General features: G+C 46.9%; 3 protein-coding genes and 1 non-coding gene across 4 annotated transcripts; all 4 read right to left on the reverse strand.

The window, feature by feature from the left end:
* Nucleotides 1–2390: 2390 nt before the first annotated feature.
* RAX (retina and anterior neural fold homeobox) lies at nucleotides 2391–6881 on the reverse strand. The gene is made up of 3 exons (XM_043888752.1): nucleotides 6593–6881; nucleotides 6045–6301; nucleotides 2391–3237 (listed from the first exon to the last, which is right to left on the reverse strand). The coding sequence occupies exons 1-3, from the start codon at nucleotides 6879–6881 to the stop codon at nucleotides 2731–2733; spliced, it is 1053 nt and encodes a 350-aa protein (XP_043744687.1). The 3' UTR covers nucleotides 2391–2730.
* An 18217-nt stretch (nucleotides 6882–25098) lies between these two features.
* Nucleotides 25099–51183, reverse strand: CPLX4 (complexin 4). Its single transcript, XM_043889286.1, has 3 exons — nucleotides 50123–51183; nucleotides 41872–41959; nucleotides 25099–25326 (listed from the first exon to the last, which is right to left on the reverse strand). The coding sequence occupies exons 1-3, from the start codon at nucleotides 50287–50289 to the stop codon at nucleotides 25099–25101; spliced, it is 483 nt and encodes a 160-aa protein (XP_043745221.1). The 5' UTR covers nucleotides 50290–51183.
* Nucleotides 51184–53520: 2337 nt separating this feature from the next.
* Nucleotides 53521–75428, reverse strand: LMAN1 (lectin, mannose binding 1). The gene is made up of 13 exons (XM_043889048.1): nucleotides 75167–75428; nucleotides 71663–71817; nucleotides 71472–71579; nucleotides 70661–70722; nucleotides 69613–69712; nucleotides 66053–66176; nucleotides 64441–64499; nucleotides 63893–64025; nucleotides 62113–62306; nucleotides 61886–61956; nucleotides 58798–58951; nucleotides 56992–57113; nucleotides 53521–56737 (listed from the first exon to the last, which is right to left on the reverse strand). The coding sequence occupies exons 1-13, from the start codon at nucleotides 75402–75404 to the stop codon at nucleotides 56701–56703; spliced, it is 1557 nt and encodes a 518-aa protein (XP_043744983.1). The 5' UTR covers nucleotides 75405–75428; the 3' UTR covers nucleotides 53521–56700.
* Nucleotides 68346–68468, reverse strand: LOC122685098. Its single transcript, XR_006338268.1, has one exon. It is a non-coding gene; the product is annotated as a small nucleolar RNA SNORA26 (small nucleolar RNA).
* Nucleotides 75429–129424: the final 53996 nt, after the last annotated feature.

Genomic DNA, 129424 nt, shown 5'->3' on the forward strand with positions numbered 1-129424 from the left:
CCATTCCTCAGCATCTCAGTTCCCAGTGTAGCCTAATGAACTGTTCGTGGGAACTGGAATTAAGGAGTCATTATTTAGCAAATATTTCCTAAACATGCGATATGATCGTGAACTGAGAGGACTTCTAGTTATTCCAGCTTCAAGGCTTACAAGCAGAGTTGATTGGTGCAACCTCTCCAATACCTCAGTCTCCTCATTCATAAAATGGGGCTAGTTGAATCTTCTGGTAGAGTCCTTGTGAGGCGTCACTGAGATGAAAACCAGTTAGAAGAGTGCAGGCACATAGTAAGCTTTCAATCCTGATTAGCTATTAGGATTTTGATCATTCTCCAAGGACTTGTTCCTGAAATCCAGATATAGTTCAGTCTGTTGGTCCCTAAAGAGATGGTTTAGAATATTTATTCTCAGAGTAAAAGAAGAGAGGAAAATGATGGAAAGCTGCATATGAAAAAAAAAGGAAGGAAAATGGCAGAGAGGAGACAGAATGAGTAATGGAAATGACCTAAAGAAATCAAAGTAGATGCTACTGTCGAGATAGGTCAGAGGTGCCCAGGCCTAAGGTGAAAGAGTGCAGAGTAAGTGTGGTACTCACCTGGGGCCACTGAATTTGGAAGTTTTCTGAATAAATTATTCCCCAGTGAGGATGAAAGAGAAAAGGATCCAGCTTGGATCCTTTCTCATTGAAGGATGAAAGAGAAAACAGGCCAAAGTGAAAGAAATTACTTATTTATCCTGAGTTAACCTATTTTTTTCCCTGCGGATAGCTGATATCACTTGGGCCACTCCATTCATTTCTCTTATTAGAGAAAAGCATTAAATGTATTACTCCCTACCTTCTGGGAAAGGGGCTTCCCAGGTGTCTCAGTGGTAAACAATCCGTCAGCCAATGCAGGAGACGCAGGTTTGATGCTCCAGGGTTTGACCCTCCAGAGTCAGGAAGATCCTCTGGAGGAGGAAATGACAACTCACTCCATTATACTCGCCAGGGAAATCCCATGGACAGAGGTGTCTGGGTAGACGGCCCTGGGGTCACAAAAGAGTTGGATATGACCTAGAGACTAAATAGCAACAACAACCGCTTGGGTAAAACAACCCACTCAATAAATTCTTACTGACCAGCTTACTATGTTAGGCTCCAGAGGAGGGCCTAAGGGTACACAGGCCTGTTATGCCGCAGACTCCAAGGACCCACAGGGCAAGGACTGGGTCCTGTGATGACGCTTCCTCTATTTCCAGCCCCAACAGTCCTCCTTTTCCCGGGTAGGTTTCAGGAACCCAAGGGCCGCACAGGGGTACTCTGGATCAGAGAAGTGGGATCACAAAGTATATTGCCTCCTGCCAGGTCGCCGGGAGTTTACACCATGCGGTAAACGACCCATCTTTCCCATTTCCCAGGGAGGCCCGGCTCGTCGCAGGAGGAAAGGGGGCTGGGGTGGTTCACTAACGTGCTAACGACCCTCAGACAGTACTCCGCGAGTGCCCCGCGAGATGCTCACGCCCTAGAGACTTCCGAATTCCTCCCCCAGTCCCGGGGACGGCGCCAAAGAACTGCAATCCTGTCCATGACGCGCCCGCGAGGACGTGCGCTCCGGGTCGCGGCGCAAGCCCGACGCGCGCCACGCCAAACAGCTGGGCTGGGGGGAGCCGAGCCGTCCAGGGAGGAGAGACTGAGACGCGGAGCTTACGAACGTCGGTCTGCTCCAGCCTCCGGAGCACTAATGCCATCAACCCTGGGTAGCAGGGGCTGGCCCCGAGTTGGTGACCTGGACACCTGGTGATCTGAAAGGCGTCTGGGGCCGCTGCGGGCTGGAAAGAGGGAGGCGGGGCCGCCAGGAGCTTCGGGAAGTTCAGCTCTTACCCTGGGAAGATGGTGTGGTTGGATGCTTCCTATTGGAGTCAGTCCTTCCAAGTAGCGGCTGCAGCCCGGCTATTGGAGTATCGAGGGGCTGGGAACGCACAGGCAGCTGAGACTTCGGCTCCAAGCACCCAGAACCCCGCACGCTCGTAGGGGCCCGTCGCGCCAGGAGAGGGGCGCTCCGGTCTAGGGCGCCGCGGGGTCGTGGACGCGGGCGCGTCCTGGCGGCAGCGCAGGGTCCGTGAGGATGCGCGGCGGGGAGGCGGGGGGCATTCCGGCTCCTCCTCCGCTGTCTGCTTTCCTGCAACCCCGGATCCATCACCCGAGCACGACCCCCCCCCCCCCCCGAACACGCATTCATACACATAGCTTCGTCCGCGCCCCCGCAGTCCTGAGAGCGCTGAACCAGAGTCAAACCAAAACAGGTCAATCTTTAATTCTCCCCGCCCCCCTCAATTCTTTGAAGCTACTTATTACAAATAGTCCCTCAAATTTTCTCCGTCTCCCCTTCCTCCCAGTTGTTCTTCATCGGGTTGCCACGCCGCCCTGGAGGGGCCGAGGTCAGAGGCTTTGGGTTCCTTGAACCTGGCGGCTCCGGGGCCCGCCGGGTGGTGGTAACGTGGCCACCTGTCTCCGTCCAGCAGCGAGGCCAGGGGTCCGTGGGGACGTGGGGGGGTGGCCAGAGGCCCTCGACTGGCCTGAGAGTCAGCCCTCCGGGGTGAGCCAGGCGCAGAAGCCCGACCCGGACCCGGATCTTCCGGTGGTGCTGGGCAGGAGGGGCCGAGCCCGGGGGACCAGGGAGAAGGGGTGCGCGCGCCTGCGGCTCGGGGTCGGCTCCCGGGACGGCGTCTGGCCCGACCGGGTCCCTGGGGCCCCTAGAGGGCCTGCCACGGCTTCCCGATGGCCTGGATGTGCTCCTTGGCCTTCAGGCGCAGCGCCGCGATGCTGCTGTTGCGCGGGTCCGCCTCGTCCAGCGGGAACTTGTCCCCGAAGCCGGGCCCGCACGGGTAGGCGGGCGGCGGCGGCGGCGGCCCGAGGGGCTGCAGGCCGGGGCCGAGCGGCGGGGAGTTCAGGAAGGGCGGCGGCGGCGGAGGCGGCGTGTAGCTGGCGGGCAGGCTCTGCGCCGGCGGCCCAAAGCCCGGTAGGCTCTGCAGCGCCGTGGCGCCCCCGGCCGGGAGCGGCGGCCCGAGCCACGACTCGAGCGGCAGGGCGCCCCCCGCCGGCCCGCCGCCGCCGCCCGCCGTGCCCGCCCCGAGGGGCGCCAGGGCCGCGGCGGGCGGAGAGCGGCTGAAGGAGAGCAGGGGCGAGTCCTGGAGCTTCATGGACGACACCTCCAGCTTCTCCTGCCGCCGCCACTTGGCGCGTCGGTTCTGGAACCACACCTGCGGAAGGCAGCAGAGCGCCGTCGGGGTGCGGAGGGCGCAGGACTCCCCGCCCGCGAGGAAAGCCGGGGCTCCACGGCTCCCGCTGCGCCTCTCATCCCCCGACCCCTGCTGCACACCCGCGGTGCCCTTCTGTTCTGTCCCGTCTGCCCAAGGCTACCCTCCTCCCTCGCGCGCTCTGAGACTCTGTCCCACCCGGTCGTCCGGGGTGGTTCCAGCTATCCTTGTTTCACCTCACCCCTAGCTGTGGTAGTTTCCACCTCGTGGCACCAAACAGGCGGGGGGAAAATGAAGTTAACCCCGGAACCGGACCGTGGGGCTTGGGAAACCCGATCTCACCAAGTTTCTGCGACTGCTGGCTGGCGCCCCATGCTGACACTTCGCTTTGGACCCGGCTTCCTCCCCGCGTGGCGCGGCTCACAGTGCCTATCTACCTCTGCCTCCGTTATAAACATAGGTATAAACGAAGGCTCGAAGTACTCCAACTGGCAACACTGGCTGTTAAAATGGACCTGTCTCCCCGTTCCTGGTTACGGTAACTGACAGGACAAACTGGGTTGATTTTCTTATCCCGGGCATACTTAAATATGCATGTTGCTGCTCTCCTAAGATTTTCATTTTTACTTGATATCTGACTCGTATTTCTGATGTTTCTTAAAAGTGGCTTTCGAGGATTACAATAGTTCAAGTTTAATAGTCTACTTTTATTGTATGGAGTTAGTTTTGACATGATCCTAAGATGAATTCAATGAGTTCAAGTTTTTCTTTTTGTTTTAGAGAGTCCATGCCAAGAGTGAAGTCTCTTTTTTTTTAAAGAGTGAAGTCTCTTAATGCTGAAACTTCCCTTCTGATTTGATAAAAAGCACAGGAGGGGGCATAATTAAGGCTTCACTACCGAGTTACCCCCCCACCCCGAAAAAAAACAGAACACAGAGAATTGGTCTAGTTTAGTGCAGAATCTAGGAGGAACTTTGGCCAAACTGGGGGCCTCAGCATTGAATTTATGAAGGAAAATGGGGGGAAAGTTGACACCTCAAAAGGGAGACAGCAGTTCTGAGTTAATAATGAGAGGGACTCCCTAGGAAAACTGAGGGGAAAAAAGCACCCAACACCTGAGCAGAGCAGGGCAACTGTCTGCAAGGCTGGGATTCGGTGGGTGGGAGGGGGAGGGAGAGAAAGAACAGAAAATGCAGATTCCCTGGGCCCCTTTCTGTAAATGATTCATCTGTGTATCTCAGGCCAGAATTTCCCCAGAAACATTAGATATATAAGCACTGGCACATCTCACTGCCCCCCCCACCCCAAATCCCACTCCATCCCCTAAAATATCAGCTATAGGCTTTTTAGGTCCAGTATCCAGAGTTCAAGGGCTAAAGCCTGGGGTAGTCCGCTCTCCTGCTCTCTGCTCCCTCAACACAGTGGGGACCCTGTCTAGTCCCCCCCTCCCATCTGATGACATCATAGCCATGTGTTAAGCACACACCATATGCTGGGCCACTGTGCTGGCCCCCTGATACAGAGAAGTCAGACACTGTTCTCAAGAAGCACATATCTTAAACAAGAAGCAAACATCCCCGAGCAAGTTGAGAGGGAAGGAACAAGTAAAGGAGAAGGAGGGTGGGACAGCGGTGTGAAGACAGCCCTTGAGTGGGCTGGGCCTGTATCCCAGAGAGGCACTGGGGGGCTTTGCCCTTTCCTTTTTCTTCATTTTTCACTTGTTTTCTTCCCTTCTCCCCACCCCACCCTCCCTCCCTGTAAAGCAGGTGCTGACATGTCCACCCCTTCCATGAAACCCCTGCAGCTCCTCTGCCCCGAATTAGGAGAAATGGAACTGTCCCTGCGCATTAGTGCTAAGTCACACTAGGGAACTGTTTTCAAACCATGACATTAACCCATTAGTTTAACCCCTTTAACTAAGCAGAAAAGACAAAAGTAAGAGTCTGTCTGCTTTTACTTTTTAAGACAAGGCTAAAAGCCCCAAACGTCTGAGTTTCCTCCCTTCCTGGAAATCCAAGTCATTAGACACACACAGAAGTCCCATCTCAGCCCCTCGGCCTTACAGATGCGGCGAAATTTGTTCCCAATGTCTCCCTTTCAGGCCTCTCCCAATTTGGAAATCCTCCCAGATTTTTCACAGATGACTAGCAAATATTTAAGGCTTTCAAATATTTTAATGATCAGGGATTAAAGATAATTCAGCCTTAATTAAAGCAAAAACCCCTTTAAATAAAAAAGAAAAGGGCCTCCGCGGCAGCGGGAAGTTTGGCTGGAGGTGCCCCAGAGAAGCAAAAGTCAGTTTCTTAAACAAATCCTCCGAAAGTTTCAACTGCGAGGCGCCAGGCTCCCGTAAGAAGACAGGGTTTTCGCTTTCAAGGAGGTGCGCGCCGTTAGCGAATAGGGAGGCATCTGGGGCCTCAATCCGGTTACACTGGAGCCGCTTCCTACACTCCCTCTCCACTCAGGGTTTCCCTGACCACCCCCCCCCCCCCACCCCGTCCCCAAGCCCCCTCCCCAGTCCAGGATGCTGTCGCCTCTCCATCTCATCAGCCATTCCCAACTCCTCTTTTTGGTTTAGAAGGAGGGGACCCCAAAGGGGAGATGCTACTATGAACTCGAACAGACCGTCCAAGGGCCGGTGCTCGGGGCGCACGGAAAATCTGTGACGCTCCCGGGGGGCTCTGGGAGAGCCAAGTCGAGGAGGGCCCACGGGGAAAGTGCCATAAACGCGAGGTCCCCCGGGGATTTTGGGGAGCGCCGGCCGCAGCCTGAGCCACCCGCCCTCCCCGGGGCCGGTCTGCGCGCTTTACCTGGACTCGGACCTCGGGTAAGTTGACTTTGCCCGCCAGCTCCTCGCGACTGTACACGTCGGGGTAGTGCGACTTCTCGAACGCGCGCTCCAGTTCGTGCAGCTGGTACGTGGTGAAGGTCGTCCGGTTCCGCCGATGCTTCTTTTTGGGCTGCTCCTCCTCCGACAGCTTCGAGTCGCCGGGGGCGGACGGTCCTCCAGGCAGCCCAGGGCTCGGCCGAGCCTCCCCGGTCTCCTTGGGGCAGTAGGGGCGGGGGGCTGGGACGAGGAGACCCCCGACGGTCAGAGACACTTGCTCGGGGTACCCGGGGGCCACCCTGCCTCCCTACAAGGGCTCCGAGCTGGCCCAAGGAGGAGGGGGGTGAGGGCTGCGAGGGGTCCCTAAGCTTTTCCAGAGAGCAGGTGGGAAGCCCTTGCTATGCACACAGCCCCAGCCCCGCTCCCAGATGCTTTAATAACAGCGAAGGCAGGGGCTCTCTCCTCTTCTCGCAGAGCTCCTGAGTCTGGGAGCCCTAAGAGGGTCTCGGGGCAGCCGGGGTGTGCACTCACCTTCGTACTCCGGGGCTGGCGCCGGGGCGGGCGGTGGGGACGGTTCGGCGCCTCCGGCAGGCGCCTTGGGGCCGGCGGGCCGCGCGCCCAGCCTCCTATCTCGTTCCTTGGTGCCCCGGGCGGCCCGCTCCTCCGGGAAGGAGCCGAGGACCCCGTCGTCCTTAGTAAATCCCAGGATGGCTTCGATGCTGTGCAGCCGTGAGGTGCTCCCGCCGGGGCTGCGGAGCAGGTGGCCGGCGAGCGAGAAGCTGCCGTCGGCCATGGCTGGGGCGCAGCCCGGCAGGTGCATGGGGGGCGCCGGGGCCGGGAGGACGCGGCCCGCGCTCTCGGCTTCGCCGCCGGCCCAGAAGACCGCGAGCAGAGGCTCGAAGTCGGCTCCCCCGGGGGCGGCCGTCCAGCCCGAGGGGGACCGAACCGCGGCCAAGAGCTGCGAGCGCCGCCAGCCCCGCCTGTGCGCACTAGAGGCGGGTGAGCGCCGGGTCCGCGGGCGCCTGGGCCCCGGCTGGAGTTGGAGCTCCGCCCGCGGGTGGCCGGGACTCGGGGTGCTAAGGCTGGGAGCGCGCCCGCCCCGGCTCCTCCCCTCGCCCGCACCGTCCTCTGCCCTGGCCCCTCCCTGCAGCGGGGCGGGTCCTTCCCCGGTCCGTCCTCGGGGTCCTCACCCCCCCAGCCCCAGCGGCGCGCGCTCGGAACCTTCCCCCTCCCCTCTCTCCGTCCACCGTCCACAAGCTGGAGGCCCGCGGTGGCCTGTTTGACGGGCCCGGGCGCCCGGCTCCGGCTCCGAGGGCCCGCTTCGCCTAGGCCTGCCCCCGTGGGGCCGACGCCCTCCGTCCCACCTACCCCGGAGGCTCACCTGCCTCCTTCAGCCCCCTCCCCTTCTCCAGACCCGCCTTCCCCCAGGCTCCCGTCCTCCGCTGGACTGAGCGCCTGCGGCGACCCTTGAAAGACCGGGAGAAGGAAGGCTACCCGGCTTTACGGCGTCGGAAGTCTGTCCACGCTCCTTAACTTTGACTTTCCCCCTCTCTCTCCCTCTGTATGTCCCCCCGCCTGCGCTCCTCTTTCTCCGTAGTTCGAAGCCTCGGGTTTCAGGTTGATTGTGTTTGACTTAACCGCTTCTCCCTGTCCCCTCGGATCGCGCGCCCGCAGCTCCCTGACGACGGCGCCCGCTCCATGGGCGGTGGGGCCATCCGCGTCCCCAGGCCCGGCGACCTCCCGGGCCCACCGCCCAGCCCAAGGCTCGGGGGCACCGAGTCCGACGCGCGGCCGGCCTCCGGCCGGTGGGAGACTCGTCTGGGTGTTTGTCCCTCTGTTTGTCCTGAGGGACCCCTCCCCACCGAACACTGTTCCAGGCCGAGATGACCCCACCTCAGGCTGAGGACGGAAGGACCTTCCCCCCGGGGCAAGGTCTCGCCTCTCTGCGGGCTCCGGCCGCCGTCAATCGGCATTTCTTTCCCCTTTGGGGACTCCACAAGGCTGCCACGGCTCAGAGTGGCTTCCACAGGCCAAGTGGAAAGATGATTTGTGCGGATGAACTTCCCCCACCCGCTTCTCCCAGTGCTATGAACAACACTGCTCACACCTGATGCTAGATCCGAGGAAGCACCTTCATTGAAATGCTGGCAGGAAGTGTGAACCAAAACGCTTTCCTAATAAAAGCCTAAGGACCTAGAGATTCTTTTCCTTTTGTTTCCTAGTTGTGCTGACTGCGTAAGTTTAAGGTGTGAAGCATAATGATTTGAGACATATACACATACATACATAAATGATTACTGGTTTAGTTAACATCCACCATCTCATACAGATAGAAACCTGAGATTTTTAAAATTCCTTTGCAGAGGCCCTCTGATCTCCAGGTCGACGCGTCTCCCCTGCCCCCATGTTGACTGACTTCATCTTGCACTAAGATGGGCACTTACTGCGTCCCTACTGAGAGGGGACACTGATGTGCGCCTCCTTGACATCACAAAAGAAAGAAGAGCCTGGGGCCCATGGCCTCAAGGGCTTTAACTTCCAGTAAGAGAGCAAGACAAAGGAAGTTGCTGCTGGTCAGTCGCTAAGTCGCTCAGTCGTGTCCGACTCTTTGCCACCCCAGGGACTGCAGCACGCCAGGCTTCCCTGTCCCTCACTATCTCCCGGAGTTTTCTCAAATTCATGTCCCTTGAGTTGGTGATGCTATCTAAGCATTTCATCCTCTGCTGACAACAAGAGAAAAACTCAAATCTTAGGATCCTCCACCTTTAAATTAATGTTAGAAGGACATTTAAAAGGGCACGTGACAATGTTAAGGATCTTTAAATGGCAATGGTTATTTCTCCAAAATGGGCACATGGGAGGGATTCAGTCCACTAATCTCTGTTTTTAATAAAACTATAAAAAGGTAAATTAAAATAGCAAACATATGAGTTTGCAGTAGGTAGACTTGAGCTACTGATTTATGTGAGAAACTTTTTTTTTAAAGCTACATTAATGAAGATCAATACACACTTTACAGTTTTGCATATCACTTTATGGCTTGCAGCACATTCTTCATACCATCCTAGCCTCATAACCCTGTGAGGTGAGCTGGAAAAATATATTTACTCCCATTTTACAGAAGAGAAGACTGAGGCTCTAAATGATACAGCCCTTAAGTGGCACAGACAGGACCAGAACTCAGACTCGCTGGCTCCTTATTCAGTGCTGTCTGGCTGTCCCTCATTTGTAATCATTACGGCAGAGTGTGATATTTTTGAACAGATTCAAGATGCATCTTAGTATGCAGTCTGTCTTTAATCCTCCCTGGACCCTGAATCCTGTGTACAAGACACTGAGGCAGAGGCAGCTTAGTTCCTCAAAGAGATGCAGTCGAGCCTGTAGACAGTGGCCTTTGGGCGCCGGTGTCCAGGAGGAAGGACAGACCCTCGGGAGGGCCCTGCCCCAGGGCAGGAGAAGCCTTCGGCCAGCCTCCTTCAGCTCTTCTAGGCTGTCCAAAGCACCCTCCCTGAAAACGGGCTGGTGGCACCCACACGGTCCCCCACCCAGTTACAAAGAGCCGGGGGCGGGGTGGGGGGAGGGGGGGGCGGAGCGACGACCCCTTAGTGATCCGAAGGCAGCCGTAGGGATAATCGGTTGCTATCTGTTGTTTCCCCTATGAGTATACTTTTTACGTCAACTTCCCCAATGTTACATTGATCTCTGTAACCACCGCTAAACAAAGATTGGCAGCATTTTCTTAAGCTCCTGCCCACACGCTAAGGGGCTTACCGGCCTTGTTTTCCAAAGTTAATTCCCTCTGGAACTGCCCCGCACTCCGCAATAGGTGCAGGTGAGGTTAGCTTCTATTTACAGTTCATTTCAGAGTTTATTTCAGAGAAAAGCAGAAAGGACTTCAACAGCCACTGGCAAGGGACCAGGGGGAGACAGGGCAAGGCAGGACGAGGGGAGGCTGGGCCTTCTTTTGTGCGTGGCATAAAGAGCTAGTCAGCGCCATTGTGGGCACAGTGCAGGGTCCTCCAAGCAATCAGCCGGGGGCCATTGTTAGGGGCTAATCTACATGTGTGTTTCCCAAGAACTCGATTAGGGAAGATGAATGGACTCGGCCATGTCCCTAATTCTTCTGGCCCCAAGCTGCATTTTTCCAGCAGTTTTGCCTGCTGGTAATCAGCCCAGCTTCAGCAAAAGTAAGGAGCCTGGCTTCTGAACTCCACTTTTGTTTAATTCATTAATTCATTAGGTAGATCAAAGAAAACCCCCCTCCTCCGCACCCTCCCCCACTCCTTGTGGACTGAATCTTATGCTGCTGAACCCCTTCAGTCTTGGTGTGGTTTGGGGAAACCTTTCCGGAAGTAAGGAGAAAGAGGGTCGTTAGGACTTAGGGGGTGTCTGAGAGTCGGAGGCTGGGCCTGATGTGGGGTAGGTAATCTAGAACGATAATCGCAGTTGGGAGATTTTGAGGAGAGAGGGGCTAGGGACTGGCAAGCTTGCAGAAAACAAAGTCCAAACAAAGTCCAAACGCCAGCAATTGTGGTGGCTCTTCACCTTTGATGTGTAAGGGGGTCTCCTTTCTGGGTGGACCACTTTGCCCACAACACTCCTGAGGAAATGGGTGTTTACAGAGAGACTTTTATGTGCGCTGGGTGGCACGGGGCATACTCGCAAAGTGAGCTCATGGCATTGGAATCTAGTAATCTCACCTTGAAGAGGTGTTTCAAGTTCTGGTGGATTAAGTGCCTGTTGGAGGACCTGCGGGTTATGACTCCATAAAGTGTATAAAACCAACTCAATATCTTCATGGAGACTATCCCCTTAGTAGATACCTTTTAATTCTGGAATAAGTCCATCTGTCTCATACCACACCGTCTCCTCCTGCAAGCTGATACATGTTCATTTGGGCAAAGCAACTTAACTTTAGTTTTATACCCAAAGCAAAATTCAATGCATATAATCATTGAAAACACACGCGCATGCACACACAGACACACTGGAGTTCAACGAATTCAGTCATCAAAAATTAAAATTTATTCAATATTGTCAAGTAATTAGCCTCCAACTAATAAAAATAAATGGGGAAAAAAAGCAGTGTTGACAGTGAAAAAAAAAAGTTAAAATTTATGTATACATGGCACATTATTTATTGAACACTAGCTATATGCCAGTGGACACTCTTCTGAGTCCTTTATGTAGATTACCTGTTTAGTTCTCACAATAACCCTGTGAGGTAGACACTATTATTATCTCCACTTTCCAGATGAGGAACCTGAGACACTGGGGACAAGTCACTTGCCAGAGGTTTACAGCTGGTTTCGGGTGGAGCTAGGACTTGAACCCTGGTGCTTTTTCAGGAATATCCATCTAATCACTTCATGTACCACCTCCCACATTTGTGCGTGCTAAGTCGCTTCAGTCATGTTTGACTCTTTGCGACCCTATGGACTGTAGCCCACCAGGCTTCTCTGTCCATGGGATTCTCCAGGCAAGAATACTGGAGCGGGTTTCCATGCCCTCCTCCAGGGGATCTCCCCGACCCAAGGACCAAACCCACATCTCTTACACCTCCTGCATTGGCAGGCAGGTTCTTTACTGCCTAGCAGGCTCCAGTCCATAGGGCCGCAAAGAGTCAGACATGACTGATGCAACTTAGCACGCACACATACATTCTCCTCTATACTGTCTATTACTGTATGTCATCCGTACAATATACAAGCCGCTGACAGTCATTCCCAAAAAATCAACAGCAAAACTCACTTGTTAATACTGACATATTGAGTCCAGAGATAAAATATCCTATCTCTCACTATCAGATCTTCCCAACTGATGAAACATTTCCCTACTTGAAGCGTCACAGAAGGTATATCAGGAAAATGTTCTTGGAGTTCTTATCACAAATTCCATTTTTTATAAGTAGACAATCCCTCACCACTTCCACAAAACTGGCCCAAATGATCAACACACTTCCTAAATTCCAGTTTATTAGCCAATATGACCACCTAAATCCTCTCTACTCTTTTCAGGCTACATTGAAATAAGTGTTTGGAATTCCCTGGTGATCCAGTGGTTAGGACTGTGGGTTTCCACTTCAGAGAACATGGGTTCAACCCCAGTTTGGGGAACTAAGATCCTACAAGGTGAGCAGTGCAGCGAAAAAAAAAAAAGTGTTGATATAAGTGTATTGCAGTGAATAAAAATCCTATAACATAATTGTGGCTAAAATACATAAGCCAATGAAGAGACGGGCCTCACAGGCATGTCTGGCTGAATTGAGTGCCCTGTTGGAAGAGCAGATGAAAACAGACATCTCATCTACTAACAAAAATGAAACATAGCCCAGTTGGGGACAGTTGTGTTTCCCAGCAGCAGGCTCCATTTGAAAGTCTTCCTCTGATGTAGGAACAGGGACCACAGCTCTCTGCGCACCATCCAGTAATTAGTAAGAAGTCTGTCCTCTTTGGCACTCCCCTTGCTTCCCAATTACATTATTTTGGGAACAACAATACTTAAAACTAACCTCTGGTTTAGTTTTCTGTTATCTCAGAGGACCACGAGCTTCCCAGATGGCTCAGTGATAAAGAATGTGCCTGCGATTTGGGAGACCTGGGTTTGATCCCTGGGTGGGGAAGATCCCCTGGAAGACAGCATGGCAACCCACTGCAATATTCTTGCCTGGAGAATCCCGTGGACAGAGGAGCCTGGCGGGCTACCATGAGGTCACAAGGAGCTGGACACGACTTAGTGACTGAGCGCAGGCTTAGGAATTAGAATACGGAGCTTGGTGTCTGCTCATTTGCTTCTAGCTGCCATTTTTCCTTACTGGGTGTGGAAACGTGGATCCAGAGAAGTTGAGTGATTCACCCTAATGAGACAGAGCGTCTGCATGGAGCTGGGCTGGAGGCCAGGCTCCAGGCTCCCCGACTCCAGCAGGCCGCTGTGGCTTTGCCATCGCCCCTCGGCTCGCAGGACCCGTCACTGGGTGCCCCACGCTTGTGCACAGACCTGGTCCACGCTTGAATCCCGGAGGAATATGTTTGTTGTGCACACGCAATGAAGCTGCTCCTCAGGATACTCCCCAGTCACTTGTCAACAGTTACCTCTGCCCTGAGCTTGCTTTTGCAGCCGGTGCAAATCCGGGTGGCCTTTGTGGAGGAGAAAAGCGCCCTTGGCAACAGATTTGCAGGGCCTTTGGGCAAACAACTGATATCCCGACCCACTGTTGCCTTAGAACCAGCTCTCCCTGGCTTGTGCTCGGAAGGTTAGCACCTCTCACCAGCTCTGAGTTCCTATCAGTGGCTTGAATCAGCCATAGTGGGAGTATTTTTACAACCCAAATTAGCAAACACTGCAAAATCAGAGCATTCTTAACTCTCAATGTCCTTTACTGTTTTTTTTTTAATTTTATTTTTATTTTTTTTTCATTTATTTTTATTAGTTGGAGGCTATGTTTTTAAAATATTGACTAGCATATCAATGCTCCTACTTCATTCAAGAGTGAAAAAATCAGAGAGTGTCATTACTTCTAAAAAGTAAAATATGACCTCTTGGGCAAGAGATGTTCACCTTTTTGCCCCAAAAGTGGGACATTTACATCATTATCTCATAATAAGTAAATAAAGGGAAACTTGGATTTCTGCCAAAGAAATGGGCCTTTTTTTTTTTCAAATTGTTAGAAGCAAAGCAAAGCTATATTCAGATAATTCCTCTTTACTTGTTTTCTAATTAAACTAATTGAATTCAGAGTGTCTAGGGGAGGCACAAGAGACATTTATCTCAAGGGGATGATGGTCTTGAAGCCCATCAATCCTCTTAGGTGCTAAGAAGGCAAATCTGAGGATGCCCGCTTTGCAGCAGCCTTGACCTAACTGCCGCCCAGAGTTTGCTCGTCTCCAGGGTTCTTCTCTTCAGAATTTTTGTTTCCTTTATTTCTGGCTGTGCTGTGCCTTTGTTGCTGTGCCCAGGCTTTCTACCGTCTTGGAGAGCAGGGGCTGCTCTCCAGTTCCCAGGCTTCTCTTAGCAGTGGCTTCTCTTGTTGCCGAGCAAGGGCTCTAAGAGCACGCGGGCTCAGTACTTGTGGTACATGGGCTTAGTTGCCCCGAGATACATAGAATCTTCCCAGACCAGGGATCGAACCCATGTCCCCAACATCGGCAGGCCGATTCTTAACCACTGGACCCGCAGGAAAGTCCTCTCCTCCCCTTTTTGAAAGGGCAGTGATCAGGGAGTCAGTCCTCATTTCCTCTCCCAGCGCCCTGTCAGGGCAGCATTGTTATAGGCCTGTCTGTCTCTCCCCCAGTTTCCGGACGGCCTCCTGGAGTACTTCCGGCCACTCTCCCATCTGCTCCCACTTGCTCACTGAGCCGCAGCCTCACTGGCCTTTTCTCTTGAGAACGCCCAAGCCCCTTGCTGCCTCAGGGCCTTTGCACTGACCCCACTCACTGTCTGCAATGCCCTCTCTCACACGTTCCGTGATTCTTCTTCCTCATTTTATTGGTCTCACAGCACCTCCCACTCTCCAAAACTGCCTTCCTCTTTATTGATTTCTTTGCTACCTGTCTCCCCTCATTAGAACCTATGCTGCATGAGAAAGGGGACCTTGTTTTCAGATCGCTAGCTTTTAGAACATGTGTGATGCACAGTGGTGGTTGATTTAATGAATAACTGGGAGGAACTCTGTTTCACTGACGAGGACACAGATTTAGTAAATTGTCTCACTTCACACAGCTGTTAATGAGTATGGGTATACTTTCTCCACCCCCCCCCCACATTCTTTTATTCAGTCCTTTGGAGCTTTTCTAAAATATTAATTATTTCCCAGACTTTTGGAAACGTCAAACTGTTTCGCTTGTCCTTCCCAAGTAGTCCATAGAAAGCATTTGATCGCTTTCAAAAGTCAGTTCAGTGCACTCCGGTCTTGTTAGCATCAGCGCTGGCTGGGGCTGCCTGCTCCGCCTTTGATGTGAACGTTCATCAAACCGGGGGCCTGGGCTCCACGCAACGAACGCCACTGCCCACTGCCGTCTGCGAGAGCCCGCCCTGCGCCGTCCTCTCTTATCGGGGTGCACCATCTCAGGGAACGCCGTTCTTTCCTGCAGAGGAGCTCCTCTGTCTCTGCGGCAGGCTATTAGCTTTTACAGTTGACTGCAACTTTATGGACATTTGTTTGTCAATTTTTATTGTACTTTCTCCTTTGACCCTTTAAGCCCTAAAAATGCTGATCTTATGTCCTAACCAATCTAATTAGCCCCTTTTAACCACAAGGGGTTAAAAGATGCTTTCAAAGGGGTTTTCAAGATGCTCCCCATAAGTCATCTTTAGTCAAATGTCAGGAGCTTGCCACACTTACTGAAGGGTAGATGTGTTATAAGTTAAAGGAATGAGAGTTAAAGAAACACAACTTGGAAATCTTTTAAGATCTCTAAAATGACCTAAGAAAACAAGCAAGCATCACTGTGTTTATTTATATTATCCTTCTATAGCTCAAGGGCTTAGACACCATCTAGGAATGATGTATTCAGTTTATGGACAGAATTTCGACAGTATAGAGTTTTCCAAGGACAGTGGCTCTGGGTAAAGTGCCATCCAAATGCTAAACTTGGGTCCATGTGGATTTGTTATACTTGTATTTCTACTTTTGACTAGATTTGTAATTTTTCCATAGTAAGAGTTTTTTAGGAGGCAAAAAATTTTCACAATTTCTGAATCTGAGTTTAATTTATATGACATCTTAAGAATTAGTAAACTAAAATGGACAGGAATGGGTGAATTTAAATCAGATGACCATTATATCTACTACTGTGGGCAAGAATCCCTTAGAAGAAATGGAGTAACCCTCACAGTTAACAAGAGTCTGAAATGCAGTACTTGGGTGCAATCTCAAAAACAACAGAATGATCTCTGTTCATTTCCAAGGCAAACCATTGAATATCATGGTAATCCAAGTCTATGCCCAAACCACTAATGCTGCAGAAGTTGAAGTTGAATGGTTCTATGAAGACTTACAAGACCTTCTAGAACTAACACCCAAAAAAGATGTTCTTTTCATCATAGGGGACTGGAATACAAAAGTAGGAAGTCAAGAAACACCTGGAGTAACAGGCAAATTTGGCTTTGGAGTACAGAATGAAGCAGGGCAAGGCTAATAGAGTTTTGCCAAGAGAACGCACTGGTCATAGCAAACACCCTCTTCCAACAACACAGGAGAAGACTCTACACATGGACATCACCAGATGGTCAATATTGAAATCAGATTGACTGTATTCCATGTCTTGGCTATTGTAAATAGTGCTGTTATGAGCATTAGAATGCATTAACTTTTCTATTTTAGTTGCATTAAAAGATGTGAAGTTCTTGTAGAAAGTTTCGTCTTTTGTGGGAGTGATATTTATATATTGTTCAATGCTCTGAACTCTTAAATGAAAGTCCTACATATGAACATAACAGTATGAAGCAAGTATCTGTTCTCTGTTTGAACACTTAGGCAGAGAAAGTGAAAGATTAAAGTGTGGACAATACTTTGCTTCACTTGTTTGTTTCAGCCTTTCTTCCTGTCATACATTTTTCACTAGAGTTGCCAAAAGGAGAGAAGTTTGCACATTCTGCCCCAGAATATGATTATAAATATAAAATATATATTTAGAGAAATTTAAAACATATAATAAAGTTGAAGGATTATAAACATCATGTACCCACCACCTAGGTTTTAAAATTAATATTTCGCTATATTGTTCTATTATATCTCTCCATCTACCCATCACTGATCTATCAATCAATCTCTTGGTTTTGTTTGCTTGTTCCTTTTTGTATTTCTTAAAGTAAGCTGCAGGTCTCAGTGCATTTTATCCCCGAATACACAGTTGCGAGTATATCGTTGGCTAGAGTTCAATAGTTTTTTAAGGATTCTCTTTTTCTTTTTCAGTAAAACATACATATGGTGAAATGTATACATCTAATGTACTATTTAATGAATTTCACAAAGATGTATACCTTAATATGCTTTTTGTAGCAAATCCCTATCAAGACAGTGTGCGTTATAATCACCCCAGAAAATTCCTGCCTGCCCCTTCCTGGTCAGTGCTCACCACCATTCCTGTGCAGACAAACACTTTGCTGGTATTTTTCACCATTGACTAGTTTACCTCTTCAAGAACTTAATAGAAATGGAGTTGCATTCGCACGTACTTTGCACAAGACGTCTTTCATTCAGCTTGATGTTTTTGAGATGGAGCTATGTTGTTTTCTGTATCAGAGGCTCTTCATTCTTGCTACTGAGTTGTGGGAATATTCCATGGCTGTTTACCCATTCGCCTCTTAATGGACCCCTGGACTCTTTCTACTTCCCAGCTGTTATGAATAAAGCTGCTGTCAACATTTGTGGACACATCTTTTTTGAGGACATGTACTTTCAAATCCTGCGAGCGGAACGCTAGGTCAGAGGTAGTTTGGCTGACTATGTTATTTTTATATGAAACTTCCAGAACTTTCCCCAAAATTTGTTGTGTTAGTTAATACTCCCTTGCAATAATATATGAGCAGTCCAGTTACAACACATCCAACCAACACTTGTCGTTGTCAGTTTTTAAATTTTTAAACACTTTACTGGTGAAATGTCACTTTGTTTAAAAAAAAAAAAAAAGGAGAAAAAAGGAATTCCCTGGCAGTCCAGTGGTTAGGACTCTGCATGTCCACGGCAGGGGGTAAGGTTTGACCCCTGGTTATGAAACTAAGATCCCACAAGCCATGCAGTGTGGCCAAAGGGAAAGAAAGAAGAAAGAAAAGGTCATTTTGTGGTTGTTTTTAATTTTCATTTTCATGACAGCTGGAGTGGGCACCTTTTCATTTGCTCAACCATTGGTGTATCTTCCTTGCTCAGTTATTTTGCCTTTCTTTTCTTGTTTTTAAAATTCTAATTATTTTGTTGCAAGAGTTTAAATATATATTTCTACAAATTATATAATTTATACCTGACAGAAGACTGGAATCTAAGCTATGTATGTAATCTATATAAAATACATTAAACTATATATTTACATGTAATTAGATCTGAAAAAAAGACACATATTTCTCCCAGATTCCTGTCTTTCATCAGATACACATTTTGAAAATATTTTCTCCCGGTCTGTCACTTAAATAAAGCTTGTTTATAAAGCTAACTTGTTTATGATATATTATCCTTTTTCTGTATTGCTGAATTTGATTTGTTATTAGTTGCTGAGGATATTTTTTTAATCTCTATTCATCAGGGATATTGGCCTTCTTATAATGTTTTGGTCAGAATCTAGAGTCAGGGTATTTGCCTAATTAATTTGCTTGGAAGAAGCCCCTCCTCTCATATTTTCTTTCTTCCCTGATATCTCAGCAGGTAAAGAATCTGCCTGCAAGGCAGGAGACACAGGAGACTTGGGTCTGATCCCTGGGTTGGGAAGATCCCCTGGAGAAGGGAATGGCATCTCACTCCAGTATTCTTGCCTGGAGAATTCCATGGACAGAGGAGCCTGGCTACAGTCCATGGGGCCGCAAGGAGTTGGACACGCCTGAGGATGAGCTTGGTCAGGGACTCACCTGCTAAATTTAGGGCCGAGATTTAGACCAGGCAGCCCAGCTCCCAGTCCATGCCCTCCACTCCTGTTTCCTGAAAGGGTCTCTGTAAGGCTGATGTTGCTTCTTCCTTGAATATTTGATGGCATTTACCAGTAAAGTCACATGGGCCTGAATTTTTCTTTGTGGATAGAATTTTGAGAATTATTTCTATTTCTTTAATAAACATGGAGTTATTCATCATGTGTCAGTATTAGTGAGGTGTGTTGTGTCAACGATTTGTCAAGTTTGCAAAGTTGTCGAATTTATTGGCACAAAATTCTCCATAATAATCTCTTATTAAACTTTTGTTTTGTTTTCTGCTTATTAAACTTCCCTGATAGCTCAGTTGGTAAAGAATCTGCCTGCAATGCAGGAGACCCCGGTTCGATTCCTGGGTCAGGAAGATCCCCTGGAGAGGGGATAGGCTACCCACTCCAGTATTCTTGGGCTTCCCTGGTAGCTCAGCTGGTAAAGAATCTACATGCAATGCGCAAGGCCTAGGTTCAGTCCCTGGAATGGGAAGACCCCCTGGAGAAAGGAAAAGCTACCTGCTCCAGTATTCTGGCCTGGAGAATCCCATGGACTACACAGTCCATGGGATTGCAAAGAATCAGACACAACTGAGTGGCTTTCGCTTTCACTTTCTTGGGTTTCCCAGGTGGCGCTAGTGGTAAAGAACCCGCCTGCCGATGCAAGGGATGTAAGAGATTTGGGTTCAATCCCTGGGTTGGGAAGATCCCCTGGAGGAGGGCATGGCAACCCACTCCAGTGTTCTTGTCTGGAGAATCCCAAGGACAGAGGAGCCTGGTGGGCTACAGTCCATGGGGTCGCAGAGTTGGACACTACTGAAGCGACGTAACATGCACTCTAACTTTTTATTAATATCTGGAGGGTCTGTAGTGTATCCCTTTTGTTTCTCATGTTGGTATCTGTGTTCACTCTTTCCTCCCCCTTAAGCAGTCTTTCTAGCATTTGTCAACTTTGTTGCTCCTTTAAAAAAAAAAAAAAACTTTTGAGTTTATTTTTTTCTATTTTTTTGTTTTTTTTTTTATGGCATTGATTTGTGCCCTTTATTATTTCCTCCTTTCTACTTATTTGGTGAGTAATGTTTTTTAAAGAGTATTTTTGTTTGTTTTTTTTTGTTTGTTTAGCTGTTAGTGAACTTAGCTGGATGCAAACTGCAAACTGTTTCTCTCGGATGGGCAGTGACAGAATTCTTAGTTCAGTTAAGAAACAGTTAACTGGGCTGCTTGCAGTCAGCCTAACACATGCATAGGTCAGGGATTAGCCAGTATCTACATAGATTTCCTGGTGGCTCAGATGGTAAAGAATCTGCCTGCAGTTCAGGAGAACTGGGTTCAATCCCTAGGTCAGGAAGATCCCCTGCACAAGGGAATGACAACCCACTCCAGTATTCTTGCCTGGAGAAGTCCATGGACAGAGGAGCCTGTTGGGCCACAGTCCATGGTGTCGAAAGAGTCGGACATGACTGAGCAACTGACGCTGACTAATTACACAGATTTCAGAATTGCCCCCTTAGGTCTCTCTCCCTTCTGGGAATCGCTCTTCTATCCCAGACTCCGCTGGTTCTTGGAGCCCTTACGGCTGCAGCCAATACGCCTGCACGTTTCCTGAGTTTTAACTAACTTGGCTTGAGTGGGGCGAGCCGGCAGTAGTAACCTATAAAGAAAACAAAAACTCACGCATGCTTTGTTTTCCTTCCGAGTGTAGACCTGATTCCCCTCCAGGGCAGACCTGCTTTGGGCTATTCTTTGGTGCCTGCAGGCTGTTGTTTCTCTGTGCTTTGCCCAGAGCTTGCAGTTCTTTCCAGGGGGAGGTTTAATTCCGTAGGAAAGTGTCCTGTCATCAGAAGCTGTGATCACGTCTAGTCTCACTCCTCTCCCTGTCTCTGACGGTTCTGTTTGTAAGCGGTGATCTAGCAGGTAGACAAAGAGCGGAGATGAAGTGCTCATACGCCTCACAGACTGGATTAGTTGGTCTCCGAATGGCTGAGATCCCTGTGTCAATATTCCTTCAAAAGAAGACCGCCTGTTTCATTACACTGGAAAGGTGCATATCTAATTGAGGACTAAACTAACTCCTGGAAAATTGGAAAGTCCATCTCATTTGTCTTCTACCTCTCCCCAGAGTCACCTCGGTTCCTTCTGCCTGGCTAGAAATACTCCCTGGACCCCTACATTTTCTCTCCATGGGCAATCCTCTGTGTTCTTGATCCCTTTCCTTTGTAGTAGCTACAAAAACTCTGTCCCCTGTCCACCCAGGGGCCTGCTGTCCTTTTGCTCAGCTGGAGTTAGTAAAGAAAGCCAGGTCTGCGACAGTGATCATGGGCCAATCTGCTGTGTTTCACAAGATAAATCTGCATTGGATATTGACCATCCTTGAAAGCATTGCATGAATCAGAGAATGTAAAGTAACCCAGCCTCTCCATCTTTACTCTTGGGAAAATGAACTTGAAGATGAACTTCCAGAGGCAATCAATGACTGGGTCAAGGTCACGCACTGGCAGAATTGGTGCTGGAATCCTAATTCCCGACTATCAGTTGGCTCAAACATCAAGTCCAGAGGCCAGGTGTGGACAGCGATAGCACCAGAGCCTCCTGCAAGGCTGGCTTCACCTGGGGACAGAGACGGTGAGGGCAGGATTGCCCGGTGGGTTAACAGTGTTGACACTGTGTGGTGAGAACTGAGGAAAGAACTGAAGTCATCTTCACGGGAAATGAGGAAACTGAGTGGGGGCATCAGCAGGGGCCTGAGTGGGACCCGAGGCTCAGCTGCGGAGCGTCATACAAGAGCCAGGGCCAAGGGGTCGGAGGTGCTGCCGATATCAGCTTAAGACACGGAAGGATTTCCTAACAATCAAAGGTGTCCACAAACCCACAGACGGAAGGGCTGGTGGCTGAATTCCCTTGCAGCAGCCGAAGGTGAATTCAGCACCACTGGGCTTCCCTGATATCTCAAAAGGTTAAGAATCCGCCTGCAATGCAGGAGACCCCGGTGTGATTCCTGGGTCAGGAAGCCCCGCTGGAGAAGGGATAGGCTACCCACTCCAGTATTCCTGGGCTTCCCTGGGCTCAGCTGGTAAAGAATCCGCCTGCAGTGCAGGAGACCTGGGTTCGATCCCTGGGTTGAAAAGATGCTCTGGAGAAGGGAACGGCTACCCACTCCAGTATTCTGGCCTGGAGAATACCACGGACTGTACAGTCCATGAGGTCTCAAAGAGTCGGACACGAGTGAGTCACTTTCGCCATCTACCTCAGGGAGCTTTCAGATTAGGCTCCACTGGGCTATTGTAGAAGGGATCCCTTTACCATATGGGAGTCTAGAATAGATTCCTTCTGGCCCTTTATAGTTGTTGGATTCTGTGTTTTGTGTCTGTCCCGTGGTATAGACACGTCTACCTTCTAGAAGGAAGAATGCCTTCTGAATGCCCTGATACATGCCCTTCCCTGCCCCGCCACCCCCTGCGCCCCGCCCCCCACGCACGTGACGCCGTCCTGATGGGCTGGTAGTGCCTGGTGTGCTGCGGTGTGGTGGGATCTGCCCTGGCGTGGGGCTCTGTGGTGTGTTGTCAAATGAGAGGAATCAGATAACCGTGGCCAGAGTCCTCTACGGTTATGCAACTCCAAACGGTATTGGAGCAGTGTGGGTTGTCAAGATGAACCGCCAGGTTAGTGACTTTCTGAGCAGTACTGGCTGCATCTTTCACAAGAAAGCAAGTCTTGTACATCATCCTGCAACTGGTCTGTGGAATAATTTGGAAGGCATGGTATTTTATGTCATAACAAAGTAGGTGAAAGAGGGTCTCATGCATCTCCTGTTCATCTCATCCGCTCCAATTAAACGGCAGAGTCAGGTTGGACGAAAAGGAAATTTTTTTTTATTGGCCGTGCTACACAGCATGCGGCATCTTTTTTAAAAATGGTATTTACATTTTATTTTAAAAATATTTATTTATTTGGCTGCGCAGGGTCTTATCTGTGGCACCTGGGATCTCTGCTGCAGGATTTGGGACCAAGTTCCCAGACCAGGGATCAAACTTGTGCCCCCTGAAGTGGAAGCTCGAAGTCTTAACCATTGGACCATCAGGGAAGTCCCTGAAAATAAGTCTTATTCTTTATTTGTGGTTTTTAAAATTATGAATATTTCAAACAAGTCATAACTCACATGCCAGTTCTGATAAAAGATGAGCATGGTTTTAAAATATGTTCATGGTATCTGGTGCTCATGGATACCACAGTCTGAATTTGTGTCCCTCCTGCCAAAATTCATATATTGAGTCCTAAAACTCAAGGAAATGGTGTTAAGATGTAGGACTTCATGCTTACGTCATGAGGCTGGAGCCCTGGTGTATGAGATTTTGTTGTTCAGATGCTCAGTTGTGTCCGACTTTGCGAGTTGGACCCCATATACTGCAGCACGCCAGGCCTCCCTGTCCATCACCAACTCCCAGAGCTTACTCAAACTCATGTCCATCGAGTCGGTGATGCCATCCAACCATCTCATCCTCTGTCATTCCCTTCTCCTGCCCTCAAACTTTCTCAGCATCAGGGTCTTTTCTAATGAGTCGCTCTTTGCATCAGGTGGCCAAAGTATTGGAGCTTTAGCATCAGTCCTTCCAATGAATATTCAGGGCACTGAATATATTAGTGTATTCTCGGTGTATGAGATTAACGTTCTTATAAAAGAGACCCCGCTCTCTCAGCTCCTTTGCCCCTTCCACCACGTGAGGATAAAGTGAGAATGCTATAAATCACCCAGTCTATTGGTGTCTTATTACAACAGCCTGAATGGACTAAGCCGACGTGAAGGCTAATTACCCTCAAACATTGTACCAGTATTCTCCCAGGAACTTCCAAGAGGGGCTACACTTTGCCAAGGACCATGGGTTCTCGACCCCTAGTAATTCATTTTATTAACATGTTTTCATAACATGAAACTTTTTCTTATATATCACATTCATTCAGGAACTCTGCATAGAGAACAGGTTAGCCCCTAACTTTTGGGTCTTAGTTCCCTTTCCTCTGATGGAGCAATTCTTCTTGATAAAATTGGTCTTTGGGAATTATTTTTTTCTGTAACATTCACTGAAAAAACAGTATTTGGGAGTTCCCTGCCAGTCCAGTGGTTAGGATTTCCTGCCGGGGTTCAGTCGGGAAGATCTTGCAAGCCGCATGGCAGGGCCAAAAAAAAAAAAAAAAAAAAAACCCTAGAATTTTGTTTTGTTTGAGTTTGGTTTGGTTAAACAGCTCTAAGTGCTTCAGAGGTAAATGTTCTAAATCTTCTGGGTCATTTCCTTTGAAAGAGAGCAAATGTTAGGCAAAAAAAGAAAAAAAATCCAGGTATACAGTCATTCCTGGATGTCTGCCAAGGATTCTAGGACCTGCCGCGTACAGAGAATTCGAGGATGCTTAAGTCCCTTGTATAAACCAGCATAGGAGAGTCATCCCTCCGTATCCCCGGGTCCGGGGTCTGTGGATATGGAGGGCTGACTGCAGCCTGGAGGACTGTGGCAGAGAAGGACAGCATAGTTTGCTGGAAGCTAGTGTGAGGGAGTGGGGTGAGTGAGGGACAGGAAAGAAAAAGCAGGAGAGGTGGGGAGAGGGACCAGAGGGGAGGAGAGGATGGGAGAGAGACACGCACCCGGGCGGATTTAATATCTCAGTCTGTTTGTCCACCCTCACGGTCCCCATGCTGTTACCAAGGTCAGACAAGAGGAGCTGACACGGAATACTGGACCAGTGCTAGCCGCTCCAGGTGCCCCCCTCGGCCCCCCACGGCCCCCCACGGCCCCCCATGGCCCCCCACCCCACCTCTGAGCCGCCCCTCTCCCCAACCTCCCACCTCCACCCAAATCCATTCTTCCCACCCTTCTGGAAGGGTGATGGTGGTGCAAACACCGGTCAGGTCCCCTCTCTGCCTCCTCTCTCGTCTCCTACCCCATCCCAGCCCCTCTGCTTCATGTAAGCATCCATGAGAAGCATCAAAGACACCCTGGAGACAGAGGTGGTGTGATCTCTGATGGCCCTTGAGCCTGCAGTCTGGGCTCCGGGGGGCACCCTGACCTTCCACATCTTTCTCTGAAGGGACCTGGAGTCCTGCTAACGGTTGGACAGGATCAGGACCTTGTCCTGTCAGCAGAAAGTCGGAGGTGAAATACCGTTTGCTTTTGTTTCTTCCCGGCCGTCCTGCAGACCTTTAAGCAGATGTATGTTCTGCTTCATTCACAGCTGAAAAGTTCAGGCTTCCTCATATTTACAACTAAAAGGACAGTGTGATTCCTGCTGTCAGGGGCGCTACCAGGAACATTTAGAACAACCGAGGTGTCATCTATGTGTTGGTGGCGAGTTTTCATCACGTTCACTACGATCACGCCGACGCTGTTGGAAGCGCTCCTCAGGGGAGCGGTCAGCGCCGCCTTGACCGGCCTCCTCCGCTCCGCCGCCTCACATCACGGCGCACTTCTGCTCCGCCGTCTGCTTGATCTCCGAGAAGGTGGCCTGGGCTTTCTCTTTGATGGCGTCCAAGTCCATGTTCTGAAGGTTCTGTAGCTGCCCGAGGATAGAATCCTTGTCTTCCTCCTCTTCTTGATCTTCATCTACCATCTTCCGGAGGTCTTCGGGCAAATCCACGTCGTCTCCAGCCATCTGGATTTGGTTCTCATCCATCTCACTCTGCGCGGAAAAACAAACATGGAGACAGAGGAAAAGCCTTCTGAAACCAACAAACCGGCCGACCCTGACCACGGCAGGGAGCTCGAGGCCTGCTGAGAAGGGATGCAGGGAAGGACACACTTGGCCTTCTCGCGGCAGAACCTGGGTCTGGGGCCAGCTGCGGAGGCCGGACGTCCCAGCTGAGATGCCCCATCTCTCTGCACTTGGGTCTCAGAAGCTTCTAGCACACTGGTTCTCAAAGGGTGAGGAGCTTCGTTGCTGGTCCAGGGGTTAAGAATTTGCCTGCCGATGCCGGGGGCTCTGGTCTGGGAAGAGCCCACACGCGTGTCACGACTATGGAGCCCTTGCTCTAGAACCAGTGCTCACAGCAAGACAGGGCACCGCGGTGGACGCCTTCACACCACGAGCAAAAGGACCTCCGCTCGCCACAACCAGAGAAGACCCACGCAGAGCAAGGGAGGCCCAGCGTAGCCAAAAGTAACTCAGTAATTAAAAACATGGAGGCGTGGTCGCTGCACCAGGCAGTATTGGCATCATTCGGGAAGGTGTTAGAAGCACAAATTCTCGACTCACCCCAGACCTACTGGATCAGAAACTCCAGGCTGGGGTCCAGCAATCTGCATTTTCAGACTCCCTGTCTGTTCTGCTGATACCCGAGAAGCTTGACCAACTCTGCCTCAGGTCCCCTCTGCACGCTTTGTTTTCTATCAGCCCCGGGCTATGACTCAGTGGCCCAAGCTGAGCCCTCTCTGGGGTCGGGGGGCGCTGGGCTCACAGGGCCGGACCGGGCTGTCTCCGTTCAGCCATCACTCTTTAGGGGCAACTTCCAGTTAACCATCACCCCTTCCCTCCATTCTACCAGATACAGAAGCAGCTCAAACTCAGCTTTACGTCCTTGAGCCCTGGAAACAAGTCTGGCGCACACCACCTGCTTATTGAGTGAATCATTGACTCCAGGACTCCAACTCAGCACTCCCGGGCTAGCCTTGCTTGCTGCTACTGCCTTGCAATTTTCACCTGTGGTCCTGGGTGTCGCTGTTCTGCAGTCTCTTAGTTCCTGCTGCCTGGCCTCTGAATATGCCTTTACCCTCAGGCTGCAGAGTCGTTTGTTTTGTAACAGGGAGGACTCTACAGAACAAATTTCTCTGAGAAAGACAAGAGTCCTTTCATTTCTTAGATGGCTGCTCTCAGATATGATGTTCTGAGATCAGGTTGTAACATGGGGCAAACTGGGCTTTGGGGGACACAGAAGATCAAACAGGGGCTTCCCTGGTGGCTCAGATGATAAAGAATCCACCTGCCAATGCAGGAGACCCAGGTTTGATCCCTGGGTCAGGAAGATGCCCTGGAGAAGGAAATGGCAACCCACTCCAGTGTTCTTGTCTGGAGAATCCCATGGACAGAGGAGCCTGGTGGGCTGCAGTCCATGGGGTCACAGAGAGATGGACACGACTGAGCGACTAACACAGAGACACACACATGGTCATGGAGCTTGGAGGCTCACCTTCCAACATGGAACGTCTAGATTACCCGCCCGCCCTGCCCGGAGTTCCCTCTCCATGTTCACTTCTGTGCTGTCTCTCCTCTCCTCGGAAGGCAGACTTCTGATGCCAAGGGGAGGGAAGCCTCTGGGGGCGCGGCCCTCACCCTGACTCTCCCTGGACGGCCTGGGAAGGAGGGCTCTCAGTGTCACCTTCCCAGGTGACAGAAGCTTCCCATGCGCTTGGCCAGGCCTTGGCCCCTCAAAGCGCTTAACGGATCAATTAGTTCCTCATCAAACTGGTGTGGGGATTAATTAGTTAGTTAATCCCCAGGGGCTCCCGGCCAAGCCTCTGTTTCTATTTATTTTGTATCCACCTGCCCTCGAGGGTGCCTCCCTTATGGACGGTTCTCTGGGCCTTTTTGAAGGAAGCGGGGGAAAAGCAGGGGGCAGCCTGGATTCTCAGCCCACCTAAATGCCGGGCCCCTGCCCACTTGAAATAAAACGTATGTAATCTGTAAAGGCATTCCTGGTAATTCCAGCATCCACACCCTCCAGGTGGTAAGAACATCTCTGTGCTTGTCACCAGGTTCGAACCTGGACAGGCTGGGGGGACAGGCGGCTGGAGGGGCCGGGGGGCCAGCCCGCTGGTGTCCTGAGAGACCCAATGCACTCAGGAGGGTGCTCCTCTGACCCCTGTTCTCCAGGCCACTCAGCATGCAGCTTCTGCAGCAGTGGGCTGACTTGGGTTTATTTTCACCTCCTTCCCCTGGCCCTTGTGGCTCAGCTGGTAAAGAATCCACCTGCAAGTCAGGAGACCTGGGTTCGATCCCTGGGTTGGGAAGATCCCCTGGAGAAGGGAAAGGCTACCCACTCCAGTATGTTCTAACCTGGAGAATTCCATGGACTGTAGAGTCCATGGGGTTGGAAAGGGTCAGACATGACTGAGTGACTTTCACTTCCCCTGACCCAGGGAAGGAAGAGCTGAGGGTCCACTGTGCCTCCCAGTTCACAGAGGGGATCCTGATCGCCCCAACGTCTACCCTAGCGGTTCTCAAAGTGGGCTCCCGAGGCTGGTCGCAGCGGCATCCCCCGGAACCTTGTTAGACACGCGGGTTCTTGGTCCTCGCCCTGACCTGCTGATTCAGAAGCTGTGGGGCTGGGCTGAGCCCTCTGTGGTTTAGCGAGCCCTCCTGGTGATTCTGCTGCTTGTCAAAGTTTAAGAAGCCCCACCCCACCTCTCTTGAAGACAGTGGGCTGTAACTCACTCATCTCTACGTCTCAGAACCCAACGAGTGACTGGCATGTTGTCACAGACAGGGCTCCAGGAGCCTGTTGTCAGGGATGACGCTTGAACGTGCAGGCCCTTTTGATTGCAAACAAGCTCTCATTTCATAGCTACTGACACGTTTACCTTCCCACTCCCACGAGGGCTGCCTAGAGGTCAAGGGCTGGCTTGAAGATTGGACACCTGAGCGTGACAGTTACCTCCACCACGTACAAGCTGTGTGACGTGGGCACCTAACACCCCCTCTCTGAACTATTTCCTTATTTATAAATTGGGTTTATGTTATTTGCCTCCTTGCTAGCTCAGATGGTAAAGAATCTGCCTGCAGCGCAGGAGACCAGGGTTCGATCCCTGGGTCAGGAAAACGCCCTGGAGAAGGGAATGGCAACCCAGCTCCACTATTCTTGCCTGGAGAATCCCATGGACGGGGGAGCCGGGTGGGCTACAATCCATTGGGTCGAAAGGAGCCACTCACGACCGGGTGATGAACCAACATAACTCTCATAATTCTATAGAAGATGAATTAAATGATGACTGAATAATTTGGAATATATTAAACAATTAAAGGTGGTCTTCCTAAATGTAATGACCCTCAGAGGTAAAGCTGGGTTGGGGGGGACTTGCCCTGAAAGGCCTTGGCCCTGCACGTGGTGCTCAATCCCATCAGAAGGAGGCCTTGCTCCCCCACCCCTTACCTCTGGCCTGGGAGTGTCCCTACCTACCTTCACTCCAGGGCCTCGGCTTTCCTAGCAAACTGGGCCTGTTCATTTCCCTTTCAGCACTAGATGCTCAATTCTGGGATAAAATGACTCAGAGCACCCAGCTCCCCTCACCCCTTGTCAGGCCTGACCTAAGCTTGTGGGGCACAGAGGGTGAAGACTGACCGAGGTCCCCGGCTCACGATCTGCACTTCTGTTTGCCCCCCATTCCCTGTTTCCACCCGCCCGTGGGAATCTTGTGTATATGGTTCCCAGCCTGGGGCTTCCCAGATACTGGTAAAGAACCCCCCTACCGATGCAAGAGACATAAGAGACACGGTTTGATCCCTGGGTCAGGAAGATCCCCCTCTGGAGGAGGAAATGGCAACCCACTCCAGTATTCTTGCTAGGAAATGCCATGGACAGAGGAGCCTGGTGGGCTACTGTCCGCGGGGTCGGGGAAGAGTCGGACACGGCTGGGGTTTTACTTCCCCCACCAGGGATCATCACCCCTGGGCCCCCTGCAGTGGGAGCCTAGAGTCCTAACCCCTGGACCCCCAGGGAAGTCCCTGGCTTCTTATCCCTTGTGAAGAAACGTGGCTGGAGGAGGTACACAGGAGAAGCCTCCGAAGTATGGGGCCCAACTCCCCCGGGGGTCCAGGGGTTCGGAATCCGGCTGCCAACGCAGGGGACACGAGTTTGGTCCATGATCCGGGAAGATCCCACTTGCCTCGGAGCGCCACAGCGCCTGAGCCCGTGCTTGAGAGCCGGCGCGCGGCCTCGAGAGAGGTCCCTGCAATGAGAAGGCCTCGCGCCACGCCAGGGCTGCCCCTGCTCACCGCAGCTCGAGAGAGTGAAGCAACGAAGACCCAGTGCGTCCGTCGATACGTAAATAAATAAAGTTTAAAGCCTGGGCCCAGGGCAAGTAGCTCTGGCTGTCCAGTCTACAGGCAGCGCCGGGAGTGGTCCACGGCCGTGGTCAGCGTCCTACGGTCACCGTCCTTCTAGAAGGACAACGCTACTGACTGCCCATCACCACTGCTCCCAGGCATGATTCCAGCCCTGGAATCAGTCTTCCCGGACTGCAGCCTGGGCCCCGGGCGCCTGACAGCCAGGCAGGGCCGGTGAGTGGCTGGAGGACCAACCGAAGCTCCTGGACTCCTGGACTCGTGAGCACTGGACCCCAAGCAAGTGGGCTCGGACCTCGGACAGGCCAGGAGTTAGGGCTCCCTGTGTCAATCGCTGCAGCCAACCCAGACCCCTAGCCCGCAGAGGCGGCCGTGACCGTGGGAAGGCTGGGGTTTGGAGCCGGTAGACCTGGTTCTGTCCTCCGCCCACCACAGGACCTTGGGCAAGTCACCTTACACGTCTGTGCCCGCCAGGAGGAGCCCTCGAATGAGATACATTGTGAAACAGCCTTGTAAGCCTCTCAGCTCGGGACAAATAGTCACTGTGCTTGTGAATATTTTGGAGGAAAAAAGGCAGCAGGACATGAAGATCCTGCTGAAAAGATTCCTGGGAGAAAGAAGGAATGGACAGTGAGACAAGAGGGTGGGAGGGTATCAGCCCTTAAGAGAAAGATCAGGACAGAGCAAGCAGTTAAGGCCTGCCCAGGGGCTTCCCGGGTGGCTCAGTGGGAAAGAATCCACCTGCCAATACGGGAGGAGACACAGGAGTCGTGGGTTCGATCCCTGGGTCAGGAAGATTCCCTGGGGAAAGAAGTGGCAACTGCTCCAGTGTTCTTGCCTGGAGAACCCCGTGGACAGAGGAGCCTGGCGGGTTATTGTCCACGGGGTCAGGAAGAGTTGGACACGACTTAGCAACTAAACCACCGCCACCACCAGCATTCTTGCGTGGAAAATTCCATGGACAGAGGAGCCTGGAGGGCTACAGAGGGGCTACAGTCCATGCAGTCACAAAGAGTCGGACCCGACTGAGTGACTGAGCGTGCACTCACGCACATGCGATTCATACACTGGACCCCTTGCTTGACAAACTGCCCTGCTGAGAGGGACTCCTCTGCAATCCAAGCAATGGGTGTCTTGTCCTGACTTTGCTGCTGCAGGTTGGGAACGCCAGGAATATTTTGACAGAATTCATGTGTCAAGGAAAGGCGTCAATGCCTCACCACACGCCATGATCCCAAGTGCAGGTACAGTTGATATGAACCAGCCCCAGGGAGGGAGCGGAAGTCTGATGCTGAGAAGCCCTGGCAGGTGAATGAATGAATGAATGAGGAGGGCGTGAAGTGAGCTAGCATATACAGAGGAACGCACAGGCTACCTTCATTTCTCAGGGTCCTGTTTCAGAAGTCTTCTCATTTCTAGAAATCTCATCAATATGGGATATTGTTTAATGCAGTTAAGAACTAATTATTTTTAGGCTGGCTGACCAGAATCAGTCTTAATCTCTTGCCTTTTAACCAGATTTATAATCCTAATTGCCAGTGCTGAATGCCCCATTATTTAAATCACCGCCTCCTGCCATTATTACTCCTCTGACTGCTTCTGACCTTTTGCTGAAGGGTAAGCATGATCCTGGATTCAGACTTCCTTCTTCCTCATCTTGGCAAACTGGTCCTCATCTGGTATCAAAATGGAAATACGGTGATCAACTATTTCACATGGTTATATCGCCAAAAAGTTGAGTGTTCCCACGTAGAGTCCAGTCAGTCAAGCTCGATATGCAGACACATACCGGAGCGATATGGACGTGAGTGTGAGCAAGCTCCGGGAGACGGTGAAGGACGGGGAAGCCTGGTGTGCGGCAGTCCACGGGGTTGCAAACAGTCGGACACGACTGAGCGACCCAACAAGAAGAAGAAGAAGATACAATTTTGGACTTCGCAGGTGGCTCAGTGGTAAAGAATCTACCTGCCAAGCAGGAGATGCAGGTTTGCTTCCTGGGTCGGGAAGATCCCCTGGAGGAGGAAATGGCAACATACTCCAGTGTTCTTGCCGGGAAAATCCCATGGACAGAGGAGCCTGGTGGGCTACAGTCCATGGGGTCGCAAAGAGTCGGACACAACTTAGAGACCAAACAACCACCACTACCCCGAGATTTTATTTTGGTTTCAGTTTGTTTCTTTGTTTTTGGACTTTAGGACACCGAATAGCTGGGCTGCTAGCTTTCTTTCACTTGGGCCAGTTGAGCTACTATTTGATGTTATATCTGTTTCTGAGGCTCAACAATGTCAGCAGTCACCTGTCTTCACTGTCCTGTGACAAGTGAGGCCGTCACACTGGCCCCTAGGCAAGGTGAAGTATTTCCTGGCTCCCGTCCTGCTAGAGTTTACAAGTTGCTGAGGGGGTGGGGGTGTAGACCAAACAGTACAGCCAGTCAACAAACACCTCTACAGAGAGGAAAATGGGCTGGGCCTGCTTTGCTGAACGTGAGGCGGAGTTTGGGCTGGACTGGGAAGGAGGAGGGTGTGAGGCCCTTGGCCGCCAGGTTCCAGTGGACACAGTCATCCTTGCTCTGATCAGATTTTGCTGAAGGACTGAGTTTATGTTTTCTCCCCTGGTCTGTGGTTCTCAACCTTCTCCGTGCCTCTGAAATACGAGGAGCAGGTCTCACCCCCAGATTTGGCTCTAGTGATCTGTGGCAGGGGCTTCCCCGGTGCCTCAGCAGTAAAGAATTCGCCTGCGATGCAGGAGATCCAGGTTCGATTCCTGGATGGGGAAGATCCCCTGGAGGGGGAAATGGTGACCCACTCCAGTATTCTTGCCAGGAAAGTCCCACGAACAGAGGAGCATGGTGGGCTACAGTCCATGGGGTCGCAAAAGAGTTGGACATGACCGAGCATGCACTCAGGCACAATCTGTGGCAGGAACCCAGGCAACAAAATTTTTAAAAAGCTTTCCTGAGACTTCCCTGGCAGTCCAGTGGTTAAGAGCTCACCTTCCAGTGCACGGGGTGCCAGTTCGACCCCTGGTTGGGGAATTAAGATTCTCCATGCCTCACCACCAAACAGAACACAGAAACAATATTGTAACACGTTCGATAAAGACTTTAAAAGATGGTCCACCTCAAAAAAAAAGTGTGTGTTTTTAAAAAAATTTTTTTAAATTAGAAGCTTCCCTGGGTGAATTCTAACACGTGAGAGGTGTTGAGACCCTGCCAGGGCTTGCTAGCGTCAGCATCTGCTACACGGCGTGGTCTGTCCCTCTCCAGCTCCTGGAGGAGCCCTCAGCACTCGAGAGCGAGACAGAGGCTGCGACTCTGAAAAGAGCCGCCAGTCTCTGATGAGGACTGAGAGTGCGCACAGGGGGTTCTCGAGGTTGGAGCCTTCCCCCACCTGGGCATCTCACACTGCTCTCCTGTCTGCAGGCCTTCCGGGGGACTCGAGAGCTCCTAGCGGCCACCTGTCCAAGCCTCTCCTCTACAGACGCGGAAACCGAGGTCCTGGGAGGTGAAGAGGCTCGCGCAGGTCCTTCTGCTTGTTAGGGGAGGAGAGCCCAGCCCTGCTGCTGGGTCTGGTAGGAAAACCCGGTTGGTGAGTCAGATCAGCCTGGGGCCAAGTCTTGCCGTTTACTGGCCGTGTGACCTCGGGAATTCCGGCACCCTCTCTGAGCTGCTGTTCTTACCCGAGCAGGGGAAACGAGGTCTCCCGCCCTTCCAGGGTGGCCGTGAGGATTGAGAAGGTGGCACATCCCAACCGGATGCCTGTCTCTCCCCTTCCCAGGTCCCCCAGGACCTTCAGCTCTTCCCAGGGCAGGAGCAGAAGCAGCCAATTGGACCGGGGCAGCAGGGGAGGGGCGGGAAGGGATGGCGCCTATCCGGCCCCGGAGGGCCTCCGAGCTGCCGCCAGAAACAGCTGCTCGAAAGAGGACGGTTTTAGTGCCTGGGACCCTGCGGGGCAGCCCCAAGAGCGCCTGGTCTGAAGAAGGCAGGCAGAGAGGCTCACAGAGTCGTCTCTGCCTGTAACAGGCAGCTTTAAGTCCCAGTTTTAACGATGCCCTCAATGTAGTATGTTGAAAGAAGCCCTACTGCTAGATCTTCTTCTGTCTTCATCTTTGTTCAAAGCGAGCGATGCCCTTAACACAGCAGACAAACACCAGGTGTAACCAAAGCCTATGGCTCAGCGGGGGACGACATTATTTTTCAATGACTAACCTAGATTGACAATTCTGTTAATAGGATTAGCGCTCATTGTGGAGCTGTTTTCTCTTATTAATTTGGCTTGACTTACATATACATTTTGAATTGGCTAGGAAAGGGGGGGGTGCACCTTGGTTTTTAGAAAAGAAAAAAACTCGTGGCTTTATTTATAAGTATGACTTCCTCTGCTTGAAAAAATATGACATCCTAATTATGAGCTAAAGTAACCTTTGTATTTTTATACGGAATCATAATGTCGAATCCAGACTTGTTCTTTTCGTGAAAACTGATTGTAGTTTAACTCTTGTGGCAGACGGATTCCTTCTGCTGATTTTGATATTTTGTTCTTTGGGTGTGCTTTTGTTTTTCTTTTTTCCTGACTAACATTGATCACTCAGCAAGCCTTTTTGCGTGGGGGTGTTTATGTGTGTGTCTATGTGTATGTGTGTGGCAGGTGTATATGTATGTGTATGTGTGTGTAGTATGTGCATATGTCTGCGTGTGCAGTAGGTGCGTATGTATGTGTGTGCATGTGTGTCTCTGTATAGTATGTGCATATGTCTGCGTGTGCAGTAGGTGCGTATGTATGTGTGTGCATGTGTGTCTCTGTGTAGCATGTGCATATGTATGTGTGTGCATGTGTGTCTCTGTGTAGTATGTGCATATGTGTGTGTGTGCATGTGTGTGTATATGTACAGCCCCTCCATGTCAGACACCACGCAAGGCCCCAAGGACAAAGACAAAAACCTCAGCCGCTTTGTGAACAAGCACACGACCCAGCAGGTGAGAGTATTCAGGATGGAAAGACGACACAGGAGACATGCACCCAGGCGTTATGGGAGCACCGGGGAGGGGTAGAGGAGGGAGGTCACGGAAGGTTCTGGAAGAAGCAGCACTAGAGCAACGACTTCCAGGAAGGAAAGGGGTCACGGGGAGCAGGGTGTAGGGGAAGTGAGGTGGGAGGAGGAGATAGTCCAGGAGAGGGGCCCCAAGAGGTGAGGCTGGGAAGTTAGAGGCCACCTCATGGTGTGCAGGCCAGGAGACTAGACTCTACTCTAAAAAGTCATGCTAAGCCTTCTTTTTTTTTTTTAAATGGGGAAGAACAGAATCTGTTTCCATCTTGGAAACCTTACTCTGCAATTTTGAGGGAAGCAAAACACAATAAAAAAACTACTTAAGATGTATTGTAAATTGCAACCCACCCCAGTGCTCTCGCCTAGAGAATCCCATGGACAGAGGAGCCTGGCGGGCTACAGTCCACGGGGTTGCAAAGCGTTGGACACGACTGCAGAGACTTAATGCACACACAAGAGGTATTGTCGTCACGTTGCTGAGAGGTGCTGAGCCCTGCACCTGGGGGTGAGTTGAGAAGGATTTAGGAGGTGGAATGACGGTCGCCTGCTGATTGCTCTGTGCGGGGCTGGAGGAGGAGGGACCAGGCAAGGGTGAGCCTGGGGGCGGTGCGGGCTGGGGGCCCCGGGGGAGATGGAGCCTGCGGGAGCAGGGCTGGGAGGGGGTCAGGGTCTTTCTGGGTCTGAGCTGGAGGCGCCCGAGGAGACGTGGGTGTGATGGTGACCTTTAGGGAGAAGGCGTAGACAGGAGGCAGAGGCTGGAGGGTCAGCAGCACACATCTAGGTAGCAGCTGAAGGCCACGGGAGATGCCGCCATTCGGGGAGAACGTGACGGCGAGGGGGACAAAGAGGAAGCACCAGGGATGTTCAGAAACCTGGGGGCAGACGGGGGAGGTAACCCTGGAAGGAGAGGAGAGAGAGGTTAAGGAGCAGAATGAGGAGGGTGGCATTGAGAGGCTGAGAGAGGGAGGGCTTCAAGGAGGAAGTGCCGAGCGAAGGGGGAAGGCCCTGCCCCGGGGAGGGCTGCTCCAGGAACGGGGCCCAGAGGAGACAGCGGGACCGTCTACTGCAGCGAGACCGACCTCAGAGCATCTTCAGGAGGAAGGCCCTGCCCCGGGGAGGGCTGCTCCAGGAACGGGGCCCAGAGGAGACAGCGGGACCGTCTACTGCAGCGAGACCGACCTCAGAGCATCTTCAGGAGGAAGGCTCTGCCCCGGGGAGGGCTGCTCCAGGAAGAGGGCCCAGAGGAGACAGCGGGGCCGTCTACTGCAGCGAGACCGACCTCAGAGCATCTTCAGGAGGAAGGCTCTGCCCCGGGGAGGGCTGCTCCAGGAACGGGGCCCAGAGGAGACAGCGGGGCCGTCTACTGTAGCGAGACCGACCTCAGAGCATCTTCAGGAGGAAGGCTCTGCCCCGGGGAGGGCTGCTCCAGGAAGAGGGCCCAGAGGAGACAGCGGGACCGTCTACTGTAGCGAGACCGACCTCAGAGCATCTTCAGGAGGAAGGCTCTGCCCCGGGGAGGGCTGCTCCAGGAAGAGGGCCCAGAGGAGACAGCGGGACCGTCTACTGTAGCGAGACCGACCTCAGAGCATCTTCAGGAGGAAGGCTCTGCCCCACGAAGGGCTGCTCCAGGAAGAGGGCCCAGAGGAGACAGCGGGACCGTCTACTGCAGCAAGACTAACCTCAGAGCATCTTCAGGAGGAAGGCTTCGGCAGAGCAGCGGGAACCACTCATTTAGGAAGATGCCCAGAAAGCCACCTTCACTCAAAGTGCTGCTCGCTTAGTTGGGAGAGACCTGACCTCCTTTACAATGGCGAGGCCAGTGGGGAGAAAGTGCTGGAGACGCAGGACAGGATGCTGAGTGGGACGGGACCCAAGTCTAACAGGAGCACCGTGGGTTACTTCAGGCCGTTGGAGTCCCCTGATTACTGGCATTTGAAAGGCAGAGGAAACCGACGTACACGTGGACACAAACGTCCTGTGATGACCTGGGCGGGGGGATGAGATGGGGGTGGTGGGAGGCTCTTGAGGGCGGGGACATGGCGAGTATACTCTTCTCCGTACATGTCCGGTTATTGCGATTTGATGACCGCACTCTTTCGACTCCTGCGATGACTGCAATGAACAGCGGGCGTCAGAAGATGAGGGTACGACCCACGAGGGTGTCCTGACGGAAAACCCGGAGGGGAGGCGTGTGCTGTTTGGCAGAAGTCAGGTCGCCACGGCTCGTTTCAGAGACCGAATTTCCCTTCCCCCATCAGCGGTCGACTAGAACTCCTTTTCGCAGGAAACACTGGCCAAATGACTGCTTTCGAAAATACAGTTCTAATTCCAGAATGTGACGGAGTTATCCTCATCAGACCCGACAGCTCCTGGGAAGACATTTCCCTCAAATCTGCTCTCATTGGGCCTGGGCGAGGGTTCGGGCCCAGGACCGCCTCCTGCTGGTTATATAACCGCTGGGAGTGACCCCGGGGAACCGTGAATGAGGCCCCCAGGGGTCCCGCCTCGTTAGCGGGGAGCACCCGGTGAGCGTGTCCAACCCCCTGTGGGCTGTTCACACTGTTAGTCGGGCTGTTTACCCAACATGGATTTTATGAGATGGCCGGACCGAGGATTCTGCAAACCCCCAGGGGAGGGAATGTTGTTCTCGGGGGCTGGGTAAGGCCCTGGTGAGCTGCGCTCTCTGCCCGGCTCTGTTTAGACGTGTTAGGCCGCTGTGTTCGGGTCTCAAGATCTCATTAGTGCAGTAATCAGGAAGGCAAGTCCCGAGAAGGGGCTGCGGGGAACGACTCGAGAACCTGTTGCTCCGTCCCCGCGCTGGCCCAGGCCGCCCTGAGCCGGTCTGGGCTGCTGCGAGGGCCCAGTCCTGACACGCTGGCCCTCATCCCTTCCGCTCTGGTTCACCGAACGCATCTCCATGGCCTTGGCCTTTACCCACTGCGGTGACGCCCACGGGCCACTGCCTGGCTTTCCTCGCAGGGCTCCTTATGGGAACATCTAGGAGAGGAAAACCCACCACCTATATTCCCGTTGTGGTTTTCGGAAGGTTCTTTCTAAAGGTTCCACTATGCAGACTCTTCTGAATACTCAAAGGAAGCCCTATGAGCTAACCGATGTTTCCATGCCAGCCTGCAGCCCCACCCCCAAAGAGGCTGACTTGATACAAAGACTTTCAAGGCCTGGGAAATGCCTCTCCGCCACAGCCATCATTTCCTCAAAGTCGTCTGCTCCTGCAGCTGAAAATTCCAATTCCTTCAACGCTTCCTCAATGACAGCCAGCCGTTTCAAGATTTCTCGGCCAGCATCCCGGTGGCTGCGGAGACAGCAGCTGGGCCCCCTGCCGTGCCCACCCTCGGCCCGCGGGGACGTGGCCCCCTCCTGCCTCCTGACAGCTGCCCCAGCAGGGCCCAGCGGCCTTTCCACGCGCTGCTTTCCACGGCCTTTCCACAGCGGCCACTGCAGAGCAGTACGCGCTGTGTGATCCTTAATATCAGCAGAGTGGACTTCAAAAAACAAGCCCCTTCCGGAAATCGCTCCTGGCCACCCACACTGACCCTCCTAGAGCATGCAGTCCCTGGGGAAGAACTGAGACCCTCTGAAGGGCGGTTCTGCTGGGGCGGCCTGGGGGCATCACGGCTTCGTCCGGGACCCCGGGGTGCCGGAAGGAGCTGGGTTCCTGCCCCCGCACACGGGCGGCGGCTGTTAACTGCGAGTCCCTCGCCCAGCCAGGATCTGGCTTAGGCAGGAGCTGCCGCCCTGCAGCTGGTCTCGGCCTGGGGAACAGGTCTGCCGCCCCTTGCCCCTGTCTAGCCTAGGGCGCTGTTGAGGGCCTGCTGCCTCCTGCAGCTCGGAAGGGTGGGCAGCAGGGGACAGGGAGCCTGTGAAGGCCTCTTAAGGTGGAGGCGGTGCGGCAGGCTGCCCTCCAAGCCCAAGGCCTGCACAGAGGCAGGGGCGTCGGTCACGGCTGGGGAGAACTGGACTGAACGGAATATGACCCGGCCGATCTTTGATGGCATTCTTCCTATTAATTCCTGTTTTCAAAATGCATTCATTCATTTTATTTTGGGCTGTGTGAGGTCTTCGATGCTTTGCATGAATGTTCTCTAGCTGCGGCAACAGGAGCTACTCTTTGAGGCCACGGGCGGGCTTCTCCCTGTGGTGGCTTCTCTTGTTGAGTCCACAGCATGTGGGATCTTCCCCAACCAGGGCTCGAACCTGGGTCCCGTGCGCTGGCGGGAAGATTCTTATCCACTGCCCCACCAGGGAAGTCCTAGTTACCATTTTTACAAACAGTGCACATGGGGTTAGATAGAATTTCCAGGTGCTGACGAAAAAAGCAGGCCGTTGTATTATTGGGACTTTTCACGCCATGGGCAAATTCTTGAAGCATCACGTAGAGAATTCACTTTGACACCATCCAGGCACTCTTAGGGAGGCCCCCACCTGAAAGTAAACTCCACGGCGCAGGATGACGTGGGGAACGCTTTCAGGCGACGCTACCGCTGTTTACTCGGGTTGTACCGGAGTTTTGTCTGTGCTCACGGTCTCCCGTCAAGCCATCAGCTGACAGACCAGCGGGGAAAGCGATGGGCCTGGGTCTCTGGAGGACAGATTCTGAGATGCTTCGCTGAAATAGGAGCAGGGCACGTTGTCCTGGAAGGGCCAGGGCAGTTTTAAACCACGTGGAATTCCGAACGGCTCTAAAACTTCCAGGATGCCTCACTTCCAGCATGTGAAGAGTGGAAAGAGCAGAGACCTTGGGGCCAGGGGGCGCTGTGTTCAAATCCCTTTGTGGGTAGTATGCTCTTTTTCAGGGCTGAGAGGCCTGAGTTCCAATCCTGGTTCCATCACTGCGCAGCTGCGGGGTTTTGCAAAGTCCCTGAGCACCCCCACCCCACCCAAACTTGGCTGCGGTTTTCTCATGTCTGAAGTGAGGCCATGGCTTAGACTCTCAGACAAACTCAAAGGTCTCTTTCAGGGTCTATGAAAAAATCGGGTGGGGGTCTCATATGTGTGGTGCATTGGAGCCAGCTATAGAAAAATGGGTTCATGGGCATTAGTAACCCATGCAACTAAGTTACTGGGCTCCACTGTTCACGGTGTATCAGCTTCTCATGGTCCTGCCTCCTCTCGGTGGCTTTGAAGAGCAGTAGCTAGATGTGGTGGAGAAGGAAATGGTACCCCACTCCAGCGTTCTTGCCTGGAGAATCCCAGGGACGGGGGAGCCTGGTGGGCTGCCGTCTATGGGGTCGCACAGAGTCGGACACAACTGAAGCGACTTAGCAGCAGCAGCTAGACATGGGGCTAGTGGTAACGAACCTGTTTGCCAATGGAGAAGGCATAAGCTTCATGGGCTCAATCCCTGGGTCAGGAAGATCCCCTGGAGGAGGGCTTGGCAATCCACTCCAGTATTCTTGCCTGGAGAATGCCATGCACAGAGGAGCCTGGTGGGCTACAGTCCATAGGGCTGCAAAGAGCTGGACACGACTGAAGAGACTTGGCAGGCGGGCAGCCTGTGCTGAGTAGGGTCACTGTCCCTCCAGGGAGGATGTGAATCTATACATCACGTGGCTCTAATTCTCCCCTCTTTCCTTAGTTTCTGTTGGAAAGGCTCTTGTGTGAAAGAAACAAGCCAAGCTTAGAGATTTGGGAATTATTTTTTTTTCTCTGAAGAGTATCAACCCATTTTGCAAATGAGGTTGTCCACCCCTGAGGATCTGGGTGAGCAAGACCACGGGCTCACCATTAAAAAAACAACCAAAGGGCAGATATTTTCAGTTTAAAGGAAAGAAAGTGAAGTTTCTCAGTCGTGACTCTTAGCGACCCCATGGACTGTAGCCTGCCAGGCTCCTCCATCCATGGGATTCTCCAGGCAAGAGTACTGGAGTGGGTTGCCATGTCCTTCTCCAGGGGATCCTCCCGACCCAGGGATCCAACCTGGGTCTCCCGCACTGCAGGCAGGCTCTTTACTGACCGAGCCCCCAGGAAGCCCTACTGCTTTCGGCTGAGAGGCCGGCGGTTCCTGCGCTGTTTGCTCACCTCGGCGTGCCCCTTGCTGTCATTGTCGAGAAATGAGACTTCTGTCACAGAGGTAACAACAGCAGTAAGAGCGATCGCCCACGGAGCTCTTTCCACTAGTCGGGCACTCGATTTGTCTTATTATTTCAGACGAAGACTCAGGAAGCACGTGTCGCTGCCCCCAAGGTATAGATGAGGAAAAGGAGGCCGAGATGTATTAAGAAGCCATCTGAGATTGCCGATGTCAGAGCCAGGATTCAAATCCAGCTCTCCTTACATCCTCACCAAACCACGGAACAGTTGTCAAAAATATATCCTCAATAACAACATCCTGAGAATGCCCCATCTTTCTGGAAGACACACAGCCAGCTGATGGGGTGTCTGTGTGCATCTGTGTGCGTGTCCCTTACTCTCTTTCTGCCTCTGTTTCCTCTAAGAACACACCTTATAAGACTGTGGTGAGGATGAATTAATTTATCCATGCGAAGAACTTAAGAGCAGGGCCTGGCACTTAGAGCTCAGTAAACGTCAGCTGGGATGATGGCTATTCTCATCGTGCAGGTACGGATACTCTATAGTCTTTAAATAAATTTACATAAACAGGTATCACTCCATTTCCTTGAGAGGAAATGGAAGTTCATAGAGGTTAAGTGCCTGGAATCTAGTTTTTATGAACTAATTCAATGCTCTTCTCACTATATCAAATACCTCAATTACAATTAAGCGAAAGTCACTCAGTTGTGTCCGACTCTTTGTGACCTCATGGACTATAGAGTCCATGGAATTCTCCAGGCCAGAATACTGGAGTCGGTTGCCTTTCCCTTCTCCAGGGGATCTTCTCCCCAACCCAGGGATTGAACCCCGGTCTCCTGCACTGCAGGCGGATTCTTTACCAGCTGTGTCACCAGGGAAGCCCCAGTTATGATTAAGACATATAAATATATATTTATATACATATTTATGCATAGTTACATTTGTTATACATACACACACACACACACACACACACACACGCAGACTTCGGAGTGTGACCCTTGCTGATAATCCAACACTCTGCATTTCTTATTATGTAAAAAATGACTGTCTGTTTATTGTGTTGAGTCTCACCTTTGGGAGTCTGTACTTTTCTCTGAGGTGAACTCTGAGGCACGCCCTCTCGGCCTTTTTCTGTGTAAATGCAGCGTCTCTTTCCATCCTGAAAGTGAAAGAATCAGAATAAAGGATCAGAGGACCTGAGACCACTGGCTGCTCCAGCCCCCTGCTCAGAGGAGCCAGACGCTGGGACACACCCTCTGAGTGTTTTCCTACATCCCCAAGCGTCTGCCTCTCCGTCTGGAATTGCACGCTCACGACTGAGTACAGACCTGACTTCCCAAAGACACGTCGGTTCTGCGAACCTCTCTGTGATGCAGCGTGGGGGAGGCAGGGGGACCGCCCTGGTGGGGAGCTGACCTCACTGTGTCCCTCTCCCCCCTCCTGGGAGCACAGGTGTCCGGGTCACCTGGGGCGCCTGCCTACCATGCAGCTTCCCAGCCCGTCTGCATCATGGAGAGAGGCTGTGTTTTCAAAATCATTTCGTTTCTTATTTTATTATACTTTTTAGGGGCTGACACATTTAGTGCTTCTGAAATGATCGGTGTATAAGCTGATAACAGAGGATGCAGAGTATTACTTTGGGGACGTAAGTTTTATTTATTTCTAGAATTTAAAACATTGAAATATAGTTGCTGTACAATATTATGTGTCACAGGTATACAATAGAGCAATTTATGACTTTTATTTAAGAAAGTTTTTTGAGCTGTGTCGCTCAGCGTAGGAAATCTTAGTTCCCCAACCAGGGATTGAACCTGGGCCCCTTGCAGGGGAAGTTTAGAGTCCTAAGTGTTGGACTGCCAGGGAATTCTTCCTCCCTCTTTTTTCCCCACAATTTTTATAGGTTATCTTCCATTTATAATGATCATAATTCATATTGGCTGTGTTCCCTATTTTGTACAATATATCCTTATAGCTTATTTTATACATAATAATTTGTACTTGGGACAGAAGTTTTAAATTCTACAGAACACTTATTTTTATGGAACAAAAATGTTTGGAGCAAACCCTCAGCATCTCCTTCCGTTTCCTTTCCTGACGTCCTTTTAGAAACCCTTACGTGGACTTTCCACATGTCTATTTAAGGCCAGGTTCGGTCTCCACCGATGCTGCCTTGATTCTGCAAGATTCTCAAGGTGAAAGTCGTAATTCTGTGTTTTAAAGGATGTTCTTCTCCAGATCTTTGCAGAGCTGTGTTTCTGCAAAACAGTTACACTCAGTGACTGAGAGTTTGAGATTCAGTCGTTATTCAATTCATTTAATTCCATCAATAAACGGGGATCAGAATTCTGAGCTACAATAATGTGGAATTTTTAAAAAAAGAAAAAAGCACTTGCAATCCTTGACAGCTGAACAGGGACATGTAAAATATAAATGACAGGGAATCCAACTGCGAAAAGTTCTCTCTGTGACCCTGCCAAAGAGACATGCTCTGGAAACGGCGCCTTAGTCCAGGGAGAAACACCTGCTCCTCCCTTCCCGTTGTCAGCATCTATAAGCCAGGTCGTGCAGACTTCTTCCAGTGTCTCTCATCACCACGCCTTCCATTCTGACCACCGCAGCCTCATGAATGTCCGTCACTCCATACCGTATCTCATGCAGATTCTTATCTTCATACCATGACTTATGCAGTGATTTTAAAAATAGGTTTCTAGTCCCGAATTATCAAAAAGAGCTGGAAGGAGTGGTGTACTGGCTGACGTATCACGACCAGCTTTCTGGGGAAGAGGCTCTGTAGCACCTGCCATGTTCCATGGTGCCAGTACTTCCACTGAAGTGGACTGCAAACTATTAATATCAACTTGATGTCACCGATATTGGGGAGAAACTGGCGAGAGACACATGCGATTAACTTTGATGGGTCACTGCAGGATGCCGTGGGTCAGCTCAGCACACCACTGGCTGGAAGATCCATTTTTCTCAACCACTGTTTAAATCAGGCTACTCTCAGATGCGGCAGTCTCCTTTACTGCGTACCATGGAGACAGCCCACATGCTTTGCCCACATTTCTCTACAACTTGGGCCACTTGATTAGAGACCGCACTGGCCATTTAAATGATCTCCCTGCTTCCATCATGGCCCTACCATCGAGAAGTGACGTTTTTAACAAACAGCCTAAGTGATTCTTACACAAGCCAAACAGAGATGCAGCATCCAGGATGGGGGCCGTTTGGTGGCAGACAGGATTTGGGGATTTAATATAAAGCTATTTCCCTTCATTGTCAACCCTCTAAGTCCCAATTTAGGTACAGCCATCCCTTCCCTGGGTGAAGGGATCACTCACACAAGATACGGTGTGGATTTTCAGAATGCTCTGTGGACGGCCTAATTGGACTTGTGATTTGCTGTTGGAAGTGGGCTCCCTTGTCCTTGATGATCCAGAGAGAAGTAGACACCTTTGAGGATGTTGGTGAGGCTCACTTGAACCACCTCCTCTCCTAGCTGCCCAGGGAAGCACATTGTTAGAGGCTGCTTTTATATACAGGCTTCCCTGCTGGCTCAGTGGTGAAGAATCCACCTGCCGTTGCAGGAGACGTGGGTTCGATCCCTGGGTTGAGAAGAACATCTGGAGGAGGGCATGGCTACCCACCCCTGTACTCTTGCCTGGAGAATCCCATGGACAGAGGAACCTGGGGGCTGCCGTCCATCGGGTCGCCATGAGTCAGACGGGACTGAGCGACTCAACGACGATATCAGGAAGCTTTGTATACGTGGCCCTGCCCGCTAGCTGCACAGGACTAGACCAAGTTGGGTAAGTGGAATTTCTTCTCTGAGAATTTGTGTTTGGGATGGAGTAAGTCAGAGACTCGCAGTGTGGCTGGATCTGTTCACAGGTGAGCTCGGAAGACGTCGGCTGACCACCCTCACGGGTGGTTCGGGTAACAGAGGAGCAGAGGGCTGACTGCCCTGAAAGGACAAAGCGGCCGCACGGAGGCGGATGGGGTGGCCAGGGATCGAATGAGGGCCCGTGACTGCCAGTGATGCTCTGGTCCTGGTTCAGCCCACAAGGCCTGGGGGCATGTCTGCAACGGGTCTGGTGAAGCGTCTTTGCAAGAAGCATGTTAGTTGCTCAGTCGTTTCCGACTTTTTGTTACCCTGTGATCTGTCCATGGGATTTTCCAGGCAAGAACACTGGAGTGGGTTGCCATCCCCTTCTCCAGGGAATCTTCCCAACCCAGGGATCCAACCTGAGTCTCCTGCATTGCGGGTGGATTCTCTGCCGCTGAACTACCTCCATGCTATGCTAATTTGCTCAGTCGTGTCCGACTCTTTGCAATCCTATGGACTGTAGCCCACCGGGTTCCTCTGTTCATGGGATTCTCCAGGCAAGAATGCTGGAGTGGGCTGCCATGCCCTCCTCCCTGAACTACATGATTTGCCTTAAAATAAATACCCTATTTTCAGGTGGCTCCATTGGTTTCTATTTCTTAACTCCAGGTTCTGGAATCATCTTAACCATTACACAGAAGCCTGGCTGAAGGAAGAGTTGGCTCTGAAGGCGTCACATTAAACGGCTCATCATGGGGCGCTGGCTTTGGACACTCTCTGAACTCATTTCCCTCGGCAAAAAGTCGGGCCTGGAGGAGGCATGAGAGAACCCTGGGCTGAGTCTCTTCTTTTAGGGAAAGAGAACTTGCTGAAGAGCTCAGAGACCCAGGGGCATGGGCAGAAGCCAATCTCCCCCCAACACCGATACTTTACTATAAAAAGATTCAAGTGTACAGAAAAGTTGAAACAACTTTACAGTTGACATGCATATACTCACCATTTATATTCTACTATTGGCATCTTCCTATACATTTTAGAAAATGCCACTTACCTAGCCCTCTCTCTCTCTCTCTCCATTCATTTATCCATCATATTTTCTGATGCATTTCAAAGCTGTTGACATCAGTACTCTCTTCCCCTAAACACTTCAATGTGCATACCACAACACCAATTACGTATCTGTTTATTTGTTGTTGTTGTCCAGTAGCTAAGTTGTGTCCAACTCTTTGCAACCCCGTGGACTGTGGCATGCCAGGCTGTCCTTCACCATCTCCCAGAGCTTGCTCAAACTCATGTCCCTTGAGTCGGTGATGCCATCCAACCATCTCATCCTCTGTCATCCACTTCTTCTGCCCTCAATCTCTGCCAGCATCAGGATCTTTTTCAGTGAGTCAGCTCTTCTCATCAGGTGGCCAAAGTATTGGGGCTCCTTTTCTTTTGAATCAAAATGTTGCATGCTATTAAATGCACAGACCTTAAATGGACTGTGATGGTTAACTTCGTGTGTCAGCTCAACTGGGACACAGGGTGTCCTGATTAAACATCATTTCTGAGTGTGTCTGGGAGGCTGTTTCTAGGTGAGATGAGCATTGGAATCAGTGGGCGGTGGACGGAGCGAAACAGAAGGGCCTCCTCGGTGTGTGTGTGTGTGTGGAGGGGGGCAGCGCTCATGGAATCCACGGAGGGTTTGAATCAACAAAAGGGCCTCCTGCCTGCCTGACTGCCTGCTGAGCTGAGACAGCAATCTCCTCTTGCTCTGAGAACCCTCCAGTTCTCAGAACCGCACCACCGACTTGCCTGGGTTGCAGAGGGCAGATGGTGGGACTTCCCGGCTTCCACAGCCACGTGAACACTGGCTCCTTGTGATAAATCTCGTCTGTATCTGTGTGCACACACATGTATTTTTTTCTCTTCTCTCGGTTCTGCTCTTGCTGTGTAAACCCAACCTCTATTAAGGTGTAAAAGTCATTACTATCACCTGAGAAAATACCCCCATCCCGCGCTCAATCAACGCCTGCTCCCAGCCCCAGAGGCCACCACTGCCTTCTTCCCAGCATAGGTTGGGTGTGCCTGTTCTAGATCTTCATACAAATGTAACCACACACTATGCATTCTTATGTGTAATTCTTCTTTCACTATGCGTAAAAAAACCGTGGGGATTTATCCAGCTTGTTTTACTTACCAGGGGTTTGTTCCTTTTCATTACTGAGTGTGTTCTACTGTGTGACGACATTTCGTTTTTTCATTCATTCTATTGATGAACACTTGGATTATTTCCTGGTTTGGGCTCCTGTGAATGAAGCTGCTGGGAACATTTTTGTACAAGTCTTTTTGTGGACGTATGTATTTCTATAGTTGCAGTGCACGTTTTTAACTTTGATAATGTCTAATTCCTCATTTCAAAATTTTATGGTCACTGGTTTCAGGGTCATGTTTAAGAAATTTCTGCCTACTTCCAAGATGCAAAGATATTCTCTGTTTCTTTTTTTTTCCTGGATGCTTTATAATTTTCGTTTTTATGCTTAAGTCTGTGATGCACATCAAAGTTCAAGCTACAAGTGATGCCATGGCAGTTGCTGTATCATAACTGAGGGGACATTTTCATATAATGGAGAGAAATGGAGGAACAAACAGGTTGTTTTATTTAGAACTTTCCAAATATTCTATTTAGGTATAGACCTCTTTCAGTACTAACATTACCAATATGGCGGGGGGTGGGGGTGGTGGAATCTGAACATGGAAATAAGGCAAAAATGAATGTGCCATGGAGTGTACTGTTGAGTAGTATTTGATTTATTATTAGTAAAGTCAATCCCACAACTTTTCTAAAATGATGAGGACAAGTTAAGGAGGCTTTTATTTGCTAATATTCATTCTAATTATTATATATATTATGATGTGTGTAGCTGTCTCTAGATATAGCTTGTGTGAACCATTTTTGATGCCTACTAATTTTTTCATTTTAATAGTTGCTCCAATTTATACATTTCAAATTTTTTTTCTATTGAAGTATAATTGATTTACAATGTGTTAGTTTTGGGTGTACATCAAAGTGATTCTGCTTTATATATACATGTGTGTGTGTGTTCTCAGTCATGTCTGACCCTTTTGTGACCCCATGAACTATAGCCCACCAGGCTCCTCTGTCCATGGAATTTTCCAGGCAAGAATACTGGAGTGGGTTACCATTTCCTCTTCTAGGGGATCTTTCCAAGCCAGGGATTGAACCCAAGTCTCTTGAGTTTCCTCCACTTGCAGATGGATTCTTTACCACTGTGCCATCTGGGGAGCCCTTTATATATATTCTTTTTCAGATTCTTTCCCCTTATAGGTTATTACAAAATACTGAGCATAGTCCCCCGATGTCTGCCTCTTTATATTGTATTCTAGGTGATGAAACTCTTGGAAACTCAAGCAGTGGACTGAAGTCCTGCCTCTTGCTGTGTAAGCAGGTGAGCCTCACTGTCCTGCTACTATCGCTTTAGTTGGGTGATCAAACCAATGTATCACACACACAGACACATACACACACAGACACACAGACACAGACACACAGACACAGACACACACAGACACACACAGACACAGACACACAGACACAGACACACAGACACAGACACACACACAGATACACACACACACACACACACACAGACACACACACAGACACACATATACACAGACACACACACAGACACACACACAGACACACACATACACACAGACAGACACATACACACAGACACATACACACACACACATACACACACAGACACACAGAGACACACACACATACACAAACACACACAGACACACACAGACACAGACACACACACACAGACAGACACACACATACATAAACACATACATCCACACACACATACACAGAGCTGAGTAGTTGGTGTACAACTGACTGATGATACCATTTGACTATTTTGGTTTCTGATCTGTCCAGATATAAAATTAGGTAAAACTATGACATTAGTTAATCAAACAGATGCTGTATTTGTGACCAGATTTATTACTGGGACACATTAAGTGATATTTTAATATCAGATGTGTAGTCTATATTTGTGACCATTTTCTTTTTATTGGTCCCCTTTGAGCTGAGAACATTGGATGCTATTTTTCTGCTTCTGCTTCTTTTTAACATGCCATAGGTAAAACTGGCCAGTATTCAAGGAATGCTGCCTTTTTTTGTGTATTATTTTAGCACCCACATTATTTTTGCAGTTGCATCAAAAAAAAAAACAAAAAAACAGACCTTAAATTTATTGCAGAGCCAAGCACCATTCTAGGTAGTTTTATAGCCACAGTTGCTTTCAGGAAAAAATACAACAGACAAGGTTCCCACTAAATGGAAGCTTTAAGCTTCCTTAGTTTCCTCCGGGTCATCAACCCTTTCACCTTTAACCATTTCAGCAATAAGACATAGGCAGTTGTCATGTAATTATTAGCAAAACAGCCACAGTGGCACAAAAAAAAAAAAAACCAAAAAACTTTTGTAACGTATCGTGAACTTTTAACTTCAAGACTGATGCTTCAATACTTAGTTGATTTGATTATTAAAACTCTTAAATTCTACCTTAAACTTAAAAAAACTAAATATAGACTACACTCAGTCATCAGTAGTGAAAAATTGGTAATATTCACATTCCATAATACCCAACTTAAATGTTACTAATGTTTTATTACATTTTATATAGCCAGAAGAATGTCCTTATGTTTTGGAGGTATATAGGTAAAGTATCCAGGGGTAAAGTATCAGGATGTCTGTAATTTACTTTAAAAATGCTTCTCTGTACTTATTTATCTATCAATCAATCATCTATCCTCCAACCAACGAATTATCTGTAAGCAAACATGACAGAACAACTGTCAATTTTATGCCGTAGGTATACACGGCCATTCATTATACTGTTCTACTCTCCTGTATCTTTACATTTTTCATAATAGGCAGTCCACATAACTATTCAGACTCTTTGAGAAGCCAAGTCTTAGGACGTGATTGTCATGTTGTATTTTCCAGGCTTTCTTCCCTCTGCACATGTAAGTTCAAGAAGATTGTACTCTGTGCTCTTTAAGGCCCCTTCCAGGTGCAAAGTCTGAATTCCCACCATTTGAAAGCTTTCTACATTCACCTAACAGGGTGAATTTCCTGATGGCTGTAAAAATATTCAGGCGCCCAGTTTTTCATTTGAACACCTGAGGTCAATTACAATGTGCCCGGATCAGAAAGTTTCAGCTGCTTTTAAGGATGACATGTAGATTTGTTTCTAGCATCTTTCATTTCCATTCATACAAATGAGGTAAGAGTAGCTGTTGATGCTAGGAACTGGTTCACTGTTGAGCAGAACAGACTTCCCTGAGCTTGGAGGCAGATGGCATAGGAAAGGCATCTGAAGGGCGGAGAGGGGGAGAGCCGGGCGCCGTGGACAGCGTGGCCACAAGGAGCCTCTTTCTGCTCTAGCAGGGACCCGAGCTGCGAGTACTCACTTTTCCTCGATTATCTGCTTCTGGTACTCCTCATACTCCTCTCGACTCATGCCTTGAGCAGCTGCGGGGTCAGATGCTCCTCCTTCTTCTTTTTTTTCTTCAGACCCGCCACCGAGTCCTAAATTCTTCACCTGGTTACTTATCATAGTTTTCATAAGGAAAGCCATTGTGTCTGCCCTCAGAGAAAGAAAACCAAGCACTCCGAGAAAACTCAAAAGAAAACAACAAACAAATCACAAAATCTCCAAGTATTTTCAGTGATAGCAACACGTTGAAAAGCAAAGGACTCTGCGCAGCCTCATCTATTCAAGGGCATAATGATAGCGAGGAGTGGTTTGTGGGCTCTAAGCTGGATTAAAGAGGTGAACTCCTTAACAGAGAGGCAGATGGCTCCGATTACCAAGGCATGCAATCAGATGCAGCCAACTACTTTCTGAATTAGTACACTAAGCTAATTTTAGAGGGGGAAAAAAGAATCCTTCACATTATCCATCCCTCTCCCATTTCTAAGGTTTAAATTATAAGTGCAGCAGGGCTTCATCAAGGGTTGTTTCAACTAAATGAATCGGAGGTGACTGATTATATGACTGTGGTGGAAGTTCCAAATTCCAGGCCATGAGAGCAACATCCTGTTGAGAACTGAGTCCAGTGAGATGCAAAACCTAAAATGCTTTATTTAGCAAAAATAATCCTTTGATCCATCATTTTATCTCATTGGCCTCTCAGGACTATGTAAGGATTTGTGTTTTGGTTTGCTTGAATCCTATGCTGTTTCAGTGGTTCCTGGGTCCTGGACATAAATACCCAACCAGGCAAGTGTGAAGGGCAAGCCAGAGGGTCCTTCACGTACACCTGGAAGATTAGCCTAGCTTGCTCCTGCTCTGAAAGGTTATACTTCTGCATGGAGACAACGCGCCGGACTCTTGCAAAGCTCTGACCCAGAAGGTGAGAACATGGGTGAGTCGGCCTAAGTGGGTATTGGTATTTTCCTCTCCCCTGGTGGCTCATATGGTAAAGTGTCTGCCTGCAATGCAGGACACCCGGGTCCCTTCTCTGGGTCAAGAAGGTCCCCTGGAGAAGGGAGTGGCTACCCACTCCAGGATTCCTGCCTGAATTCCATGGACAGAGGAAGCTGGCGGGCTGCAGTCCATGGGGTTGCAGAGTCGGATACCACTGAGTGACAACACTTTCACACGTTTTTCCTCTTACAAGCAGTCACTTCCCGGGTGCTCTGTCTAAACTCACTGGTGTACTTGGAGAAAACTTTCGACAGAGTTTAGTAATAGCAGATTCTCAACGGCTGTGGTTTCCTCCAGGTCAAGGGAGGAATTTGAGCATGGCTCAGACTTTAATCTACCTTAGTATCTTTCTAATTAAAGCACTCCAAGAGCGGGTGGGGAGGAGGGGAGAGAGACAGCCTGTTTGTAAGCTAGGCTTATTATTTTATCCACAGGCATGAGCCCTTGCAGGAAATAGATGACTCTCCCTCAGATTGCACACAACCACATACACTGGATCTTTGCCTAAAATGCTTGCTTTATGTATTTTAAGATCTGCTTTTCACTTTACTAACCTAATATGTTGCTAAAATGGTCTCAGTTTAAAAAGTTAACATTTAGGGTGAAATAAGAAACTTTTCTTGGTCTTCTTTGATCGAGAATGTACTTTCACACTTAATTCCACTTCCACTTTTAAAGATGTGTTGCTTGGGACTTAATACATTCAAGCCATGACCCCTAAATTATTATTTATAATAAACTGCATTTCATCTCCATTGAGAAGCCTTACTAGTAAAGCATCATAGAACTTTACATAAAGGAGAAGCCACAGTTTGTTTCTGTCTGCTATCTTCCTGGTTTAACACAACTCTCCTTACAGGTGTTTTAAAACATTAAAAGACACTTTTTATTTCTCAAAGAAAAGGACCATCTCTAAAAGCAAAACAATAAAGATAAAAATCTATGTTATTCAGTTAAATTATTATATTATAAAATGATTACAATCCCATTTGACTAGGAATTAGGAAATCGCAACAGTGAGGGTCTCGGTTCTGAACCCCAAAGCCAGACTGCGAGGCGATCTCTCCCTAAGCAGTCCTTTGTGTGTGTGTGATGGGGGGAGGGGGTGCTGGGCATCACAGAAACTCCTGGGTGATGACCACACCAGGGTGACAAACGAATGCTCCCTGGGATTGTTTACAAAATCAGATCTTTCATTGCTTTCCCGTAAGATAATTCCCTTGAAAAGACCACCGTGTCTTTAAAAACTTTTTATTTAGTTTATTCCAGTGGCCTTTCCACTTGGCCATCCAGTGGAATCTTCCAGAAAGGGAAAATAAACACCCCAGGTGAAATGGGAAAACGAGGTGTTAACCTTCCAAAGCCTTCTCATCTACCTGAATAAAATCCTAAATCCTTGCGATGGCCAGGTCCCCAGGGCCCCAGTGGTGTCTAGCTCCCGCCACCCCTCCCCCAGCAGGCTCACTGACCGAGGGGTTTGGTTTCTTCTCATTTCTTTCAAAGCTATGTAATTTCTTTTTTTAAAATTAATTTTTTTTAATTGAAGGATAACTGCTTTACAAACTGTGTTGGTTTCTGCCAAACATCAACATGAATCAGTCATACTCAAACCTATCTAGTTTCTTTTACATTGAAAGTTGCTCAGTCTTGTCCGACTCTTTGTGGCCCCATGGACTGTCCATGGGATTCTCCAGGCCAGAATACTGGAGTGGGTAGCCTTTTCCTTCTCCAGGGGATCTTCCCAACCCAGGGATCGAACCCAGGTCTCCCGCATCACAGGCAGATTCTCTACCGGCTGAGCCACAAGGAAAGCCCTCTTCTGCGTGCTCAGGGCAGAAGGGCCCATTACCTTAGTTTCCGTTTCCTGAAACCACTTATAAAGACCACCTTTTACAAGCTGCCAACCCTGAGAGGGTATTATGAGGAAAATGAAGGCCATCTTTAGGAAGTGGCAAAGCCAAGATTTCAAACCCAGATTTGTCTGACACTGAAGCTGTACTCTCCTTTTTCAGAGCACACAGACCCTCAGAACTGGAATTACTTGGTTAAGTGTTACTTACCAAAAAGAAGAAAAGATTAAAAAAAAAAAAACTGCCATTAGTAACGACTAAAAGTTCTAGTTTAGCCATACTTTTACCAATATTTGGTTACTGAAGATGAAAATATCCAATGTATTAATTTTGTATTTTTCATTACCAGCAAGGGTAAGCATATATCCATAGCAGTTTTAAATTCTCTTTTTATGCTTCCGTGTATTGACTCTGCAGGTGGTAGGCGCCCTAGGGCAGAACGCAAAGCATGTAACACATGAAATACTATCACAGATCAGGGCCTTCTTGGGAAATAACTTATTATCTGAGACCAATGAAGGAAAAAGTAAGTTTACTAAAATATTTCTTTATTTGAGTAAGGTCAATGTCATCTTTTGAATTCCAGCTAGCATCAAATTAACAATCAGGAAAAAAACTCGACAAAATGTCACCTAATTGAAATTAACAATGGATAGAAAACCTTTTTAAACTTTAAAAGAATATATTACACAGGCAACATACAGATCTAAAAAGTTGCAAGTGGTGATTTTACATTAGATCTTATAAATAAAAAAATCCCCAATATAATCATTTGTTCACTATCTCCCTGCAATAAACACATGGACAGGAAAAAGATAATCACATCTTAATATTCACAACTGTCATTTCTGTTCTTTACAAAGACTGTGTCTCTGCAATGCAGCGGGTCAGGCAATCCCTTATTCAAGTAATTTTTGTTTTCCCCAAGTTATCAAAAGTACAATTGTCTGAGATAAAATGTCACAAAAACCACAATCAGGAAAAGCAAAACGCTTTAGCAGGCAGACTCAAAGATGGGGGTTTTCATGGCTTGACCATGATCTGAAGATGATTTTGTAAGAGCTGCCAACCAAAGTACCGAGGGCCACAGGCAGCAATCTGGGTTTAGTTTGTAGCTGCTGATAAACCAAGAGTTTTGGTGAAAAGAACGTTAAGTAATACATTCTAAGTATAAAGAATCACTGCATATTTGTTAATGTCGCTGGCAATGAAAATACTATGTTAGCTCTCAGCTCAGCTGTAAAGCTACACAAACCTCTGTTTCTTTCCCCACCCCTCACCTCAGTGGTTCTTCACAGCAGCACACTCAGAATCGCCTGAGGCGCCTGCCGAAAAAATGATTCTCTGCAGGTCCCACTGCTGAGTTCCGATGCAGGTGGTTGGGAATGGCGCTCTGGAATCTGTGTTCTTAGCAAGCGCTTCAGGACTCAGATGGTTCACAGACCACACTCTGAGAAACACTACTGTCTCTTTAAAACATGACAGAACATTGTGCCCTCATAGTAAAGGTTCAAGCTGAATAAAACATTCAAACAATCAGAACACAAAAAGTACATTAAATAAGAGTATTAACCATTATACAATTGCATGTCTTTTTTAAAGTGGCAGAAGCACAAAGATTTACAGTAAAATTGTAAAATCAACTTTGTTTTAATCCAAGGCACGTGTAAAATACTTGCTGGTGTGAGAGAAGTTAATTCAATTCTATAAAACAGTACAGAAATGAGAGAATCCTGGCAGTGATTGATTTTCCCACATAGCAAACACATTTTTTAAAAAACAGAAATAAACTACTTGAAGTCAGTGATTTTGAGGAAAACAAACCAAATTTCCAACAATAATAACTTGTATGAACCGTCTTACTGAGTGATTTTTTTTAAGCAAAAGGAAAGGAAGAAAGATTTACGCGTGTGTTCTTTTGTCCTAGCTGCCTTCACTTGTATTAGAAATGATCGGAACAATTCCTCTTGAATTTTAGCCTGGAAAATGTACACTGCAGAGATCTACTATTCCTTTAAGTTCAGGCACACGTGGCTCTGGGTTTTTGTAATACTGGATATTCTGCAGCTTTTCATCTCAAGAGGATAGATATCCAAGTCTCACAGTCTACAACTGAAACATTCTTCTGAAGGTATTAATTTTTTTTTCATGGAATAAGAGTAAATTCTGTCATGATGATGTCTCTGAAATACGAATTTCAACATGTTAACACTACAAGAAAAAAAATACCTGTGGAGCAGTTCTGTGTTGAAGTGGTTGTCAGTGTGTGAGTGGTCAATAGAGTATTCTTGCTCAGTGTTCCGGGATAAACGCTTCCGTAAAAGCATGCTAGGACTGCCTGCATGTGTGGCTCTAGTTAGCGACTGCTCTAACGCAGACTCCTTCAGTCTCTGTGTGGGTTTCAGGCAGTCAGTCCAATCAGCAAATAACAACTCACAGCAAATTTCTGAAAGCTGTGAAGAATTAAACAGTACTATTTATAAAACAGTACTATTCTCAGTTCTATGACAAATGAAAGGCATCATTTCAGCTAGCTAGACAAGGGAAAGTAAAAGAGTATTTTGAAGTCTACATCAGCTATGAAAACTAAATTAAATGTCATTTACAGACAGTTTCTATAACACCTAGAACTATGTACAGACTACAGCAACTCCTTCCAGCCTGGCATTTCAAGGTTACGCTTACCAACACGTGCTTCACAATGCCCTTAGTTCTGGCATTAAAACAAATCAGAATTAACACCATTTTTCAGATTTTGCTTTCAGAAACTTTAACACTGCTTCTGCTCCTGCCTTCTGGATTTCGACTAATATGCAGCGTCAGAAACACCGAGCCGCATGGAGGGATGTAAATCTGAAAGTGGTAGGTGCTGTGACCTTAAAATGTCCCCAGAACATGCCATCTGAGGTGAATTTAGATACAAAAGCAGAATGATTTTTGTAATGTTGAACTGACTCTGTTGGAACACAGACAATCAAGAATATGAGCAATCATGAAACGAACATCTCACCAGGCAAAAGACCCGTAAAAACCATTATCAGAGGAAAGTTCTCACCTCAATGGTTTTTCAGGCAAAGAGCAGCTCTTAATTCTCCCCCCAAATTTCCTTTAAAAGTGAAATACATCATTGATGATCAGAAGGGGAAAAAAAATGCTTCAATAAACATATTGAATCCTATTACCCAGATCCTAACACTCAGACAAAATATTTTTTGATTTCAAAGGGAGCTGTATTAGGTTCAAGGACTGTAGCACTGAGTCTTGGAGCAAGAAATTCTGGCCTCTTAAAAAAAAAAAAAGACTTTGGTTACAAAATAAACATGATGGGTAGGTAGCTCTCAGACCTCATACTCTGGGGGCAGGAGGGCAAGGGCGTTTATGCTAAAGACAGAAGCCTCCAACACCGGAGACTTACAGGTCACTTTCATATATGGGATAGGTTCCGCCTTTCTGGTCTTTAACCCTCTGATTTATCAGTATTCTGTGCAGTGGCTGTATTCTACTGGCCAGAAATTCACTGAAATTTAAATAGATTTATGTACTATGCACAAATTTACACGTGGTTGTCTTTAAGGTTTATTCTTAAGTCAATGTTTAAACAGTTATTTTATACAAAATAATTTAGACTAAAAAGCAATTTAAATACTTAAATTCCATCAAAAAGATATTTTGTACATACATACATGATGTACACATATGAAAATGGTGGTCAAAAGAATTTTTTGGCAGCTGCTTCTTGCTGAGTCCTAAGGAAAAAGAGAGACAAAAAAAAGACCCTGTGAAAAATTAAAAATGCCTTTTGAAGTGTGAAATACATGAAGATACACATGTCCCACACATGCACTCCCATGCGAACTGAAATATTCTCGACATAACATTTGCTTTGTATGAACCTAATTTTATAGGTATTCAAAGTTCCATTATAGATACAGATAACTTTATTGAACATTTCAAATTAAACAGATACAGAAAAATGCTGGATCAACTTTCAGAGACTTACCTGTACATGATATAACCGATAAATAACACCGTCTGTACCACAACGAATATCACGAAGTGCAGTGTAGATAAACACGATGGAAATGGCGGGAGTTCTGGACATTTCGGTCTTTCATTTGATGGCTGTGAGGGAAAAAAATTCTATTGTAATTAGTCAAACCAGTATTTCAGAAAAGGAAATAAATGTGAAATCTTTATAAAACTCATGGTGTAGACTCAAATACGTTCATTTTTTCACCCCATAAACATCCTCTTCATTTTCACAACCAAACTTCCTGAAAGAGCAGGTGACGGTGGAGGACCCCTCTTGTGCCCTCGGTCACCGACCTCCCGCCATCATCCAGCTCCTCCCCCGTGACAGTGACCATGCCGTCAGCACCCCTGAGGGTCACGGAGCCCACCCCGGGACACCCCCGGTCACCCCGGCTGCAGTAACTCCCAACGGCAGCCCCGTCCCCGTCGGCGGGCTTCCGGTTCAGACAACTAAGCTCGGCTGCCCTCCACTCACCTGCCCAACAGGAACGGCCCCTTCTCAGCGCTCATCCACCCCAACCTCCTACGTTCAACATCACTGATTAGTTTTTTGGGAAAACATTTCTTTTCCCATTTACACGAGCATTCCTTCTATTATAAAGTGGAAGTGAAAGGCTCAGTCGTGTCCAACTCTTTGCGACCCCATGGACTGCAGCCTACCAGGCTCCTCTGTCCATGGGGATCTCCCCACGTAGGAGGTTGGGGTGGATGAGCGCTGAGAAAGGACCATTCATAAGCAAGTATCAAAAACTAAAATCTGGGGACAAAGATTTCATCAAGGTAACCAGACAAAACAGCTTCAAAGATTAGTTGTTCTCAATACGTTCCCATCTGCAGGACAAGGCTCTTCACAGTGTATTTACTACCCACAGCATTAACCTGGCCATTGTAACAAAAGCTGAATTTGGGGGGAAATAACCTCAAACAGAATTTAGGGAGTAGATGACAATGCTTTGGGAGGGAGGTAAAATGGTCAACGAGAAAACTACTGAACCATGTTTAAAAAACCGGAAGGGGAAGAGGCAAACGCTATAACCATTTGTAGATTTCACACGGGTTTTCAAAGCCAATAAATAAGAAAAAACGAACAAGCTCCAGAGGCCTGTTTTCTAATATTGCTTCTTACTTGTGTTAAACTTCAAAAATATGCTACCTATCTTTAACATTTACTGCCTCTCTCCAAAGATGTAGGTGGGACCTACACTAACAAAAAAAACAAAAACAAAAACAAAAAACCCAAACTAATAAAGCAAATAAAACAAAACTTAAAAAAAAGAACCAAGTACAACAGGAAAGTAGCTAGAAAAAAGAAAAATCTTGCCTAAAAAAAGCTGCTCTAAGTCAGCCAGTTTTAGATCTGCACTTCCTAAACAGCCTAGAGAAACATGAATTACCCAGGGCCTGTCTGTCTCACCAATGGGTGCGTCAAGAAACAGCTGCCTTTTTCAAAGCTGTTTAAGGGTATCATTTCTGATAACAAGAGATGTTTCTTAAAAAGAGAACTTCTAGGAAAAAAAAAAACGTCTGAGGTTGGGATGGCCCCAGTAACTGGAATAGCAATTTATCTTTTTAAACAATTCTATTCAGTGGGCAATGGAAGCGTGATGTGGAACACGTAGACATCTGGGTCATAATGGAGTCATTCTACCCCGAATATTAAAAGTGAGCATTGGCATCAGTTTAGAAGTTAAAATATTTTCAGTAGAATGTACGTTTGTCCTTCCCAAAGCAGACTGTGATAATTAGTCACAGATGAGCAGAAAGGAGAGCTGACCATGCTTCGCTGCGCTAAGCTGTCGATGTCCCGCCTGACGATGTGCAGGTGCTCCTTGATGTCGTTGAAGTGCTGGGTGGTCTCGTACACGCCCGCCGCCGGCCCTGGGTGCGCGATGCCACTGACCAGTCTGACCGTCTCACTCATGGAGTTCCTGAGACAGAAAGGCCCGTTAGACAGCAGAATCACTAGAAGGATGATTTTTACAGTCACAGATTTCAAAGGGATAGACACATTTCTACGCTCAATGCAACAGAACATTAAAAAAAAACAAGTATTTTAAAAAATTGTCTTCAAAATTGGAAAATAACTTATAAAAACTACATTATTATGCCTTCATCTTTTACTAAGGGCTGTCTAAGCACAGAGAATACTAAATAATTTGTGTTAAAACCAATACTATAAATCGAAGTGAAGAGGAACTAAAGTGAACAGGAACAAAAAGAGCCTCTTGATGAGGGTGAAAGAGGAGAGTGAAAAAGCTCAACATTTAAAAAACTAAGATGATAGTATCTGGTGCCATCACTTCATGCAAAATAGAAGGGGAAAAAGTGGAAACAATGACAGATTTTATTTTCTTGGGCTCCAAAATCACTGTGGATGGTGACTGCAAGCATGAAATTAAAAGACGCTTGCTCCTTGGAAGGAAAGCTATGACTAACCCAGACAGTGTATTAAAAAGGAGACACATTACTTTGCTAACAAAGGTGAGTATAGTCGAAATTATGATTTTTCCAGTAGTCATGTACAAATTTGAGAGCTGGATCATAAAGAAGGCTGAGCACTGGAGAATTGATGCTTTTGAACTGTGGTGTTGTAGAAAACTCTTGAGAGTCCCTTGGACAGAAAGGAGATGAAACCAATCAATCCTAAAGGAAATCAACCCTGAATATTCACTGGAAGGACTGATGCTGAAGCTGAAGCTCCAATACTTTGGCCACCTGATGCAAAGAGCTGACTCAGTGGAAAAGACCTTGATGCTGGGAAAGACTGAAGGCAGGAGGAGAAGGGGATGACAGAGGATGAGATGGTTGGATGGCATCACCGACTCGATGGACATGAGTTTGAGCAAACTGTACATGAGTTTGAAATACTGTAAGGCTAGAGGCAAAAGGAGCTTCACATAAACCCATCAGTAAATACGTTTCCTATAGGGATATGGTTTAATACTTTGAAGTCACTCTATATAAACTTTATGCACACTAAAACTGAACCAATAAGTGAACACATTGTAGAGACTAAGAACCAGGTTCCTCCTTGCTGGAGAGAGGATGCTCAAGCTGGGACAGGAGGAAGGCTAACATCAGCCCTGCAGTGTCTGGTCCAGTCTAACCAAAATCCAGTGTCTGGATGATCTCCTGGTTTCTTAATACAAGAGGAGTGTAAGGGATACAAATATACTCAAAGTATCTTTCCCCAAATATATGTTTATTAACCACCAAGGGAAACTGGGAAGAAACTACAATATACAAATGATCACACCCAACGTCACCAGCAGTAAGACATATCAACATCATGAACATGATGCACCGCTGTATTCTCGTTAAAAAGTGCAGAACTTCCATCTGATCCTGAGGAAGTATCAGACAAACCCAAACCGATGAACCAAACTGGCCCAATGAACTGATCAATGCTCTTAAAAACTGCCATGGTCATAAAAGACAAGCAGAGATAAACTATTTCAGACTGCAGAGGTCAACAGAGAAAACTAAATGCAATGTGCAATCCTGGATGGGATCTTCGAATGAAAAAGGCATTGGTAGAAAACTGGTGAAATTTGAGTAGGTTTATTAGTTCAGTTAATAGTACCAAACCAACATCAAATTCTTTGTTCTGACAATTGTACCGTGGCTACATAACATGGTAACATCAGGAAGTGAAGTGAGGGATACACTGGATATATATGATGGATATATGTCCTTTATTTTCTGCAATGTCTAAAATTAGATCAAAACATTTTAAAAAAATGTTATACTGATCTGGTTTCTACTTCTAATCTAACTATTCATTTAGCATTGTACATGTTTTAATCATGAGTTCAAAAAACTTTTTGAAAAAGATTTTTCAAATATACCAAACAGTACAACTGAAAGAAATACAAATTTGCAGCTAGCTTTAACTTGTAGGTGTTAAATGCTATCACCCTCTGCTTAACCTCGTTCAGTTTAATTTTCCAGTTCCGAAGAACTCACCTTAACATTCTAGCTTGTCAAGGGTTGTACTGGCTGGGACAGTTCTCTAATGTGTTAGCCTATGACATGTGGCATGCTGGCTGTTTCTCTGCTTCAGGCATTGAATGCTGTGAATCATCTGGGAAGGGAACCCTTTTAAAAACCCTACCATTCAGCGTTACAAGGACACAGTGTCTCCACAGCAACTCTCTGCCCAGTCTCTCTTACAGCACAATACAGAATGAAAAGAGGCACTCACACGAAGCACCCTTCCTTCACGCTGGCTTCGTTCCATCGCAGAGAAGCCCCTGCATCAGGTATGCCTGTCTCACAGCCCTGTAATACTGGGCATGCTTATTCCTCTAGTTAGTTCCCAGGACTGTTATGTATTGTATTACCCATATTCTTTTTATTTTGTTGTTGTTTAGTTGCTAAGTCGTGTCCGCCTCTTTTGTGACCCCAGGACTATAGCCCGCCAGGCTCCTCTGTCCATGGGATTCTCCGGGTAAGAACACTGGAGTGGGCTGCCGTGTCCTTCTCCAGGGGATCTTCCCGACCCAGGGACTGAGCCCGAGTCTCCTGCACTGGCAGGCGCATTCTTTACCACTGAGCTGCCTGGGAAGTTCTTCTGGATTTTACAAATGCACAAATGCTATCAAACAACTGTGACTAACATTTTTTCTCTCCCCTTGAAAATGATAAAGCTTTCTTTTCTAGCTGGGAACAATTAAAAGATTTAGACATGTTCGCTATATATGAAAAGCCCCTACTCTACACTCCCCTATTTAGAAATAATCCAGAACGTGATTCTTACTCATGGAGGAGCTTACAGCAGGGACATGCCTGCACATCTAGAGAAGTCCTGGATTCAGGATAAAGGTATCACACAGCACTCAGACAGGACTTTGTGTACTTACTTCATTTCGTTTACTTGTCTCAGAATCTCATGCTGAGTGTTCACAACAGTATCCAGTTCTTGCTGAAAGGTCTGGAGGAAAAACACAAGATGACCAGCCAGCCCGAGAGCCCCGACTCCAGCGAGCACACCGTGTAACACCCAGACAGCTTCTGCCTCCTTCCTGCCGCTCCTCCACCCCAGGCTCCTCCCCTCACCAAGGCACCTCCGCAGACCTGGCAAGCTCACCTGTCCCGGCTGCCCCGGGGCTCCGGCTCCTCTCTTAGCGATCTCCTCTGTCAGGGAAGAGACGTATCTTCTCTGTTCATCAAGAATCATATCCAACTGTCGGTTTAACTGCTTGATTTCAAGATGAATACGATTCTGTCCTTCAAAGATCTGTCTCAGCTCACGGTCTCCTACGCTTTCAAATATTTCATCCGCTGAAAAAGTAATCACAAATCAAAAATCATCATAAGAGTCACCCACACATAACGTGGTTTTCGAATTACTGTAAGTGACCAAGTTCCAACCTCCACTAAACGAAGAACACAGTTGTTACGGTCCTTCCTGTGTCACAAACATGCATGTAACTGATTCAACCCTGATTCAATTACTAATTGTTTTCGCCACCTCTGATGGCTGATTATTTATAACTTAGGTCTGAATTTTTTCATCTAAAAATTATTTTCCCTTTTAAATAGACTGTGTGATTCTATTTACAGGGGTTGGGAGAACTAATCTAATTTCTTAATAGGAATCAGAATAGTGGCTGTCTCTGTGGAAAGGTGGCTGACTTGATCTGGGGCAACAAAAATATTCTATACACTCATCTGAGTGGTGGTTAAAATTTGTCAAAATTCATCAAACTATTCTCTTAAAATCTGTGCATTTTACTCACATAAAAGACTAAGAAACGGAGCTGAAAAGTTTTAATTTCCCTTTTATTTCTGACCATGCTGAAACCATATAACTGCAAACACTTACTACAACAAGCTTCAGGATATACTTAAAAATCATATGTGATATGTAAAAAAAAAAATCCAAGGAAAAAACAGAATTTATTTTTCATTTTTATCTTCATTAAATCTGAATAACACTGTTACTCATTTAGATTAACACACTACTTAGTTCAAAAGCTAGCCCCAGGCTTTATTAAGTATGTCTGCTTAGTCAGTAAGCCACGTTCGACCCTGTGTGACCCCATGAACTGCAGCCTACCAGGCTCCTCTGTCCACAGTGTTTCCCAGGCAAGAATCCTGGAGTGGGCTGCCCTTTCCTTCTCCAGGGGATCTTCCCGACCCAGGGATCGAACCCGCATCTCCTGCACCGGCAGGCAGACTCTTTACCGCTGAGCCACCAGGAAGCCCTTGTTAATTAATTACAGCCTTGATCATCTGTGCTGATGGGAAACTGAGATCATAAAAGCTCGCAGATCATGGAGTCATTCTACTTGGCATTATCTTGTTTGTGACATGGAGCCCATGTAAGTTCTCAGTTACACTAGTTTAGACTAATATTTCAAAATTTTCAACCTTTAATGTCCAGAATTCTGTCTGAGTAATAAGGGGAGATATTCACTTCACATTACTCTCCCAAGTCTCAACAGTTTTCAAGTACTAGCTTTGTATCAACTAAGGTAAGTGTGTGCCACTAAAAAGGAAAGAAACCCACCCCGGACAGTTGCATTCAGCAAGCGTGTACTGAGTCCCAACTACCGCGCCAGCACGACCGCTGTCTGCGGGCGCGGGGGGGACGCAGCGGGGCACGCGGGGAGCCTGCAGTCCCAGGGCTCCCTGTTCGTCCTTCACCCGGCCCTCCCGGCTGCCCGCTTCTCTAGGCGACACTCTTCCGGGTGAAAGCATCGATCTCCAAGCCCTTTAGAGACTGCAGACTGGCTTAAAAGTCATTTCCAGGAAGTACTTAGAGTGTGACAGATAAGTGAGCACAGGTAAGATGAATGAAGCGCTGGGGACTCAAAAGGGCCGCGACCATCGCTGCAGCGGAGGCCGGCTCGGCTCCAACTTACTAGGATGCCCTTGAAGGTCGGGGTGGTCCTTCTGGAATTCCTCTTTTTTTTTATCCAGCTCTTGTTGAAAGTGCTCAAATTCCTCCTGGTACTTTTCTTTCTCTTTTTCAGAAATTTCTTTATCGACTGTAGGCTTGTTTGGAGTTTAAGAATAGATCATTAAAAAAAAAAAATTAAAAAGTAAGAAAGTGATAAGCCTCGATATATGTTCTTTTTTCTCATTTTAACTACTCCACCACTAGGTGAAAGGTTAATTTCCTCTTGTTATTAATACTATGACAAAAAATAATAATAGCCACTACCATTTACTGAGTGCCTGCCAGAAGTGCACTGCCTTTAATGCTTACAACGTCAAGGTGGCCAGCACAAGCATCTGTTTTACTAGCGAAGGAATGGCATGTACGGAGCTTAAGCAACTCACACAGGTCGTAACAGCAATCATTAGTAGAAACTAGATCTGAGCCCGAGTTCATCTGCTCAAGTTTGCAGCTATGAGGCAACACCACTAAATTACAAGTGAGCTTTCTGAGAAAAATAAGTGTACTCACTGGCTCTTTCCCAGGCTCGGTCAGTTGGAAAGTCAGAAAAGAAAGAACATCATGGTCATCTACAAATTAAAGGAAAAAAAAAACCAAAAAACTGAAAAACCTCCACAGTTGATCATTTTTATGGTTGTGAATTTACAGACATATCTTTCTTTAAAATAATGAAAATTAGCTCTAATTTCGTAAAGGCAATGGTGCTCTGTGAGCTTAGAGACAAAAGTTCATCTGAAAGACTTACACTAGAACTAAGCAAGAATTTACTTTCTTAAACCCTAAACCAGAACATCTAACGTGTTTACCAGGTTAACGTGTTCAACGTGTTATGGATGTTTAATACCCGATAAAGGGAATGAACAAACAAAGTGTCAATGCAAGCGCAAACTCCTACTCCCGGCATTAAGATCCTCCTTTATTTTCCCACAAATCTCCTCATGGACCGTGTCCCAGTCGTGTGAGACAGAAGCCTGTCCTTCAGGTATTTCCTGTTCCCATCTGTTTCTGAACCTTTCTTACACACTCACCACCCTGAGCCTTACTTTCCTGTTTTAAACAGGACACTGCTCTGTCCTGGCCTACTGGGAGACCCGATTTATCCATGTTGTCCTGGTGTTACTAAGAGCATCTCCTTTCACTACCAAAGCATCTCAATTAGATAATATGATTACTCTTCTGTACCTCTTTTGTATTTGTTTCCCTCATACAGCAGATACTAGCAATTTTATTTCACCTGAAATTGTTCATTTCAAGCTGGCTGAGCTAAAAACAGCTCACAGATCAAATGTGGAGCTACCATACTCATCCTGGCTAGTGTCACACCCACAAACGAGACATGAAAATCAACTGCGGCAATCTCTTTGCTTTTTGCTACTTTTATGGAGATTAGATACATAGCCAGATTAAAGAGGAAACTGAAACACCACAGGGTGGGTTGGGTAATGTTAGAAGTCACGCAGTGTTAATAGAGCCCTGGACCCAAGGGGCAGAAATCCAACCTAGTCCTGCCTGGGTCTGATTTATTGGCCACATGATCTTTAGAAAGCCCTTAAATCCAAGATTTGGCAAAGCCACCTAAAAATAGAGTAAATATGATCTATCCTCACTCTCTCTCCCCGCTTCCCGGTGCTATTGAAATGAAAAATTCACATAATTGGAAATAATAAGACTACTATACAAAACGAACACAAGATGGTATTAACATCTAACGGTAAGTTCATTTATCACCACATATGAAAAAGATACAGTAAGTACATCTTTAAAGTTCAGTCCTCAGTAATATTTCCTCAGGCAACCAAATTCATTTAAATGTGCTGTGACAACTCTCAGGGTCCTAAAACACTAGGCGATCAACCTTTTAAATATGTCTCCTTCACTATAAAATACTGCACCCAGACTGGTGCTCTGATGTACATAATTGTATGTGGCCCCCAGCCAACTGTAAGCCTACAGAAGAGTGAGCAGCCCCAAGAGACCAAAGGCCTGGCCCTACTGATCATGGGAAGGTTGTAACTTGTCTCAAAAGGTTAAAAGTAAACAAAGCTACCCATTTCCAAACTACACGATTCCTAGTAAGATTCAGTTCACAACCTCTTAATGTTAGAAGACGGCGAGGTCTTACCTGCAAGACCTCCAGTGGCAGCAGATATTCCAAAATGCCCCTGGGCGGGGATGATCATATTTTCCACTTTGGCGCAAAATTCATAATCGTTTTTATCTGGTGTGAAGCCATTATTGATCATTACCTAGAAAGACACATTGCAGGTTAGAGCTTTTACAAAGACCTTGTAAAATGAATCTCACGCAGTCGGCTTACGACGATTTCATCTTTGTACCTGGTCTAATCACTGTCAAAGGGCCATCAGCTTCAAATCGTAATGCTGTACACCTCAAACTTAGAGAGTGCTGTGTGTCAATTACATTTCAATAAAACTGGAAGAAAAAATAAGCACTAGAGGAGAAAAAAAACACTTAAAGAGAGTTTCAGAGAGACAGATCATTACAGAAAGAAGTCTTGAACTAGTATGTTCAAGAAGCAGCACGCCTCTGCCAGGCCGAGGACAGGGGGGCGCATCACAGGAAGTGACCGCAGCCAAGGGCCAGGACCACCGAGCCACAGCCGGCTGTCCTGCCAAGGCGCTCCAAGACGGATTCTTCAGGACGCTGGCTCTACAGACATTCACAGACGCTAGGGGAAAGAGCACCCCACGGTCCAGTAAGCCTGAAGAATGAGCGGCGTAACAGAGGCTTCTTTATTCCAGGACTTCCCACAATCTTGACTCTGCTCGATGCACAGTCCCACCGACCTTATCTGACTGGGGAACTCTTTTGTGGGCACCTGCTGCAGGATGACTGCTATCGTTTCGGGAACTGCTGGCAGGGCTGGCGGGGCTGTACACGCAGCCTCCCTGGGACCTGTGAATTCAAGTGCTGGGTCTGCACTTGCCACGGCTGGTGTCAGGGCTCCGCCACGTGAAGGTACGCGTGACCCAGTGATGTCCCCGATGAAACTGCACAGTGCGCACTATGTGTAACAACTCCAGTGGAACGCAAATCTAAGTCAGTCATAACAGACTGGACACTTGCCTCGAGTCTGAGGTCTCCAAATCAGTTTAGAATTTAAGACTGAGCCAGTACAAAGTTTCCCAAATGACTGTCTTTTTCTGAGTTTACACAAAGGAGTGCAAGGCTAGCTCATGATTCAGGGAAAAGAAAAACGTAAGCAAGGTATCCTTTACTTATAAGTATCATATGACCAGATACTGACAGCACCTTTAAAAAAGCAGAGTTCACGTGGTACCAGCGACCTTAGTTATCCTAACCGCCTGCCAGGTCCTGTCCACCTAAACATTACCTCAAACCCAATTCATCTACATGGCTCAGACAGCAAAGAATCTGCCTGCAATGCAGGAGACCTGGGGCTTGATCCCTGGTTCAGGAAGATCTTCTTGATAAGGGAATGGCTACCCACTCGAGTATTCTTGCCTGGAGAATTCCAAGGACAGAGGAGCCTGGCAGGCTACAGTTCATGGGGTTGCAAACAGTTGGACACAAGTGAACAAATGCGTGACTAACACTTTCACTTTCTTCTTTCATGCTCATTGCAGCATTCTTTGCAACAGACTAGATACAGAAGCAACTGAAATAATCAACAGATGAATGGATAAAGATGTGGTAGGTATGAACCATACAAGAAAATACTGCTCAGCCATAAAAAAGAATGAAATCTTGCCATCTGCAACAACACAGGACGGCCTAGAGGGTGTTATGCTAGGGAGAGCAGACCAAGACCAGTGCTTCAGGATTTCACAGAACAAAACAGAAACACAGTTACAGATGCAGAGAACTGGGCTGCCAGAGGGGAGGGGGCTGGGGGGAAGGAGAGAAGTAGGGCAGGGAGATTAACAGGGAGAACCTCTAGTTGCTAAACAGTCACAGGTATGAGATACAGTCCGGGAAACAGCCAGGAATCATGAGATACCTTTGTACAGTGCCAGATAACCAGATTCCCACCGCCATCATTTTGCAATGTACAGAAATGGCAAATCATTACGCTGTATACCAGGAGCTGACATAGTGTTTGTTATAGGTCAATTTCACTCCAAAAACAAACAAAATCATAGCGTTGGATTTACAGATACCAGCAGTAGGGGGGTGGGGGTGGAGAAGTGGAAGAAGACAGTCAAAAAGAATAAACTCCCAGTTATAAGATAAACAAGCACTAAGGATGCAATGTACAATGTGGAAAGTACAATGAACACGGCTGGATGTTACACCTCAAAGTGCTTAGAAGAGTAAATACTAAGGATTCTTAGTGTAAAAAACTTTTTTTTTTTTGTCAAGTTTAAATTTAATGACTTTGGTATTAACTATACACATACTAGTAAGTGCTAAGACTTAAAATCTTCTGGTTCAGTTGTGACTCCAGACAGGATCCAGAGAGGAGTTCTAAAAATCTCTTCTCTGGGTTTTATGAAGACTTTCTTTACCCTCCTGTGTTAGCCTCTTAAGGCACTGCGTCAGCCTTAAAAAGGCACTGGAAAGGGCAATAAAAAACTCTTTTTTGACACTACTATTTATTTTTTTTTAAACATGTGTAGCCTTATCTTAGTTTGGAAATCATGCACAAAATATGATCTAATAGAAAATTTTAACCTAATAAAAAAAATGAACACTCTCAGGCTGAATTTTTTCAAGGAAAAAAATATTTTCTATTGTCTTTCACTTTCTACCTACATGAGATGATAGATATTCACTGAACTCATAAGTGCACTCATCACCTCGTGGTATATGTAAGTCAAATCATGCTACACACTTCCAACTTCTACAATGCTGTGTCAATTCTATCTCAATGGAACTGGAAGGAACAAAAGGGAGAAACCACATGTAAAGGACCAAGCCACACTAAGAGTCCCACTAAGAGTCAGTCTAAATCTCCCTGCTTCTTGTTTCTCCCACAAACACCGTTAGAAGACCACCGCTGCCTCGGTCACCGTCCTGAACCGGGACCTGCTCACTCCACACTCCTGCTAAAACCCTGCGTGCGGTTCCTTACAGGACGCACTGCACCAGGCGGCTGAGGCTCGCTGCTGCCAGCCTTCCCAGCTCACCTTCCACAGCTCCCCTCGCCTGCAGCCAGACCAACTACTGGCCTTTCTCAAATGTTTCAACAGTTCTGACGCCTGTTTGCTCTGCCTGGAATATGCACCCCACCTTGGAGCCTCCTCCTCCTCCCTCCAGGTGCAGCCCCACTGAGAAGCCGCTCCTGACCGTCACCGCCCTCCCGGCAGAGTCACAGGGCTCTGCCCTCTGGGTCCCCAGTGGTCTCCCTGTTGCAGCGCTGATCACACAGCGTAGTTAACACGACATGAGCGTGGTGTTCATAAGGTCGCCTCCATCAGACAAGCTCTTTGGAGAAAATGACCTTGATCTCATTCATATTTGCGCGGCACACAGCAGTACGCCTAGACATTCACTGACTAAATGCAAACCTGCTGTCAAGTTTGACAGCACACGACACGTGACAACGTGTGACACGTAAACCGAGCTTTGAAGCCACTTCTCACAGAGCAGCGCTGATGAGCGTGTGAACAACACCCAATTTAAAACGCGCTAGTTTCCATCGGCAGAAGCACACGAGAGGACTGGCCATCGGACTGTCTCTACGAGCATGTTACTTACTGTCAGGGTTTTCTGGTAGTACGTGATCTTTGCCCGGACAGGATAGGGTTTGTTACGAAAGTCCCTCTGGCAACTTGATAAAGCTTGGTTAGCACCATCACTATAGCGTGAGGGAAAGGAAGACAAGAAATTTAGGGAAGTTTCTTGGTATTTTAAAAACTCACTATTTAAAACAATTAATGTCCAGCAACATCAAAACCTGTATCAAGTTATGACAAAGTTTGGGGTATCTGAAGTTATCTATGCAGAAGACACCAAGCTGACACGTGAGTTTTCCCTGAGACTCGGGTCAGGAGTCTGGATGAGGAGCCAATGTTAGTGTGGCTGCAGATTTTTCCTCTGCAGAGTCAGAGTCACATACGGAGCTTTAAAAAAATGCAGACTCCTCAACTCTGCCCTCAAAGCTGAAGCAGAATCACAAGGGAGAGGCCTTGGACTGCTAGTTTAAATCGCTCAATAGGTGGTCATGATGAAGTATCAGAGTTAAACATCACTAAGGCAGGAAAGTAATTTTTCTTGCATTTTACAGACTGGCTGAAAGGTAATGCCCCCACAACCATGTGAAAATTAAAAATGTACAAGCCTAATTCACACACATTATAAATACACTAAACTCTCAAAAGCTCTGTAACCCACTGAAAATCTTCTCAATACAGCAATACCAGGACTGAACAAGGAGGCATAAATTGCTTACTCATTAGGGTGGTTAAGGTTCCAAACTTTATTTTTTAAAGATCCCTTTGAATAAAGATGAAAAAACATGACTATTGCATCACTGAGAGCCAGGAATGTTTCATATATCTTTGAAGGTATATACAATTTTAGGTTAACAACAACACATCATTATGTTTGAAGTGGAGGTAGTCCACAGAAGGAACTTTACAACAATACCAGAGTAAAATAAGACCTTCCCATTAAGTTACAAAAACACCTCAAGGAAAAGAATAATCTTTTTCATCTAGAAAATGTTCAGATTTGAAACAATATATTTTATAAGGTTTCCAAAAAGAAACTAAAAATTGGAATACTTGTAAAAAAATACACTTACTTTTGATGATCATAATGGATTTGTCCATTGTTGCCTATAATCAGTATTGCAGGATTATTTTTCTAAAAATAAGGAGAATGTATTTGTTTTAAAATCCTTACATCAAAGAAGTACAGATTATTCTGGGTGTGCTATAAATTCTCTAACACCTCTAAAACACCTAGGATACTGTGAGCATGGAACTAGTGTGGGATTTACGGGAACTTAGTAGCAGGAGAATTAACACGGCCCTAACACCGAAGGAGTCCATTGTTAAGACTCTCCTGTTAAACTGCTACTTACGACCTCTGATAACCCACAGACTAGCAGCAGAAACAATGACCACAGTCTTAGGGCTGCTAAAGCACAAGTTAATGTTTCCAGCTCATAAGTACATTTTGTCCTTAACTGTTCTGGAGAAATCAGGCTGATCAAAGAGAGTGATTACCAGGTATAAAAAGGTATCAGTAAGTGAGCTAATAGTAGCAATGCACAGGTTTTCATGAAAAAAGCAGTAACAATCTGAACCACTACTGGTCTCACTGTCTGCATCTAAAGGACTCAAGCTGATCCTCAAAATTATTAAGCATAAACAAGGTCCGGGGGAGGTGGGTCCTGAAAAGTTCTCAGACTTAAGGTTCCATTGTCACCTCAAGTTGGAATAAGAAAAACCATGAACTTCTAGCTTTCCATTTATAAATTCCCAGCTATATAAAGATTCAAGTCCTCTACTATAAAGCTGACAAAAGTGTCAAATAAACTATATTGTTCACAGACTAACTTTGTTAGCAAATACATTTAAAGTGGGTAACAGTCCTGAAAAACACCATACCTTTCCATCATTGTCAAAAGAATCAAAAAATATTCCTACACCATTCCACATATCAGCTGATCCAAACACAGGCCCCTCCAAGCCTTGATTCTCCGTATACCAAACTGCCTGTAAATATATAACAGGGAACATTTAGAGACTAGTGGTATATGCATCTATGTAAATTTTCCAAGTTAAAGAAATTACCATACCAGGCCATCAGCTCCAATGCGACCTCTTCCAGTCACTCGAAACGTCACCTCAAGTTCCCAATTCTCAAAGGCTGCTTTTGTCTTTGTCCACACTGATCCTCTTTGGCTTTTTAAAGATGGTGCTATTCGGATTTGATCTGAACTTGGAATAGCATCTAGAATAGCAATCAGGGAAGAAAAGCTTTATGTTATAATTAGATAAAACTCAATGAATCATCAACAAACTGTTATATATACCTAAAGAGATCTAACTTTAATTCAGTCGCCTGTACAGTAATTTGTTAGGGAAAAATTCCATGCTGACAATTTCAACTTTTAAATTTTAGGGGTGTTTAATACCCCTCTATCTTTGAAAAACGTGATATCTCTGCAAAAAACAAACAACAAACCTTAAAGCTGCAACTAACCGCTAAAAATTCAAGGGGTAGGAGGGAAGAAATTACAGCTTGAAAGGCAAATCAACTATTTGATTCTTATGATAATCTTTCTCAAATACCTCAGAAATTCATATATTTCCTTTTTTAAAACTTCGGTGTATTTTTTTTACCAGTGTACAAATGTTAGAAAGCTCAAATAGTGTGAAAAGCACATACCACTAGGAATCAAGAGACCTATTCCTAGTCTCACTTCAGCTGTGTGCCTTTGAGCAAATAATTCTCTTACTCTCTTGGGTTCACCATATATTCACCTGTAAAATGAAGGGGCTGGGCTCAATCATTTATATACACCCCAAAAGTTACATGCAGAATTCTGAGCATGTATACTTTCTTCTGGAAAGACGGTCAACTGAATTTCCAGTCAACATACAGTTCTTCAGCATCAGGAGATTCTCAGAGAGAACAGGGACACGATGGTCTGTGTCTCCATCCACTTACTAGCTGTTTGCTCGTAGGCAAGTCACTCCATTTCTCCAGCAACTTCACAGGCATGTAAGTGCTTATATAAGCGCATGTAAATATTTCAATAAATGTTAGCTATTCCTATTACTGGACTGTGCTCATTCATTCAGTTGTGTCTGACTCTTTGCTGCTCCATGGACTGCAGCCCTCCAGGCTCCTCTGTCCACGGGATTTTCCAGGCAAGAATGCTGGAGTGGGTTGCCATTTCCTCCTCCGGGGGATCTTTTCCACCCAGGGATCAAACATGTCTCTTGCATCTCCTGCACTGGCAGGCGGATTCTTCACCACTGTGTCACCTTATTGGACGAGTAATTATCAAAGCGCCTATGAGTCTAACTGAACAACCGGAGCACACCTTCCTGGAAGTGAACCAGTTCTGACATCCTGACGTCCACGCTGGGACATAAGCCTATTGTCTCTTTACAGGTAGGAAAACTGACAGGAAAGACAAGCTGAGATCCTTTAGAGAGTTTAGCTGCCATCTGCCACCATCACCTGCAGAATGTAAACGTCCGGCGCAGTCCTCTCAGAAAAAGCACCTGACAGAGAGCCAGAAGAGCCGGATCTGAGTCCTATCCTACCGACACTAGCTACGCAACCTTTGCCAAGAATTTTTACCTTTCTGAATGTTAGGTGTTTCACCTATAAAACAGCCAGCACCTGCCTGACCTACTAGGGATCTAATCAGAGCATGAAGAAGGTGAAAGAGCTCTGACTGCTCCAAAGGCTGACAACTTGCTGTTATCATTTTTGCCCTTATGGACCTGAGGATGTGTACTGACAGTACAAAAGGACATTAGAGTTAAGAAAAAGAAACACCATAGATTTGGTCTTAATTTGAGGATGATGTAAGGGGATATGTTTAAACTAAATCTTAATAATGGATCTCAGGGCAAAATGAAAAGGGAAAAATGATGAATGGAGTTAAGGAAAACTGTGAGACGGTAAAAATCACAGTGATAAAGCAAGAGATACCCAGAGCGATGATTCCCAGAGTCAACAGAAAAGTCACTGCTAAAATTCTGAACTCCTTATTTCAAATTCAATCTAGCCATACAATTTTCATTCACCCAGGTATGTGGTATTATGTGGTATTTCTCCAGCAGAAAAGTTTAGTTGGTTATAGGTTCTGAAAAGAAGGTCAATGTAACTAATTTTAGCAGTTGACTTAACATTCCTAATTGGCTGATGTATGTGGTGTGAGTGAGAGAAAAAGTGTAAGAACAAGACAATGGAGAAATGCAGAAGTGAAAAACGTAACACGTTTATCACCACTATTGAAAAACTCAGCATCATTTCAAGAAGAACAAAATTCCCCCACACTTGTGTTTGGGACACCTGCGCCAGCTCTGTTACTAACAAGGCTAGGTTGGTAACAAATGCCCGGGGACAGGCTTTTGAGGAGCGGGTATACAGTAACCCTGCGCAGTGAAAGAATAATTGCACTCTCCTCCACATACTTAATGACTTGGTCATTAAGTCTAACTGAAATTTCTACCTTTTAATTATACATTAATTCAAGGACATAGCTCTTCCTAAAAGTGTACTTTGTAAAGCAGGAATTACTTTCTAGAAATGAAACATTTTGTTTCAAGTGCTGGACAATCTAAAAGAATGCATGCAAGCCTTACATGAAGGACCGCTCATGACACTCAAAGATGGAATTCACACTGCCAGTGCTTCCCACCCCATAGAAAGGCATTTGCCACTTGTTTCAAAGGTTGCATCTGATGGTCACTGAGCAGTTTACAGAAGCCAACTGCCACGTTTTAGGCGGCCGTGACACATCAGCTCTGGTACAGATAGGTTTTCTCTCACTTGTGTGAGCAGGGAGCAAGGTTCTCTTACCACGGCCGGGGCTTCACAGCGCCACATACACAAGATGAATAAAACACTGGGCACAGGGTATTTCAATCTCCCATGCCAAAAAAAAAAAAACACCACTAAACATGAAACAGCTGTACATAGTGCTAGTTTTTAGACTCAAGTTCTCAATCGATACCTCGCATCCCTTCTTCTATTAAATGAAGCTAACTATAAACGACATAATGTGCTAATGCAAGAGAAAAAATCAAAGAGCACACGACGTCCCTGAGAAAGGCAAATTTAAGGTACAAGTTCCAGCGGGGTGAGAAGCATGTCCTCCGACATGAAGACTTCGAGATCGCTCTAAAGCCAACACGGGCCATCCCTGCAGCCGTCAGGGGACACCGGGCACTCAAGTGGAGCATCAACCTCGGCCGACCCCGGGGGGGAGCAGGGGCGCAGGTCCAGGCTGGGGCCGATCGGAGCGGGGGGACGGGGGCGCGGGATGTCTCCCCGGAGCCGCGGCGCTGGGGTGAAACGCGACGCCTCGAAGCGAGCTCAAGTGAGCGCAGCAAGAAAGGAAGAGCCCCGAGACCGAACACAAGGAGCGCGGGGCATCGGAAGGGAGCACGGCAGGAGGGGGGGTGGGGAGGGGGGACGGGGTGCGGATCGGGGGCCCGCGGATCTGGGCTGGCCCGCGCGCCCGGGGCGCGGAGGAGCGCGGAGAAGCGCGGAGAGCACGGAGGGGCCCGGGCCGCCCGCCCGCCCCACTCACTGCCCGCCCGCCCGCCCCGCTTACTGCCCGCGTGGGCCCAGAAGGGCACGCTCCCGTCGCTCTGCACCAGGTGCGGCCCCTTGAAGCTGTACTTGTACTCGAAGCGGCGGTGCGGCGGCGCGGCCGGGTTGTCCGTGGCGCCCGCCGCCCCGGGGCCGCCTCCCGCGCCGTCGCCGCCAGCGGAACGGCAGACGCACAGCAGCAGAACGTAGAGCAGCGGACGCGCCGCGGCCCGGGGACCCCGCCGCCTGGACCCCGCCATCTTGGACTCTGGAAGAAGGCGGCCGGCGCGAGCGGGCGGGGCGGGCGCCGCGGACGGCCAACAGGGCGTTCGCTGATTGGCGGAGCCCCGGGGGCAAGGGTGAACCCCGCCCCGCCTCCACGATCCGGGCGGCCGCGGGACAACGAGCATCGTTGGGCGGGGCCGCGGGGGCGGGGCGGGGCCACGGGAGAGTGCAGGACCACAGGGAGGGGGCGGGACCACAGGGGGAGGGCGGGACCACGGGGGGGGGGCCCGAGACCACGGGGAGGGGCGGGGCCGCGGGAGGGGAGGGGCTACTGGAGGGGCGGGACCACGGAGGGGGCGGGGCCGAGGGAGGGTGCAGGACCACAGGGAGAGGGCGGGACCACGGGGAGGGGCGGTACCATGGGGAGGGGGCGGAACCACGGGGAGGGGCGGGACCACAGGAGGGGCGGGGCCAGGCCGCGAGGTCCGCGCACACGCCTCTGGTCTTCTAGGGTGAGCGAGGGACTCTAGCATTTTCTTACCGCGTGCCGTGAAGGGTTGGAGGTGCACGAAGGCTACCTGTGAGACGCTGCCTTCTGCCTTTTAACATATCTTAGAACTCTGGAGCCCTGACACCTGTGGAACCCAGCGCATCAATCCTCCCCTGGCCATACTAAATCCTTACAGCGTTAGTTAGGAGAAAGGCCTTCCTTTTGATGTGATACCAATTGTTCAGTTTCTGGTGTTCAGCACGTGAACTTCGTAGAAACAGGTCTTTCTGGCATTAAGGCATAATCGCGAGTATTACTGGACCTAACCCACTGAGCTCCACCAGGCCGTGTTAGGGCATTTTAAACCGGCAACCAGCAATCCACGGGCCTGGAGAGACCTAGCATCTTTTGGTTGGTGTTGATTCAGGCCTGAATTTATCACTCAGCCATTACCTTTCTCAAAATCTAATTCCAATAGCTTTCCAAATTTTGAAACCGTAGCAATAATGCATTCAAATAAAACTGAGTGTATGATAGGAAGGATTAGGAGCTGCGAAGGGAGGGAGCCACAGAAACTGGACATTTGAGATAGTATTGGTGTTTGAGTCAACAAATAAGTTCTGCATTTTAAAGGGGAATCTTGGGGCTTCCCTGGTGGCTCAGTGGTAAGGAATCCGCGTGAGGAGACACAGGTTCGATCCCTGGTCTGTGAAGACTGCACGTGCTGCAGAAAAACTAAGCCCCTACATGGTAACTACTGAGCCTGATCCTGTGCCCTGGGGCCCAGGAGGAAGAGAAGCTGCAATCCAGAAGCCAGTGCACCACAACTAGAGAATCACCCCTGCTCACCGCAACTAGAGAGAAGCCCCTGCAGCAAGGAAGACCCAGCACAGTCAAACATAAATACATAAAAAATAAAGGGGAACCTTCTTTTCCTTATCTAGAAAAAATATTGTCAAAATACTGATGATCATCCAGAGTTTTGTTTTTCATAAATGTGTCTTAATGAATTTTTTAAAAATCTGTGAACAAGCAGTATGATTTTTTTTTCCTCCGTCTAAACAACAGACATTTATTTCTCAGCTGTGGAGGCTGGGAATTCCAAGGTCAAGGTGCTACTGATTCAGGTATGGGGGGGCACCTGCTTCCTGGTTCATGGAAGGTGAGAATAAGCAGTATGATTTAAATAGTTTATTTCATGAGCTCTAAATGTGGGCTGTGAGTACCACCGGGCCCTTGGAACAGCATGCCCACAATATTTTATTTTTCATTGACCTTCCAACTTATCTCCAGATTCATGGCCCATTCTTACTAAATCTCTTTTGCTCAATCAAATCAAATCTTTAAGTTGAACATGAATGTACAGTTCTCCACTCTTCAGTTTCCAGATGGAACTAATGTAAGTACATTCTCATTACCACCTCAGCAACAGCAAGAACAAAACACTTACTGTCTGTGTAGTATGTGTGGGTCATTGCCCCGGGCTCTCCAGGGTTTTCAGTTCATAGATTAATAATTTTTTCTTCAATTCTTTCATCTCTGTGGGAACAAACTCTATTTCTTTCATAAAGAATCAATAAATATTTGTTAAAGAAATGCTGATGTTAATCTTTATGGCAAACCCTTAAGGAATACTTGCTATATGCCAGGAATCGCACTGAGGGCTGTGCACATATTATTTATTTTATTTAAAAATCTTTTATTGAAATACAGTTACGTACAATATTATATAAGTTGCAGGTGTACAATATAGTGATTCACAATTTTTAAAGATTATACTTCATTTATAGTTGTTATAAGTATATATAAGTATATAACATTGAATATATAAGTAAGTATTGATTATATTCCCTGTGTTAAACAGTACATCATTCTAGCTTATTTTATATAGCATGTTAGCTTATTGAAATACTTGTTTCTCCAGCCTGCTGGGTATCTAGTGAGAGGTAGGTGGAAATATTTAAGGAAGGAGTCACTTACCAAATAGAAAGCTACAGCCTCATGAGATAAAGGCTTTGCTTTTCCGTTTTTGTCCTCCTTTCTGCCTGAAACGTGTGTGCAGTGTGGGAGCAGCAGATCTTGTGGCCACTAAGAATGATGGCCCAGGAAGTCAGAGGTGTCCCATTTTTAACGATTTTCATGAGCCCCTCTGGCAGGAGATGTCTGCCTATTTCCCGTCTTCTACCTTCAGAGAAAAGCCTCAGTGGTTTAAGCCGCTGTTTCCTGTTTGGTTACCTGCAATCCCTAACATAGTGCACATGTATTGAGAGCTACTGTGTATCAGGCATGGGTCTGGGTGGTAAACACAGCTGTAGCTGTGAGCTGTGCTCAGACCTGTCTGACTTTTTGTGACCCCATGGACTGAAGCCCACCAGGCTCCTCTGTCCCTAGGATTTTCCAGGCAAGAGCACTGGAGTGGGTTGCCGTTTCCTCCTCCAGGGGATCTTCGCGACCCAGGGTTCACACCCAGGTCTCCTGTGTCTCCTGCACTGGCAGGCAGAGTCTTTACAGACGGAGCCACCTGGGGATTAACCCAGTGTTTTCATTTATTCTGCTCTACCTGTTTCATGTCTAAGAAACAGCTCTCTTTTTCAACTTCAATGACTCGGTTCCCCGAAATAACATATTGGACATCTTAAAAGCTCTTCTCCAAATTTTCATCAATTATAAATCAGTGATGACAAAGGCTTTGGAGTCAACCAGCTGGGGGTGGCTGCTGGCCTTCCCACTGCATGGTCTTGGGCAAGATGGTTAGCCTGTCTGAAGCTTGGTTTCCTCATCTAGATAGGGAGATTAATAATAGTACCTCTGCCATTTTATATTTTACATTTTAGAAAGAATTTAATACCTGGAACCAATAAGCTCTCAGTAAACATGAGCTATTCTGGTTAACATCTTTCCCCTCCTCCACTAACAGCAAAGAGAAGCCTAACTCAGCCCCACCAAATCAGTCACATCATGGTTGCATTCATCAGAACACACAGTGCCTCTCTTCTTCCCCGCTCTTCTTTTCTTCTTAAGGTAAGAAAATGCACCCCAAGGGCAGTCAGATTTGAACAGTGAGCGCTGAGGAACTGGTGACTCCACAGTGTCGACAGCATAGGCTGCCCGACGTATTTTAGGTATGTAGCACACAGTGTATGAATAGCCTCCGGGTCATGCCGCAGATTTGAAAAGAGCAGAACCAATGTGATTGATTTGGTCTATTTTAATTGTATTACAAATGCTATAGTAGTTAGTGCTAAAGAATTCGCCAATTATTGATATAATCAAGTTTGCAATTTAATTTCTGCATGGTTACCTTCAGGCTGATGAATAAAATATAGGTAAGGACTGTTCTGGATGCAGTTTCGGTGGGGACAGTTAAGGGAGAATGATGCTGTGTTTGGCACAGGACATGTTGGCATCAGTTTTCTGTGTACTACTGTGTGAAATTTGGTTCAGGTGTCCATAACCTATCAAATAGTATTTGTCTTAAGCAGTCAGTGTATGTGAGGATACTTTCCTTGGTCCTGTGATGTTTAAATAGACTAATTTACCCCTTTCCAACTTCTAAAATATATTTTTAAATCTGGAATTTTACCCAAATGTGAGATTTTGGTAAAATGTACATAACATCTTGGTAAGTGTAAAATTAAGCCTGGCACCTGAAAGAAGATATGTTGTTCACTATAAACCCGAACTGTTAAACTCTTCTTCTTTTTTTAAAAATTAACTTTTCTTTTTATATGACTCTTTATACTTCTGCTGGGACAAAACATTACCTTTCATTCCTTGACAAATTCCAGGTACCGTTAAGGGCGGTGGGGGGAAGGGGAAGAAAAAGTAGGCAGGAGAACAGAAAGCAAAAGAAGAAAGAACTGGAGAGGGGAGGAAAATGTTTTTATCTGAACTATGACCTCCTGCACCACTTTTTCAAAATTCATTTATTGTAGTTAAATTATACTTCAGTAAAGTTAATTTTTTTTTTTTTTTTTGCTATACAATAGGTTTTTGTTGGTTATGCATTTTAAATACAGCAGTGTGTACATGACCTTCCCAAAGTCGTTAACTATCCCTCCCCCCACCCCTCCCGGCAATCATGAGTTCATTTTCCAAGTCTGTGAGTCTCTTTATTCTGCACCATATTTGACCACAAAATAAATATTTGTAGATATTGATTTCCCAGTGCAAAATGACAAAGGCCAGTCAAAGAGAGGTTAAGCAAAACATTTAAACTGGGAGTCAAAGTTCGATGTAAGGAAAGGGGACGCGCACACAGGGAATAATCGCACCCTCCACTATGTATCAAAGAAGAATTGAACCAGAGCTTTTAGGATTTTTTTTCTCCATGCCCTAGAGGTAAAGTCTTCTGCGTCCATTTGGAATGCTGGAGTGTATTCAATATGGAAACTGAAGGAAATCTCAGTGACATGTGAGGCATTAATAAAAATTCGTCAGCTACTGGCTAGCTCAGTAAATAATGGATTCTTTGTGTAATTCTTTAAACATGTGGCACCTATGGCAAGATGACGCTGGAAAGAGAATGCTTTCTCAACAATAAATCTCCAGCAACGCAAATCTCCCACCAGACCAAAAACTGCTTTAAGCAGTTGAGGTCAGAGTGGGGAGCTCTTCCTCTCCCCTCTCCAAAATAGCAAGCATATAGTAAAACCATATTATTTCAAACTCTGCACTTTATACAACATTAAATTGCAGGTGAATTAAAAATCTACATGTGAGGGCTTCCCCGGTGGTCAAGGGGTTAAGAATCCGCTGCTAATCCAGGGGACACAGGTTCGATCCCTGGTCCAGGAAGATCCCACATGTCTTGGGGCCGTGAACTCACGCTCCACAAGTACTGAGCCAGAGCTCTCGAGCCCGTGAGCCGCCACGACTGAGCCCCGTGCCCGGAGGCCGCGCTCTGCAGCGGGAGGAGCCTCCACGGTGAGAAGCCCTCGGACCACAGCGAGAGAGCCACAGCCAGAGAAAGTGCGCAGCAGTGAGCACCAGCACAGTCAAAAATAAAGAGATCTTAAACAAAATCTGTATGTGAAAAAGTAAAATCTTTTATAAGAAAATAGAAGTGAATATACTTAGGACTTCAGTGTAGGGAAATACTTCTTTCAAACAAACACAAAAGCTTGACTCATAAAGAAGAAAGATTGATAAGCTCACCTACTGAAAATTCACACAAGAAAACTCTTGTTCAACAAAAGACGCACTGAACAAAGTGGGAGAAAACATCACACACAGGAAGAATACAATTTCTACGCATAAATCTGGCAAAGGATCAATATCCAGAAAGGAAAGAGAGCTCCTTGAAATCCATAAGAAAGCATACAACCCAATTTAGAAAAAAAGATTACAATAGACCATTTCCTCAAAAGGAAATCTGAAATGCCAGGAAATAAATGTTAAGATGTTATTCCCAACTAATGTGAATTAAGTCAGAAAAATTGAAATTAAAGCAATGGGATATCATTTCCTAGTCATCAGACTAGTGAAAATTTACAAGTATGATAATATCAAATATTGGCTAGTATATAGAAAAATGGGAACTCTCAAATATTCCTCTCACAAAAGGCACATATTCTTTTTTTTTTCAATTTTTTGGCTGAGCCACGTGGCATGTGGGATCTTAGTTCCCTGACCAATGACTCAAACCCGTGCCCCCTGCATCGGAAGGGCAGTGTCTTAACCACTGGACAGTCAGGGAAATCCCCAAAGGCACAGTTCTTGTTAGTAAAGAGTCAGGGGTACAAACTATGGTCTATGAGACATTTCAGTCACTTTAGAATTCCTTATGATAATCCTCATTCTTGCTTAAGCTAGCTGGAAAGGATTTCACTTGATTCCAGCAAAAATGGTGCTAAGACTACGGTTACTTAGTTCTTTGCTTGCATTAATGGATTGACTATTTGTGGAACCTCATAATGACTTTGAATAAATTGTATTTGATAAGAGTAATGAAGATGCTATTGTCTTCTTGCTTCCTTTATGTGGTCATTCATTCATGCATGCTTGCGTTGATTCGTATTCATTCATCAAACATAATTGAGTGCTCTACTATACTAGAGGCAAAGTAGGAGGAATACAGCTTCCTGGGATATTTCAGGTTAATCTTTAAAACATTATTATAACATTTTAATAAATGGGATGCTTCCAGCTGCAGGAACAAAAAAAAAACACCTCAATGTGAAGTGGCTGAAACAGTAGGGAAGCCTGTCGTCAGACAGAGCTGTAGTTAGAGGTGGGGAGTAGGGCTGGGTGCAGGAAGGTCCAGGCAGACTCTGCTCTGCATTGGAAATGTCCATGGTTCTACCTGGTGTTGACTTTCCTGTCCTCAGGCTTCTCTCGAAGTTCTAAGATGGCTGTACCTTCCTCATGTTCCATGAAAGATAGAAAATCTCTCTTCCAACCTCGGAATAAAATTTCTGCCCTTCACTTGATGGGGTCAGGTTACATGTCCATCTTTGGAACGTTAATGGTAGCCAGGGAAAAGCCATGCACTGACTCAGTTATGGTACAGAGCATGGGATCACCAGGTTTGGTTAAGCACGTGCCTGTGTGCTAAGTCACTTCAGTCGTGTCCAACTCTTTGGGACCCCATGGACTGTAGCCCACCAGGCTCCTCTGTCCGTGGAATTCTCCAGGCAAGAATACTGGAGTGGGTTACCATTTCCTTCTCCAGGGGATCTTCTTGACCCAGGGATCGAACCCGCATCTCTTATGTCTCCTGCATTGGTTGGCGGCTTCTTTACCACTAGTACCACCTGGGAAGCCCCCCTGGTTAAGAACAGTGGTTCTCAAACTTCAGGGGGATTCAGAATCACCTGGGGAGCCTCACCCCAACATTTCTAGTTAACATCGTAGGTTGAGGATAGGATAAAGAATTTGCATTGCTAACAAGTTCTAGGTGATGCTAACGCTGTTTGTCTACACATTGAGAATCACTGGCTTAGGCAAATCATGATCTATCCTAGGAGATAAAGATGGGGCCGGCCCCCCACTCACATGAGCTGTGTGTGTGTGAATATCTAGCCAAAGTGGGGGGGGGGCGGGATCAGTTCAGAAGGTTGACATGAAAGATCAGAAGGCAACCAACAGTGTCTCCTACACATGTTTAAGCAAGAACATGATACTGTCTTATAGATTTTATTGATTATTAAAGAGGCAAAGTGTAAGAGTGATCTAAGTTAGGAGGACATGAAACCATAATTATAAGAACAAAGAGTTTTCAGTTCAAGATTAGACTGTAATTGAAATAATCAGGTTTTGATTAACAGTGATACAAGATGTTAGGTTTCTAAGGCAGGTCGTCATGGAGCTGGATCAAGTCTTTGTGTAGGACAGGTGCTCTCCTTTCTGGGTCCCTTCTCCTCTTGGCTTATGGGATCATTCTTTTCTGCGAACACCCAGTGGGTAACTGTTAGAGCAGGGCTACAAAGTGATTTGTTTAAATTCTTCTCAGGATACTTTTAATGGGGGTACCTTTTTATAGGTGAGGATGTGATAATGGAATGCTTAATTCCCTGTTTGTTTTTTTAAATCAGTTGTATCTGCACCTATTACCCAAAGTGTGTAAAAAAAATAAAGAGGTGTTTTCCCAAAGTGTGCTTAAATATCACTAGTGTCAGGAGACGCTGTTAGGTACAAAGAGAATAAGAATTCTGTTCAATATACGCAAGTAAGTTTAGGAGACTTGAATTTTTTAAAGTGCAAAAAAGCTCATAAAAGCTCTCTACTGGTGAAGCCCAGTTAATTTTGATTTAAATAAACATTTCCAAAGGTGATTTGATTACAGAATCCTTTTTGCACAGCACTTAGTAATACACTGCAGGCTTTGTATCATCTGGAACAGCCCTCACGGAATGTTGAACAAGACTTACTTTTAAAAAAGGATTATTTTGAAGTATAATTGATTTACAATAGTGTGTTAATTTCTGCTGTTCAGCAAAGTGATTCAGTTATGTGCTCATGTGTGTGCGTGCTCGGTCGCGTCCGACTCTTTGAGACCCCATGGAGTGAAGTCCACCAGGCTCCTCTGTCCATGGGATTTCCCAGGCAAGAATACTGGAGTGGGTTGCCATTTCCTCCTCCAGGGGATCTTCCTGACCCAGGGATCAAACTCTGGTCTCCTGCGTTGGCAGGTGGATTCTTTACCACTAAGCCACCAATTCAATTAAATGTATATATACACATATACATATATATGTATGTTCTTTTTAAAATTCTTTTCCATTATGGTCTATCACAGGATATTTTCTCTTAATTTAGTTTTAATTTTTTAATTGACGGATAATTGCTTTACAGAATTTTGTGGTTTTCTGTCATACATCAACAAGAACCCTATCACAGGGTATTGAATATAGTTCTCTGTGCTCTACAGAAAGACTTTGTTTATTCATTCTCTATATATTAGTTTGTGTTGGCTAATCCCAAACTCCCGATCCATCCTTATTCCACCCTCTTCCCCCTTGGCAACCACAAGTCTTGAGCAAAACTACTTAAAAACACTGTCAGGAAAAAAAAAACAAAAACTCAGTTTCCATGAGTAACCGCTCCAAGCTTCACCAGACCTCTCTAAAAGCAAATCATTTTGACAGCTAACTGAAGGGTACCATAGTCAAAGTCAATTTCCTGGTTTTTCAGACTTACCATGATAAAGCTATAGGCAGATGTAATGAAATGATTCTCATATGACCTTTATAATAATTCTTATTTTGACTACTACAGTTGAACAAAGTGAGGGTGATGTCTTATACACAATAGATGCTTCAATATGTTTAAAGATGGTACACAGCTGAGGAGTATAACCATGGACACACAAAGCTTTATATGTAATCAGTCAAGCATTCTGATTGACTAGGATTTTAGCAGTTTGCGGACAACTCCTTCAGGAATCTGAATGAGTTACTTGAGGTACCAAACCATCAATGAGGTTTATTTCTAATTCAATTCAGTTGAATTTCCTAAACACTTTTTGGATGGATGCCTGTGGGGTTCCAGACTATAGTATTTTGAGTTTGATACTTTAATGTTGAGGATTACTAATACTATTTAAGATTATAAGACAGGTTTTTAATCTTCTGGAATGACACTCAATAATATTAACCAACTGCCCTTTTTCATTTTATTAACTCAGTTTACTGGAAGTATATTTATATCTCATAATGTATCTAATTTGTATAACACATAGGCCCAGTGTCTTGATGGAAGGACTGCCAAAAGTGTGGATATCCTTAACTTGCCAGGGATAATGAGAAATAAAGACTAAAGAATATTTTAATCATATAATGGCATGAGAATATTTGTTTAATGAAAAAACAAAAAATAAATGTTTCAGACCTTAAAAAAATTTAATTACAGCCTGAATGAATAAAAACCTAGCAATGTTAAATGTATGCTTTCATGACAAATCTCATTTAATACCTGTATTTGCGCATATTTTACTTGGGGAAGAGCCATGTGAAAGGCAATGTTATTAGGTGCATCCGAAGAGTTCCTCCTTCCCCCTAATCTCCCTTTGATGCCTGTCTAATGTTAGGGAAGATACTCTAGGGTCTCAACTTTCTCCCCGCTAAAATGTTTACTTTCTTTTTTCTTTAAATAGTTTCTTCCATTTCCTTGTTTGTCCGTAATTGGTCTGTGAAGCCTTGACCTTGTGTAAACGCATAGAGCAAAAATCTGCAATTATGATAAAAAAAAAATATGAACTTAAATTGAAAGCAGTTGGTTATGAAAGACAAATGGGTTCAGGCTCCAGGACCAGAATGAATCTGCTCAATATTGACATAGTGAATTGTCCCAAGGAGATTAAACCCCAGCTCGAAAAGCAGGCAGGGGAGCCGTGAGTGACAGGGCTTTATGGGGGGGCAGTGCCCCCCAGGGGGAGAGTTCATCTTCTTCCTCAAAGAGACGCCTTCAGGGATCATGTCACTTGAATTCCCTGTGAATTCAGTGTCATCTTAGCTTGACCAGCTCTGGAAGAACGTATTAACCTCCGCTTGTGATTTTCAGAAAACCATTCTAATTTAGCAAGTAATTAAGGGTCACATGCAGGATAAAGAGCTAGATAATCTTGGATTACCCACAGGAAGCTTTGTCTCCAAGGCAACCCCCAATGGAGGGGCTGTTAATTCGAAGGCCAGTCGGTTAATGAACTGGGAATGGTGACTGGCTCTTAGACCCGTCACTCGAACCAGGGAAATGAAAATAACAATTATATTGCTATTGAATGATTCAGTGATGGAAAATAAATGCTTCAAAGGCTGGCCCAGGCAAAGCATTTCGAGAAAGGATATGATTGTCACCGTCCTGCTAGAGCGAGCCTACGGATCTAAAATTAGTCTTGAATTCGAGCTATGCCCATCTTTCTTTATGAATTTTAGCCTTGCCTCCAGCGGAATCCTCTGGTTTCAGTACTCTCTATGACCTAATTACCCCACAGCCTTGTTTTTCCAGAGGGGCAGCCTTAGTAACCAGACCAGGCTGGGAGAGTGGCCCCAGAGACCTTTGGGAGAAGAGACAAAAATGGCATTGTCCATCAGTCTTTGATATCTCACACTGGGCTAAAAAAATAAGATGAGGCTGCACAGATAAGCACCCTAAGAGGATTTTCAGGCCAGGTTGGGAAAGGTGGAAGCGGAACGTGCAGCTGATCTAATGAGAGAAGCTGGGGTACGATGAGAAAGACAGACACAGGCTGCCCCACTCAGAGAGGTCGGACGGACACGGTGGAAAATGCAAGCGCCTTCGCTGCTTCCTTAAGGGCTTCTCTCTCTCTCTCTTTTTTCCCCCAATGGCCAAGTTTAGGTCTTACATTCTCTATGAAACTTTCTACAACTCTTGAGCCCTTATTTACTCCCCTGTTCTGAAAGCTCACTGAGCCGTACTTCACACTCAACTGTATGCTCTCTTTCAGGGCTTAGGAACTGTCTCACCTGCCCTGGGTCTCTTGGTTTGTAAGTCATGGCATTGGGTTGGCCAAAACATTCGTTCGAAACCCGAACGAACGTTTTGGCCACCCGGTGAATATATTCAATATTCTAAAAACCTTTATTGAGATTCTAGTGTGAAGTGGGCACTGTGCTAGATGCTGGTGACACAGAGATGAGTAAAATGTGGTTTCTGGCAGCAGGCGCTCACAGGAGTGAAGGAGGCAGGTAAGTGAGCAGAAACGGGTCCCAAACTCCGAGAGAGATGTCAGCGCAGCTGGACACACATCTGGTGCCGCAGAGTCTTGGATGTTCAGTCACAAGGAGAGCTAGAAACAAGGAAGGTGATGTATCACCAAGGCCAATGGTGTGGCCGATGACAACACCCGCACGAAAGGATCTGGGGACACACTGGCAGGGCAAGCTTTGCGTTCATACTCACCAAGTTAGAAAGAGATGAAAAGCAGAAAGCAGTGAACTTCTGGGCTAAGGCAGAAAAGGGTAAGGAGCAGGAAAGAGATTTCGGCGAAGATTTACTCCAACCTCCTTACTAGGAAAATAAGACCTGTATGACGTGTTTTGGGATCTGATGACATCTACATCATTTAGAGCTAGTTCTTCCATCAGGGCAGATTTGAGTGCGTGAGAGAAGAAAGTGAACCCACACTGATCAGGTGTAGGTGACAGGAAACGGAGAGCGAGAATTCACTTTAAATGTGACACTAAATTGAAAAAGGACGGATTTCCTAATCATCGGGAGCTAGTGTTAGGATTCCATGTGCTCAGTCGCTTCAGTCACGTCCGACTCTTTTGCACCCCCATGGACTGTGGCCCGCCAGGCTCCTCTGTCCATGGGATTCTCCAAGCAAGAATACTGAAGTGGGTTGACATTTACTTCTCCAGAGGATCTTCCTGACCCAGGGATCAAACCCTTGTCTCTTATGTCTTCTGCATTGGCAGGTGGGTTCTTTGCCACTAGCGCCACCTGGGAAGCCCTAGGATTCCCTGAAACAGATGTAAAAGCTGATGGGATTTATGATGATTGGATGTTTACTTAGGAAGTTGTTTTAATGATGAAAGAATGAAGGGCCAGTTTTGACAAAAACTGAGAAAAACAAAAAGAAACCTATGAATATCTCCATATGTGTGGCTGAGTCCATTTGGTGTCTGCCTGGAGTTGTCACAATACTGTTAATCGGCTGTACTCCAATATAAAATAAAAACATAAAAAAGGCAATCTATGGGAATTTCCTGGCAGTCCAAAGGTTAGGACTTGGTGTTTTCACTGCCGGGGCCCAGGTTCAATCCCTGGTAGGGGGACTAAGATCCTGCAAGCCACGTGACGTGTCCCCCACACCTCAAAAATGGAAAACTATCTGAGAATAAAACTCAGAATGCTCTGGGGGAGGTGAGACTCAAGTCAGATCGCTAAGAGACAAGCAGGACCCCAAAGAAGTGACAAAGAAATCTGGAGTCTTCAGGCCCAAAGGCATGAAGGGAAAACAAGATGTCAGCTCCACCCCGGGAAATGGAGAGTACTTCGTTATGCTGTGAAGCACTCGGGTGGGAAAAGGTGCCTCTTTATTCGAGCGGGCACGGGAAGCTCAGACTGGAAAGAGATGACTCAGCAGAGACGCTCACACATCCGTGTGTGGTTACAAAGGGAAATGGAACGGGCGGAGGTAAGGGGGCGTCTTGCTTTCCTTTCTCCGTGTATTTATATAAACAGATACAAAAGTAGTGGGATAGGGAGGGAAGCAGACTCGAGAGCAGAGACCGTGAACGAGCCAGTTGGGGGGTACAGTGGGCACTCTGCACTCGTGGGCTCCACATCCTCCGACTCAGCCAACTGCAGATCAAAACAGTTTGGGGAAAAATTCCAGAACATTCCAAGAAAGCAAACTATGATTCGCTGCTTGCTGGCAACTATTTACGTAGCATTTGCATTGAATTGGGTATTACAAGTAATCTAGAGATAATTTAAAGTGTATAGGAGGGTGTGCATGCCGTTTGATACAAATGACTTGGGCATCCTTGGATTTTAATGTCTTTGGGCATCCTGGTATCAATCCCCCTTGGATTCCTAGGGGCTGCTCTGGAGAAAAGTTGAAGCTATTTGTCTGTTTAAATAATATGCAAATATGTAGGAAGGTGCTCTATGCCTGTAATTACTGTAATAATTTATATTACCTGCTCTCGGTTAAATTTCCAGTGTGCATAAGAAAAGAAAGAAAGAGAAGTCACTCAGTTGTGTCCGACTCTGCAGCCCCATGAACTGTAGCCTATCAGCTCCTCCGTCAATGCGGTTTTCCAGGCAAGAATACTGGAGTGGGCTGCCATTTCCTTCTCCAGGAGATCTTCCCAACCCGGGGATTAAACCCAGGTCTCCCGCATTGCAGGCAGATGCTTTACCGTCTGAGCCACAGGGAAGCCAATGTGCTTAAAAACAGAGAGCTGTGCAAGAAAGGCCTAAAACTGTAGCCAACCTGTTCATTCATGCAATAAACATTGACCCGTATGTGTGAGCGCAGCTCCAAGCACTGGGGAGAGAGCAGAGAACCAGGCAGAGGAGACCGTGATCTTTCAGGGTTTTGCACACTAGTCCTTGGAGAGAGACAGTAAACCGATGAATGGTTTTTTAAAAAAGATTTCAAATCGTGATGCTGATAAATACTGCAAAACAGACGAACACAAAACAAACAGAAATGAGTTTGCGAGTATGACTGGGTGGGCCAGGCGACCCGATGCTTTAGGTAGCGGGCACTGTGAGGGCTTCCCTATGGGAGGGACGTCTGATCCGAGCCCTGAGGGACAGAGAGGCAGCGAGTGAGGTCAGGGAGGGGCGGGGTGTCCCAGGGAACAGAAATCAGAAAGTCCCTGGGGCGAGAAAGGAAGCCCAGAATGACTGGGGAACGGTCAGAAGTTAGAGGGCGGTGGAGAGAGAGCTAGAAGGACTGTGGGGGTTTTCCGAACATGGGGAGTCCTTTGAATTTCACCCTGTTAATAATTGCAGGGAGGCCTGGCTGCAGTCCATGGGGTCGCAAAGAGTTGGACACAACTAAGCCGCTGCACTGAACTGGGTAATCGCAAATGGGTGGCTGGAGTTTCCAGCAGATGTCTGCTGTATCTTTCTCTGTTATCTTTCCCAATAAATGAATCTCATGGACCCAGAGTTATCTGGGAGTCTGTTAGAAATACAGGATCTCAGATCCCACCCCAGACCGGCTGAATCAGAGTCTTATTTTATCAAGATCCAAGTGATGCATATGTATGTGAAACTGTGAGAAGCACTGCTACAATCGTATTTGTGTTTTTTAAAGACTGATAGAAAGCCTACTGAGATGGTTATAATTTTCTTAAAAAAAGGAAAGTGTTGGTGAGAATGTGGAGAAATTGGAACCCTTAGACATTGCTGGTGGGAATGCAAAATGGTGCAGCCACGTGGAAAACATTGTGACTGTTTCTCGATAACTTAAACATAAGCTACTGTGTGACTCAGGAATTCCACTCCTGGGTAAATGCCCCAAAGAGCTGAGAATGGGAATTTGAAGGAAACTTGTACATGAATCTTCATAGTGGCACTAGTCACAGGAGCCAAAAAAGGGAAACCACCCAAGTGTCCTTTAACTGATGATGGATAAACAAAATGTGGTCTATCCATACAGCGGGATATCAGCCAGCCGTAAAAGGGACAACGCGTGGATGGGTGCTACCGCATGGATGCCCCTTGCAAACCTGCTGAGTGAAAGAAGGCAGACACTCTGGGTCACGTACTGTGTGACTCCATTTAGATGAAATACCCAAAGTCGGCAAATCCATACAGATAGAAGCAGATGGGTGGTTGCCAGAGGGAGGGGAGAGGGTGAATAGAGAGTGGCTGGTTCCTGGGGACAGAGTTTCTTTTAGGGGTGATGAATGTCCAGGAACAGAGTGGTGATGGCTGTGCTGGGATGCAAGCAAAATTGCTCCAGCCGTGCCCGACTCTTTGTGACCTCATGGTCTGTAGCGCGCCAGGCTCCTCTGTCCATGGGATTCTCCAGGCAAGAACACCGGAGCGGGTAGCTCCAGGGGATCTTCCTGGCCCAGGGATGGAACCCGCATCTCTTATGTCTCCTGCACTGGCTGGCAGGTTCTTCACCATGAGCACCGTCTGGAAAGCCCTGGAGATGACTTACAACATTGTAAACGCACTGAACGCCACTGATGGTGACTTTTAGGTTACGTGTATTGTACCACAGTCTAAAAAAGACTTTCAAGTCAAGAGTGGATAACATAACACACCAAACGGTATTTCCTCAAGGGACACTTCTGTCTTTAGTGGGTGGTCGCCAGTTGTATTTTAATTTTGTAATATTTTGTTAATGACCTGGATACTAACACTTTAAAATGCACGAACATCTCTTTGAGAAAACACCAAGCTAATAGACCTGTTGAAAGCTAAACGTAACACGAACTTGGCTACATTAGGCTGGAGTCAAGTAGAATTCGATGCAGTGAGAGCAAGCAGGGTAACTAGACTGTCACTAAAGGCAGGAAGGTGAGAAATGGTACAAGAGGTGACTATTGAGAGGTCCGAGAGCACAGTCAGAGGGAGCTCTCTGGACAACATGTCAAGTTCAATAACTGGGCTCCGGTGTCTGGGAACTGAAGATCACAAAGTAACCACTGGGTTCCCTTGCCATTCAGTTCAGCATCTCTGGGACACGTTCTCAGATTGTGCTTCCAACTCTGGGGTTCGCGCCTGGTCAGTTGGGGAAAAGAGAGAACCATGAATTGGTCAGATTCAGATTATGAACAGCTATGAAGAGACGTTATCGCCTGTTGTTCATCTGCGCCTCTTCCTCCTTCCAGCTTCCGTCCAGTCTCCTGGCCACCTGTGCACGGGCGCTCAGTCGTGTCTGACTCTTTGCCACCCCGTGGACTGTAGGCTGCCAGGATCCTCTGTCCATGGGGTTTTCTAGGCAAGGATACTGGAGTGGGTTGCCATTTCCTTCTCCAGAGGAGCTTCCCAACCCAGGGACAGAACTCATGTCTCCTGGCCACCTGTGCACGGGCGCTCAGTCGTGTCTGACTCTTTGCGACCCCGTGGACTGTAGGCTGCCAGGATCCTCTGTCCATGGGGTTTTCTAGGCAAGGATACTGGAGTGGGTTGCCATTTCCTTCTCCAGAGGAGCTTCCCAACCCAGGGATAGAACTCATGTCTCTGGCATCTCCTGCGTTGGCAGGCGAGTTCTTTACCAGCTGAGCCATCGGGGAAGCACCTACCACTACCCTATGTCCTGGAAGGCAGTAAACCCTGAGAGCTCTGGGTCTGGGATGGTCTTGAATCACGCCACCATGTTATCGTGTGTGATACCCAGCAAGTCACTTAACCCTTTGTGCCTCTGTCTTCTCATGAGTGAAATGGGGATAATGATCCAGAGATCTGAAGATTAACTGAGTGAATACAGGGAGGAGATACGGAACAGTGCTTGGAACCTAGGAGTCCCCCAGTCCCTTTAGCTGCTATTCTGATTACTGTGCTGGGCACGGGGGCTATGGAGAGAGTAAGGTGTCCTCCCCATATGGCAGAGCCTCTGTCTGCTGGGGAGTTGGCTATAACATGACTGAGTGCCTGGCGAACACGAAGGAAGAGGTGGGCACACAGCGCTTTTGGTCCCATAAGGACTTTAATTCTGCCCCAGAGGGAGTGTGAGCATCTGAGTAGAAAAGGAGAAGAATGACTGTCATCATAGTCAAAGGGACCCAAATGTGCAGACAGGAGATCTCCAAAACCCAGCTCCCTCGAGGCGCCAAGCCTGGTTGGGTGCAGCTGACACGGGGCGTGAGGGAGGGATACTCAGCAGACGTGCTGGAACGGCAGCTCTCCCAGCTTCTGGTTGCCGGCAGTCCTCGGCATTTCCTGGCTTGTGGATGCATCGCCCCAGTTTCTGTCTCTGTGTTCACGTGGCCGCCTGCCCTCTATGTCTCGTGTCTGAATTGTCTTCTCTTTCTAAGGACGCCGGCTTCCCTGGTGGCTCAGACAGGAAAGAATCTGCCTTCAGTGCGGGAGACCTGGGTCGGGAAGATCCCCTGGAGAAGGGAATGGCAACCCACTCCAGTGTTCTTGCCTGGAAAATCCCATGGACAGAGGAGCCTGGTGGGCTGCAGTCCATGGAGTTTAAAAAGAGTCGAACACGACTTAGTGAACAAAACAGCAGCAACAGTTCTTACAAGAGCAGGAGAAATGCTTGATTCTTTCTTTTTTTTCTTTAAACTAGTTTCAAACTTAATAGTTCCCAGGGGTCCTCGAAAAATGACCTGTATCTTTGTGTTGTTACTAGCTGTCACTATTTTTCTGTTTGTTCTCATTTTGAGCTCATGGCGTTGAACGTAGTTGAGGCATTTCATTTTATTGTTAACGTATTTGATGTGTTTTCATCCACTTCAGTTGCTATCCTTAATCATGCTGTAATCACTCCAGGGGGAGCCTCTTCAAGTTGCCTCCTGAGTCCTGTTGATCCAACCCCAGTAATCTTTGTTTTTTTCTTTTTTAATTAAAAAAAAAAAACAATTTGGGGGCTGCACCGTGCAGCATGCAGGATTCTAGTTCCCTGACCAGGGATCGAACCGTGCCCGCTGTAATGGAAGCTCAGAGCCTTAACCACTGAACTGCCGGGGGAGTCCCAGTTTTCTTGCTTTCTAATAAGACTTTTTCAGAGAAGGCAATGGCACCCCACTCCAGTACTCTTGCCTGGAAAATCCCATGGACAGAGGAGCCTGGTAGGCTGCAGTCCATGAGGTCGCTAAGAGTCGGACACGACTGAGCGACTTCACTTTCACGCATTGGAGAAGGAAATGGCAACCCACTGCAGTGTTCTTGCCTGGAGAATCCCAGGGACGGGGGAGCCTCGTGGGCTCCCATCTATGGGGTCGCACAGGGTCGGACATGACTAAAGTGACTTAGCAATAAGATTTTTTTAACTTTTCCAATCAGAGTCTTAATTAGCATTTCTTTTATTAGTAGTAATGGACAGAAACTTTTCATGTATTTCACTGGGTATATGTTAAGTTTGCAGCGGACCAGTAGATGGGCCAGCCAAGTGGTGAGGGTGTTCTTAAGAGCGCATTGAATTATAAACCAGAAGTCCTCTTCTCTCATCTGGCCACTGGCATGACCTGTAAGAAACTCACTTATCTTCCAGGGTCATTTCTTCCTTATCAAATCGGGGTGGTTGGTGGTGCCTCCACAGTCTTTAAATTTTCTTCTCAATCTAAAATGCTGAGATCCTAATTCCTGGCTCTCACGTGCCCCAGAATTCACATAATGATGTTTATCCAATAAAATCAAGTCAGTAATTATATAACGAAGTTCAGTTTGATTTTCTGTGTCTGGGCAAGTTATTTTACCAAATTCATTTGTCAAACAAACAAAAACACAAGGGTTAGATTACATGTTCTGATTTCTTAAAGGATCGTGAACAAGGATGGTCCCAGAGTTGGTAGAGGCTGCACTGACCGGCCCTCTGCTTGCTCTTTCAGAAGCTGCAGCCAACTGGCAAATAGCTGGTCCGCCTCCTGCTGCAGCATCTGGCGAGGCTCCAGGATTGCCGCGCCCCCCCCCCCCACCGCCGCCCCCGGGTGCAGGCTGCTCATTAACTCATCAGAAGCTGCTTTGACGGCCGCTGTGGGGGATGCTCTGCTGTCTGCAGCTCAGGGGTTCTTGCCCAAGCACCTGCCTTAGCATCACCTGGAGACCCTGGTGAACAGCTTGTCCTCAGCACCCACTTACTCTGGCGTCACACACAGTGCTTTTTCCTCCATAGTGTTGATCACAGCATCAGGAATCAAAGCTTTCCTTTCGAAAACCTTTGTGTGACGCCGGCCTCCCGCGCTGGACAGCAAGCTCCGTGGGGGCAGGCTGGGTCAGACTTTGCTTCCCTCTGTATCCTCAGCTCTCAGCTCCGGGTAGGGCGCTTTGCAATCATCCCAGCATTTGCTGGATGCTGAATGCGTGGTGACCAAATAAATCTATTTCTTTTTGTTTTTAAATCCTGGAATGCCCTTCCATGTTATTGTGGAAACAAAATCTAGGCACCTGAAAAGAATAAACATTCAAGATAATATCTGATTAATGAGAACAAACACTAAATACTATCGGAATTTTAATAGTGGCAGAATTCACTTCAACTGGAGCAGTGTTGTCCAGATTTGTATTGTCCTGATTAAATAGTAACACCAGTTGGTCATTACCTTCAAATGTACTTGTTCAGAAAGAATTATACTGTAACTGTTTTTAACCTAGTGATCTATGATGTAAACTCAAAAAAGACTTCTGTCTGAAAGGCAGCAAATGTTCCAAAGATTCTAAAGAAATACACACTCACAAACCCAGACATTGATGTATATGGAACACAGTTTCACGGAGAGCCACCCAGACCCACAGATGTACAAACTGTCCATGTAAAATGAGAAAAGAATTTTCCCCCAAACTGGGGCTGATATGTGGGTCTTTGTTGTTGTTTAGTTACTAAGTTGTGTCTGAATCTTTTGCGACCCCACAGATTGTACCCCGCCAGGCTCCTCTGTCCATGGGATTCTCCAGGCAAGGATGCTGTAGTGAGTTGCCATTTCCTTCTCTAGGGGATCTTCCCGACCCAGGGATCGAACACGGGTCTCCTGCATTGGCAGGCAGATTCTTGACCACTGAGCCAGCAGGGCAGCAATATATAGGCCCAGGTGTCGGCATGGGTGTGTAAATGCAAAGGAGGAGCTTCAGAGAGGGAGGCCGGCCGGCTCCTCGTCCCGTGGGCTGCATGCTATCCCGGAGAAAAAGAAGCGCTGAGCTCAGAAGCACTGAGGTCTTAAGTCCGGAATTTAATGCCACTCGTGGTAACCTGGGAGACTGTGAGCTCATCTTCACTGCAGAACGGTGGTACAGACGGGTCTTTCGGGGCCGTGACCCTCAGATTCTCCTGAGGGACGCTGTCTCACCCACCCAGGGCCGAGATGCTGGCAGGCTGCCCTCTCGGCCCAGGGATGACACAGTTGATGTTTGTTTGAAGTATCCCCTCACCCTGAAACCAGACACTTCCTTAGCTTTCAAACCAAACATCCCGTCTCCTCCCTTGCCCGTCCTCTCTGCCGTCTGAGACGGTGCTTGCCAGGTTGTCCTCTTTCTCAGTCCTCTTGTGTCGGCTCTAAATGTCTGACTCCTGGCTGCAATGCCAGTGACTGTCTCAAGCCCTTGACATGCATCAGCTCATTTCCCGAAGACGCAGTGCAGCCCCGCGAGGTCTGCACGTGTGTTCACAGGCCGACTCGAGGCGCGCCACTTTCATGTGAATTTGGTTGATGGGCTCTTAGTGTGGCTGGATTTTACATGAAGGCAGCGTGTTTGGAAAAGGCAACTTAGACACAAGAATACCTGGGAGTGGAAGACACACGGTGGGGTCAACGGCCCTAAGGTCAGTTACACTGTGTCAGGAAATCACCCTTCGAGAAGTGTCTGACAGCAGCGTGAGACCATGTATAAAGCGCTAAATCCCTTGGCCTACTTTATAAGTCCTCCGAGGGATGGGGGAAGCCTGTGAAAGCCACACGCTCGATGTTTACCTCTGAGTCTCCACTGCACCCTTCCTTTCCACGGGGTCCTGTGAGAACAGGGGCTGGCAAGCCAGGTGCGGCGCCCTCAGGAAGGGGTTTCTGGAAGGACGCCTGCTTCCTCAGCATCGTCACGTTTCACTGTGCCTGCGACGCGATTTAGAACTGAGATGAAGGGTCCTCTCTGCACTCAGGAGAAAGGACGAGTCTCGAACAAAGGGCTCAGGAAAAGCTTTCGTTTGGAGAGGAGGGACCCAGGTCAGTGTGACGCAGGCCCGCCTCCCTGCAAGTCTCTCTCTACAGTTTTGAAAGCCAGTCAGAGTGGGAACGTAAAGGGTTGAGCCTGAATTCAGGCTCATGATGAGAATTAAAGACCAGGAAGAGCCATCCTCTGTTAGCTAACCCATGAAGATGCTTTGGAAAGAATTTTTATAGAAAACATCTTGGTTGCTCCCCTTTCCTTCCCATCAAACCTTTGCCTTTCACCCTCCCAGAGCCACATAGATGACAGTTTTATTTTTTGTCAAGCTACACTTTATAAGTTTTCTTTCATTTTTTTTTTTTTTTGGTCTCATTAACTCCACTCCCCCAGTCTCCCCAGATTTTCCAATGATTAAAGTAGTGGGCTTTTAAAAAAGGCCTCCAATTAGCACCTCATCAGCTCCAATTAGAGGAGACAAAAGCCGTGTAAAGATAACTCAATGAGAGGGGCCTGCAGAGCCGCATGTAATCACTTAAGACAAGCATCAAGAATTCTCTTTGCTAACTCTGCCGGGCCTATTCACCTTTCTTTCTTCCCTTTGGATGCATTTAAGACTGTTTTGCTGGGAAGACAGGCCTCCCAGGAGTCTCATAATTCCTCATTCAGAGGCTACCTGTTTACAACTCGCAGAGCCCAAGGACCTAAACAATCCCATATTGTCTGCCTACTGCTTCCTCAAACCTCGGCAGCCCTAATGGCCGGTTCTCTGTGACCGCGCCATCGGTTAAAGGCTGGCTTTATACTCACTGAGGGCGAGCCTTGTACTGTCTCCTAATTATACGGGAGGGCAACAATGTATTTTTTTTTTCAATGAGAGTTCTTTGGAGCAGTTAATTTGGTGCCTGTACTAAATGCCCCCAAACATTAATTAGGGTGGAAGGAACCCTAATTTCCTCTGCAGCTTTCAGCTTTCCCCTCTACTTACTTCCCTTGTATTCACATAGGCCTGGATGAGTCTCCATAATGAAATTACCTCATTAATGCCTTTATTCTTCACAGTAACTCATTCAAAACCGACCATTTAGCTTTAATTTAATGCTGTCAAAAGGAAAAAGGTGCATTCATGGCTTTGATTAGCAAAAAATTTCCCCCCCTAAGGGGCGGACAGATTTAAATTATGAAGATGGTAAGTAGTAAGTTATAATTGGGCACAAGCAGTACTTCAGGGAAGCTTAAATGCTTTCAAAGCCGGGCCCGGTCGGTCTGCAGACTATTAACTGTGTCCACTGCCTTGTTCTCGCTATTTGAATTGATGGCAACTTAACTATAAAAAAGAAAATGGGGTTTAATTTTTGTTTAATACACAGTGGGGCTGTATTTACCCACACAGCAATCGCTTTTCCATGAGCTCAGCCTTTGTTCGCCTAATAATTTATTATCTGCGCTTTCTAACATGAGTTTTGAAGGCGCCGGGCATGTCCCTGTTTCTAGGCGAAAAATAAACCCTTAGGTGCACAGACTGAGCAAGCGGGTTGTTGACCTAACACCTTGGCTAGGTGTTCATCCGAGAGCTTCGATGATAAGTTTCATAGTCATTTAAAAAGTTACAGCGCTTTGGGTATTTGACCTTTAAAAAAACTGGTTTCTTGATGTTTCCTTAATTGATGCAATGATCCTGTGAAGTAAGATTTAAATATGAAGTGCCTGGTGAAAAAGCAGAGGTGTGGGCAGAAGCCACTATACTGCAAGTTTGGGGTAACACGAGATACTTTGATTTTGAGGGCAGAGCTGCTTTTCTGTAATGTCCAGAGCATCACAGATGTTTACACTGGCTCCATCTCAATTTGCATATAAAGAAGACTGTTTAGCTAATCAGGCAATACTATCCTAGCTGGAAACTAATATATTTATGTTCTATCTATCACATAAACACACGGCTTGTTGTATGTCAGTGAATCATGAATGGATGGAGAGGATCTTTCTGGCTGCAGAGTGGTGTTCAGTCGTTAAACAAAGCCCAGAGAGAGACTGGGGGCCTCAAGCAATCAGTCAGTCAGTTCAGTTCATTCAGTCGCTCAGTCGTGTCCAATTCTTTGCGGCCCCATGGCCTGCAGCACGCCAGGCCTCCCTGTCCATCACCAACTCCCAGAGCTTGCGCAAACTCATGTCCATCGAGTCGGTGATGCCATCCAACCTCCTCACCCTCTGTCGTCCCCTTCTCCTCCTGCCCTCAATCTCTGCCAGCATCAGGGTCTTTTTCAATGAGTCAGCTCTTCGCATCAGGTGGCCAAAGTACTGGAGTTTCAGCTTCAGCATCAGTCCTTCCAATGAACACCCAGGACTGATCTCCTTCAGGATGGACTGGTTGGATCTCCTTGCAGTCCAAGGGACTCTCGAGTCTTCTCCAACACCACAGTTCAAAAGCATCAATTATTCCTGCTTTGCGGCACTGGCAAGAATACTGGAGTGGGTTGCCATTTCCTTCTCCAAGGGATCTTCCTGATCCAGGAATTGAACCCAGGTCTTCTGCATTGCAGGCGGATTCTTTACTGAACGAGCTAGGAGGGAAACCCATGGGGCTTATATCCATTTTAATAAGGGGTGGGAGGGGAAACTTTGGGGAAAACAAATGACTGCTTAGAAATAGGGCAGAGGGAGAGGGAGAAAGGGAAGTGAAGAAAAGCAAATGACTTTTTAGAAAGATAAATGGGCCCTTGGGAGAATAGATAGGAAAAATGATAGTTTTGTTTGGATGGTATCACAGACTCAAAGTACAAGAGCTTGAGCAAACTCTGGGAGATGGTGAAGGACAGGGAAGCCTGGTGTGCTGCAGTCCATGGGGTTGCAGAGTCGGACACAAGTAGAAAACAGAACAACATGATAGTTTTGTGGTGGTGTTTGTTTGGGTGTGGTGCCTTCTCTTGCCCAAGAAGAGATTAGATTTGCTTTAGGGGAGAGAATTTATGACAATCGAGTGCTTTTAGGTAGATAAGGAGCTTCAGAAAGTTGAATGCTTTCAGTTCAAAATAATTTTTATGCCTTGGGGTTTATTCTGGACTCTTTAATAAGGAAAAGATGGTGGATTGATAATAACTGTTTACTGAACCAATCTAAATGCCTTCCATACCTTGGAATAGCCCCAAGATGCATCAATTCATTTATTTTTGCATTAATTCATATATTTAATATTTATGTTTTATAAGATATTTTAAGTGACAACTATTTTAAAACTTCTTGGTGGCTTCCCTGGTGGCCCAGACAGTAAAGAGGCAAATGCAGGAGCCCAGGGTTTGATCCCGGGGTTGGGATGATCCCCTGGAGTAGGAAATGGCAACCCATTCCAGTATTCTTGCCTGAAGAAGTCCATGGGCAGAGTAGCCTGGCCGACTGCAGTCCATGGGGTTGCAGAGAGTTGGACACGACTGAGTGACTGACGCTTCTCACTTCACTTTCATTTTAAAACCATCAAATATTAAGCATGCCATTATAACACTTTACACTTTTCTGAACTTTTCAGATTATACAGTTTGGGGACAACAAACATTAAATACAAGTAGTTCTGATCTTGTAGAAAATACCAAGGATGGGGAAAAATTTTATTTTCTATATCAAGTCTATGAAACTCTCTCAGAATAATTTACACATAGTTAACCCTTTCTTTGCTGTCATAGCCAAGCATATTATTTGTAAAAAGAAAAATAAAAATTCCTTTCATCAGCAAAGTGAAATAAATATTTCCTGGAATTAATATAATATTTGTTGTCTTAATGGAACAATCCATCATAGCAGTGTGAGAACCAATATTTCTCTGGCCTTCAGTTATAATTCACTGGGCTTGGTCATTGTTGAAACAGCCTCTGTGTGTTCTTAATTAATACCCCATTTTCCTTATTTTGGCCATGCTATATGGCTTGAAGGATCTTAGTTCCCTGACCTGGGATTAAACCCAGGCCCTTAGCAGTGAGAGCATGGAGTCCTAACCACTGGACAACCAGGGAATTCCTAAGACCCTGTTGTCTTGATTCACAAATATGAAACACTCAGGTTTTGGAATAGATAGGCAAACACCAGATCTTTTAGGCTAACTTCTCAGGGCGAGTTTCGTCAGTGTTAACTGCTGAGATTTTTTTTACTTAAGTTAGCAGAGTTGTTTATATAAAACAGACAACCAGTAGCCTGCCGTGTAGCACAGGGAAGTCTACTCAACACCCTGTGACGGTCTGTGTGGGAGAACAGTCTAAGAAGAGAGTGGGCATATGTATAGGTAAACTGGTTCACCTTGCCGTACACCTGCAACTAACATGACGTTGTAAACCAACTGTATTCAATAAAAATTAAGAAAAAAGTATCAGCAGAGCGGCCGCTCCTTCCTCTCCTCTTTTATACAAGGGGGCATCGTGATCAGTAAAATAGGAACAGAAGTCAGGCAGCACATCTGCTTGGAATCAAAGAGCTGTGTTGTTCTTGTTTAGTTGCTAAGTCGTGTCTGACTCTTGCGACTCCACAGACTGTAGCCCACCAGGCTCCTCTGTCCATGGAATTTCCCAGGCAAGAATACTGGAGTGGGTTGCCATTCCCTCCTCCAGGGGATCTTCCCGACCCGGGGATCGAAGGTGGGTCTCCTGCATTGGCAGGCAGATCCTTTACCACCAAGCCACCCAAACAGCTACGTAGGAGGTGCTTACGCGTTTTTGTAAATTCTTTAGACAGATTTAAAGTACCGGTGGTGTGAGCTTGCGAGTACATCAGAGCCGTGAACTTCAAGCAAGACATTTGAAAACATAGGTTAGACAGACCCAGCACCCTAGGATGTGGCCTCCTCCAGCTCTGAATACCGTGTCACCATATCGTTCCTTTAAACACAATCTGCCTTGCTTGCTGTTCGTTTACGTCTGTGAACGATCTCCTCTAACAGACTAAGCTCCCAGAGGGGAAGAGTCATTTTATTCACATTTTGTTTTGTTACCACATCCTGCTCTGCAGTTAGTCAGTTCAGTCGCTCAGTCGTGTCCGACTCTTTGCGACCCCATGGACTGCAGCACGCCAGGCCTCCCTGTCCACCACCAACTCCCAGAGCTTACTCAAATTCATGTCCATCGAGTCAGTGATGCCATCGAACCACCTCATCCTGTGTTGTCCCCTTCTCCTCCCGCCTTCAGTCTTTCCCAGCATCAGGGTCTTTTTCAATGAGTCAGTTCTTTGCATCAGGTGGCCAAAGTATCGGAGTTTCAGCTCTAACATCAGTCCTTCCAATGAATATTCAGGACTGATCTCCTTTAGGATGGACTGGTTGGATCTCCTTGCAGTCCAAGGGACTCTCAAGAGTCTTCTCCAACACCACAGTTCAAAAGCATCAGTTCTTCCTGCTCTGCGGTGCTGGCCAAATTTATGTCCATTTCACAGCCACCACTCTTGTTTTTATTATTATTATTGGAGTTGAATTTCCTTACAACATCGTGTTGGTTTCTGCTGTCCCGCAGCCTGAGTCGGCTGTGAGTCCTCGCACATCCCCTCTCTTCTGAGCCCCTCCCCGCCCCGCCCCTCGAAGTCATCACGGAGCAGCAGGCTGAGCTGCCTGTGTTACACCGCAGCTTCCCACTAGCTGTCTGTTTGGTACATGGTAGTGTGTATAAGTCAGTGCTACTCAAAACCACTCTTGTTTTTGGCCAAATCCCCCTGGACCTGTGCTGACTTCCTCCCTTGGGTCAGGGCCAGGGATGCTAACTCCATGATTTTATTGCACATGAACTGTTTCCACAACATAACAGCACTGGGCATGTTTTAGACCAGTACATGAGTGCATGAATTATGGTTTAGCATATTAGACTTGTAAGTTGTGTAGTCCTGTGACATTTGATTTTCATAAAAGCTCAGTTTGTATAATGGAGAACAAGCCATGGTTATAAGGCTGAGTAGAGACTGAGAGGAATTGAGGGCAAGTGGTATATATGGCTTTATTGCATTTCTTCTGTCCTCATCTAAATGCTGGAAATAAAAATGCTAGCCGCCATGGAAAATACCGTATTTATTTTACAGAGGGTAATTTTCCAGGGAGTAAACAAAACTGTGAGCCTTCAGGGGTAGGTGTCCATCTCCTCTGATTGAAACTGGCTCATTTGATTCATACTAGACCAAGAGTCTGATTTGAAGAACACAGAGACAGCTTGTAATTATGCCCTGGAAAGCACACCATCTCATCTTCTGCACCGAGGCTGTCCTGGAAGAAACACTGAACACAGACCCCTGCTCCTCTCCCCTCCCTGCCTGCCTTGTTGCATCTGGTCAATTCTAACAAACATTCCTAATGACTGGGCTATATCGGCATTACCTAGTCAAGTAGCCCATTCAGTTTGCTCAAAAGGGCACAGACATAATCAAGCATTTGGCTGAATGCACAATTCACACTGAATAGGGCAAATATTTGGATTCAAGTATAGGTCAGCAGCAACCAATTGAAATATTGATAAAGGAAGCCTGTGGGAACTAAATGTACATAAAAGAAAGAAGAAAAGGAAAGAGAAAAAGGAGGTCCTTAAGGGGTGAGCCAGGGCAACAGGACCACAGGGGCGATTTCTCTCAGCAATTTGGTGGGTGGCTTGGCTCAGGGGGTTAGCAAAGCCAGCACTGACAGCCTGTTATTCTAGTTTCAGAAAGCGGTATGTTCAAACCATTTTGTTTGGTTCTAAAGTGGAATTCATAATTTTCTACAAAAGTACTATGAAGCTTCCCAATAGGAACCCCACTCCCGCTGCCTGTGTCCACGGAACTTTATTAAGAGAGTTAGACCGGAGGTGCTTTGTGGGTTTTTTATATTGTCCAATTCAGCCATCAGATTGCACTTGGGTAGGTTTTCTTGACTTGAAAACCCTCCAGAGCACCGAGGCGCCCTGGTCACCTCCTCGGCTCCAACCCCCATCGTCCACTCACCCGTGACGCTCGGCAGCCCAGACCTCTGTGGCCCAAAGTAAATGTTTGCCGCACTCACGGCCCACGTATAATGCCTTGCTTTATGGGTGGTTTAATTCTCAAACATCCCCTCTGCATGTGGGCGTTAATATGCCCCAGTGCCACACTCAGCCATATCCTCTTGCTCCTAAAAGGGTCAGAGACCCCAGTCTCCGACTTTCCAGAGTACTCAGCTTTCTTTGCATCTCCCTCCAGACTCCTCTGAAGTCCAGCCCAACACTCCCCAACCCTGTCCTTGAAAACCTCCAGGGAGCGGTGATTAGGCAAAGAGCCCTCTGCCATCCCCACTGGTTGGTTCCCCTGCCCGTGAAACTGCAGGGGCAGCAGGAAGAAGGGGCAACAGCGTGTGCCCCCGGCACTCAGAGCTTGACTAAACTCGGGCGGTGGAGAGACTCCGACATCCAGGGTCCACCTGCCTCCAGCCTGCAGCCCTGCAGATGGCACCGAGAAGGGGGTGCCCTCCTGCAGGGACGAGAGGCTGCCCAGATCACACCCTCCTGTGTGTGGCAGGAGAGATGAAGCTTGGATCTGTGTGGCTGCGGAGCCTGGCGCTTCCCACACCACCTGGGGGCGTGTTCAGGGCAGGTTACAGTATGCTGGCAATTCTACGTGAAGGAGTGAGCCACGTGGAAGGGCGTTGGGGGAGGCCTGGACAGATCCGAGTGTAAAGCCAATGCTTCCTTTATTCAGCAGAGAGCTGGAATTGATATAGCTGGTAGCTGAATATTCCCTAGCCATGTCTTGGCCAGAGAATGAGATAGTAGAAACTCTTTGATTGATCTCTGTCTCTGGGGTCTTAAAGTTTATGCCTATATATACATATGTGCTATGCTTAGTCACTCAGTTTTGTCCGATTTTTCGCGACCCCATGGACTGTAGTCTGCTAGGGTCCTCTGTCCATGGGGATTCTCCAGGCAAGAATACTGGAGTGGGTTGCCATGCCCTCCTCCAGGGGATCTTCCCAACCCAGGGATCGAACCCAGGTCTCCTGCATTGCAGGCAGCTTCTTTACCATCTGAGCCACCAGGGAAGCCTTATATATACATATATATAACTTTGGAAAATATAGATGTGAGATCAAAGTAGGCCATCTATGATTTTGGCATAAACCAAAATCTATTTTTGGAATAAAAAGACCTAACCATGACCCTAAATGGACCTTCACATACTTTCTCCATCCCAGGAACATCTTTTTTTCATTATTACCCCACACATAAAAATGCGTGGCAAGTGCAGTTGTACTGTATGGAACAAATGTAGATGCCTTTCCTGGTCAGGAGTACTTGGTTGGTTCACTGAGAAAGTCCATCAAATCACAGACTCTTAAAAAAGCAAACCTTTTCATTTAGCTTAAAGCAGAGGCGCATATATTCACATCAATCTTATGATGTAAGCCTGCTGTCTTTTCTTTGCAAAGACTCCATTGATGAGAGCTCTTCATCACTTGTGTTGTATAAGTCACATCCTTAATGCATGGATGATGATGGCCAGTTTTGGTTTCTTTAAAATGCAGAGACATTGTGAACATAATAAAAGCATAAAATTATACTAAATATTAATAAATTTCCCCTAAACTTTCCTGGCAATCTTACCCATATCTGATTCGATCAAAAATGTTTTAGCAACCATTTTTTTTTACCAAGTCTTTTCAAGTTTTCACGTTTATTGTCTTTTTCGTGTATTCATTTGTTTGTACATCACCACTCCCTGGTGATGGAGTCCCATCAGGGTTTGGCACGTTCCTTTGTTTGTAGATTTAGTCAATATTTGATCAGCTGCATGGTTATGCCAGCAGGTACTTGGGATCACCCTTGCCACCCCACCTGACTGCTCTCAGCTGGCCCCGGCTCCTGCCCCACTTCCCCTCACAGCCTTTCCTCTAATAGAAGCCGGGCCATCGAATTCCATCTCTGCACCTGCTTCTCAGCAGACCCCCAGCTGATGCAGTGCACACTGCATTTATTGTGGGAAAGAGAAATGACTGTGGTAGAAAAACGCATAATAACTGAAAGAAAAAAAATTCAGTGACGCTTTCAGGACATCTCTTTAAATCAGAATCTACATTCAACACAATCTACATAAGCACTTCCAGTAGTGAGAACTATTCAGAAGAGACACCTGAAACCTGCAGTATTCTTAATTGTGAAAAAGTTCACTTCTCTAGTGTGTACCGTTTATTAAGCCAGGAAACTAGACTTGTGTGTTTACTAAATGTGTTTCTATTCATATAGACATATAACCTCATTATGGGAAATTAGAAAAGAGAGGAATGAAAAAAGAATCTTGCCTGCTAACTAAACCATCGTTACTTTGGTGAAGAGTGAGTTCATGAATTTTAGAAAAGTTTTACAAGGATCGGAGCACATAGGATTGTTAAATTAACAGTCTAGTAACCAGACTATTCAATTAACTAGAACCCAAGCCAGGAGCTTCTTGAGTCCCAGATGGTCAGGTAACCGCAGAGGCTAGTGCAGGGCATGGCCAGCCCTGCTCTCTGGGGGTCACCGTGGGCCAGGTGGCGCTGATGGTAAAGAATCAGATGCCAGTGTAGGAGACGTAAGAGACTTGGGTGTGATCCCTGGGTCGGGAAGTTTCCGATGGGAGGGCGTGGTGACCCACTCCAGTGTTCTCGCCTGGAGAATCCCACGGACAGAGGAGCCTGGCGGACTGCAGTCCATGGGGTCGCAAAGACTAGGGCACGACTGGAGCCCTTTAGCACACGCTGTGGGCCTGGCTCCAGGCCCGTCCTCGGTAGCCTGGAAAGGGGGGTGGGGCGGAAGGTGGCCCCGGGAAAGGAAGCAGGTGTCCTCTTTCGCCTGCGTTTCTCAGGCTGATTGCACGGGGCGGCAGGGCTGTTCCACCCAGCTCTGAGATAATAGCTGCGTCATCTCACAGGAATCTAGCCCAGAGCCACCTGTGACCGGTCTCTACTCTGTGCTACAGTTGAAGCCAGAACTGGTATGCAAAAGTCATGAGTTTTGCCATTGGGACAGGTGTTAAGTAATTACTCGGAGAACCTCCTGCTTTCTAGGAGTTCTGGAAGGCAGCTAAAGGCACTCCCCTTAGTGCTTTGGGGCACTCCTGGGGCTTCCCCAGTGGCTCAGTTGGTAAAGAAGCCACCTGCAATGCAGGAGATTCTGGTCCGATCCCTGGGTTGGGAAGATCCCCTGGAGAAGGGAACGGCTACCCACTCCAGTATTCTGGCCTGGAGCGTTCCGAGGACTGTATAGTCTATAGGGTCACAAACAGTTGGGCATCACTGAGTGACTTTCACTTTTTGGGCTTCATAGTGGCAGTGCTGCCTCCTAGAGGTTGTCTAGGAACTTATGAGTGGGGTATGTGTGTGTGTGTGTGTGTGTGTGTGTGTGTGTGTGTGGAGAGAGAGAGAGAGAGAGAGAGAGAGAGAGAGATTGTTGTCACAACTAATGAAGAGACCGGGACCTAACCCTGTTTTACATATAAACACAATTGGTCTCTTATGACTTTAATCTACAACAATTCTGTGTAAATTCAGGCAAGATTATACTTACATTTGGCTGGAATTTTACTGAGAGTTACTAACCAGTACAGCGTAGTTCATGGTATTTGAGTCACGGGCATTTACTCTGTGGCTGTCATATTCGGGTAAGTATATACACAGACACAAACATCGAACTATTTCCCTCTGTCTTCTAGCTGTGACTGTATCATTTACACATTTGATACATGTTAATTTATTATGATGACTTTGCTTCTATTTATTCTTCATGGGAAGAGCCGACTCATTGGAAAAGACTCTGATGCTGGGAAAGATTGAGGGCAGGAGGAGAAGGGGACAACAGAGGATGAGATGGTTGGATGGCATCACCGACTCAATGGACATGAGTTTGAGCAAACTCCGGGAGATGGTGGACAGGGAAGCCTGGCGGGCTGCAGTCCATGGGGTCGCAAAGCGTCAGACACCACTTAGCGACTGAGCAACAATTCTTCATGTTACTGTTAGGACATTAGCGTGATTAAGATATTATCTGTGTAGGTAAGTTGTATCTGAACATTTGATTTTGTTATGGGGGGATTTATACACTATTAGTTAGGAAAGGGAGACTTTCGGTCTGGTCGAGTTGAGAAATGCCGTTCAAACTGAACTTGCAGCCCCTGGCAATTCAGTTGTGGGGAGTCACTCGGAACCGGCTTGTTCTCGGGGCTGTCCCTGCTGCGGGCTCTGCCCTGGCGCCCTCTGGAGACCGCTCTGGCGCTGGCCCTCCGCGGGGGTAACACAGAGCCCACACCTCAACCCACCATTCTCTGTGTTGGGCCGGGGCTTACCCAGCATCTTGAAGCAGGACAAACCAGGTGATGCTTGTTGGATGTTGGAAAGTTAGTTTATGGATTCAAGCTCATACAGTTCTGAGGTCCGGCATTAGGGAAGGTGGGTCTGTTTACGAAGCTGCCTCTTGAAGATCCCATTCCAGTCTTGAATCCCACCTAGGATAGCAACGTCTCTTCTCCCAAGCAGATGGAAAAATCGAGAGCGAACATGTTCTCCTTGATTCCAAAAGCAAATAAAAAATTTTTTTCATTAAGTTGAGGTAATTGGCAGTTTTCCTTACAGACAGAATGTTACTTGATAAGAAGTTGTCCCCTGAATAAGCACCTTTGAAGCATGCTCAAGACCTTGGAAATGCAATAGATACTTGCTTTAGGGACTTCCCTGGAGGTCCAGTGGTTAAGACTGCCTTCCAATGCGGGGGGCGGGTTTGATTCCTGGTGCGGGGCTAGGATCCTGCATGCCTAGCGGCCAAAACAGAAGCAGTGTTGTAACAAATTCAATAAAGACATTAAAAATGGCTCACATCAAAAAATCTTAAGAAAAAGAAAAAGATATTTGGTTTAATTGCAAAAGACATGAGCAACGACTCTGTGGGGCCTCCAGGGGGCTTGGTGCTTAAGTGAAACGGACTGTGTCTCCACCCTGCTTGTCGCTGCCTCCTCCCGGGACCGCTGCCCCGATCTGGCAAATGTTCAAGCAGGAATGTAGGTTTGTCCCCGGGAAAGCAGCACAGAGGCAGCAGCTTGGTGGGAAGTGACTCAGGCCAGCTGCCCAGAGGCTCCCGTGCGATTCAATTGCTCCATCTGCCGAGTCAACTAGGAAATGCAAAAAGCACTCAAGGGAAGGGGGGGAAAGGGAGGAAGGGAAACTCAGTTGGACGTGCTAACCGTGATGGTCATATACCGAGTTGTTCATCACATGTGTGAGACGGAGAACCCATACACGGAAGACACTGTTACACCCGTTTTGCAGGTGAGGAAACTGAGACTCGGAGAGTTTGAATTACTTTGCTTAAAATCACACAGCTGTTAAGTGGCGCGCTTGACTTTTTGAGGTCTCCCACCGAGTAAAGTAGGGGGAGTGAATGTTGTTGGACCGTATGTGTGGTATTTTCTCCAGAGGCTTCTTTGCCTTAGATATCTTTGCTGCAAGCACTTTTGCCTCAGACAGTTTTGTTGTGCAAGGAATTGACCGTAAGGCAATTTTGCCCTGAAAGATGGAATAACTGGTTGATGGTTTGTTTTCAATGGATTGAAATGCGTTAGCTTTTCTTCCAGTTATCGACGTTAAAAAAAAATCTACAGTATTGGTGCCTGACAGATGGTGATGGTTTGCCCCAAGAGTTGCTTTCTTATTTTGAAACACTCTACATTGGAGGTGTAAGATGCAGGAGGCCTTGAAGGTGCAGAGCTGAACCCACGTGTCCTATAGAACTTTGGAACATCTCTCCAGGGACATGAGACAACGTGCCAAAAACAATCAACGATGTACAGACTTTCCCAATGTAGTGTAAAGCTCAGCTACCAACACCCATCCTAGTGTTTTAAAAGTACTTTATGGAACGGATATATTCACAGTTTACACAATTTTTTCCCTACTGATGGCTATTTGGTTTGCTTTCAGTTTTGGGTTTTTTTCCTACTATAAACAATGCTGCTCTGAAAATCCTTGTACATACCTCTTAGCGCACGTGTGTAAGGTTCTCGAGGGTGGATATTAGGACATCAGATTGCCAGGTGGTAGGGTGTGTATATTAGAAGTATTAACAGAGCCAAACTGCCCTTCCAAAATGTATATACTTATCAGCAACATCTGCCTTTCCCATTATCTTTGCCAACTCTTGTTATAATCATTTTTAAACTTTGGCATTCTTTTGGGTGAGATTATCTCAATTTTTAAAAACATTTGCATTTCTTGGATTTTTAGTGAATCTGAGCTTCTCATGTTTATCCATCATCCTGCCCTGAATTGCCCATTATAACTTTTTTTTTATAAAAGCGTTTGTCTTCTTTTTTGTTATTGTATATGAATCTTTTCATTTAAATAAAAGTATTACATTTTGATGTTGTCAAATTTAAATTTTTTCCTTTATGCTTTTAAATTTTTTAGGGGTTGATTAAAAAGTTTTCATATATAGTAAGGGCATTCGTATAGGTTCTTATGTACATTTTTAAAAAAATCCTATGAGTTTTTGTATTTATATTTAATCTAATTGGATTTAACTTGTGCTTGTGGTATGAAGGCCCAGGTTTAGTTTTTCCAAATGGAAAGCCTACATTCTAACATGTATTGATTGATGATCTATCCAATGATTCAAAGTGCCAATTTTATTATGTATTAAATCTTGATATATATACATAAGTCCATTCTTAGTTTATCCTTGACTGATTTTTCTATTTATTCACTTATTGGTATAAAAATACTTGCCCTTTTAATTATGCTGGCTTTATAATATGTTTTAGTATTTGATTGGGCAAATCTTTCTCTTTTGTTTTGTTTTCAAAATTGGCATGGCTCATTTTGTGCTTTTACTTTTCTTTTAAAATTTTGGGATAAGCTTGTCAAAGAAAATCCTGTTGGGATGTTGTTTGGGATTGTTCTGAATGTCTATATTAATTTGGGGGAAATAGAAAACCTTACAATCCTGGGTTCTTCTATCCAAGAGCATGGCATTTACCACCATTTGTCCAGTTTGTTTTTAAACGTTAGGAAAGTTCTATAGTTTCTATGAAAAGGTCACATACCTTTCTTGTTAGGTTTATTTGTGGATCCTTTATAGTGTTTGTTGCCATGGTAAGCTGAACCTTTTAAAAATGATGTTCTAATTGTTTCTGGCTGGCACACAGCAAAGCCACTGATATCTGTATTTTGATCTTGTATTTGCTCACTTCACTGAAACCCCTGGTTAGTCTTGTTTGTTATGCTCTCTTAAAAAACAGATTATATATTCTGCGAATAATAAGAGTTTTCTCTAGTCGTTCCTATATTTGTGTCTTTGGACCTCCTGGTTTTCTTCAGTTTTACTATGGTATATATGTGGGTGGGTTTTCCATTTAACTGCATTTTTTCTTTCTTTTTTTTTGGCTTCCTGAATGTGAGAAATGCTGTCTTCAACAGTTCAGGAAAACTTCTCAGCCATTTTCTCTTTGATTATTGCCTTGTTATTTTCTTTCTAATACTTCCCTCTAGAATTCTGATCTGCTGCATTTTAGTCATGTTGCCCCATATGTCTCTTCCTTCACATGTTTCATTTTTTTCCCTCTTTGTCTGCATTCTGCGTAATTTCTTCAGATCTCTCCTTCTAGTTCATCAGTTCTATCTCTCACGCTTGGCTTAGATCGTCCATTTGATTTTTTAAAATGATGGTTATACTTTTCAGTTATAGAACTTTTGGGGCTCTTCCCCAGACCTCCCTGATCAAATTTGAAAATCTCACATTCCTGTTGCCTTTTTCCTAAAATCACATTTGCATCTGAAGTCGCCACATCCGTGCTCTCCGCAGCTCTCTCTCAGCCCTTCAATGTTCCATCAGCCCTCACTCTCGTTCCCTCCTGTGTGTTTAATGACTTTTGACCAGGGTCTCCCATTTCTTGGAAAGTTACCCGTGGGCTTTTCCCTCGAGAGCGGAGTTGAGAGCATGTTCGGTCTGGAGGGCTCTGTGTTTGCCTGGGGACACTGTCCATCTGGGCTCCGTTCCGGCCACCGCCAGGGGGCGCAGGATCCGGGCTCCCCACCCAGGGATGGAGCCCGGACCCCGGCGCTGAGTAACGCTGAGTCTTGACCACTGCGAGGCCGCACCTGGGGCCACGTTAAACAAAATTTCCATCTCAGAGTCTTTCTCGGCACAGCGGTGGTTGGAGTCAGGCTTGTGGCGCCCGCATCTGGCTTCGTGGCTGGCCCTCTGCGGGTGTTCTCTCTCCCTTCATTCGCCCACTGAGCCCCTGGTCCAGTCACCCTCCGCCGCCCCACTCCCTGGGATTGGTCTGCCCAGCTGCCAGAACTGACACCACGGGCCTGCAGTGGGGAGCCTTCCCCTTCTCCAGGGATCTTCCCAGCCGGGGGATCGAACCTGGGTCTCCCCCATCGCAGGCGGATTCTTTACCCGCTGAGCCACGAGGGAAGCCCAATACCAGGGACGGGGTGGCTTAGACGGCAGCAGTTCAGTCTCCTAATTCTGGAGGCCAGAGGACTGAAATGAAGCCCCCCACCCCCACCCCGGGCTGACTCTTTCCAAGGGCTGCGATGGAGAAACTACCCCAGCCCTCTTCCCGAGCTTCTGGGGACTCGCTGGCAGTCCTTGGCCTCCTTGGCTTGGAGGAGCGTCACCCTGACCTCTGCCTTCACTCATCTTCACACGGTGTTCTCCTTGCGGGCCTGTCTGTGTCCAGGCTCCCTTCTCCTTTTTTATGACACCAGTCATATCGGAGTGGGGCTCACCCGAGCGACCCCGTTTTAAAACTTAACTACACAACATGGTAGATTAACTATACTACAATAGAAAGTAAATTAAAAGATAAATATTCATTAAAAAAGAACAGAAATCTCCTCAGTATTAGCATTAAACACTTAATGAAGTTAAAGAAAAAAAACCCAAAAAACCCTAATTACATCTGCAGTGACCCTATGTCTGAAAAGGTTACATTCTGGTATACCAGGGGTTAGGACTGCAGTGTATGAATTTCATAGGGGGACACAAAACCATAACTCCTCTCTTCTGCTCCAGACTTTACTTCCAGTGCACATGTGCGTGGCCCATGAAAATGGACTTTCCAGGTGACTGGGGACTAGCAGATACCCCGGGGTAAATGCCAACCCACATTCCTACTTGCCTCTCTGGATTTGTCATTTTTGACTTCCAAATAATTCTCATAGTTTCCCACCAGGTCAAGGCATTTAAAAACATGTTTTTGTTTTTTTTTTTTTTAAACATTTTTATCCATCATCTTAAGGTTCACAAAAGGAGTATTTTGTCACAATATCTACTCCAAAATATTCCTGGAAGTAGGAATTCCTTTTGGTGTAAAATGAATTCAGAAGTTCTACATGACTTCCTCTTGGAAAGAAGTAAAATTTTCAAATGATTGGCTTAATGTAATCAACATTTTTGAATACATCTCCCAATAACTCCTCATCCTAAAATAGCACAAGATAGGAAAGACATGAAAACTAAACAAAATATAATTCTGGCAGGAATTCTATGTTTAGAAAAAAGAAAATATTTAGAGTGGGGTCTCTTCTCCCTGAACTGGTAGAATGCTGATATAAACTTGGAACTATTCAAGTTAATTTTCCTTGCTCTGACACATTTTTTGAAAGTTTGAAGTCATCCTTCACTAACTTTTTATCCCATTAGCAAATCGCACAGCTCCAGAATAAAGACCATGTACCCACACTTCAGATCTGACTATAACCAGAAACTTTTAAGTAGTTTGGTGCTTACAAAGTCTTGTTGCATGTGCTAATTTTCCAAGTGGTATATATTCTAGAGAAGATTTGTGCTTGTTCCTGCCAGCACATAGTTTCATGGTAACTGGGTTCTTTTTTTTTTTTTTAATTGATTTCATTTACACCCACCTCTTTCACAATAGCATAGCTAAACCTTAGCTTCTTTCTACAAACCTAACCTCCCAAGGTTAAGGCATCACCTTCACCAGGATTGCCTTGGTCCCTGGGGACATGTCTCTGCAAAGATTTCTTGAAAGGACCCCTTTCATCCTACTCTCATAGCTTGTAAAAATGGGATGCATTATGAAGGATTTTTTTCGCTTGTCATTCAGCCCTCTCTTTTTCAGAGGGTACTTTGACACATGTTCATTATTTTTGTCTGGTTGCACTTCCTCTGGTTAAAGAGAAGACCAATATGGAAAGAAGACACCTATGCATTATTTCTATTTCTAGTAAACAGGAGGGATTCTGAAAACGTGGCTCATGGAACATGTTAGAAATGCAAATTTTTTGGCCCTACCCCAGACCTACTGAATCACAAGCTCTGGGTGTGGGGTCAGTCTGCTCATCTGGTTTAGTAAGCCCTCCAGGTGAATCTGATCCCCACTCAAGTCTAAGAGCCACAGGGCTAACATCTCCCTTTCGGACCTTTTTTCTCCTCCTGGGTGGGTGTGCAGTCCCTCTCTCTGGGTGCTGACAAGTGGAGTCTCTTACATAAACGGGGAGGGGAAGGCAGATTCACCAAGAGCAAGTGGGCAAACATGTAAGTTGTAGCATCTAACCACTTCCCTTCTAAGATTAGAGCCCATTTTTCCTAAAGACTTTTTCCTTTCTTTTTCTTTTTTCTATTTGACTGCACCACACGGCATGTGGTATTTTCATTCCCTGACCAGGGATCAAACCCACGACCCCTGCATTGGAAGCTCCGAGTCGTAACCACTGCACCGCCAGGGAAGTCCCTAAGATTAGAGCCTTGGAATGGGAAGAAAAGCAAGAATGAGAGCAAGCAGCCTCTCAAAGCTGCTTGGTGCCGTGGCCAGAGAAAGTCAGATAACTCCGGTCCTTTCAGAATCCATCTCACCTATCCTGGGGGGAGAGGTGCGGTGCTGGAGGACTCTTGTCCATCCCTGACCTGAGCACAGTTTTAGAGGGTCTTCTATTGGGTGTTTCCGCTAATGTTCACTGGCATTTGTCTGTTGAGGGTTTTTAATTGTATCAGACTGTTTGACAGCATTATTACAAAAAAACTAATAAATGTCAGTAAGTCCAGTGGTTACAGGAGATGACAGCTCATTTTTCCTTGCACACAAGTCCAGAGTTGGGGTGCCAAGGATTAGCCTAATGGCTCCATGATGATCAGGGACCCTGGCTCCATTTTCTTTCTACTTTACCCTCCGTTATAGTAAAATTCATGCACGAAAGTGAGAGTTCACCATAAAGAAGGGTGAGCACTGAAGAACTGATGCTTTCGAAATGTGGTGTTAGAGAAGACTCTTGAGAGTCCCCTGGACTGCAAGGAGATCCAACCAGTCCATCCTAAAGGAAATAAACCCTGACTGTTCACCGGAAGGACTGATGCTGAAGCTCCAGTACTTTGGCCACTTGATGTAAAGAGCTGACTCACTGGGAAAGACTATGATGCAGGGAGGGACTGAAGGCAGGAGGAGAAGGGGACGACATGGCAACCCACTCCAGTATTCTTGCCTGGAGAATCCCCATGGACAGAGGAGCCTGGAGGGCTACAGTCCATGAGGTGGCCAAGAGTCAAACACGACTGAGCCAGTAAGCACAGCACAGCACTAGATCATTACGTCTCATACATATTACATATCACAAATCTCTCAAAATTTTCTGATGGCAGTTAGCTCATATTAGAGACACAGCTTAACTGTTGTTGTTCAGTTGCTAAGTCCTGTCTGACTCTTTGTGACCTCATGGACTGCAGCCTGCCAGGCATCCCTGTCCTTCACCATCTCCTGGAGTTTGCCCAAATTCATGTCCATTGAGTCAGTGATGCCATCCAACCATCTCATCCTCTGCTACCCCCTCTCCTTTTGGCCTCAAACTTTCCCAGCATCAGGATCTTTTCCAATGAGTCAGCTCTTCATATCAGGTGGCCAAAGTATTGGAGCTTCAGCTTGAGCATCAGTCCTTATAATGAGTATTCAGGATTGATCTCCTTTAAGATGGACTGGTTGGATCTCCTTGCTGTCCAAGGGACTCAAGAGTCTTCTCCAGCACCACAATTTGAAAGCATCAATTCTTTGGTGCTCAGCCTTCTTTATGGTTCAGCTCCCCTTGGTGGCTCAGAACAGTAAAGAATCTGTACATGACGACTGGAAAAGCAGGGATTATACATGGGTCCACCTCTGTGGTAACAGTGGGGTCTACCATACTCCAGGTATATCAAGTGGGTTCTCCAAAGGAAAGACAGACATTACTACCAGAAAGAGGAAGAATTGCTGGGTTGCCATCAATAACAGAGATGTTTCCACCATGGCAGGTGCTGTATTTATTTATTTTACAGAAAACCAAAGTTTCTATTTCATTTAGAATTAGAATTTGCTAAGTCGGCCAATGGGACTCGGGGAAAAAAGAAAAATCTTTAGCCTCTTTCACCATGAGACTACCCATATGAGTCCCACTCTACCCATATCTTGTTTGAGACCAAAGGGAGTACAGAGAAGCTGAGGCAAACCTGTGGGGCCTGGAGGTGTGGAAAGAGGCCTGAAGCAAATTCCCTGTAAAGATTCTTAGCTTCCTGGGGCTTGAAATTCTTTTCACTGGGGATTGAACCTAGTCCTGGCCTTTTTGCCTCTGGCCATGGGAATGAAATGGGTCAGGAAATGCTTGTGACAAATTCCCAAATAAACCGATGAGTCCACTGGAAGTTTTTAGAGGAAAAACCTTGCCCAGAAATGCCTGCCTCTTCCACAGACACTGAACCCATCATGTAAGGAAGAAAAAAGAAAAGCAGAATAAAAGCCAGAGAGCTGGGATTTCATTTCACCCAGAGCGTACACCTCTGACGTCTGCAGGACAGACCCGACCCTGTAAAGTGAGGACCCTTCTAGAAACGAGGCTCAGAGCGTCCCCTCAAGCGATAGCACTTGCAGCCCAGGTGGTCACTGGACTGTGACCTCCACCCCAAGCCAGACGATGCTTCCATTTGTTGATGCTACTCAGCCGCTCAGTCACGTCTGACCCTGTGACCCCGTGGACTGCAGCACGCCAGGCTCCTCTGTCCTCCTCTCTACTTCCGTTGGATAACCAGCAAATGATATCTTAAGCCACTAAATCTTTATGCAGATTTGAAAGACTTTTCATTATAGACAGCTCTATTTTCCAACATACAAAAGTAGAGGGACTATTAAAATGAACAGCTATGTAACCACCACTCAGCTTTCACTATTATCAACTCATGGACACTCTTTTTAAAAAAAATATGTATTTATTTGTGCACTGGGTCTTAATAGCTACATGTGGGATCTGTAGTTAAAGCATGTGGGATCTAGCTCCCTGACCAGGGATTGAACCTGGGTCCCTTGCTTTGGGAGCAGAGTCTTAGTCATTGGACCACCAGAGAAATCCCTGGACAATCTTCTCTAATCTATATTTTTTTCTACCCCATGGGATTATTTACAGACATATAATAGACATCATAATATTTTTAAGTATTTTTTTAAAAAAAGATTAAAAAATATCATGAAACACACATTAAATATTTTAACAGTATTACAGACTGACCTCCACAAATTCACAAGTTAGGATTAGATAAACCTGGCCAGAAAATAATTGTTTTCCTTCCCATCCCACCATCGCCCTTCCCCCAGAGCCAGTCAATTTCAATCAAGAATAATTACAGAGAAATGTATGTGGACATCCTCAATGTCAACAGCATAATCTCAGCTATGGGCCTGAGATCCAAGAATCATGAATCTTTGCCAGCCGGTCCACACTAGCATGCGTTTCTCCCGCCCATTTTGAAATCAAATGACCTCAACGTTGGGTTTGCCATGCATGTCTTCTATTTTTCGCTCCCCTTGGCGTTCAAAAGAGATCTCTGCTATGTCTGGATCTCCTCACATGCGTCCCCCAGCAACATGAGCTGTGAAATACCGGGATGGTTACAGCAAAGACTTCTCTCTTCTGCAAACAGAGCCCAGAGTTCTGATGGATGGTGCTGACGGCAGTGGGATGCTGTATCTCACAAAGATGAAGGAACATGTCTATTTTTTTTCAGATCCACAGTTTTTTAGGCACTTGCTTTGGATGGTAATTGGACCCATGCAGACTTAAAAAACAGATGATTCCTGTGCATAACTACGATATCTGAATAGATCCCCCAAGGAAGTAACTGTAAAGTGGACTTGAAAGTACTAATTAAAAAATGCATCACATCTGTAACTGGTTTATTGAAAAGTCTAAGTTTATTAGGGATACAAAGTGTGTTTAAAGCTTTTGTTTAATCCCCCCTGCCCCTTTTTTGGTTTTGGCTCTTTTCACAAAATCATGACCAAGTTCTAACTCTCTAGTCACCTTTGGGATGTAAGACCAAAGTCTGTTCATTTAAAACACTTAAACTTGGGGTAAAGGACAGGGGGAAGGGGTAGGTAGAGAGTTTGGACAGGCATTTAAACACTGCTGTATTTACAATGGATAACGAACAAGGGCCCGCTGTAGGGCGCAGGGAACTCTGCTCCCTGTCACGTGGCAGCCTGGATGGGAGGGGAGCTTGGGGAGAATGGACACATGGATTTGTACAGCTGAGTCCCTTTGGCGTCCACCTGAAATTATCTCAACATTGCTAGTCGGCTATTCTCCAATATACAACAACAACAAAAAAAAAAATTCAAGTCAACAACATTTATCCCCGTAAGGTGATCTGATGACCTAATTACAGGATTATAACCAGTTAAAAAGAAACCCTTTAAACCTGAACTTGACCTAAAGCTTGGCTCTTCGCTGCTCCCCGCCGCCAGCAGAGGCCAGGGCTGCGGCCTGTCCATTTGGAAGGGAGCAGGGGTCTGGTCTGAGATGCCACCACCCCTCCTTTGCTAATTCAAGCTCCTGGAGGGCGGGCGCTGGTCACTGTTGGGGTCAGAGCGAGGAGGGGCCCTGGGCTGAGATTCCTCCGGGCTTTTCACCTCCTCGCTCTTTCACATGCAAGCCGGGACCCCTTGCACACAGCTTGGGGGGCGCGTCGCTGTCTTCTTCCCAGGGACGGAAAGCAGGTGCCTTCCAGCTCTGAGGGAGAGGCTGCTTCTGCCAGGCCTCTGACTTCACCGAGGCAGGTGAGTCCTCCCTGTGTGTGAGTGTTAATCCACCCCCTCTCTTCAGGGCACCCATGCCCAAGCACCCCTCTCTTCTTCCCCTTGGTGGTTGGAGGCAAGAAGAGAGAAGCCTTAGCTGTGATCATCTTGGTATTTCACAGCTAATGCTGTCGGGGGAGACGTGCTTCAGTCGCTTCGGTTGTGTCCGACTCTTTGCAATCCCATGGACTCTAGCCCGCCAGGCTCCTCTGTCCATAGGATTCTCCAGCGAAGAACACTGGAGTGGGCTGCCACGTCCTCTTCCAGGGCATCTTCCCCACCCAGGGATTGAACCCACGTCTCCTGTAGCTCCTGCCTTGCAGGCAGATTCTTTACTGTTGAGACACCTGGGAATCCCCGGTGTCTGGGGGATGCCTGTGAGGAAATCCAGAGATTTCTTCTGAAGGCCAGGGGGAAGTAAAAATTGGAAGACATGTGTGGCAAACCCAGCGCTGAGGTCATTTGGTTTCGGAGCGGGAGGGAGAAACACAAGTGCGGATTTGCCTGCGACGATTCACCGATCTCGGGCCCATAATCGAGATAACGAGGAAGGAAAGCAAGCCTGGCTCCTTGCCTCCAAGAGCATCTTCTCAGGGAAGCCTGCGCGGGGCTTTGCCTGAGTGGCAGGAGCCGCAGAGGCTGGGGAAGCTCAGCGGCTCAGCGCACGTCCAGCCGCAGAGCAAGCTGCCCTCGAACCCGCTCAGAGGCACCGCCGAGGGATGGGAAACGCCCCGCCTCGACCCGGGGGGGTAGGGGGTAACTCGGCCCCAAGAACACCGTCCTCTTTCCCAACCTGTCTGCATCTCCCTCTCCCAGCCCTCCCGTCCTGAGTGAGGGCTGGGCGGGGAGCACCATCCTGCATAGGAGCTGCAAGTCCCGTGGGGAAGGTGGGTGCTGCCTGTTTGAAGGTGCTCACTTTAGACTGCGCGTTCCTAGTGCACTTTGACCTCAGCTCTGGCTTCAAGCACAATTTCGCTTCAGTAGGAAAAGTCTACGTCCTGAGCAGGCTTTTGCAGCTTGCTAAACCCATCTGTAAATACACAGTGCAGAAGAGGCAACAGAAAGAGACGCAGGCTTTGACAGGCTCTGTCCTGTCGGCCAGTGTTGTCTGGAGGTGTTGCCTAGAATGAGGCATCCAGTTTTTTTTTTTTTTTTTTTAGAAAGAAAGAAGTAAAACTTTTAATTCAGATAACATAATTGTGTATAAAAATGTAAGGAATCTAAAAAAGTCACTAGAGCTAATAAGCAAGTTAAGTAAGGTCACAAGATACAAGGTTGATACACAAAATTAATTGTATTTCTTTTTTTTTCTTTTTTTAGTTCCAATGGACTCTTTTTTTTTTTTTAATTTTTTTATTAGTTGGAGGCTAATTACTTCACAACATTTCAGTGGGTTTTGTCATACATTGATATGAATCAGCCATAGATTTACACTTATTCCCCATCCCGATCCCCCCTCCCACCTCCCTCTCCACCCGATTCCTCTGGGTCTTCCCAGTGTACCAGGCCCGAGCACTTGTCTCATGTATCCCACCTGGGCTGGTGATCTGTTTCACCATAGATAGTATACATGCTGTTCTTTTGAAACATCCCACCCTCACCTTCTCCCACAGAGTTCAAAAGTCTGTTCTGTATTTCTGTGTCTCTTTTTCTGTTTTGCATATAGGGTTATCGTTACCATCTTTCTAAATTCCATATATATGTGTTAGTATGCTGTAATGTTCTTTATCTTTCTGGCTTACTTCACTCTGTATAAGGGGCTCCAGTTTCATCCATCTCATTAGGACTGGTTCAAATGAATTCTTTTTGACGGCTGAGTAATATTCCATGGTGTATATGTACCACAGCTTCCTTATCCATTCATCTGCTGATGGGCATCTAGGTTGCTTCCATGTCCTGGCTATTATAAACAGTGCTGCGATGAACATTGGGGTGCAAGTGTCTCTTTCAGATCTGGTTTCCTCAGTGTGTATGCCCAGAAGTGGTATTGCTGGGTCATATGGCAGTTCTATTTCCAGTTTTTTAAGGAATCTCCACACTGTTTTCCATAGTGGCTGTACTAGTTTGCATTCCCACCAACAGTGTAAGAGGGTTCCCTTTTCTCCACACCCTCTCCAGCATTTATTGCTTGTAGACTTTTGGATAGCAGCCATCCTGACTGGTGTGTAATGGTACCTCATTGTGGTTTTGATTTGCATTTCTCTAATAATGAGTGATGTTGAGCACCTTTTCATGTGTTTGTTAGCCATCTGTATGTCTTCTTTGGAGAAATGTCTGTTTAGTTCTCTGGCCCATTTTTTGATTGGGTCATTTATTTTTCTGGAATTGAGCTGCAGGAGTTGCTTGTATATTTTTGAGATTAATCCTTTGTCTGTTTCTTCATTTGCTATTATTTTCTCCCAATCTGACAGCTGTCTTTTCACCTTACTTATAGTTTCCTTTGTAGTGCAAAAGCTTTTAAGTTTCATTAGGTCCCATTTGTTTAGTTTTGCTTTTATTTCCAATATTCTGGGAGGTGGGTCATAGAGGATCTTGCTGTGATTTATGTCGGAGAGTGTTTTGCCTATGTTCTCCTCTAGGAGTTTTATAGTTTCTGGTCTTACATTTAGATCTTTAATCCATTTTGAGTTTATTTTTGTGTATGGTGTTAGAAAGTGTTCTAGTTTCATTCTTTTGCAAGTGGTTGACCAGTTTTCCCAGCACCACTTGTTAAAGAGGTTGTCTTTTTTCCATTGTATATCCTTGCCTCCTTTGTCAAAGATAAGGTGTCCATAGGTTCGTGGATTTATCTCTGGGCTTTCTATTCTGTTCCATTGGTCTATATTTCTGTCTTTGTGCCAGTACCACTCTGTCTTGATGACTGTGGCTTTGTAGTATAGTCTGAAGTCAGGCAGGTTGATTCCTCCAGTTCCATTCTTCTTTCTCAAGATTACTTTGGCTATTCGAGGTTTTTTGTATTTCCATACAAATTGTGAAATTCTTTGGTCTAGTTCTGTGAAAAATACCGTTGGTAGCTTGATAGGGATTGCATTGAATCTATAGATTGCTTTGGGTAGAATAGCCATTTTGACAATATTGATTCTTCCAATCCATGAACACGGTATGTTTCTCCATCTGTTTGTGTCCTCTTTGATTTCTTTCATCAGTGTTTTATAGTTTTCTATGTATAGGTCTTTTGTTTCTTTAGGTAGATATATTCCTAAGTATTTTATTCTTTTTGTTGCAATGGTGAATGGTATTGTTTCCTTAATTTCTCTTTCTGTTTTTTCATTGTTAGTATATAGGAATGAGGCATCCAGTTTTGAATTGTAAAAATGAAAGATCCCTGGGAAAATTTTTGCACAAAAAGTTAAAAGGTGATGGAGCTTCAGTACGTGTCCTCGTAGGCCTGTGATTCCATTCACAAGCCCATGAAGATGGGGGCCAGAGCCGGCCTTGATATTTATCATACATCCAGTGCTCACATGGCGCCTGTCACAGAGCAGTCCTCCTTTGCTGAATAGTTGAGTGAATGGAAGTAACTGGGGGCCACTCGTGATTGTATCCTTAGCAACTGGCTGCTCCCCGCAAACATTTTCTGAACTGTTAATGTGTGTGCATCAAACACCTCTAGGTTCCCCAGAAGCGATGAAGATGTTAATGCCTTTCCTCAAGCAGTTTATGATGCAGGGTAGGAGGCAGATTGGCCCACCTACCACCAGCGCCCTCCAGCTTCCCTCTGGGAGAAAGACAGGACACAGTCTCTGATGGCAGCAAGAGTGGGAGGTGCAGAAGCCCCTGGCACAACTCTGACCCAGACACAGCCCCGATCCGAACTGTTGAGTTCAGTGAGGCTGAACTCATTCCTTCACGTTCCCCTAGTATGACATGGGAGGGCGGGGGGCGGGGGCACCCAGCTAGCAATGGGGGCAACTCAGAGGCCTCCCGGTTCACAATGATGGTGGTGAGAGAATATTCATTGAACTAGAGGAGATGTGTGTTTGAGATGACAGAGCCCATGCGTCTTGGATTCTCTTATAATCTACCTTCCTTTCCTGAAACTAGCCCTGCCAGAGTTTAGCTTTGAAATTAGTTCTGTTTTTCCCTCCTGATTATAGATCACAAACTCCCTCCAAATTGCTTTCTCTTTGGGCCTCAATTACTTTGTCCACAAAGGTTCATCTAGTCAAGGCTATGGTTTTTCCAGTAGTCATGTATGGATGTGAGAGTTGGACTATAAAGAAACCTGAGTGCCGAAGAATTGATGCTTTTGAACTGTGGTGTTGGAGAAGACTTGAGAATCCCTTGGACAGCAAGGAGATCCAACCAGTCCATCCTAAAGGAAATCAACCCTGAATATTCATTGGAAGGACTGATGTTGAAGCTGAAACTCCAATACTTTGGCCACCTGATGTGAAGAGCTGACTCATTTGAAAAGACCCTGATGCTGGGAAAGATTGAGGGCAGGAGGAAAAGGGGACAACAGAGGATGAGATGGTTGGATGGCATCACTGACTCAATGGACATGAGTTTGGGTGTTGGGACAACTCTGGGAGTTGGTGATGGACAGGGAGGCCTGGTGTGCTGTGGTTCATGGGGTCACAAAGAGTCAGACATGAGCAACTGAACTGAACTGAATTTGGGTCTCAATATAGAGTCAGGTGACTAAGTTTTCCATGTACCTGCTGGCCAATGGATAAACCAGCTTTTGAGAGCAGTAACCGGAGTGGATGGCCCCTAAGAGGGGAAGTTAGTGGTGAGGATTTCAGACCTGGGCGGACTCAAGGCGTGGGGTGGGGGTGGGGAGGCCTGGTATTTTGGGGTGTCGGTTGCAGATTCCCCATCCTTCAGAGGGTGGTCCTTCACTCCTCTGAGGCCCCTCCATGCACCCAGGATCCCTACCAGCACCCCCTAGGCCCGAGGGACCCCAAGGCAACTCTCCCGTGAGAACAGAACGAGATTCCCTGGTCTCACTGGGGACCTCGGGAATCGAGTGAAAGGCGGGAGAGAGGCTGACCTGCCGCAGGAAAGGATGCCCAGGTGGGTGTTGCGGGGAAAGGCGGCTGCAGCCTTCCAGTCCCATCTGATCACGGACAGGCCACCGAGTGGAACTTCAAGTCGGTAATCAGGCCCCCAGAGGCAGTCTCGGGTGCCATGGAGTGAGGGTTGACAGACCAGCTCTGAGACGGTGCTCCCCTGCACCACCACGGATTTGATCCTCGGCAGAAGGATGCTCCATGAGCTGGAAGAGCTAGTCCTCTGGGGCTGCTTTCACTTATTTGGAACACCCACATCACATCCTGTCAGTCTCAAGGCTGTCATCCCACGCCGTGTGAATATTTATACGCTCAGTGTGTGTCAAGCTGGCTGGTGGCAAGGACCGCAGCAGCCAACAGCACGGAGAATGAGCCCGGAAAGAAACGCGTACTTGGCGGCTGTCCTTGGAAGTCGCCTCCAAGGGATCTGGGAAATGTTTCCCAGCTGTTACTTCCTTTCTGAATGATCTGAGTCTAATTCAATTTGTGGCACCTTTCTCCGCTCCAGATTTTTTTTTTTTCCAAAGGCAAATCACCCGTACATGGCTCTCTACAATCTGTATAGAAGGTCTTGGCTGAGACTTTTAACTGAATTGTAAATGAATGATCCCGTTGGTACAGGAGAGAAGTATTCTGCATGACATGGGCTTTCAATTACATGGCCTGATGGCAGACTAGCATGACGCCGTGTGTTGTCTCTAGGATTCTGGGGGAGGAAGGTCAATGGCCGTCTCTGAGCCAACTCAGGGCTGATCCAGAATATCACAGTGTTTGTGGGGGGTAGTGGGGAGGCAAAGCAGAAAGCGCCCCAAACGCCCATGGGTTACAGCTAAAGAAAAAAAAACACCCAGCAAAACTTGATTTTGGAGACAGTTCCACACTCACATATCATCAAAACTATTTATACAACAAAACAGGACTCCATAGATACAACTTTCCTTCTGGCTTAATCCTTTCCCCACCCAGCTTCCACTCCCAGTGTGACTGGCAGGTCAGAGGCAGAAGGGGATAAGAAGCCACAGAAGAGAGACTGGAGAAGCTAGAATTCAAAACACAAGGTGTCATCCCGCCAGAGACGGCCAAGAACCCCGAGCCCCTTGGGGCTTGCTCGGGGTGGGGGCGCTGGTGAAGACGGTGCACCGCGGGCAACAGGAGGCGAAGCCCGCTGAGCCGAAGGGCTGCCGGGATCTCCTCTCTGTCCTCCTGCCTCTGGGAGCCAGGCCTCCCCAGTATTAGCAACCTGCGCAAAGCTGGCGTTCGCCATCCTCCCGCATGCCCAGCGGGGTCTCCATTCTCCCTCTAGGGGTCTCCATTCTCCCTCTAGACACTTCTTTCCACTTTTGCTAGCGTTCAACTTGATTCCTCATCAAAAGTTAATGGTGAGATACGCTTTATTTGAAGGTGTCTTTGGATGTGCCATTTCCCAAGGAAACCATATTTTCTTGAGCAAAGTAGTAGGCACGAGGGATTACGTAATTGGAATATAATAGCCATATGTGCATCCCTGACTCTTGTCAGAACCCCAAATTAATCACATTCTCTCCTGATCCTATCTAAAGCCCAGAGTAACACTCCTGCACGACAGATGGGTCCCTCCTACTCAGGGTGGTCGCGGAGCAGCAGTGGGGACGTCACCTGGAGCTTGTTAGAATGCAAATCTAAACCGCACCCTCCCCGCCGAGGTGCACCAGAATCCTCACTGTCCTAAAGCACCCCCTCTCTGCTTTGATTATGATTCAGGTACACAATAAGGTTTGGGAAGCGCGTGGCCTAAGCAAGTGGTTTTCAAACTGTGGGCTGCCACTCCTTCTAAGTCATAAAATCAATTTAGTGTTTGTGAGGGTTTTTTTTTTAATGCAATCACACAGAGAACCTATGACTGCATCATTACCTAGTAAGGGTAAATCTTATGAAATTTATTTCAGTTATTGCAAGTGTTGGGTTAGTGTGTAGAATGTGTATGTGTTTCCACTGAGTCAATGTCAAACATGTTTGAAAGCTGCTGGTCTTATGATCTGGATGGCTGTTTACTCAAGGCTTTAGCCTTTCCTTAAGTTCACCCATCAGACACCCACCCGAAGCTCGGGAAATTAACCCCCCTGCAGAGACAGGTGAGTGAAAACACGCTTTGTCCTGTTCCCTCACTTTCTCCATGAGGCTTCATAAGAAATGGTTTTATATATTGGTCAGTGACTAATAATCATTTGATATATTCCTATTAGAAAAAAAAAAAAAAAGCCTTCCCTGAAGAATAACACGTTTCCTTCTATTAGAGAGTGTGTTATTTAATCGATTATATTTCTCTTTGAGTCTTGACTCCTAGTTATCTTTGGGCCATATACCCAATACCATGTAATAGTAACCGTAAGAGTTTTGTAATTCTTTCATTTCCTTGAGAATATATGTTGATAGTCTGTGCCAGTCACCTTGTATCAGAAGGTCAGAAAGGTGGTCAGTTCCATATAGATGAGGAGATTACATGGTGGAAGCAAATGGGTGGCCTTGGCCTTCTGTATCATGGAGGCCCCTTCTCTGAAGTCATGTTTGATTCCAATGTGTGGGGAGAATGTGGGCTGGTTGGCTGAGCTGTATGTATCCTATAGGATGAATATGATGGTGAGTTCACGTGCTTTGAAATACACCCGTTACAAATGTTTTAGCTGTGTGACCTTGGGCAAGCTATTTTACCTCTCGGTGTATGAGTACATTAAAGATGATAAAAGTACCTGCCTTATAGGGTTTGGGGAAGACTAAAAGCGTAATGCTATCAAATTCACTATAAAACATTGCTCAGAATCCTCCTGTGTCCTGGGCATGAGCGCAGATGCTGGGAATACAGCAGAGAAAAATAGAAAGTTCCCTCCCCCAAAGTCTCTGGTCTAACGAGGAAGCAGACGCCAGACAAGCAGAAAGTTCTCAGAGGGACAGGGAACTTCCTTAGCAGTGCCCAGCGGGTTTCCCTGCTTCCCGTGGGTTTCCCTGCTTCCGCCCTTGCGCCTTCAAGACCCTGCACAGGGCCGGAAGGAAACGCGAAGTCCTAACAGAGGCCCCCGAGGCTCGGCATCTCCTCCCGGGCTTCCTCTGTCCCGGCCACATCGAGCCCGCGCTACTGTTTGAGCACCCGAAGCAGGCCCAGGTCCTCCTCAAGGTGCGGCTCCGCGGGTCACTCTCTGCCAGCATCGCCACGAGGCTCACTTCTCCACGAAAGCCTCTGCTCGCAGCCCCTTCGCTGGTAAGGTCTTCCCAGGAGCCCCACCTAAAATACATACTCCCACCCTCTGTTGCTATACTCCTGTACCGTAATTTCCCCCCATAGCTCTTTTTAATACCTTATACATACTGTAATGGCCTATTTTATGTATCAACTTGGCTAGGCGTAGTATGTGGTACCAGCATCTAGATAAGTGAGCAAACATGATTCCAGATGTTCTGGGAAGGCACTTTTTAAAGATGAGACGAGCGTTTTAATCAGTAGACTTTGTGTACGGCTTCTGTAATGTGGGTGCGCCTCATCGACTCAAAGACCTTAACAGGAAAACACTGACCCTGAAGAAGGAATTCTGCCAGGATCTATCTTTAGAATCAAACTGCAATATCCGCTCTTCCCTGGGTCTCCATGATGCCAGCCTACCCTACAGTTTTAAGACTTGCCAGCTTCTACAATCACTACGAGCCAATTCATTAAATCTGTGTGTGTGTACGTATATATACACATCTATATTTACCTATCAATCCACCCACATATATGTATCCTATTTGTTATGTTTCTCTGCAGAACCCTAGAACATATCTCTGTTTGTCTTCCTAGACCAAAAGGCAGACTCTATGACATCAGGGTCTTTGCACCATCCCTTGGTTCTATCTTTGGCCCTCAGTAAACTTGTTTTAAATGAAGGGAACCAGTTAAGAATTTCAGATTGGGAAAAAAAAAAAGCTGTTAAAGGATATAAGCAGGGTGACAGGGGTCAATGGGTAGGGAGGACAGTTTCTTCTTGTACTGGGTTGAAAAGGGTCCCCCTCAAAATTCACGTCCACCTAGAACCTCTCGATGTGACCTTATGTGGAAGTAGGGTCTTTGCAGGTATAACTGAGATGAAGTCATAATGGATTAGGGCAGGTCCTCATCCAATAAGTAGTGTCTTTAAAAAGAAGGGAAAACAGAGACCCAGAACACACGGAAAGAAGAACCCCCAGGACACAGTGGCAGGGAGGAAGAGAGGCACATGACGTCGGACACACAGGGGCCGGGACCTCCAGCAGCCCCAGCAACTGACCCGCCCCGCTGACCCCCACTGGACTTCCAGCTCCCGGAACCACAAGAAAACATATTTCTGTTGTTTAATCCCCCGGTCATGGGGTTAAATGAACACACATCTCTATCAGTTTCCCCAGAACCTTGCAGCTCACCAGCAACTGCCCCCCGAGCCCTGGCCAACTCGCCTGTTGTGTGTGGAGCCCCCAGCCACTGAGCGCGGGTTCCCACCTGGCCCAGCTGGTAACCTCGTTATCCAGACATGGGCAGGTGGTGAGAATCCGCACCTGGGCTGGGGGGCCGTCCCAAACCACAGGCAGCCTTTTCACAGCTGTAGTGGCCTGGCTGGGAGGAAATGAAGCTCAGACTCTGCTGGGAACCAAGACCGGGGCACGTGAGGTTACCAGTCAACCACACGCGTGGAGTATCCACAGGCAATCACCCAGCCTTCGGTTCACTAAGCCAATTTTTCCATCAGGAAGGCTGGAAACATCCTTTAGGAAGGGGTCTTGGAGATTTCCATTGGCCGCTGGTCTACCCAGGGTGTTCACGAAGCTTTCCTCTGCAAGGGCTGGCGGTCTTGTGTGGCCATGGCGTGGATGCTGTAGAGTGGTGTGTGTGTATGAGATGCTCCGCGTGCAAGGGGATGGAGAGGCGGGCCCTGTGGGCACGAGCTCTTACCCAGCGCTTTTCATTCATAGCACTTATCACAGCTTGTGACTGCATACTGCTGTAATTAATTCATTTTGCCTGGAAGGAGCTGTGTCTGTTTTGCCAAAAATCTCCAGGAGGATGGGGATTATGACTCTTTGCTCCCCCGAGTCTGCTGTGCCCAGTGAAGTGTGCGGCAGACAAAAAGCACTTGATAAATATTTGCTGAAGAAAAGTGAGATGTATAAACATAAACTAATTTGGGGGGTGTTTAAGGCACCCTGATGAAGAGTGCTACATCATGCTTAGAAATAACCTGTCATCATGTAACTCCACCTCCCAAGGCCCAACTGATGAGAACTCCCTTCTTATCTTCACATAAGGGAACTTCAGCTACCACGCATGGGGCTTTTCCCCCAAACTCTATTTTAACCTCTTTTTTAGGTAGTCAGCTTTTTTTCCCCTCCAAAGGAAACTTTACATGGAATTCTAATCTCAAACCAAGTGAAGGCTGAATTGTTCACGGTGCCGTGGGAGTTGCAGGGGCCGGGGTGGTGGTGGGCGGGTGGGGCATGCCCTCACAAGCTTCCCCCTAAAGCATCTCCAATGATCCTCAGAGAGTTCCGGATTTGAAAATCCCACTATGGGGGTCCCAGGGGATCGCCCCAACTTGGGGGGTGAGCCTCTGAGACTCAGATTCGGTGCAAGCTGGGTCCTAAGACCTTGGCTCAGACTCAAATGCTGGGACCACACCCAGCCCCCCAGGGGTAAGCCTACCCAGAACGCAGGTTCTGGCTCCTAAGAGAAACTTCTTTCTCCATCACCTTGCATGCAGACTTCTTCAGGACTGGGTGTCAAGACAAAACACAGTACAACCATGTAAGAAAAATAACTTTGTTATTAGGCATATAT

This window comes from Cervus elaphus, chromosome 27 (assembly GCF_910594005.1).
Source record: "Cervus elaphus chromosome 27, mCerEla1.1, whole genome shotgun sequence".
Lineage (NCBI taxonomy): Eukaryota > Metazoa > Chordata > Mammalia > Artiodactyla > Cervidae > Cervus > Cervus elaphus.

Bases quoted from the DNA above. Each gene is read 5' to 3' on its own strand.
- RAX (XM_043888752.1), bottom strand. From the start codon at position 6,881: ATGCACCTGCCGGGCTGCGCCCCAGCCATGGCCGACGGCAGCTTCTCG. The intron at 6,302-6,592 runs GTGAGTGCACAC...TCCTCGTCCCAG, and splicing joins GCCAGCCCCGGAGTACGAAG to CCCCCCGCCCCTACTGCCCC. The intron at 3,238-6,044 runs GTAAAGCGCGCA...TGCCTTCCGCAG, and splicing joins TACCCGAGGTCCGAGTCCAG to GTGTGGTTCCAGAACCGACG.
- LMAN1 (XM_043889048.1), bottom strand. From the start codon at position 75,404: ATGGCGGGGTCCAGGCGGCGGGGTCCCCGGGCCGCGGCGCGTCCGCTG. The intron at 58,952-61,885 runs GTAAGTACACAA...TTTCTGTCTCAG, and splicing joins AGACAAGTAAACGAAATGAA to GAACTCCATGAGTGAGACGG. The intron at 57,114-58,797 runs GTCAGCTCTCCT...TTTCCCTCACAG, and splicing joins GCTTAGCGCAGCGAAGCATG to CCATCAAATGAAAGACCGAA.
- CPLX4 (XM_043889286.1), bottom strand. From the start codon at position 50,289: ATGGCTTTCCTTATGAAAACTATGATAAGTAACCAGGTGAAGAATTTA. The intron at 41,960-50,122 runs GTGAGTACTCGC...TTTCACTTTCAG, and splicing joins AAGCAGATAATCGAGGAAAA to GATGGAAAGAGACGCTGCAT. The intron at 25,327-41,871 runs GTGAGACTCAAC...TTTTCCGCGCAG, and splicing joins AAAAGTACAGACTCCCAAAG to AGTGAGATGGATGAGAACCA.